Source organism: Triturus cristatus, chromosome 1_1 (genome assembly GCF_964204655.1).
Source record: "Triturus cristatus chromosome 1_1, aTriCri1.1, whole genome shotgun sequence".
NCBI classification, from domain to species: domain Eukaryota; kingdom Metazoa; phylum Chordata; class Amphibia; order Caudata; family Salamandridae; genus Triturus; species Triturus cristatus.
The window spans coordinates 293,496,248-293,640,426 of record NC_140579.1 but is presented as its reverse complement, the minus strand read 5'-3'; positions in this window follow the sequence as shown (position 1 = coordinate 293,640,426).

The following is a 144,179-nucleotide window of genomic DNA, read 5'->3' as shown; positions in this document are numbered from 1 at the left end:
GGAAAAGGATTGGGAGGTGGGAGACCAGAAGATAGATTGGACAGCATTAGAAAACGAAGAAAAAGCTCGAGGTCCAGGTTCAGGGCTCGGGGACAAGATCAAAGCACTACCAGGTCTACTAGTACAGGTACTGCCACGTTTATTAACTACGAAAAAGGAAGACTGGGGTGCAATCTCAGCCTGTAAACAAAAACCAGAGGAAGACACTAGTGATTTCTATTCCCGATTTGAGAAATGTTTTGGTATAAATAGTGGAATAAAAGCAAGTAGCGAGTCGTATCCACATCTGTTTGTGACAAAGTTAGTTGAAAATGCCTTGCCCCAAGTTAAGAATAGAGTATTGAAGTTCGAGAGTACCTGGCAAGGTAACACGCCGTCACAAATGTTACAAATGCTACAGTACCATCACAATAGAATTAGAGAAGAACAAGAACATGAACATAGACGCATGAAAGACACGAAAATGAAAATGCTAGTTTCCCAGACAGTGCCAGCTGACGGTCATAAGAAGGGTATAACACAGTCCAGTGTTTCAACAGGTCCTGTGAAAGGGACGTGCAACTATTGTAAACAGCCAGGTCATTATGTACACGATTGTCCCGTTTTAAAACATAATATTGCCATAGGTAACGCAAAAGAAAGACCACGACCAATTAGACAGGATCAGAACCAACAAGGAGCCCCGCAGCATGCACAGTCCATGCCAGCTCCGCAACAGTCTATGCCAGCTCCACCACCGCAGCCTATTGCTGCCACACAAACAACGACCCGACAGATGTATCAGACCGCACAGTATGACTATCCTGATTATCAACGGTACTCATGAAACAGCCTAGAGAGGGAAGTTGGCTTACCCCTTATCGAGGTCCCTGTAGATCAAGAAGGACCTTATGTACACAGTGAACTGTTAGGTCTAGATAGAAAATTCTTACTTGATACAGGGGCAAGTCGAACAACAATAAAACGTAGTGAAGTTCCAGGGGCACCCCTCTCAGGCGCACAGAATGTTTCCCTTGGTTTTTCAGGAAAACCTATCATTAACGAAGTAACACAGCCTCTTCCACTTACGATTGGTCCCTTGACACGAACTACAGATTTATTACTTACTAAATCATGTCCAGAAAACTTGTTAGGCATAAAAACTTTGAAAGCTCTAGGAGCTATTATATGTTGTTCTCCAGAAGGAGTAAGATTATTTTTACGTGATTTCAAAGGGCACTACGTGTCCCGAGACATGGATCACCGACTACAGACTTTACCGACACATTTATGGGCGCAAGGCCCTACAGATGTTGGTTGCATGAACATTACACCATATCGAGTCACACTAAAGGCAGGAGTGGTACTTCCACGAATGCGACAATACAAGTTACCCCCAGATGCTGTAGTGGCTTTACTACAAATCATTGACGAGCTTATTACCCAAGGAGTGGTTGTGGAAACTGACTCCAATGTATGTAATTCACCGATAATTCCGATTCTTAAACGAACAGATCCGACAGCCCCGCCAGTATATCGATTGGTTATTGATCTGCGCGAATTAAATAAATGCATAGTACCACAATACCCCGTAGTCCCAGACATTTCTTCATTACTGACAGCTATTGATTCCGAAGCAACATTCTTTACTGTAATTGATCTCAAGAATGCCTTTTTCAGCGTCCCAATAGATCCGGAAAGCCAATACTTGTTCGGATTTAGTTTAAATGGACGAAGCTTTAAATTCACACGCGCACCTCAAGGATTTACAGAAAGCCCCAGCATTTATAGCCAAGCACTGAAACGAGAACTCGACAGTATCCACATGCCAGTCAACACTGCCCTGCTTCAATATGTCGATGATCTGCTGATCACCGCTAGAAGCGAACCTGAATGTGAGAAAGCCTCACTGACGGTATTACAATTTTTGGCCGAAAAGAGGCACAAGGTGTCCCCTTCCAAGCTGCAATTCTGTGTCCAGCGAGTTGTTTACCTTGGTCACTCGCTGTCCAAGGAGGGAAGGCAGCTTACACCAGATCGCATCCAGCTAATTGCTAAAATGCCGATACCCAAGACACAAAAGGAGGTGCGGGCTTTCATAGGCCTCACTTCATATTGTAGGCAGTGGATCCCTCAGTATGCATTTCTAGCAAAACCCCTCATTCAATTGACAACACAGGAGGCAGCCACATCGACTGTTCTCCCTTGGACTCAGGAACATACACAAGCTTTTGAAAGCCTAAAGAAAGCCTTATGCCAAGCACCTGTTTTAGCAACACCATGTTACAATAAACAGTTTACACTCTTCGTTACAGAACGCGAAGGTACTGCCTTGTCAGTACTCACACAGGAACAAGCAGGATCACACAAACCATGTGCTTATTTTTCTAGTACATTAGATCCCGTAGCTCAGGCTTTGCCTGCGTGCCTGAAATCAGTGGCAGCAACAGCTTTAGCAATCAGACAAAGCGATGCCATAGTATTAGGACATCCATTGACAGTACAAGTACCACATGCAGTCGAGGTTCTCCTGAACCGCACACAAACACAACACTTGACTATAGCACGACTTACTGGTTACGAATTAACATTGTTTCAGCCACATATAGAAATCAGACGTTGTAGTACATTGAATCCTGCCACACTGTTACCTATAAATGGAACAGACCCACTTGCACATGATTGTATCGAAGTTATCACTATCACGACGAAACCCAGACAAGATTTGACAGACGTCCCATTGTCAGACCCAGACCTGACGTTGTATGTAGATGGTTCATGTATGAGAACAGGTACAGGAGAGCTAGTGGCCGCTTACGCAGTCACAACAGACACTGAAATCATTGAAACAAATTGCATAAATACCTTGTCCGCTCAAGCAGCAGAGCTCATCGCTCTGACACAAGCCTGTATTCAAGCCACAAATAAAAAAGTCAACATATACACTGATTCACGTTATGCATTCGGAGTTGTACATGACTTCGGCGTGCTGTGGCGAGAGAGAGGTTATTTAACTTCTCACGGTGCCCACATTCAGCACGGACCCCTTATTCATGCCTTATTAGATGCAATACATCTACCCACTGCAATATCAATTATGAAATGTAAAGCTCATACGAAAGTTACTGATATCATTTCTCAAGGCAATGATCTAGCTGACAGAACAGCTAAACAGACTGCTCAAACTCAAACATCCGACATGACAAAGACAATAGTCCCGACACCAACACATTGCATGATGGTTAAGGATCCCGCTCTTGACGTAATTGACATACAGACACATGCTACACCAGACGAAATAAAGAAATGGACTGAATTAGGAGGGATCCAAACGGATCAAGGATGGATGACGAAGGAAAAATCTGTGTGGTTCCTTCCTGATTCAATGGTCCAAGTCGTTATTAACACTGTACATAGTCCAGCACATCTAGGAGAAAAAGCTATGCTAGACAGCATTAAACACATTTGGTTCAACAAACATTTACGAGCAGCAGCTAAACAAAAAGTCCGTACCTGTATGATCTGTTGTCAGTTTAACCCAGGTAAAAGCATTCCCGTAGAACAGGGTGGATTTCAGCCTCCTGATCACCCTTTTGAAGTCCTCCAGATGGATTATATCCAGATGGAACGATGTCGAGGATTCAAATATGTTCTCGTAGTTGTCTGTGCTCTTTCCCGTTGGACAGAGGCATACCCGGTTTCAGATTACACTGCCCCGACTACTGCCAAACAGTTAGTTCGAGAATTCTTCCCACGGTACGGTTTACCACGTGTTGTCTACTCAGATAACGGCCAGCCGTTCTCATCCGAATTAATGAAACACGTTTCACTTTTGTTAGGCTATCAGTGGAAGTTTCACTGTGTCCGACACCCCGAGGCAGCAGGTCTCGTGGAAAGACATAACCAGACCCTGAAAATTAGATTGTCCAAAATATGCAGAGAGAAGGGTGTCGACTGGGTAGTAGCCTTACCCGTTGCACTCTTTTACATGAGAATGGTAGCACACTCTCGAACAGGGCTATCCCCGTATGAGGTGATCTTCGGTAGACCACCAAATATGTGGGGGACGCCTATACCACGCAAAATAACTGATATTGACTGTAATATGCTGACAGATTACTTGGCTTCCTTGATGTCTGCACTACAATCTTGTCGTTCACAGGTAGCTGCAGCCTTTCCCGACAACACCGAGGTGAAACCCCATGACGTACTCCCAGGGGATTTAGTTCTAGTGAGGAACTTTGATCGGAAGTCTCAGCTGGATCCTAGGTGGAAGTCGCCTCAGCTCGTACTGCTAACAACGAGGACAGCCGTAAAGATCGAAGGACGGAAAGGCTGGATACATTCAAGTCATATCAAGAAATTTCATGGACTCCCGTCAGACGTAAATGACACACCTTGCGTGTCTTCCCCGAGTGACTCTAAACTTCCTTTGGTTGAATTGAATAGCCATGAACTATACAGACTAAAACTCAGGTCTAACCAGTCAGGCAATTTGATTGTTTAAGTCCTCTCCAAGGTGAAGCGGTCGAATTTGTCTCTGACATGTATCCCTTAGACCTGTACAGAGAAAGAAACAAAAGGATAAAGCTGAAACGACATGCGTATTGTAAATCACTGCGTAGTCATTGCACAGTGACGTTATTAATTCTGTTTTTCTTAAGTCTTTTAGTAATTACTGCAAGTATATTGTTGCACACATATTATCCTATTTCTAGACATGTTTACAATGTTACTGCTGAACATTCTTTTAGTGAATTACCTCCGCATGAATTGTCCTATAGATTTGCGCTGCGCAATAACACTTTTATTAGTATGTTACATCATTCCCATCAGGTTAGCAATGCTACAAATTGTTGGATATGTGGTCGACTCCCTCCCTATCAGAACTATAAAGGAATTCTACCTCTCTTTCCATACCCGTTCACACACAACGGCTCCTGTGGAGCATGGTTTAGTTTAATTAATTCCCTAGATTCGAATTCTGCAGTTTACCAGGACAACTGGGTATGGGGAAATCTGAACTTAGTTTTACTCAAAGTCTGCCACCCCAACAAGGAGGGATTTCCCAAAAGAACAGGAACTGATCTAGAAAATGAAGTATATGGATTAGGTAATTTTACGCTCAATCTCATGATCTTGAATGTCGAATCCGAAGCTACTCCAATTTTGCCCGCCATGTCAGTATTTCCAGTTAAAGGTGAATTATGTGTAAGAAAGAATGGTTCCATACATATGGGCCATAGTAGATGCATCACTGTAATAGAATTTAGTGATCAAGGCAAGTCTACATTTAGAGCTTCCCGCCATTCCTACTTCATATGTGGTCAGACAGCATACATACGTTTGCCACTAGATTGGGATGGTACCTGCTACATCGGATTCCTTTTGCCACCTGTTTTCCTAGCTCCTCCTGATTATCACAGAAATACTCATTTAGTACACAATAGAGAAAGGAGAGATCTCCCAATAGTCGATTACACTGAGACAGCATGGGAAAAATACACAGATTTCAATAAAGGTCTCTTTCCCTATATAGGTACAGTTACCAATAGTAAGCTGATACGTAGATTAACCAGAACACTTGAAGCAGTAGTGAATGAAACTATTTCCGCCTTAGGCAATTTAACAGAAGAGCAGTCTGCTATGCGGATTGTTGTGCTTCAAAATCGTCTTGTCCTTGACGTCATCCTGGCCGATAGGGGCGGAGCTTGTAGGGTCATCGGATCAAGTTGTTGCATTTTCATACCAGAAAATTCGCCATCTGTATATAAAGCCATAACTCGCCTTCATAAGATTGTAAGCCAGATACACCAGAGTCCAGGCACCTGGACTTGGTCCGGTTGGTTTTGGAGTGTATTATCTACCTTTGGATGGAAGGTCCTATCCTTCCTAGGTATTGGCTTCCTCATATTATTCAGTTGCTGTCTATGTCTACAATGTGGACCAGCGATCTGTGGTCTGTGTGCCACATCGTGTATTCCACCACCAAGATTTCATTCATCACGGAAGAAGAAAGAAGAACAAATGATGCTATATGAACAGATCGATGGATTAATGAAGATTGATATCTCTTGACGGGCAAGTAGGGGACAAGGAGGGAATGTGGAAATATGGATTTTTCTGGTCAGTTATGTCCCCTATCTTGGACCCCAACGGTTTCATGTATAAATCACAAGTACATGTATGATCCCTCCAGTTCCAGTTATGAAGACGCAAACACATGTGTGTCCACCGCCAACATGTCCTCTTTCAGATCCGCCATGAATGGGCTGGATATTCCATTCCTAAGTATGAAAGGCCACCGCCTTTATATGGTTCACTTATGCCATTTTACAGTCCAGGCAAGTAGGCCCTGATTCTGCCATCAAGCTTTTCCTGCCTTCTGCCTCTGAAAGCTTCAGTCTGAGCTCGCATCTGTATCCATGAACTTTGTCCTCATTCTCTGCGCAGCTAACGGTGCCTGACATCAGCCTGTTGCCTGCCAAAAACTGTATTTCACCTTCGAAATTATCTGCTCCGCTCCCTACCCAATGCATTCCTGTCTAGTAGTTTAAGTAAACATTCTTCCAGCTACCGAGCAAAAGGCCCGGCTTCTCTGTCATTATGCAAGTAATTCATAGCCCTGTTACTATGGAAGATTCCTGCCCTCGCATCTAGTGTAGACACTTAGACGCTTGTACACGCACTCACAGTCAGTATAGTCAGTATAGAATAAGATTCTACTCCAAGAAGGCCTCTCTTTTGGATAACACAGTTCTTTAAACATAGGATGTTAGATATGATTTGGGATTAGGTTGACTTGACCCTCCAGACTTCTGTCGCCACATGTAGAGCTAAATGTCAAGTCCCCTTCACCCCCTAGTTGCACGTCAATCACACGTCATGCTGCTGCGCGCGCATTTCTGCCAAGTATTTCTGCTGACATTGCGAAATTCTTTCATGGAACCACCCTATTATGACATCATACCTGATGACGTTCTTTAAGTTACGCCCAGTTACACCCACTTTTGCTACGCATGTATGTTTTATCTTTACTATCAATTGTTACGCCTCCTCCATTTGTTTCACTGTAATGCCTATTGTATAAAAATGATTACCTATCAATAAAGTAGGGTCTTCACTTCCTGAACCTTCGTGGTGATGGAATCTGGAGCTCATCGATTTAAATTGATTATGGAATAAAGCCCGTTCCGAACCTCTAATACCACGGATTCTGCCTCTTATTTTACTGAGCTATTGTTATAGATTTTCCGCATCAAATTAAGTTCCGGTAATTAAATTATTTACCACAGTATCCCCAACTATAGTGATAGACACGTACTCACGCGTGTACGGTCCGTACACACGTGAGTACGTGCCGTATCATTAGGCCCTACGGTACCCCCAACTATAGTGATAGGCACGTACTCACGCGTGTATGGCCCGTACACGCGTGAGTACGGCCCGTATCACTGTAGTGATGGTGCCCTAGGAGTACATGTGAAACGCGCCGTACCTGTGTGGGGATTTAAGAATTACAATGGGGACACATGAGGGACAAGTATTAGGGCCTAAATGCATGCTGGTTGTCATGGATACCGAGTTTCAAGTTCAAAATGTAACATCATGTGGTCTGGAAAAAGCAGTTGGCCACATTATACATTGTTGCAAAGTGGTTGTTGACTTGACATGATGCTGCAAAATCGAAAGATGCGAAGGCTGTCACTGGTGTATGTTTAAAGGGATTGGAGGAAACGAAGGATGCAAATGAGTCTGACCAATCACACTGTACTCCTGTAAATGAAATAGGCCAGCAAGGCAGATATAAGGCAGGCAGAACCCATGAGAGGACACTTGCCTGCACAACATGTCAGTCGATACCACTGCTGCTGTATTGTCTCCCTCTGGCACCATGTCAAGGACTGTGGAGAGGGCCCAGTCTTTCACCCAGGAGGAGAACGAGGCCCTGCTGGATGTGATGCTCTCACAGTACCCCATGCTGTATGGTCGACCAGGGGAGCAGGTGAGTGCTGACTCCACTACCTTTGCCTGTGCACCTTTATTGTGTCTGTAACTTCTGGCATTGTGGCCAGGTGTGACAGACATGCAATGTTGGTTGGAGTGGGTCCCGGGGGGGGGGGGATGGCTTATGTCTCTCATGCAGGGCTTGATGTAGTTCATGTGTGCACTCCTCACTTGCATTGTGCTTACTGTGACATTCACTGCATAGTGCATGGCACATTCCGCCAGCCTAATCCTCTTGGGCATTCTTGTTCTATTGTCCTGCGGTGATTCAGTGGTCACCCCGGTGTGACAGGTGACTGTACCCACAGATGTGTGTGAGAGTTGAGTGGAGCTGTGGTGAGAGTGGTGAGAGTGTCCAAATGATGTGTACGCCCCCTGGACATTGATGTGTGTGAATGTTTCTTGTCATGTGGGTGAGTGTCTATGTGGAGTGTTGCACCACAGCTGCATGGAGGAGGCAACTGCTCAATCCATCTGATGTGTGAAGTAAGCCGTGCTGTGTGTCTGACTTGCTGAGCTATCCCCACACCTGTGACCCCCCCTGGCAAGTGGCACATGTGCAGAGTGAGGTTTGCATCCGCTGTTGCCAATGGCAGGTGATTGATGTGTGCCTGTGTGTGTCTGTGTACTCTGCTGAGGTTTCGTCAGTGGCCTGGGGCATGTGACTGCTTTGCGGTGCTGTCCATCAGCCTTGTGTTGCTTGGGATGCACAGTGTGTGCCATGATCAGGGATTGTTTTGCACCCCTCATGCCACCTGTGTACTTACTATGCCATGTAGTGCATTGGTGCGTCCCCAGTGGAAAAAGTCCCTATGACTAAGGTGCTATTACTTGCCAGCATACTATGCCCTGTTCAACAAATTTAAGATGTTCAAATGTGTGTCTCTGTGACATGGTGCAGGTGTAGTGATGTTGTCCCACTTTGTCATCCACACAGGTATCCCCCTACCACAAGGGGAAGATCTGGAAGGATGCCGTCACGGCCGTGCAATCGGTGGAGGGTCGCAGTCGGCGCCTGCCACAAGTGAGCAAGAGATGGCAGGACATCCGGTGCTGGACCCGGAGGATCGCCCGGGTCATGCTGAAGGACTCACCTCCTCGCAAGCATGGCGGGCACCTGCGCCTGACCCACCAGATGCGGCGTGTCCTGGCGGTGGTCTTCCCTGACCTAGATAGGCGGATACAGGAGTTACAGCAGCAGGAAGGGGGTAGGTACATGTGTGGTTGTTGTGTGTCGCCAGCTTTTGGAGCTGCTCAGTCGCCTGGATACACTGCCAGGCTATATATGTGCAGTGCATATCCTGTACCCCAAAGTCAACCTGTGCTGTTCTTCCTCCCTTCCCCTCCTTGACATGTGTTACCTGGTCTGTGTGTTATCACTATTGCACATGGTCATCTAGGCTGCCAGTTTATCAAGGTGCATACTGCTTTCAGCATCATGTGTGGGGGTGGTCTGCCTGTGCCCTGTCCTGTTCAGTCATTTGGGGGTGCATAATTGTTGGCACTGATGCTGAGTCCCAACATAGGAGTGTGAGGGTTCAAATGAACAGACTTGCAGCATGCATTACCAATATTGTGGCCTCAGACATGATGTGCATGAGTGGGATATATGCATAGTGCCGGGACGGTTGCTCTTGTAACAGTCAGCTCTTTCCAGGACCATGGAGCAATGTGCACACTACAGTCCCCTGACACAGCCTGCCCTCCTACTCATGTGTGTCATCCAACACTGTGCAAATTCACTGTGGGTTCATCATGGCTCTGCCTCTGTGGCATTGTTCCCTGGCCTAGGTAGTAGTTTTCACATGTGTGATACATTTGCCTACTGGACAGGGATACACCAGTTTGCTTGTGCATACTCACACTGGGCAGTGCCTGTGTGGCTATTCACAACAATCTGTTGATGTTTGTTTGTGACCAATATGTTTTGGCAGCCCTACAAGGTGATGTCATGTCAATGAAGCTAGTTTTCAAGCACAGTTATTGTAACCCTGAATAAGAGGTGTCACTTCTTGATCGGTATCAGTCACATTGACTCAGGTATGGGTGGGTGTGTGCGAGAGGGGCGTACATGTTCAACCCTGATGTTTCTTTGCCAGTTCTGACTTGTGTGTGATGATTCGCAGTACAGTAAGTCATCATGCAGTGCCCCCGTGATGTAGGCCAGTGCTTAATGTTCGTGCTTCATTGCCTGTGTCAGTTTTTGACAATCATGTATCCTGCTTGTACATTTTTGCCACCTGTGTGTGGTTCAGATGCTACACAGTTGTGACTTTGTGTGTTGACATCTGTGGGTACATTCTGGCTTGCCATGAGGGGGAACCCACAGTATAGCTAGGCTTTTTTGCTAAACAATTGCAGGCCCATTAGCTTATGCATTGTCCTGGGTGTGGACATATGTGCCACTCCAGATGACAGTCAGTAAGTCATATGTGTAGCCAACTGTGTGATCAGGTGACGGATAGCCATGTGACAAATGACATTATTCAAGTTGTTACTCAGAGAAAATGTCCATTGGCACTCACTACACCTGTCAACATGTATCAATGTTTCATATGCTTGACCTTGTTGTTTGGTTGTGAAGGACAATGATGTGCCTGCATGACAGATGTCTCCCAAGGAAGTGCACAACACCTTTACACTTTCCAGGGACACGCTGGCACATTTTAAAGTAAGGCACAGTTTGAACAAAACTTGTTTGGAGTTCATACATATACATGTTCCCACAGTGTGCTAGCATTTGGGTTAGTCTATGGTTGTTGCTGATACCAACTTACGAGTGTCAAGTCATCCAGACCACCCTGGTGCCATGTATATGTACTTACTGATACGCCATTTCTGCCTAACAGTGGCTGATTTGAATGAGTCTGGCAGCTCAGACAATGACTGTGTACATGTAGTTTGGTGTGCACCTCCTTGTGTGACTTCTGCTATACAGACACATGTGTGTTGTGTTCACAGAGTGCCACATTCATACATGCTAGACATGTCCATTGTGTAAAGGGTTGTGATTCTCCAGGAGTCACAATGTATTTCTTTGGGGCGTCAAAAGTACTCACAGGTCTCTGAGTGTGGGGACACCTTCTGCATTGGCATGTGGTATTTGGCCTTGGGTGCGACAATACTGTTTGTTTCACAGTGAACAAGAGGTGGCATGCCTTCATAGTCTTGCTGTGCTCAACTGATCCCAGACACTAGCTTCTCATGATCTTGTGATTTCAAGTTATTTGCTGTTGTGTCCTAATTTTCATTGTTTCCAAGTGGCATGGTGGGTCAAGCAACTGGGGAGTGCAGGGCTTACATATGTGGGGAGTATCCTAGATGTTACTCATGATGCCTTTCCTGATATGCACTGTTGCCTATTTTGTTTGGACTCATATGTCAGATGTATACAGGTGACTGATTTTTTCCTGTCTCTTCACCTTGCCCACAGCATCATCGGAGGACACCGAGGGAGACACCGGCACGGACGTGGAGGAGGGATCGAGCAGTGGTGCCACCACTGCTGAGGAGTCGGTGGAATCTAGTGGCACGGAGGGCGAGGGGAGTGAGGCGGAGGACCTGCCCAGTACCAACACTGACTACGAGGCAGACGGGTCTGAGGCTGAGCTCCCAGAGGGGGCGGAGGCTGCTCCCACAGCTGAAAGCAGCAGTACATCTCTCGCCGCCCTCTCCATTCCCATCACCGCCCTCCCACTTGCTCGGGTCCCCTCTGTCCATGCTAGGCCACACCGTGTCTCCTTCGTGCCAGGCACCGCACCCCCTGCCCCTGTCCCCCCTGCTGCCCTCACTGCCGAGTCTGTGGACATTCAGCGGCAGTTGCAAGTTGGGCAGACATCGATCCTGACTGTCCTCCATGGCCACACCAGACTGCTGACCCAGATGGTGTCGTACATGGAGGGCATGTCATCAGCGATGTCTGACCAACGGATGTTGCTGAGGTCCCTGGACTCGTCACTGACGGCAGTAGTGAGTCACCTGCAGCGCTGCGTCCCCCCCTACCCCTGCCCCATCCACAAGTCCCACACCCATGCCTGTCCCAATAACACCAAGACATCCACACACACGCACCCCACCAGACAGAAGCAGCACACCACCACGTAAGGGCAAGCGCACACCTCCTGACACGCACACTCAGGGGGAAGCAGGCACACCCACTGGGTCTGGGGCACACAGGCAGGCCCGCAGCCACAGTCCTCGTCCACATGACTCACTCTCCACTGCTGGGAGTCCTCTGCACCCACCCCCATGTCTCTGTCCACTGCTGGGAGTCCTTTGCACCCACCCCCATGTCTCTGTCCACTGCTGGGAGTCCTCTGCACCCACCCCTCACATGTCCCTGTCCACTGGTGGTATTCCTCTGCACCCACCCCCATGTCTCTGTCCACTGCTGGGAGTCCTCTGCACCCACCCCCATATGTCTGTCCACTGCTGGGAGTGATATGCACCCACCCCTCACATGTCCCTGTCCACTGCTGGTATTCCTCTGCACCCACCCACCCACCCACTTGCGCCTTTGCTGTGGTACACTGCTGTCCTGGGCATACACCACCCCCAATTTACAGCTGATGTGCTGCACCAAGCCGTACACCTACATCCGTGGCGTGTGTACGCCTTGTATCCATCATGTAATGGGGCTGTAGGGGTACACGTGGTACGGCCCGTACCCACGCTCTGGGGAGCGTGGGTACGGGCTGTACCACCATTGTGGTGGTGACGTAGGGGTACGCGTGGTACGGCCCGTACCCACGCTCTGGGGAGCGTGGGTACGGGTTGTACCACCATTGTGGCGGTGACGTTGGGGTACGGGTGGTACGGCCCGTACCCACGCTCTGGGGGGCGTGGGTACGGTCCGTACCACCTTGTAGTGGTGATGTAGGGGTACGCGTGTACGGACCGTACCCACGCTCTGGGGGCGTGGGTACGGGCCGTACCACCATAGTGGCGGTGACGTAGGGGTACGCGTGGTACCCATTCTCTGGGGGCGTGGGTACGGGCCATACCACCATAGTGGCGGTGATGTAGGGGTACGCGTGGTACGGCCCATACCGACGCCCCCCAGAGCATGAGTACGGGCCGTACCACCATTGTGGCGGTGACGTAGGGGTACGCATGGTACGGCCCGTACCCACGCTCTGGGGATTGTGGGTACGGGCCGTACCACCATTGTGGCGGTGACATCGGGGTACGCGTGGTACGGCCCGTACCACCATTGTGGCGGTGACGTAGGGGTACGCGTGGTACGGCCCGTCCCCACGCTCTGGGGGGCGTGGGTACAGTCCGTACCACCATTGTAGTGGTGATGTAGGGGTACACGTGTACGGACCGTACCCATGCTCTGGGGGCGTGGGTACGGGCCGTACACGCGTACCCCTACATCACCACTGCAATGGTGGTACGGACCGTACCCACGCTCTGGGGGCGTGGGTACGTCCCGTACCACCATTGTGGTGGTGACGGGTACGCGTCCACATCCACTTCCGTTATGGCGGGACGTGGGATTGGTGGACACGCCCCCCGAAGTGACCAGACCATGGAGGTAATTAATGTGCAGGATGTATTAGTATTTTGTGGGGTGTGGGTTATGTTTCCTGCCCCTTGCACCCCTCCCCCTTTGCCCCTGGGGGTTGTTCTGACCTTCTGCGGCGTCTGCGTCGGTTTCTGAACACGAGGTCATAGGCTATCAGGGCCGGGATGACGCGTAGGTTGTGGTCCATCGCTGTCCGTCGCCTACCGATGCTCCTTGTTCGCGTCGTCCTCACTTTCCTGGCAGTTTTTGGCTCCCGTAAAAAATGCTACGTGCGGAGTGACGTCGGCACGAATCGTACTTGCTGGTCCGTAAAACGCTGCCTGACTCCGTCCGGACGTCACCTATGCGCCGTCCAGAATCAGATTTGTATGTATTTTTTTGCCGGTCGGTGTTTTTTACGACTCGTACGGAAATGGTATTTCTGTGCGAATCGTACTTGCGAGTTTGTAAGGTGTTTTTCCCGGGTACGAGTCGGACGGAGAAACCGCTCCGTACGACCATTTGTACCCGGATTTTACAGGATCGGAATCGGCACCTAAATGGGGTTGTAAATAAAATAGTATGTTTTCATTTGTAACATGACTATTCTGTCTTTGTTTCCTTTAATGATTAGTCATGGATCATTAATGCAGCCCTAGAACACATTTAAAAGTGCTATTTATATTTGTTGTTTGAAGTATGCACAAATAAGTGCTCAACATACCAGCTTTAGGTGATTTTGCTTATTTTTGGACTGGTTGGGACATCATAATACCGGTGGTGCCAATATAAATTTGATCAGCTGGCAACCCTAATCAGGAGACTGATAGTTTGTTGCAGGATCAGCACATTATTTATTTCCTCCACCCGCCATCCCTGATTGATGTCATAATAGCAACAGTTTAACTTATATCTGAAATCCTACGAAAGCCGTCAATAGAATGCTGAGTTACTCCAGGTGTCTGGAAATGCATCCTGCATTCAGACAACTCCTTCCTCATTCTTACCACTCACCCTTCTCTTTCATGCTCACCCTGCACTTACAGAGATCACACTTCACTCACACTGCTTGCCATGTGCTCACGCCATTCACTCTCCTCCTGCCATGCGCTCACACGAGTATACCGCTCACCATGTACGCACTTGACACTCCAATCACTTGTCACATTGATCGCTCACCCTACCCTACACTCACAGCGATCACACTGCACTTACACTGTTACCCTGAACTCACACTGTTCATCCACCTCTTACCCTGTGCTCACATGAGCACACTATTCACCCTGCACTCACAGCGACCACGCTGCACTTATGCCCCTTGCCATGAACTCACGTCGTTGTCCCTTCACTTACCCTGTGGTCACATGAGCACAATGCTCACCCTGCACTCACAGTGATCACACTAAACTCACACCACTCACTATGCACTCACGCTTTTCACCCTGCACTTGCACAAGCAAACTACTCACCCTGCACTCATGTGACACTTCACTCACCTGCCACTCTCAAAGCTCACTCTGCAATCTCACTCAAACAAGCACATCACTCACCATGCATTAATTTCTCCCACTCCGCACTTTCACTGGACCCCAAACTCATATGTCACATCACTCACCCTGCAGTCACTCCTCTCACTCTACTCTCACACTGTCACATTGCTCACTGTGCACTCACATAGGCACTCCTGTCACTCAAACAGCTCACCTTTCACTCACATGGGCACAGCACTCACACCATGCAAACAAGCACAGCACTCACCCTGGAGTCATACCACTAACTCTGCACTCTCCTCTCACCCTGTACTCACATGGACAAACCTCTAAGCCTGCATTCATACAAGCACTCTGTTCAACCTTCCAGCACACACGGACAATAGTCTGCCGGAACTCATAGGGATACACCGCTCACTCTGCACTAACTCCTCTCACCATGCACTCATCACTCACTCTCACAGATCACACTTCACTCTCGCTGCTCACCCTGCACCACACACAGGCACAACAGTCACCCTGCATTTACACCACTCACACCATCCTGCACTCTGAAAGCACTCCTTTCACCCGACACTCACATAGGCCCTCCTCTCACATTGCATTCATGCAGTTCACCCAACACTCATATTGGCACATTTATCACCTTATACTCACACCACTTACGCTGCATATATATATAAATTACCCAACTCTCATGAATTTCTACAAAGGCACTCAGAGAATACCTGCTCTCTCTGTAGTTTTAGATGCCTACTTAATTCCACCTGCAATAGAGGGGCTGGTGCAAGATGGGAGAGTGGACTGAGAATGTGGGATGGCTCAAGGAGGGAGACTAGGGCTGAGTCTTAGGGGTAGGGTGATGGATTGAGGATCGTGTGAAACCTTCAGTTATTCCTGCCTTTCCATTCCCCATAATTAGGCTTTCCTGTTTTCAGTTTCTATTTTTGGTGAATTCTGGTGGTGTTTTTTCAGTGTTTTCCAGTGATTTCAAAACCTCAAAAAAACAGTGCTTTTCAGTGGTTACTCATTTTCGCGCCATAAAAAACAACTGAAACGGTGTTTTACCGGTGTTTATGGAACGCTTTGCGTTTATTATTGCTTGCTTTCTTCATTGATGCATGGCATATAGAGAGTGTACGTACAGTGTAGATGAGGTCCAAGTACATTTTTACAACTCGAAGGTTAAGTCAGCACTTTCTGAAATTTGCCTGAAAAGGGTGGCTCTGTGCAAGGCACACCTCTTGAACTGCGGGGTACACAGAGAACGTTTTGGAAATGAGAGATTTCTGGGGGTGTTGGGCGTTGTAGGCAAGGCAGGCAGTTCTCATAGTTCATTTAGAATCAATGTGTTGTCATTTGAAGAAAGTGAGAGCTTTGTGAAATGTTCATGGTTTTGGGCACTCCTCCCAAATCATGTAGCATGATGGCACGGCTCTGAGTAAAGCTAGGCTGGTTTTCACTGCTGTTTTTTTTCCACTCTGAGATTTATATAGTGCTAACTCGACCTGAAGGTATTGAAACGCTTCACATGAGCACCTGTTGCGTTATACAAGGGCACATTCATTTTTGTTAGGGACGGGTAGATTACATGATTTGCCCAGAATCACAGGATGTTGAGCGTCATTGCCGAGACTTTGACCACCGTTCGCCAGATTTGAGGTCCACCGCCCTAATCATTAGACTACATCCTCTCCTTCTGTTATTTTCAAGGTTTATGGAAGCGCTACGATAATTATCGCCGGCTAGCGTGGATTTTTATCGCTGAGATAGCGTGCTATTAGCAACGCTTATAATAAAAGCGATAAAAAATCCTAGCGCTAATTGCCAAACGTGAGATTATCGCTGGAAACCCAGCGATAATCCCACGAAGTTTGGCGATAGCTTGCTGATAAGGCCTCACATACTTAGCCATGATATCCACCTTACATAGGATATCATGGCTAAGTCAGTTTCAAAGCAGACGTAAGGAAATTAGCGATAACAGAGGTTATCGCTACTTATCTTGTCGCTATGCTGCTTTGCGTGAGGCTTGATAATAGGAGAAATGTCCTTAGTGACATTTCTCCCGTTATCCTGGGAAGGAACGCCCACTTTGCATCTCATTAGAGATGCAAAGATGGGCGTTAGGAATTCAGGTGCTAAGGCAAGGTTTCACGCGATAGCGTGACCTTGCTAATATAGCGATAAAATTATCGCCGCTTTTCGTCCGAAACCGTCCACAAAAGCGGCGATAATTTTATATCGCCGCCTTGTAGATATGCCCCTTATTTTGGGGCATATTATCAAGACAGGTGATAAAATTATCGCCGCTTTAGCGGCATAAAACTTCTGCTAAAACGGCGATAATGGGCTTGATAATATGCTCTATGGAATTCCAATTGAAGCCCATGTTAGATGTGAAGGACGTCTAACCTGAGCTTCAATTGGAATTCCATAGAGCATATTATCAAACCCATTATCGCCGTTTTAGCGGCAGTTTTCTGCCGCTAAAGCGGCGATAATTTTATCGCCTGTCTTGATAATATACCTCTTAGTTATTGTTTTATAGATCGCAAACTCCACCCAATGCTGTTTCAGAGCACTGTACAGAGGAGAGGTGTCAGAGCACTAGGCAAAAGTCAACAATGTGTTTTGATTGGTTTATAAAAGAACACATTGTTTACTGTATAACATTGGTTTATAGATACAGAGGTTTACAGTACATGGAATGCATAAATTTTTCCCGATGGTTAAATGCATATTTAGTGGAAGATAACGTGGTTTCCAAACAAACAGTTTCATCGTTATTGTTTTAGTTTGCACGTTTTAGCTCATTCTGTATGCTCTGTCTCTAGTTTTAAGCACTTTTTGGTCCAGTCCCGATGTGAGAATCTATCAGTGCTCATGGCTGAAATGAGTAGGTCGAGCTTTATAGCACATCACACCTCCTGCCTGTCCTTTGGGACTCGAGCCATCCTCTTCTTCACTAGAGAGAGAGGGCGCATCCGGCAGGCTGTAACCCCATTTCCAAGAGCCTCGGAGAAATTGCATCACACGTTTTCTACGCTGGAAAGACAACCCCGCACACGCCCAAGCTCTCTTTTCGGCGGGGCCTCCCTGTTTTGTCCGCAAAAATGGTTTTCTTTAGTTTACCTCATACAGATAATAACCAACTTGTCTTCCGTAGCGACCTTAGCTTGGTAATTGTGTTCAATGCATTGCAATGCAAAAGTGAGTTGGAACCCTCAGTCAAATTTCAAATGATACAGTAGAAGCTCTGCAAAATAAGAGTCGAACTTTGAAAATAATTTTTGGCCCTTGTCACGTATCAATCCTGATATATTTCTATGTGCCTCTTATAAATCCACGTGGTGGGCACAGGAAATGCATTTACATCTTTCGATAGGACCTGTACAGTGAGGAGAGGTCAGCATTTCCTTAAGAAGCTTAAGGACACCTAGGAAGTCTTTCTGTTGCCAAGCTAATTTTATTTAAACAATGAACACACTGTCACACTTTGATGTGGCTGCAATCTGCACTTGTTGTGATATTCATTATCCTAAGGAACAAGGTCGGCCGTTTGAACTTGAGCACTTGAGGAAAAGCTGTGAATAGGTTAGTCTGCGCCCTGCTGCTACGTATACACTGCCCGATGCCACGCATTCCTCCAGGGGCATCCATTGCTAATCCCTTTCAAGCGTGTATTCCGAACACCTCACGGCTGTTGGTGGCATGCCCCCATTGTCATTCCCCGTCCCCCTACACTTCCCCAGTGTGTTACCAAACAAAGGCCCGGGCCCTCCCCTTTCACGGAACTGCGTGCCTACGGGCAGTGCGCCCCGAGCTCTCATTGTGAGTGTGCTACAAGCAGACACGCATTTGTTACCAGTGGCGTAAAGACCCACGTCACGACTCACGCGCAGTAGTTCCGGCAAGGGAACCCCCGGTCCCTGACTGCCGTTCGGACAGCGAAAGGCAGGAACCATCGAGGCCTCGGTGCCACTGCTTCTGCTGCATTAGTGATCGCCACGCCCCTGCTTATTATGTGCACTTGCTGTCAATGTAGCTACTGAATCAGAAAGTGGGATATTTTAAATTTCTTTCAGTCCTTTACTCCACTGTCAGAAACATGCATTTAAATCTGCTGCTACTTGTAAACCCTCAGCCACAAGCTTCATTTACTAGACTGGCCCCTTCTTGAAGGGTTCACTTCCCGACGCTCCATCCAGCAGCAACTAGTTCTGTTCAGTATTGAACAAGGAAGTGTCCTGTTCCGCTCGAGGCTGGCAGGCTACAGCAGTATACTTGAAACGGGCCAAAACTGCAAGCAACGAAGACTGTTTCTGCGCTCAGCCCCGCCCCCAGGGGCTCTGAGAAGGGGCGAAAGAAGAACAAAGCCTCGTTATGTAAATGGTCTTTTTAAAGACCTGTGAAGTACTCGGGTGCGGCCGCAGTCAGACAGACGGCAGACCACAACAGCTGCTCTCCCCCGTCAACTATGAAAATCAGTGACACTCGGTTTAAACCGGGTCAGCTGATTTTCATCCGGTAGGGTACTGTCAGTCAGATTCGGTTTAAACCGAAATCCGGACAGCCTACCCATAATGCTTCATTCCGGGAGTTATAGTTTTTGGTTTTTTTTTACATTGTAAGTTGGGTTTTAAAAACTCAAGAATGCAAAGTGTTACTGGAAAAAATCCATGGTTGCTGAAGAAGTCAAGCAGAAGTCAAGCATTTCATAAGATCAGTTGGATGCTGTGATATTACGTGTTAAACAAGGATTAGTTCATTTCCAATACTGTAACTGCCTGATCCACACTTGAAACCAAATATAAGCTCTGTACAGCTATTTTAAGAAAGTGTACTTTTCATTCACATCATACTTGTAAAAAACATTGGCAAGGCAATATATTATCATTTTTCATCAACGTATAGAGAAGGATGGTAAGCCTTTCTAACACAATAAAAGCAGATTGACTAAAGGAAGTGTGTGAGTGGCAGAGTGTTTGTGTGTGAGTATGAAGAGATATAGTGAGAATGTGTGTGTGACAAAATGTGTCTGTGTCAGTGTATGTGTCTTGTGAGAGCAAGTGTGTTGCTTGTCTGACATACTGGAAGTAATTCTTGCCTATGGACAAGAGCACTATTAGAATATGGATGGGAGGTGTTACCTAATGCAATCTGCAGGCCCTGACATGCTTCTATTAAGACACCATTATTGGCTGTAGGAACTCGCACTGTCAAACTGAGAAAGCCGGTAGCCCTGTCATACCCAGTGGCAGGGACACAGAACATGTGCCACCACACCTGGCCGAACTGATATTTAAGGTAACTCTTGTCATAAGATTTCTAGTACTCATTTTATAGGGGTTGTCAATGGCAAAACGCTGACCCTTGTATACTGGAGGGAATTTTTGGAGGTACCCATGGCTGTGGCTGAAGTATCCATGGTAAATTTCTGGCACTGTCATATTGAATGTACTCCTTGGCCTAAGGGGCTCCCTCTTCAAACAATTATGGCCTTGGCATCGTGAAAGTAATTTCTGACTTAAGAAGTTTGAAAAAAATGAGATATACTCTAGGAAAGGCCAGTAGGGAAGTCTACTCTCCTTTAAATCATCTACAAGAAATCTGTTGACTTGTTTTGCTTGCTGAAATTTGGGGGAAGTATCACACCCCACAACTTACATATATCTTTTTCCTCATATAAATGCTTGTCCTGCCCCATTGCCGGAAGCAGGACTGGCTTTAGGGCAGTGTGACTGGTGCAGCCACACCTGGCGTTGACTTTGGTGGGGGGTGCTGTGTTTTGAAAATAATTTTTGGTTTAAAAGCACATGAAATTTCCTGTGCATCAGGTAGTTTTCAGGCAATACTAAAAAATATCAAGATGACTCTGGTGATTAGTGTTCCTACTAGTGAGAGTTCAGAAATGTGTCTAGTTGCAGTTTTGGCTCATTGTCAAGTAGCACCGAGGGTTAATGTGCCTGCTGCAAAAAATGTGTACCATGCAGACCACAGAACTGAGGGCCTGATCACGATGCTGGTCGGACCGCATTCTGCAGCCCTGTCAGATGCGGACAGACCGCTGAAGGTCTAGTTGGAAGATGTCGGTCCGACCTCTGGATTACGAAGCATCCAACCTGTACTCCAACCAACTGCTAACAGACCACCGACTCCATCAGCCTTCCTCTACCCATCGAGTTGGCGATCAGAGAGGAATAGCAGTCAGAGGACAGTACAGTGAGAACTGACTGCCGTCCGGATTATGATGTGGGTTTCCGACGACCTGACCGTAGCGGTCCGACCGCCTGCCTCGAGTCGTCTGAAACTAAGGAAAAGGGGTGAATACTCAGACGATTCCACTTCTCCACAGCGGATTCTAGCGTGGATCCCTTCCTCCAGGTCCCTCCTACACCTTAGCAGCTGCACCCGAAGTGGAGGTGCTCTGGGCGGCAGAATACAGGTAAGTCCTCATGTGGCATATATCCCCATTGACTGGACTGTGCACATATCGCCACGCTCCAGCAATGGGGTAGATGGTTCACAAGGCATGCCCTCATGTGTGTCATGCAGGTGTGTACAACTGCACATGACCTGTGCATTTGTACCCATTTGCAGTGACATGTCCGGTGAGCGGGGTACCGCTGATGATGAGACCTCTGCGGTATCAGTAGTTGCATCGTAATACGGCGGGGGAAGCTTTCCCAGCCTCGGCGGTTGGAATCAGAGCACGGCATTTGGACAGGCTGTCCGACTAGCATTGGAATCAGACCCTAAGTGTGAGTGAACTATGAGCAGCACTATAAAAAATGAAATATACGTCAGAGAGAGACTATGGAGAGGTGAGGTGCACTGTTGGAGAAGTGGTGGTTAGGGAATTCATGGAGAAGGAAGATATGCGTGAGGAGAGCACCAAAAAAGACTGTTGTAATGGCCGCCACCAGCACTTGGGCGGGCCCTGGCTAGGAGTCTTAGGAACCGCCCCCCCCCCCCCCCCCCCCAAAGTACAGGTCTTGTTGCGCCCCCGACTTGGCTATATTTGACAAACGATTACCAGGCAAATAACCTTGAATAAGCCTGCCCCTCTTGACTATCTATCTTTATCCTTCTTTCTTGTTTTATTTAAAGTGATAATGTGCATGAAGCTAGCCGAGGCAATTTCAACTTGCAGCAGTAGGTTTTTACTATTGAAGCTCCATTACACTATGGACGCTGTTTTAGCACACCCAAGTACGACATCTGACCTGCAAAATTTCACTTCCACTTCCCTTTAAATCTGAAAGCATTCTTTCATCCACTTTTGACTAGACTGCAAGGAGGAACAGACTACTACTAATGAAAGGTAGGCTTAATCTGCCTATTACTTGGTACAGACATTGTTCTTGCTTTAAGAAGTGGGCTATAAACAATGTGATGCTAACAATTAATTTTCAAACCTGTCTCTTGCCTTTATTGTCCTCATTTCTCTGTCCCTTGCCATGCCCTGATAGATATTGGCTACTCTTACAAAAGTATTGCGAATGTCACTTCACTATTAAACACGAATATCTACTACCTCAAGATACGATTAGGACTACAAGGGCAGGCAAATGCTTATCACTTTAAAAGCTCCATTAAATTGTTAACCTTTAAAGTACATAAATAACATGAGCTTGCTAATAAACCTTCTCTTAAAATGTTGAATATTTCAGGATAACATGGATTATACAATTCATGTGAGACCAACAATACTATTTTTGACGTACAAACCATCATAGGTAAAACAGCACTTATATCGACTGTAAATCATTTGAGCAACTTGTGCCAGTTACAGGCCCCTATAAAACACCTTTTTGGCTCACTATTTAGGATTCCCGCCTCAACATCCGTGCCCTAAAATCCAGATTCAAGTACTTATAAGCACCAAGACACTGAATATAACAGTTTGCTACCCTTTTTAAAAAAACAAATCTCTCACCAAAAGCATGAAGTAGTTTGTAAGCACAAATTGCAGCACATGAAACACGGATACAAATGCATATATCATTTTTCATGTATATTTTCCTTTTTGCTTGTATGTAATGTTCATCTGCATATATCTTTTGCTTCTACTTTTATTTTTTTCTTCTTTATGTGACATATATATGTACATGAAGAATGGAATTCCTGTAATTCTATAACTAATACTTGCCTTGAAAACAGCCTTGAAAAAAAGCCCAGGCCTGTGCGCCATTGAAGGGCCCAACACGTGTTGGCTGATCTAAATTCTCCAATGCCTCGTCAATTAAATAGAGGCTTTCATTTGTTTTCAACTGCATTAAAATAAAATAAATGTATGTGACGATTAGTACGTAATCTCTATTTTATTCAAGGAATATCAAACCACATGTCAGTCAGTCGGTCATATACTTTTATTCGATAAAATTAATATCACAAAAAGAGACAATTACAGAAAATTACATCAGTAGACAAGTTAAAAGTGGAAACAGATATAGCTCCATAAGTTCTGTTAATTAACATTATATAGGGCAAGAGACAGGGACCTAAGACACGTTCCCCTCAAATTCATACAGGGGTATACAATAAAAATTCCATACAGTTAAAATCATTAGTAAATATTATACTTAAAATCAGATTAAAAGTCATAACCATCTAATAAAATCAGAATAAAAACCACAGCGTCATACCAGATCAGAGTACAGCGTGCCCTGAGCCAACTTTTTTTTTTTCTTCGTGTTATTGATACGAACAGCAGCAACTAAGAAATTAGTGACATGGAAAATTGTCCGGACATTACTCAGTAATTGTAAGTGTACAAGTGCTGGTCTGACCTGAACAAACCCTATTTCCTTAAGCAACGGTACTAAATACCTTTCCTAATGTCTGAGGAAAACCTGCAAAGCATGACAAAATGTAAAGTATCTTGTGACGATAAATTATCGCACTTGCAGGGCTCGGCTTTATCCGGAACACCCCATTTGGGAAAATCTCCCAAAGAGAAATGAATTAAGTTAAATCGAAATCTGGTTAACAGAAAACGATGGAAGGGGCGTGTTACTAGCTTCAGGTAGGGTTCCAGACCAGGTAGACTCACTAACCCAAAGTGCAATCTAACTAAAGGTTTTTTCAGCTCTAATTCTTCTCTTTCTGCAAGTTGAAAATTTACCATGGCAGTTTTTATCAAATCCAAGTCTGCTTTCTTAATAGTATCTGGAGCCGAAAAAATCTCCGGCCGGCCGAGTTTCTTAAGAGTGATTCAATATATGCTAACCACGGGATTTTACTGGCCATATCTAGAGTCAGACAATCTTTTAAAATCATGTGGTTCAAAGATATCTCTTCATTAAGCCAAGTCTTGAGCCAACATATTATCGGGGCCATTTTCACTTTGTCTAAAACATAATCCAGCCCCGTCTCCACATGTATCGAAAAAGTAGGGGCTGGCTGTGGCACGGATTAGAAGGTTCTTAGAAATGCATTTTCCATCACTTGGATCTGCTGGTTTTCAGTAACATACCCCCAGATCTCAGAACCATAAGTAGCTATTGCAAGGCATTTTGCCTTGTAGACCTTTAAAATAGCTTCCATGGGTCTGGCTCCTAGACGTTTTAAGAAACCCATAAGGGCTTATGTGGATCTTGCAAATACATTTCTTTTAAGTTTCATTTGCGGACCCCAGGACCCCTTCTCATCAAATAAGAGACCTAGATATGTGAAAATAGGGACCCTACTAACCTCATCTTTTCCACAAAAAAATGTCATTGTATTTTTCTTTGTTCCCCTACTATCATTACATGGGATTTATTTGCGTTTATTTTTAAATCAAGTGATTCCATAAATGTGTCAAACTTCCTTAACAATTAATTTAGCCCAATTCCTGTACGGGCCAATAGAACTGCGTCATCTGCATAAAGGAGAACTGGGATGGTTGTGTCTCCTACTCTCGGGACATCTAGTGAGGCTCCCTTCAGGGCAGGTTCTAATGCATTAATGTATAATGTGAAAAGCAGGGGGGCCAAAATGCACCCCTGCCTAACTCCTCTTTCTGATTTAAAGTACCTTGTGCATCTTCCATCTTGGGTGACTCGTATAGAGGCGATCAAGCCACAGTGGAGGTCGGCGAGAAATTTAACTAAAGCACGGTCGATCCCCATATCAATTAAAATTTGCCACAGCTTTGTCCTATTGACTAGATCAAAAGCTGTTGATAGGTCCATGAATCCCAGGTAGAGGTAGCCCTTTTTAGCAACAGTATACTTACTGATAAGGAGCTGTAAATTAAGACACTGATTTAATGTGCTCCTTTTTGCTCTAAATCCGTATTGAGCATTAGAAAGGATCCCCCTTCCCTCGAAATGATCTGTCAATCGAGCTAATATAACTCTGCCTAAAATCTTCACAGCAGAGTCTATCAAGGAGATGGGCCTGTAACAGGCTGGATCATCTCTTTGGCCTTTTTTAAATACCGGGATAATAATGGATTTTGACCAAGAGACGGGCAGTATATTTGAGCCTGAGGCATTAAAAATATTAGTCAGTATCCTTGCCCAGAATCTAGGATAACTTTTATAGAGGTCCGCCGGGACCCCATCTGGGCCTGGCGCCTTATTTATCATGGTCTCCGTTATTGCTTTAAATACTTCACTCTCCTGGAAGACCACTACTGACGGTAATTCCAAGTTAAAGATATATTCTTGTGGTCTCTCAGCCCCCTGACTGCCATATATTTTTCAGTCCATTGCTCATCTTGGATATTACAATCAAGACGTGAATTATCCTCACTGGAGAAGTAAGGATCATTAATAGTTTGCCAGAATTTTCCACTATCCCTCAGGACCTCCAAGGACAAAAGTTTGTCCCATGCCTCGTCTTTGATCTGTTTTTATTTTTGTCCGAATGGCTTGTTTATAGGATTTCCTTAACCCCCTAATTTGCTCCCTGTTTCTGGGGCACTGCTTTAATGCTCTTAGGAGGGCAGAATGTGCCCTAGTACAGTCTTTATCAAACCATCTTTTCCCTCTGATAGTTGATTCGGGGTGCATTTGCTTTGTCAGCTTATTACTGATTTGTTTACAAATGATTTCAAAAGCCTCTATAATCAGTGTATTTGACGCGTCAATGTCCAAACAGATATTAACTTCCTTCTCTGAATTGGACAGAACTTCCCCTACAAAAATTTCTGGGATCACTTTCGACCATTTCAATCTCCTGCCTTGATCCATTGATGTCACCTCTCGACTGATAGCCATATGCTCAGACACTGTGAGTGTTAGTTGTGCCCCCTGGGCCATTTCTAAAATTACAGGGTTATGATCACTAAAAGCAGAAAACCCCACCTTATAAGAAACAACACTACTTAGGACTGCAGCAGTCATAAAAATATAGTCCATAATTGTACCAATGGCCGTACCCTTAAAGGTAGCTACCCTCGGGCCACCCTTAATACATCCCGATTCATAGAGATTTGTGGTAGCCAGAAGTTTCTCGAGGGTCTCCCCTTGCTCTGTATGTTCAAAGTGTACCGGAGCAGAATATGGGGGACCATCTAAATTATCAAAGATACAATTTTGTCCGCATGGGTGGATGTTAAAGTCGCCCATAACAATAACCTCAGCCCACGGATTATTTGCTTGATAGGCGATTAAAAAGTCCTCTAGGCGTGATAAAAATTGATTTATACAGTCACTATTGGGAGAATTATAAAAGTTAACCAGTAATAGTTTCCCAAAATGTGGACGAGATAGCTCCACTGCCAAACAGTTATGGCGGCTCGCTTCAATCTGTTTTAATGAGCCATTCACATTTAGGGAAAAAAACATTACTAACCCTCCCTGTGCTCTACCATAGTGTGCCTGTTTAGCAGGGATAAAAAAATGTGTATACCCATCTATATAAAAATTATGGTCTGTGTCCCATGTTTTCTGAAATGCCATAATGTCGTAGGACTTTATCTCTTCCAACCAAATCTTATCCTTACATTTACTTCTCAACCCCGCAATATTCCAACTCAGAATTTTACAGGTAGAAGTCTGGGGAACAGTATTGACCACTGAACTGTCTATAGCAATTACCCTATGTACTGTGGCCACCTCTGCAACGCTAGGGGCTGTGTTAGCCTCCCCCTGACCAAAATTAACCCCTTGAAGTCAGTCGCAATCTTCCAAACCAGAAAGCACTTCAAACCTATTGTACAACTCTAAGTTTTCCCCAGACCTCCGCTCCTTTTGTCCTCCATAATACTGGATACTACCCCTTTCTGGAGGCACTACTGCATAAAAATAGGATAGGGGGAGAGGATGAATAGTTGAAACTAGATCATTTTGGAACCAGTCACAGATATATTCCACCGTCCTCCGGTCCTTGAAATTGACAATTATGCAATTCCCCCCTACTGTCTTTGGTTTATTCCCCACCCAGCCCACTCTTCTAGCGTGGAGAATTTCGGCAGAACCATGTAATGGAAGGGTGCGATTCTTATTAAGCCAGTGGATACACTTGTTCTTCAGCTCCTGGTATGATTCCCTCTTGCCCTGACCTAATGAAGGCGCCCCTGCCAGGACCACTACATAGGGTACTGACTCCGGGGGAAGCTGAATGGTGGGTAACGGAGCTTCGCTATAGTCCCTAATGTTTGTGTGCGAAGCTACTTTATGTTTTACAGCCATACCAGACTCTCTTTGTGGCAACAAACCCCCATCACCTGAGTGCGCTACCCTTAATGGGTTATTAGAAACAGATTCCGGTGGATTTACCTGGGATACTGCCAAGTTTCCACTTGGGGCTGTCTTACGGGGGGCAGAGGGTGGTATTTCTACACCCTGAGTTATATTAGACCCCACTTCCCCTCTCCCAGCGTGATTATTACCTGACTCTATGACTTGTTTCCCTTCCCTACCTCGGGATGAAACTAGCAATAGTTCAAGACATATTAGTCTAGAGTCAATTGAGTCCAACCGTTCACTAAAAGGGGCCCAGGACTTCTTAATCAAATGTTCCATTTTAATCCAGAAAGATGGGCCCATTTCATTTGAAATGGTCTGTTCATCAAAGAGGGCATTGGATGTGCTTCCGGGTTGAATTACAGGCTTGTTGGCGGGGTGAGCTTTACTAGTTTTTTTGTTCTTTCCAGGGGTCTGAACTTTATTATTGATACGGCTCCATTTTGATGAGAGACCCTGGTCACCTTTAGGCGGCACCGCCTTGGAGCCAGTAGTAGACCGAGTTTTAATTTTATCATGGCGTGTGCCTCCTGTCACAGCAGGGGTAAGTATAGCTATGGACTTTACCAATCCATTGGCAGTACCAGGAGGCTCACTGGTCATAGGTCTTACTGATTCAGGGCGCCCTGGTGATCCCTGCACCTCCCCCCCTCCTCAGCGGGTGACAATAAAACCAAAGAATCTTGAGTCTTACTCCGGTGTAAGTCCGGAGATCGAGCTTTGGCTATCCTGCCCATGGAGGATCTTTTCTCATAGGCGATGTCAAGGGATAGTCTCTTTTCTGTGAGTTCAATATCCTTGGCGAGAGCAGAGGACACTCTAACTAAAAAATTATCCAGAGTGCCCATTAACGCTCCTCCTGTGGGCCTTCTCATGTCTTTTGCGGGGCAGATCGGTGGAGATGCAGACATTATATATGGATGTAGTGCCTTCCCTAGCGTCGACAAGTAGTGCACGACAAAGTTGTTAAATGATAAATCCACGGACTGACCTTAAACTTGGATGGTGCGTGAGAGACCAGGCCCGTCCCGGCCTTATCCGGTCTAGAACGCGGGCCTCAGCGTTAGTTATACGCGCCTCGTGGCGCTGGCGCTGCGTCGGGATAACGCGCCGCCGCTGGGGCAGCCGGGAATTGAAGTCCCGGGGCGGCGACGCTGAAAACTGCACTCGCTGGCTCACTGGCTCCCCGTGACTCTTGGCGGTGGCGGCGTGGTCCACAAAGAAGGTAAGTTCTGTTTCCCCACATGTTTATTATTAATCTTGAGAACTGTTTACTCTACCTAACTTAAATATTAATAAGCATATCTTGGTTGTCTGGCTTAGCAGGCTATGTTTCCATGGCAGGGGTTGAAGGCGGTTTGCAGAAATCCTCAGTGCCATTACAGGAGAGGTCATGAGAATGGCTCACGTAAGATAGATAGGACAAAGGACTCATGGCAGTGGAACCAAGAGGTTTTCCTCCAACATATATTTTCCAGGCAACAGTTCAGCACGCAGAGGAGCACCGAAATATATTATACATACAGTTGTTATGCACGCAGAGGAATGCCAGTGTCAACCAGAGAAATCAAACAGCAAACAACCTATATTTTTAAAACAAGGTTATTTGAACCTTATTTTCCTGAAGGCCTAAGAGGTAGTGGAATCAAGGAGATCAGCAAGAGAGGGACTAAAAACAAATTCCCTATCCTCTATGCTTTTGAATCAAATAAAACCAATGTGGTCAGTGTTGTAGTGTAAAATATTTACTAATGGACTGAAAGGGAAATTGCCCTGTTTCTGTGTTCATCTCAGGAAGCAGGGGCTGGGAAGTTTTGCGAGGATGGGGTCCTTTGATGAGGAGCTCAATGTAAAGGAATGAACAATTTCATTGGGCAGAAACACATATGTTTAACACATTAGAGCATGACAATTATTTAGAGATCCCCTGCTTTTATGGCTCTCATTTAGGACAATATTCAGTATAACTTTATGGGCTTTTGATGACAGCACATTATAGAAAAGAGACATGAAATATTTAGGCTGTTTTTGAGAAACTATTGGGCTATTACATTTTTAGGAATGTTTGATAGACTATTGGGATGTAACATTTTTATGAATGTTTTTAATATGGTTTTCATTGGTCACATAGTTTAGAATGGGGCATGTTGGTGATGGAGTACAGTCAAGATCAAAGCATTAGGTCAAGGCAATGTTGTGTTTAATAAACATTGATTAAAGTAATGAATGAAAGTAATATAATTAAGTACGCGTACTTGGTGTTACACTTGGTTAACCTTCATAAAGTCATTGTTGCATATATTTGCCTTGCTTACCAGTTGATTAATGACTACACTAACAGGCAATAGCACTAGTCCTTTGTGATGGTGATGTCTTCAGTCGTGGCCAAGGATGATCAGAGGCCTGCGCAGGGTTCTTTTGATCTTGCGACAAAGTGGGCCTAACATTTGCTATTGTGGACAGGCAGATCACTCCCTTCTCTTCTTTCTCCGTGCTCAGGTATGTGACTACCATATTTAATAGGCCAACAAAGCCTCTTTTGATAGAAACTTCTCTTTGCAGTGATATAAAGTACTATAAGTGCAGGAGTGAACCCTACCTACTTTTGTTGGTGGTAAATAGTCGGATTCACATAATGCCATCTACCTTCTCTCCTCTGGAACATTTTAGAGTTTCAAGTCCAGCAGCAATAGAGAGCCAGAGAGATAGTGTTAGTGCAGCAGTTGGGAGAGGCAGCCCTCTGCCTATTCTGAAAGCAAGAGCCTTCTTCTTGAAGCTGGTGCCCGTGTTACATTGCCTTTCTCTTTACTCTTTGGAAGCTTGCAGTGTAATGCCTAATTGAAGGAGGGAATTGTAGGTGTCTCGAATGGCTGCAACGTCCCCAGTTCTTTGTGTCTTCACCTCAGGGCCTTGATGAACAGGCAGCGGGATGGCATGGTTCTTGAGCATTCCTGTTATGGTGCATTCTTCATTATTGGGGCCGGTTTGCTCGCCCTTCAGGGATGGATGTGGTGCTTTTTCCAGACTTCAATCTACAGCGCTACTGATAAAGCAGGAGCAGTGTTAAACCTCCAACTGTTTATGTTGCTCCACAACTAGACATGGTCAGCATGTAATCAAATATTAAACATCATTTCAGAGTTAAATGTAAACCACATTAAGCTTTGCAATAATGACTGGCAAATATTATACAGAAAACCACAAAGGCTTATTGAAAATGTACTCAGTATAGAAAGAAATTAAATGGAAAAGTGTCTGTCATTTGTCATTTAACCCCTTTGCTGCTAGGCCTTCAACCCCCCCCCCCCCCCCCCCTCACCCGTGCTAAGGCTTTTTTTGACGATTTAGGGTAGTTCGCACTTAGGCCCCTGTAACTTTTTGACCACATAAGGTATCCACGCCAAATTTGTGTCCTTTTTTACCAACATCATAGGGATTCTAAAGGTACTCAGGGTTTGTGGATTCCCTTGGAGGGAACCCAGAAATTAACCAAAATACAGCAAAATGTGAGGTTTTTTTTGAAAAATGGGAAAAAGGGCTACAGATAAAAGCGTCTGGTTTTTCCTCTGCAAATGGTATCAAAAAAGGGGTTGTGGTGCTGAAATCACCATCTTCCCAGCTTTCAGGGACAAGCAGCCTTTTGTCAGATAACCAAAATGTTTTACACAGTTTTGGCATTTTTCTGGGACTTAGCCTATTTTTGCTATTTTTTGTGCTTTCCACCTCTTTCCAGTTAATGGTAGAAATGGGTATGAAAGCAATAATGGATCCTGGGAAGCTATACATTTTAGAAAAGTAGATTCTGAATTCAGCAAGCAGTCATTTGTGTAGATCCTTCAAGGTTTCTTTATAGAAACTAACCGGTGAATATAGGACAAATTGAAAATTAGTTGAAAAAAACAACCATTTGTGTGGACATTTTCACCTGTAACTTCTTCTCATAATGACAGCTGCTTGAAAGCAATATACCGTTACATCCGCTGGACCTTTCTGGTTATGGGGATATATAGGATTTGTAGGTTCACCAAGAACCCGACGAACCCAGAGCCAATAACTGAGCAGCGTATTGCAATGTTTTTTTATTTATGTACCGGGTATATAGCAATTCATTTGGGAAAATATATACATGGAAAAATCAGTATGAAAGACACCTATGTATTTCTGAAATTGAAACAAAATATAGAGTTTAGAAACAGTAGATATTTGCACATTTACCAAATTGTGAGTACCCATACTAGCATGAGAATTTTTAAACATTGTCTTTCATTTGGAAGGCAGAAATGCATCGAAAGTCAATAGGTAATAACAGTTGCTCTACAATTCTGTGTTACCCTAAGTCTTCCGAGAAAAATGGTAACTCACTTGTGTGGGTAGGCCTAGTGCCGGCGACAGGAAACGGTTGAAAACGCAACGTGGACACACTTTATTTTTACAGTGAAAACTGACCCTTTTTTTGTAAAGTGCCTAGCCGTAGATTTTGAACCCTAGCTCTGCCGGCACCTAGGGAAACCTAGCAAACCTATACATTTTTTTAAACTAGACACCCAGGGGAATCCAGGATGGGGTGACTTGACTGGCTCTCACCAGATTCTATTACCCAGAATCCCTTGCAAAAAAAAAATTTGTAAAAGAAAAACCATTTTCCTCACATTTCTGTGGTGGAAAGTTCTGGAATCTGCGTGGATCCACAAAATTCCCCCCACCCTGCATCTCCCAAAGTCTTCCAAGAAAACTGCCCAAAACCTCACTTGTATGGGTGTCCAATGCAGAATTGGCTAAAAACGTATTTTCTTTTTTTAATATTTCTTTTTATTAACAATAGGAATCAACAACACAAGGCAGAGTACATTATATTATCATGTCTTTACAAGGTTCTCAGGCAGCTATAAATACACAATGCGGAGGTAACTGGTGATTTGTGTCATGTCTGTAACATTTCATCTTGAACTGGGATCAGTGGCGGGGTACAGAGATTTCCCCTATAATCGTTCCAGTCTTTCCATATATGAGACCACTTTTTGGGACATCCCCTAGCTACATAGACATACTTTTCCCGAAACATGCACCAATCCATGTCTTTCTCCCACGCCCTCACAGTTGGTGCATGCAATGCCCCCCACTTCTGGGCGATGTTGCGTTTGGCTATCATTAGTCCCAGTGTGACTCAGGTCATGCGTGTGCTGTTTAGGTCCGTTGGTTCGCACACATTCAGGAGACACCTCTTAGCCTCCAGGGGGAGTGTATGATTTAACACTTCACTCAGAATCTCATGTATTTTCTTCCAGTACCTCTGGATATGTGGGCACTCCCACAGTATATGGAGGAAGGTACCTTCGTTCCCACAACCCCGTCTACAATTACCATCAGGTGCTCTACCCATTAGTACCATCCCAGGCCCCATGATGTAGATTCGGTGCAAAATTTTGAGTTGGACTAGTCTCAGCTTTGCTGCAATGGCTACCTCTCGTGGCGAAGATACCGCCGCCACCCGATCTTTCTCATCTAGTATTATGCCATACCCTTTCCACTTCTCCCTCAATCTCATCAGGGGGTCTACCGTGTGGTTCACTAACTTTTTATATGTGAGTGAGATGGCCTTCGTTGGTAAGTATCCATCAAGGAGTCGGTCTTCAAGGGGTACAGCGTCAGGAGGGGTCTCACCCTTTCGAAGACAGGAGTATAAGGCATGGCGGATTTGCATGTATCTAAAATACTCTGTAGGAGCAAGTTCATATTCTTGTTGCAGGGTGGAGAACGACTTAACCTCGCCTTTTACCCATAGGTCACCTATTTTCGATATGCCAATGAGGTCCCATTTGTCAAAGCCTTTCGTAGACCAGAGGTTGCCAAGCCTGTCGGAATCCCATGACGGCATAGCTCGGGTGACTTTATGTTCCCACCCCATGCTCCTGGAGGCTGCCCTCCAGACCTGCACCGATTGTTTAGTTGGTCCCGTGAGTTGGCGTCTCCCAGCATTCGAATAGAGCGCTCGGTTATAGTTCCCCCTGGGCAGTATCCACCGATCCATTGCATAGCCTGGGTCGTCAACCTGCCTATATGTGCCTTGGTTAATTGCTTCCAGATGAGCTGCCCAATAGTATTTTTTGAGATCAGGGAGGGCGATCCCGCCGTCATACCAGGAGCGGTTGAGTTTGGATAGCGCTATGCGTGGCTTCCCATTCCATAGCAGACGGCGTTGCAAGGTCTCGATCTCCCTAAAATAACTGGCCGGAACTAGGTCTAGTGAATTTTGCAGGACGTATAGGAATCGGGGCAGAGACAGGATTTTAAACAGGGAGGCTCTGCCTAGCAGCGAGAGTGGAAGTGCCATCCAGTGTTCAGAGTCTCTTTTGAGTCTCTGCAAGGAAGGAAGCAGGTTCTGTGCAAATCTATCTGCAGGGTTGGCAGTTATATGAATGCCGAGGTACTTGAAGCCCTGTGAGGTGATCTGTATTGGGCAGCCCCTGGGGAGTCCCGTGAGAGGTCCCTTGAGGACGCGCAACAATGATTTATATCAGTTTATGGTATACCCTGAGTATCTACCAAAGATGGCGAAGATGTCGAGCACTGCTGTAAGCCAGAGGAAGTTAGGAACAGCAGTATGTCGTCTGCATACAGTGAGATGCGGTTCTCCCAGGATTCTGCCCACCTAAATCCACAGATCATCGGATCTCTCCGTATCCACGACGTCAGAGGCTCCAGGGCCAGGGCGAACAGGAGGGGGGAGAGCAGGCACCCCTGCCTCGTGCCTCTACCTAGCTCAAACACTTCGGATTTTTTCTTATTAACCACTATCTGGGCTAGTGGTTTTGAGTAAAGGAGGTGCACCCACCGGATGAATTGGGGCCCAAAGACCATTTTCTCAAGTACCACAAATAAATATTTCCATTCGACCATAACGAACGCCATAGAGGCGTCCAAAGATACCACAACTGCCTCCTCCTGTATTGTGGATGCCCTCCCCATCACTTTGTGTACTCTGCGCAGATTCAGTGCCGTGTTCCGCTGAGGCATGAAGCCAGATTGGTCCAGATGCACGAGGTTATTAATGACTTTAATTAGTCGGTTAGCAAGGAGTTTAGCTAAAATCTTTGGTTCGGCGTTCAATAGAGAGATCGGCCTGGAGGAGGAATAATCTGTCCGGCTTTTGCCTTCCTTGTGGATCATTACTAGGGTGGCCAGTCTTTGGTCCTGGGGAAGCTCCCCGATCTCCCTGCTCTCCCTGAACATGTTGCATAAGCGGGGGGCGATGACATCTGTCCCAAGTTTATAGAGTTCTATCGGCAGCCCATGGTCAGCTTCAGAGCCCACCATAGTACGGAGCTAGTTATGTTATCTGTACTTGACGATCTTAGAATTATGGCCGATAACAAAGAGCCGAGCGCCCTGATACTTCTAGATCTCTCTGCGGCGTTCGACACGGTCAGTCATACAACACTACTGACTCGACTGATGGACTTGGGTTTTCGGGGACCTGTCTATAACTGGTTAAAATCTTTTCTATCAGGATGTTCGCAGAGGGTCCAACTGGGTGATCATATATCGGATAGGGGTGACATCCTTTGCGGGGTCCCTCAGGGCTCCGCATTGTCCCCGCTCCTCTTTAACATATACTTGCAGCCCTTGGTGACTGCATTGACTAACATGGAATGCCGAGTCTTCAACTATGCAGACGATACCCAGCTTATCCCGAGGATCGATAACTCGGCCCGCGCTCAAGAGACAGTCCAAAACATCTTAAGGTTTACCATTAATTGGATGACTGCAAACTCCTTGAAAATTAACCCAGACAAAACAGAGGTTCTTGTCATTCCAGTAAAAAACAACCTCTGGAGTGGCCTGTTCTGGCCCAAAGAACTTGGGGCCCCACCAGGCCCATCACCAGTTGTGAAAAGCCTGGGAATTAAGATTGATTCGGAACTCTCTATGAGCCATCAAGTCCATTCGGTAGTGGGCACATGCATCGGCCTTCTGAGACAACTGAGGAAACTGGCTCCCCTGCTCTCAGTTTCATCTATGAAGTCCATTGTATCGGCTACTATCATCTCGCGTCTTGACTATGGGAACGCGCTCTACTTAGGACTTTCCCAAAAACTTATGAACAGACTACAGGTAGTACAGAACGACGCTGCTAGGCTGATCTTCAGGTTGCCCAGGAGGACTCATGCCTCACCTCTGTTACGTAAGCTGCACTGGTTGCCTGTCAGACAGCGATCAAAATTTAAAGGATTGTGTACTGCTCACAAAGCCCTCTACAGTCACGCCCCTGGCTACATAAGGGAACACCTAATCAAATATGTGCCAGGGCGAGCGCTTCGCTCTGCAGAAGCCATTCAGCTGGCCTGCCCCCGGGGTACTCTTGTCTCCAAGGGTGGACGAGCTGTCTCAGTCCTTCTGCCACAACTTTGGAACCAGTTGCCGGACACTTTACGGAAGGAATCTGGTTTGCTTCCCTTCCAGAAGCAGCTAAAAACTCTGCTTTTTAGGGATACATTTTAAATGCTTCCTACTACCACGATTGACCTCCTCAGCCCGAATGCTGCCTCTCCTCTGTCAAGCGCTAAGAGACCTGTCGGTATATATGCGCTATATAAAAATAAATACAAATACAAATAAAAATTGGGCCCGATGCCTTACCCGAGTTAAGTCCCCTGATTGCCAGCGCCACTTCCTCTGGTGTGAGTGCCCCCTCAAGATATTCAAGCTCTGACTCTGAGAGTTTAGGAAGCGTTGTGTCTCTTAGGAGGTCGATAGAGTCTTGTGTCGTGTAGGGGTTCTGTGAGGTATAGATCTGTTGGAAGTGGAGGGCAAATGCGTTTGCTATGGCCTGGGGGTCCGTGATTGTGTGTGCATCTTGGTCGATTAGTTCCGGAACCAGTTTTTTTTTGTCTAGCCATGCGATTAACTTCCCTGCTTTATCTCCCTGGTCATAGATTCTGCCCAATGTGTCTCTTCCCAGTTCTTTGGCCCTATTTGTCACTAGGGCCTTAAAACTATCTTGTTTTAATTGTAGAGTGTGTAGGGTGTCTGGATTAGGCCGCTCTGCCAGTTCTTCTTCTAGACAGAAGATTTCCATCTCTAATGCTTCCTCCTCCTTGACCTTTTCTTTCTTGACCCCCGCTATTTGGGAAAGGGCCTGGCCCCTAACCACTGTCTTGAACGCTTCCCACAGTGTCTGGTGTGAGCTCACCGATCCCTCATTTTCTAGGAAGTAATGCTCCATTGTGGTATGGACTGCTTTGTGGACTACTGGGTTGCGGAGATGCCAGGGGGTGATTAAGGCCACTCTTCCCACTCTATTATGGCCTACCACTAGATGCATCCACAGCGGGGAGTGATCAGATATGCCTCTCACCATGTGCCTGACCTAAGTAGTCTATTCTGGATTGTGTGTTATGGGCTCCGAAGTGGAAAGTGTACTGGGTGGTGTTTGGGTGAAGCAAGCGCCATGCATCCTGTAACCCCAGGGCCCCCAGGAAATTCGGCAACCAGCTGTTGGAGGGGCGAAGTTGTCTTGGCGGGTTTCTGTCGTGTGTGCCAACTGCCACTGCGTTCAGGTCCCCTCCCACTATTAGGAGTCCCTCTGGGACCGTCATCAGGATGGATCCTAGATCCTTAAAGGCTGGTTCCTGGAGGGCTGGCGGTACGTAGACCGACAAGAGGGTCAGTACCTTTCCCTCCCATTGGCCAGTGATGCCTGCGTATCTCCCCCCCGTGTCCACCCATGTAGATGTGATCATGAGGGGAAAGGAGTTCCTCAGTAGTATGCCTGTTCCTCTCGATCCCGAAGTGAAGCCCGAATGTGCTGCCAGATTGTATCCCCACCTATTAAGGGCTTTACAGGAGCGTCTCTTGTAGGAGTATCACGTCGGGGGCATGCCTCTTAATATATTGTAGCACCACAGTTCTCTTGACTTTGTCCCCTAGACTATTTACATTCCAGCTCATCAATCTGAACCCTTTATCCCATTGCATGTTGACTGACATTCACACCTCACCTAAGTGTTTAAATCACCGAGTTGTGATGCCTGGATGATTCCTTAAAAACAAACAACTGAACATAAACCCCTCCCAACAGCCCCCCTCCCTGCTTCCCTGCACTCTGGGCTCGAAACTGCCCATAACTACAACTATGCAGAGTGCCTGTCGCCCGTTAACCTAGTCTAAATGAAGAAAATTGGGGGGATACTCCCTTCGATCTCTCCCCTCCCTCCCATGACCCTTATATAGTGACGACATGTGCCATTCTGTTATATCGCAATACAATTTGTCCCATATCTCGAGTACCACATAACTGGGAGATAATCCAAACCGGGGACTCGGCCAGCATCTCTATAACCCCAGAGTCAATTGGCAGAACCTCTGTACCTCCTATTCTCGTTGAGGGCCATGACCTGCCGGGTTTCTCCATTCATCCAGCCAATCAGCAGCGTCCTCCGGAGTCTCGAAGAACCTGGTCTTACCCCTGGCCTCTACTCGGAGCCGCATCGGAAACAACATGGCGTACTTGAGGCCTTTGTCTCTCAGACTTTTTTTATCCCCCAGGAAAGATCTACCCTGTTTTTGAACCGCTTGGGTAATATGGGGTGAGGGGGGGCCCCCGGGCCTCGGTCTCCCCGCCGGCACCCGATGGGCCCTCTCGACGACGAAGATGTTGGACAGGCCTTTGGGTTGGAGGTGTTTGGTGATCAGACTCTCAACAAACAGGTCTGTCGCTTGTCCCTCCGCCCTTTCAGGAACACCAAGGATACGCACGTGGTTGCGCCTCGTGCAGCCTTCCTGGTCATCCAGCTTTCCTTCGGCATACTTACGAAATGCTTGTAATTCACGTATTTCCGTCTGAAGCTGGTTGGTGTCATCTACAAGACTCTCTGTGGTGATCTCCAATTGCATGACTTTCTCCCTGTTTGTGGCCAAGTCTGCCCTGATAAGCATGACTTCCGAGGAGATTGCGTCCATTCTCTGCTCCAGCGATGTTCAGATCCCTCCTATGGCGTCCAGCAAGTCCTTCAAGGTGTGCTCTGTGGCTCCTGTCTCCGGGTCCTCTCCAGCTTTAGGCGGAAGTTGCGCTGTCATGGCCGACTTGGGGCACGTGTATTTGTCCAATTTATTGGTCTGAGTGGTCTTTGGACCCCGTGAGCCGGACATTGCCTTTGAATGAGTCACCACCCCAGAGTATAGAGGAGGTGCGTTTCGAGCCCCTGGCGTCGATAGGCCCGCTCGCCCGTTTCTGTGTAAGTCACTAGTGCCCCCTTCAGCTGCTTCTCGATGTCTCACATTCAGAGTTCACCCCCTGGGCCCCGGGGGGTGTCTGGGAGCAGCACAGTGATTTGCGCGGTTGTCCGGTTGTGGCCGACCAGTGGATTTCCGGCCTATGATGTGGCCACTAGAGTGACGGGCCTCTGCATCCGTCTGTAGTGCAGGTCAAAGAAATTCGTCCGTAACCGTGAGGGGGGGGGGGAAGGTCGCCCCTCTAGCACATCAAAGGGTTCAAGTTGCTGACTGGTTCTTCCTTTCTTTCACCACCGGTTTACGACTCTGCTGCCCTCCCCCAGGGGGTCCGCCACCATCACTTGAGGCCTATGCTGCTATTCCAACTGAACGATCTTTTGAGGGCTCCCCAGGGGCGCGCTCCGCTCAAATGCGCCCTCTTGCACCCCACTGTTGTCCGTATGCTGCGCCGGTTGGGCCCTCCACGATGCGTATTCTGCGCCTGCCGCCTGCTTCTCGTTGTCTCCCGATCAATGTTCAACCCCCGGGTTCCGGGGGGTGTCTGGGAGCAGCGCCGTGGTTTGCGTGGTAGTCCGGTTGTGGCCAAATGCGCCCTCTTGCACCCCTCTGCTGTCCGTGCGCGGTGCCGGTTGGGCCCACCACGATGCGTATTCTGCGCCTGCCGCTTCTGGGTTCTTCGCCACTCCGGGCAGGCCTCAATTCTATCACCACCACTCCCCGCAGCAAATATGGCTCACCTCCTCTGCGCAGCGTGGTCTAGGCGAGGCCCGTTCTGTTGCACTACTTTTGTTGCACTCCTTTATCTCCCCCCGGGGGCCTCTGCCCCTAGTATAGCCAGTAGGAGGGGGTCGGCGGTTGATGGAGAGGGTTGGGGGGGGCCCCGGTAGGCTCAGCGGGCCGCCCCCTGAATCGCCAAGTCTTGTCACCGGGCGCCTCCCGGGAGCCACCGCAAGTTGAAGCCGCCCAATGGAGCCTCCGCCCGGGGCACTCCAATACTATAGTTCCCGGTTCTTTCCCCCCTGTAGGCCGTCACCCGGGCACGCTCGCATCTCCGGCCTCGCGGGTCGGAATTTGCCGGCCGAGGGCTCTTTCTGCAGCTCTGGACCTCCGGTGGTTGTTTCCGGCACCAAGGTATGGATTAATGGGGCGGATTTATGCGGAGGGAGAAGGAGAGTCAGCGAGAGTCCCTAACACATGGCCATTTTGCCTCGCCGCTAGGCCATGCCCCCCTAAAAATGTATTCTTTAAAAAAAAAATGTGCTTAGAATTCTCTGTGCTATACCTTTATTCCCTATGTTTTGGGCTCTTCCCAGTCACAGGCCCTTGCCCCACCCACACAAGTGAGGTATCATTTTACTTGGGAGACTAAGGGGAATGCTGTGGGGTAGGACTTTTGTGCTGGCACGGTGACTTCACCCAAAAATATGTGGAAAATTAGTTTTTTCTGCTACATTTGAGGTTTGCAGGGCATTCTGGGTAGGAAAACGTTGGGAAATCAACGGAAGCCATACCTCGCTGGACTTCCCCGGGTGTCTAGTTTTCAGAAATGTGTAGGTTTGGGAGTTTTCCATGTAGGCCACCGAGCCCGGTCATTTTCGGATACATAGGGGGCATCTGAGTTTTTGGTCCCCAGTTGGCAGTCGTGGGTGGGTCAAGTACCCGCGACAGGCAAGGGCCCAAAACGTATTGAGGAGACATCAAAATGACCTATCACAAAACAACCTGGTTTTGCAAGGGGGGCGACCTGGGTTTTTGGCCTCAAGCTCGGTGGCCATCTTGAAAAACTACCAAACCCACACATTTCTGAAAAATAGACACCCAGGGGAGTCCAGCGAGGTATGGCTTGCGTGGGTCCCCCAACGTTTTCCTACCCAGAAGCCCTGCAAACCTCAAATTTAGCTTAACAAAATCACTTTTTTCTCAAATTTCTGTCTGGGAAAGTTCTGGAATCTATGTGGATCCACAAATTTCCTACCACTCAGTGTTCCCCCAGGTCTCCTGACAAAAATGATACCTCACTCGCGTGGTGGGTGAAGTACACGCGACAGGCAAAGGGCCCTAAACGTATTGAGGAGACATCAAAATGACCTATCACAAAACAACCTGGTTTTGCAAGAGGGGTCACCTGGGTTTTTGGCCCCGGGCTCGGCAACCATCTTTGAAAACTACCAAACCCACACATTTCTGAAAACTAGACACACGGGGGAGTCCAGCGAGGTATGGCTTGTGAGGGTCCCCCAACGTTTTCCTACCCAAAATGCCCTGTAAACCTCAAATTTAGCTAAAAAAACCACATTTTCCACATAATTTTGGGTGGAATCACCGTGCCAGCACAAATGTCTTACCCCACAGCGTTCCCCTCAGTCTCCCGAGTAAAATGATACCTCACTTGTGTGGGTGGGTCAAGGGCCTGTGACTGGGAAGAGCCCAAAACATAGGGATTAAGGGTATAGCACCGAGAATTCTAAGCGCTACATTTGTTTAAAAATGCGTTTTTAGCCAATTTTGCATTGGACACCCACACAAGTGAGGTATCATTTTACTCGGGACACTAAGGAGAACGCTGTGGGTTAGGACATTTGTGCCGCCACGGTGATTCCACACAAAAATATGTGGAAAATGTGTTTTTTTCAGCTAAATTTAGGTTTGCAGGGGATTCTGGGTATGGAAACGTGGGGGAATCCATGCAAGCCATACCTCATTGGACTCCCCCGGGTGTCTAGTGTTCAGAAATGTGTGGGTTTGGTAGGTTTCCCTAGATGGCGGCGAGCCCGGGGCCAAAACCCCAGGTGCCCCCCCCAAAAACCAGGTAGTTTTGTTATAGGTAATTTTGAAGTCTCCACAGTACGATTTGGGCCGTTTCCTGTTGCAGCCACTATGTCTACCCACAAAAGTGAGGTACCATTTTTATCGGGAGACCTTGGAAAACGCTGGGTAGTAGGAAATTTGTGTCAGCCCGGTGATGCTACAACTTTCCCACACAGAAATGTGAGAAAAATTTGATTTTTTTAACAACATTTGAGGTTTGCAGGGGATTCTGGGTAGGGAGATGCTGGGGGACCCACAAAAGCAATGCCTTGCTGGACTCCCCCGGATGTCTAGTTTTCAAAAATGTGTGGGTTTGGTAGGATTCCCTAGGTGGCCGCCGAGCTCTGGCCCAAAACTCATGGGACCGCCCTTGCAAAATCAAGTTGTTTTGTGATAGGTAATTTTGATGTCGCCTCAATAGGTTCGGGGCCCTAGCCTGTCGCGGGTACCTGACCCACCCACACGAGAGAAGTACCATTTTTATCGAGACACCTGGGGGAATGCTTTGTAGAAGGAAATTTGTGCATCCATGCAGATTCCAGAACTTTCCCACACAGAAATTTGAGAAAAAAGTGATTTGTTCAGCTAAATTTGAGGTTTGCAGGGGATTCTTGGTAGGGAAATGTTGGGGGACCCATGTAAGCCATACCTTGCTGGACTCCTCAGGGTATCTAGTTTTCACAAATGTGTGGGTTTGGTAGGCTTCCCTAGATGGCCGCCGAGCCCGGGTCCAAAAACTCATGGGGACCCCCCCTTGGAAAACCAGGTTGTTTTGTGATTGGTAATTTTGAAATCACCTCAATAGGTTTTGGGCCCTTGCCTGTCACGGGGATCTTGACCCACCCACACAAGTGAGGTACCATTTTTCTCGAAAGAATTTGGGGAAAGCGCGGTGGGTGGAATTTTGTGGATCTCTGCAGATTCCAGAACTTTCTGTCAGAGAATTGTGAGGAAAATGTGTTTTGTTTTACAAAGTTTAAGGTTTGCTAGGGATTCTGGGTAACAGAACCTGGTGAGAGGTACACAAGTCACCCCATCCTGGATTTCCCTTGGTGTCTTGTTTTAAAAAATGTACAGGTTTGCTAGGTTTCCTTATGTGTCGACTGCGCTAGGGCCCAAAATCCACGGGTAGGCACATTGCTAAAAACAAGGCCGTGCCTAGTGGGCTTTCTGCCGTGCTGCGGAGGAAATTTGGGGGGGGGGGGGTTGCTCCAAAAGAAAGACTGTGGCTATTAGTTTGGGGTGTGGGGGCATTGGTATGCCCATTCTGGGCCTCCCCCACGCATAAAAAAGCCAGCATAATCGCTGGCGCCTAGTGTGCTCTCTGATGCCCCCTGGGGGACAGATCAGGGGCTACTGCCTAAATCTGTCTCCTGGGGGGGGGCAGAAGGACTGTGGCAGTTTTTGGGGCATGGTGGGGGCATTGGCATGCCCATTCTGGGCAGCCAACACCCTTGAATTAAAAATATATATATTGCCTGATGCCTATTGGTCTTTCTGCCCCCCCCCCGAGGCAGATAAGGGGCTTTTGCCACTATCTGCTTCTGGGTGGGGGCAGAAAGACTGTGGCAATTGTTTGGGGGTGGGGGCATTGGCATACCCATTCTGGGCAGCCCCCACCCCTACATACAATTAAAAAAAATTCCTGATGCCTTCTGGGCTTTCTGCCCCCCCCCCAGGGGGGCAAGATCAGGGGCTAGTACCCCCATCTGCCCCCTGGGGGGCAGAAAGACTTTGGCATTTTTGGGGGGGGGGGGGTGGGGGCATTGACATGCCCATTCTGGGCAGCACCCACCCCGACCTTTGAAAAATTAAATCCCTGGTGCCTAGTGGGCTTTCTGCCCCCCGGGGGCAGATAAGGGGCTATTGCCCCATATGCCTTCCATGAGGGGCAGAAAGACTGCAATATTTGGGTGGGGGCATTGGCATGCCCATTCTGGGCAGCCCCCACCCCAACGTAAATATAAGAAAAAAGAATCCCTGGGGCCTAGTGGGCTTTCTGAGGGGGCAGAAAGTCTTGTGCCTTCTTTGGGGGGTTAGGGTGGGGGCATTGGCATGACCATTGTGGGCGGCCCCCACCCCTGGCATATAAAAAGAAAATCCCTGGCACCTAGGGTGCTTTCTGCTCCCCCCGGAGTGGCAGATTGGGGGCTACTGCCCCCATCTCCCCCCCAGGGGTGGCAGAAAGGCTGTATGGCATAATTGCATTTGGGGGAGCAAAGGCCCTTTCCTAAGGGGCCGCTCCCCACTCCCTGGTGGCTAGTGGGTGGATCCCTACTTGGGGATCGCCCTCCTGGGGCGATCCCCAAGCAGGGATCCACTAGGGAAGGGTACAATTGGAAAGGGGAGATTCTCCCCTTTCCAACGATACCTCTTCCATGTTTTTCGGTGCTTGGGGGGCTGAGATAGCCCCACAAGCACCGAAACTGTAAAACTGAAACTAAGTTTCAGTTTTGTTTTCATTGCAATGACGACAGCGCGCCATGCGCGCGATCGTCATTACAATGAAAACACCTAGGTGCCGATCACGATCCTGCAAAAACCGGGTACGAACCATCGGACGGAGCACAATCTCCGCCCGACGCGTACCCGGTCGTCAATTTTCACAAACAAGGAATTACGATTCGCACGGGTACACCATTACCGTACGAATCGTAAAAAAGCCCGACCGAACAAAAAAACACCTACCAATGCGATCCGGGAAAGCGCCGACCTGACGTCGGGACGCTCGCAGCCAGCCATTCACGACCCAGGAATCACGATTCGCACCGACGTCACCCCGCACGGTGAATATTTTGCGGCAGCCAAAAACTGCCAGGGAAATCAGGACGACGCGAACAAGGACCACCAGTACGCGACGGACAGACGACGACGCGAACAAGGAGGACCAGTACGTGACGGACACACAGGACGACGCCACCAAGGAGGACCCGTACGCGACAGGACGACGCGATCAAGGAGGACCCGTACACGACAGGACGACGCGAGCAAGGAGTACCAGTACGCGACGGACAGACATGGACCCGAACCTACGAGTCATCCCTGCCCTCATAGCAGTACACCTCCTCTACAGGTTACGACGCAGACGCCGCAGAAGGTCAGAATAACTAAGGGAGGGGGGAAAGTGGGGTGGGGTGGGGGTGGCACGACCAGGGCAGGCCACAAAACAACCACATAAGTCACACACCACACATGGCCTGGACATACCTGACTCCCATGCCCTGGTCACCACGAGGGGGTGGGGGCGTGTCCTGATAAGCCAGCGACCGCCACAACGGAAGTCCGTCACCACGCGAACCGGCAACACAACCAGACAGGTACGTCCCGTACCCACGCCTGAAGAGCGTGGGTACGAGTCGGACCACGCCCACACACGTCACCCCAACAATGGCGGGACGGATCGCACCCACGTGGCAAAGGCCTGGGTACGGGCCGCACAAACATCACATAGCGTGGGGACGGATATGTACGGACCCTACCCCCACCCCGTATGCAAGGAGCGTACCCCCCATGCCAACAGTGTTAGTACGACCCGTACCCCCACCCGCGGACGTACGGAGCGTACCCCCACCCCAACAGTGTAAGTTCGACCCGTACCCTCACCCGCGTATGCATGGAGCGTACCCCCCAGCCCAACAGCATAAGTACGACCCGTACCCCCACCCGCGAATGCAAGGAGCGTACCCCCCAGCCCAACAGTGTAAGTACGACCCGTACCCCCACCCGCGGACGTACGGAGCGTACCCCCACCCCAACAGTGTAAGTAGACTCGTACCCTCACCTCGAATGCATTGAGCGTACCCCCACCGTGTATGTGCCAAGCGTACATATCCTGAAATCGGAGGTGTGTGTGCAGAGTCCACCCAGCAGTGCCCTGAGACAGGAGGGGTGGGTGCCTATCACTCCCAGCAGTGCCCTGAGACAGGAGGGGTGTGTGCAGAGTCCTCCCAGCAGTGCCCTGAGACAGGAGGGGTGGGGGCCTATCACTCCCAGCAGTGCCCTGAGACAGGAGGGGTGTGTGCAGAGTCCTCCCAGCAGTGCCCTGAGACAGGAGGGGTGGGTGCCTATCACTCCCAGCAGTGCCCTGAGACAGGAGGGGTGGGTGTGGAGTCCTCCCACCAGTGCCCTGAGACAGGAGGGGTGGGTGCCTATCACTCCCAGCAGTGCCCTGAGAGAGGAGGGGTGTGTGCAGAGTCCTCCCAGCAGTGCCCTGAGACAGGAGGGGTGGGGGCCTATCACTCCCAGCAGTGCCCTGAGACCGGAGGGGTGTGTGCAGAGTCCTCCCAGCAGTGCCCTGAGACAGGAGGGGTGGGTGCCTATCACTCCCAGCAGTGCCCTGAGACAGGAGGGGTGGGTGTGGAGTCCTCCCAGCTGTGCCCAGAGACAGGAGGGGTGGGTGTGGAGTCCTCCCAGCAGTGCCCTGAGACAGGAGGGGTGTGTGCAGAGTCCTCCCAGCAGTGCCCTGAGACAGGAGGGGTGGGGGCCTATCACTCCCAGCAGTGCCCTGAGACAGGAGGGGTGGGTGTGGAGTCCTCCCACCAGTGCCCTGAGACAGGAGGGGTGTAACACATGTGTGTGAGGCCAGAATTATCCACATGCATACTGGCTACAAGGGAACATGTCCCCATGAACTCATGTCAACAGACTCCACACACAAGTACAGTGATCATCAAGGATGCCACGATTGTTGCAGGTGGAGACATGGCCCTGCATGCATGGCCAAAGTAGAAGGGCTCCGTCACACACAGCTCATGTAGACACAGCTCTGCGCTAAACATTGGGAACACCCTGCAGGGAAGAAAGCTGGGTACACAGAGGAAGGAATACACCCTGGGACAAGTGCACCATGCAGTAACTGCTTACATGAACAAAGAAAGTTAGCCAACACCTTGTGATGGCACACAGATCCCAGGGTCCCACCAATGAGCAGTACACTACTACATATCCCACACACCCAAACCCTTACACACCACCAAAAACCATGTAGCAGCCCCACCAACACCAATACCAGCATAGCAGTAGTGTGATAATGAAAACAAAATTAAGCTTTATTCAGCATGAGCACAATGTCCGTGGATCGCAGGCAGTTCAATCTTCACAAAGCCCATAGGGCAGTCAATGATTCTCAGCTGGATGGGGGACACAGTGGGATGCGTGTCCCCTACCTTGCCTGCACAGTCAAATGGCATCGTCTTCCACACTGGTGAGGGCATCAGGGGGGGGGGAAGCAACAGGCACCGCAGGGACATCAGGGCAAAGGGGCGGCGTTGTGGGTGCAGGGATGGAGGACTCCACCACAGAGGGTGGGTCAGTGCCAAAGGCGGAGGCCAGGATGGCACTACACACCTTTGCAAGGTCCTCCAGGGAGTCCCCTGCACCCGAAGGGACCTCAGGCCCCAAGGAGGGGGGGGTCAGAGGGATGGGTCGCAGCGCCACCGGGGGAGGGTGGAGACAGGGGGGGAGACTCAACCACCCTGACCGGGGACCTCCTTGACCGCTTGCGTGGTGGTGTAACTGTGGGGCTCAGGGACAGAGCGGCCATGAAGGAGTCCTTGGGGGAGATGTGGCCAGGAGAGCTGAGGGGAGGGGATTTGGAGGGAGTGGACTGGGTGGAATGCGGACTCCCACTATGGCTGCGTGTCACACGTTTGCCCCCCGACCCAGTGGGTGTGCCTACCTCACCCTGTGTGTGCGTGTCAGGAGGAGTGCGGTGGACCTTCCCTGCTGGTGTGGTGCCCGTGTCCGTTGATGTGGGTGCATGCCGACGTCTGGGTGTACGTGGGACAGGCATGGGAGTGGGAAGTGTGGATGGGGCAGGGGTAGGTGGGGGGAGGTCGCGCTGCAGGAGACCCACTGCTGCAGTCAGTGTGGAGTCGATGGACCTCAGCAAGTTGCGTTGGTCAGCCTGCGATGAATGAATGCCCTCCAAGAAAGCCTCGATGTTGGTGAGGGTTTTGCCGTGGGCATGGAGGACATTAAGGATCTCAGCCTGACCAACCTGCAGTTGCCGCTGGATGTCCACAGACTCTGCATTGGCGGCAGCAGTGGAGACAGGGGCAGGGGGTGCGGTGCCTGGCAGGAAGGAGACATGCTGTGACCGGGCACGCTGGGAAGGGACACGAGCAAGTGGGAGGCGGCTGGTGGGAACTGAGGGGGCGGTGCGAGATGTTGTTCCGCTGTCAGCTGCTGGTGCAGCCACCGCCCACTCGGAGACATCCTCCTCGGACCTGTCAGCTTCGTATTCTGACGTGCCAGTCGACAGGTCCTCGGCCGCACTATCCTCCACCTCTGTCCCACTCGATGTGCCAGCCCCGATGTCACGGCTGGCACTGGTGCTCGGTCCCTCCGCCTTGCCTGTGTCCATGTCTCCCTCTGTGTCCCCCGACGATGCTCTGGGCAAGGTGGAGAGACATAAATTAATCAGACAGCTGTACACATCAGTCACATGAGTACAATCGACATAGGTAACACTGCATAGCCTGAAAAGGAAGATCCCTAACATCTACTAAACAAGGTACCGATGTAGGGCATGAAACACACAGTTGGTTGAGCCACCATGCCACTGAAATACCATGGAGAGCATGAGACAATAGCTAAACACAGGAAACGGAGTCTGACAGAGCACCCAGGCCCTGGGGACAATCCAGCACTGCATCTGCACCACACAGCGTTTGCGAAAATACCGATGACCAGGGACCATATCCATGAACTTGAGACACATGCTGCATAGGTAATGCTGAAAACATGCCCAACATGACTCGGTCACTGCACATTGCGTGTGTGTCCAGACACATCACACACTGCCCAGACCCAGCAAGTAGAAATCAGGATTTGACACATAGGCATTGCCCGCACCAACAAGACCCTACACGAGGCAAATTGTTGAGACACAGGTGGCACCAACATCTCATAGTCTGGCTGATACACACAGGGGCAGGCAAAAAGCAAGAGTGTACGCCAAACAGCCAAGGTGCGCCTGTACAAATAATGAGGTACCAGTGCCCATCCTCAGATGAGTATAACAAGACACACAGGCACTGGCAACTGTGAGTATGAAGAAGGACAATCAGGTCAGGCTGCACAGTGGACACCTGTACAAAATAGCACGTCTATATACATGGTGACAGGGGACAATGGCACAGAGCACAACCTACGCTGTAGACACTGAGATTGTCCACGTTTATGATGACACATACACCACTGGGGAAAAGGTGCCCCAGGGGACAGTAGTGGGCACGCAACTACATGCTACTGAATGTTAATGACTGCAACACACGTCACCATCCCTGCACTATGTGTATCGCACACTCATGCACATCATGTCACAGGCCACTACATAGGACATGCGCGCTGTAAGGCATGACACATGAGAGACCAACTCCCATGTCTGGAGTCAGCATCAGTGCCAACTGACATGGAACCCACATGCAGTGAACTTGACAGTGCACAGGCAAGGTCCCACAACCTGTTACACACCACCCCCACACATGATGCTACAGTCATTGTTCTCGTGGACAAAGCGCCAGCCTACATCACCTTGTGAAGGAGTGACTACACACAGACCAGGGAACACATTGCAAGGAGGGGAAGGGTGGCAGGGGCACAGCGCTATACTGGGGCAAACAGGATCTGCACAGCACCTTTAAACCCTGCCAGTGAATTCATGCTACTGTGCCCTTACAAATGCCGGTGACACACAACAAACACACATGTACCTACCCCCTTCCGGCTGCTGCATCGCCTGTAAGCGCCTCTCCAGGTCTGGAAAGACCACCGGCAGCACACGCCTGTGGAGGTGGCTCAGACGGCGGCGGCCGCGGTTCTTGTGGCTCTCAGGTGAGTGCCCCAGCAGGAGCCGTGCAATCCTCCGCGTCCAGCACTGGATATCCTGCCAGCGTTTTCTCACCTGGGGCAGGCTCCGCCTCCGACCATCCACACCCCTCACGGCACTGACGGCGGTCAGCCAGATCTGCTCCTTGGCAGTGGCGCCTACCTGTGAGGAGGAACAAGTGACACCACATCAATACACCAGCCACATGTCACAGAGAGACATATGGGTACAAATTAGCTGGTTACAACAAGGCATGTCATGCAGCCAACGCATTGCACCTTTGTCATAGGGACATCATCCCCTGGTGAGGGAAAAAGCTGTACGTGCCACAGTGGGTACACAGGTGGAATGATGGCAATGTCACAATCAATGATCAAGGCTCACACTGTGCATCACTCCCACCCCTCCTCTCTCAGGGCACTGCTGGGAGGACTCTGCACACACCCCTCCTGTCTCAGGGCACTGCTGGGAGGACTCTGCACACACCCCTCCTGTCTCAGGGCACTGCTGTGAGTGATAGGCCCCCACCCCTCCTGTCTCAGGGCACTGCTGTGAGTGATAGGCCCCCACCCCTCCTGTCTCAGGGCACTGCTGTGAGTGATAGGCCCCCACCCCTCCTGTCTCAGGGCACTGCTGGGAGACATCAGGCACCCCCCCCCTGGGACCCCTCCGACAGTACATGGCATGTGTGTTACACCTGGACGCAATGGCAGAAGTCACAGTCACAACATAGGGACAGTCTGTGGCAGTGGCCTATGCACTCACCTGATACCCTGGTCGCCCATACAGCATGGAGTACTGTGGGAGGATCACATCCAGCAGAGCCATGTTCTCCTCCAGGGTGAATGGCTGTGTCCTCTCCACAGCCCTTGACATGGTTCCAGGGAATCAGTAGCAGCAGCTGGGTCGACGAATGCAAAGATGTGCAGGCAAGTGCTCCCTCATGGGACCTGGCTGCCTTATATGTGCCCTTCTGCCCAGTCTCATGCACAGGAGTACAGAGTGATTGGTCACTCACATTTGCATCCTATGTTTCCACCAATCCCTTCAAACCTAGCAGTCTGTGGGTTCTCTATCGGTTTCATTCTCCTGCATGATGTCAGCCCCACAAACACATTGCAACTAAGTAGAAGAATTCCAACTGACTTCTGCTGTGCACCTTCCAGAACAATTTCGAATTTTGAACTTGGTCTCCATGACAACCAGCATGCATGTAGGCCTTAATACTTGTCCCCTATGTAATTTGGAGCATCACACACAGGTACGGTGCGTTTCGGGGCCCTAGGGCACCCCAAATGCATGGCAACGGCCCGTACATGCATGCCTACGCTCTCCATCACTATGGGTCTGCACGCGTATGCGTACCCGTAGTGTTACGGACCGTACACATGCATGTACGCTCTCTATCACTATGGGTCTGCACGCGTATGCGTACCCGTAGTGTTACGGACCGTACACACGCATGTACGCTCTCTATCACTATGGGTCTGCACGCGTATGCGTACCCGTAGTGGTACGGACCGTACACACGCATGTACGCTCTCTATCACTATGGGTCTGCACGCGTATGCGTACTCGTAGTGATAGTGAGCGTACATGCGAGTGTACGGTCCGTACCACTACGGGTACGCATACGCGTGCAGACCCATAGTGATAGTGAGCGTACATGCGTGTGTACGGTCCGTAACACTACGGGTACGCATACGCGTGCAGACCCATAGTGATAGTGAGCGTAGATGCGAGTGTACGGTCCGTACCACTACGGGTACGCATACGCGTGCAGACCCATAGTGATAGTGAGCGTACATGCGTGTGTACGGTCCGTAACACTACGGGTACGCATACGCGTGCAGACCCATAGTGATAGTGAGCGTAGATGCGAGTGTACGGTCCGTACCACTACGGGTACGCATACGCGTGCAGACCCATAGTGATAGGGCCGTACACACGCATCTACGCTCACTATCACTATGGGTCTGCACGCGTATGCGTACCCGTAGTGGTACGGAACGTACACACGCATCTACGCTCACTATCACTATGGGTCTGCACGCGTATGCGTACCCGTAGTGCTACGGACCGTACAAATGCCTGTACGCTCGCCATCACGATGGGTACACATACGGCAGCACTCCCACAGTGATTTGGGAACATGCACAGGCCCTCTCAGCAGCAGTACGGCGGTTTTTACACATCACTGTGGTGATAGGCGACACACATGTAGGAATAGGGTGGACATACTTGTCCATGGATGGACATACTTGTCCAGGAATGGACATCAAGGCATCGTCTGTGCATTACTACATGTGTGGGGCACAGGTGTCACAGGCTGTGATGTGGAACATGCCTCCTGAGTGGAGAAGGCACCAGATGTATGATGAGATGTGTACATGTGTACTGTGTGAGGGTGCAATGTGTGCCAGGCATGCCCTTGACTCCTTTGACATGTGTGCATGTGGGACTGCGCACTTGGGGTGAGCGTCACTGGCATGGCAGGGACACCAACACACGGAAGTGTCCCATGATGCCCGGTACAGGGGTCATGACACATGACTTGTCACTACCCACAGTGCACAATGTGACTATGTCATATATGTGTCCGGGATTTACATCAGGTTGATGTTGTAGCACCCTAAAAAGCTGCAGCCGTTGCAGCAACCAACATGTGGCTGTGTGTAGATTGTCATTGCACACTGTTCCCAACACCATGCCACATGTGTTATCGGATGTGAGGTGCACATGTATGCATGGGACACGGAGTAGCGTGACAAGGCCATGTCAGCAAACTCACAAGGAATGTGTGGTGAGTCATGACATGTGCACCTTCATGGCAAGGTGTGTGGGCTGGACTAGTGTAATGTCATGTGACCTGTGGCTCCAGTGTTCCGCTACCAGTCTCTGCAATCGGCATCACACTTCTGCTGATGTGTGGGTGTATGTCACTCCTGTCTTGCGTCGGGCAGTGCACTTGCACTGGGACACAGCTATTTCCATGGCGTGGCATGGGGAGGTTCTCAATCACCGTGTGTAGCTGGGTCTTGGAAGGAGTGTCACCTTGCATCCATACGTGTCCTGGGCATGTAGCACATGCCTGACTCCCTATGTGGCATGTGTGTATTGCCAGATTCACATGTGCTCAGTAGACATGAGTTGTTCTCGTAGTGCACTCACTCTTCCTTGTCACTTCCAAATTACTGCAGAGCGCCTCCTGTTGCCCGAAGAATTCCAGACTTGGCTACCATGCAGGAGAATGACGGGATCCGGCTCTACCGCTTCACCCAACCGTTGATTCTGGAGCTGACGGCGAGACTGGCACCACACCTGCAACCGCAGCACAGGTATCCTACGGCACTGACACCCCAGCTGAAGGTAATGGCTGCCCTACATTTTCTTGCCACGGGTACCTTCCAAAATACCATAGCTCATGTTGGTGGCATGTCCCAGAGCATGTTCAGCGGTGTGCTGCATGATTTCTTGGAGGCTATGTTGATTCACCTGGATGACTTCATCAAGTTCCCAACCCCTGAACAGATGACTGAGGTCAAGCGTGGGTTCTATGCCCTGGGAGGGATGCCCCATGTCATTGGGTCCATAGATGGGACACATGTAGGTTTGGTACCACCACACGCACGGGAGGTGGCGTACCGCAATCGGAAGCACTACCACTCCATCAATGCCCTTGTGGTGTGTCTGTCCAATATGGTGATTTCACATGTCTGTGCTCGTTTCCCAGGATCAGCACACGATGCCTACATCATGAGGCGTAGCAGGATGCCTGATATGATGATGCAGCTGCGCAACGAACGGGCATGTGTTGTTGGTGGGTACAGTCTGTCTGTCCTGTATTCTGTATAGCCGACCAGCACGACCGCTACACCAGTTCTAACGATGTCCATGTGCTTCCCATGTAGGGGACGCTGGCTATCCCAACATGCCTTGGCTGCTGACACCTCTCCGCAACCCCATCACGCCGGCCCAGCTCCGCTATAACACCGCCCATGGCCGGACAAGGCGAGTGATAGAGAGGACGTTTGGCATGCTGAAGAGCCGATTCCGGTGCCTCCACAAGACCGGCGGTGCACTCCCTTATGCCCCGGCGAAGGTCTGCAAGATCTTCATGGTCTGCTGCATGCTGCACAACATGGCAGTTGAAAGAGCTGTGCCACTCATCCTGAATCAACATGACGAGGACCATCCACCCGTGGAGGACGAAGGGCTTGGCAATGGGGCTAGTGATGTGGAGGATGTGGAGCCGCAAGAGGACATCCGGACTCGGCTCATACGCGACTTCTTTGCTTAGTGGTGAGTACCAGGGTCTGAGTGTGCACGCATTGGTCCCCGTGTGGCATGCGTTGTGATGTGTGTCTCCACCTGCATGTATGGCACGTGGGTCAGAGGTGTGTGTGGGTGTGTCACTGGAGTGATGGTGGCAGTGATGGTAGTATTTCCCCAGTCATAATTGTGACCTAGCATGTTGTCATCCATACATGTGTCGAGTAACTGCACATGCAAGTGGCTGTGCTTTTTGTGGCTGACTTCTTGTGTGTCTCTCTTCCCCAGGTACCTGCGCATGCCGTTTGCTGGTTGCATTGTTGTGGCACTGCTATTCCTCATGGACATGACATCGTGGGCTGACTCAGCGTTACAGGCACGGACACGTTTGGAAGTCTCCATGGGGTAAGGGATGCATCTGGGGTGTATTGGGTGTGGCAGTTGTTCACGATGTGTGCACACTGCCCCGGTCGGGGTTTGGTTCCTCTGCAGACATGTGGCATCCCCATGGGACACGACATGCAGCTGGGTACACCTGAATAGATGGGCTGCCTGGTTGTCAGTCATCAGTGATGGGATAGTGGATTGTGATGATGGCATCAATGTGTGTGACACTGCCCTCGGACACATACGGTTAACATTGTCTTGACATGGCGTGGGACTTCCACATCAGCGGATGTATGGTGTATGGCAGGCTCTCCGTGAGCAGCTGTGGGTGTTTAGCTGTTAGCCGACGCTTGTGTGCCAGTTCCATGGCTATCACGCATTTGTGCTGCAGAAGGGGGGTGCCAGTGTTGGAGCCACATGTTACTCCACATGATGTGTTCATGTGTACTTCAAGTTGCCTCTGCAATCCCAAAAACATGACTAATAAAGGTGTCCCTATGCCTCCAAGGTGCCTCTTCTCAGTCAATGCTGGTGTGTTGGCACGGTGCATCCTGCATGTCTGGCATGGTATTCCCTGATTGTGGCTATGTGTCAATGTGTCGAGTGGCAAGATGCAAGCTGTGTGTGTGTGCTGAGACTGTGTATTGGGCATGATGTCCATGACTGTGTGGGTATTGTGACATGTGCCATCCCCATGCATCCAACGTTGTCCCTGACCCCATTCTCTGCATCCACCGGACTCAAGCTTGCAGGACATGGTTCTGCCACCTGTCTACACATACCTGGGTGCCCCCCAGGACACGGGCCAGGATCCCTGACCTCTGCGCATGACTGTTGCTGTACTCAATGTGTCTGTCAGCACGGTTGTTCGGCCACCCCCTCAGCTGGTTCTGACCATCACGGGTGTGTATGGTGCTCCATGTCTGTCTTGCCTAATAAACTGTGACCCATGTGTCCTGTGCCAGACTCAGGCCCCAGGGTGTGGATGGTTGAAGTGAACAGATGACTCAGGCATGTTTAGACTGTACAAGACACATGTTAGGTAATAATGCTACCAGCAGGCATCTACTCTTAATAGTGTGATTTATTATTGGGGGGGGGGGGACAAAGTGAGGGGCTTTCCGGGATTAGGGAATCCAAAGTTCAGTAGGGGAGTTGGTGTCCTTGCCATTGGAAATCCTCAGAGTCCATGCCACAGTCTTTGTCAACATTGGTCAGCCAGTGACCAGCAGGGCCATGTGGCAGAGAATGGCTCTTGATGCTGTGATGCTGTTGCTCCAGTGGGCCAGGTGCCAGGCCAGGTGTCCTGGGAGATGGTGATGTAGCAGCCACCCTCACGGTCCTTTCCGTGGACGACCCGGCTTCCTGCGGGGAACCTCAGCAGCAGGCCGTGACGACGTCTGGGATGCTCCGTCGGATGTTTCCTCCTCCTCCTCATGATCCCTCCCTGTGGGTGGTGATGTTCTCCGCCTTCTGGCACAGGGAGGGTCGGCCATGGTGTCGGCCATCCGACGGAGTGCAGCGTGAATCCCCTGGGACGCCGTCACTTGCTCAGCCTGTCTGTCCTCCATCCTCCGTTGGTGTACCTGTAGACAGGCTATTAGCTCCGCATGTTGCTGGGCCTGCTGGACCTTGATCCCCTCGAGGACGGACACAACCTGGGCCATGCCCGTGGTGTCCTGCCGGTATGAGTCCAGGATGTTACGGACATGGGAAAATACCGGATCCCCAGCCAACTGGTCAGGCTCGCGCCTCCGCCGTCCTCCACTCCCACCACCCCTGCCCACTTGCGTCTGGCCTGCACTTGTGGGAACATCGGGTCTCCGGGACCCCTGAGGGGTGGCATTGGCGTTGTCGCCTGCCTCCTCCTGGGTGCCCGGGACACCGTGTCCCTCCTGGCGAGCCTGGCTGCATTGTGGTGTTGGGGCAGGGATCCTGGGTGTCTCCTGGGATGTGGCAGGAGTGGGGGTGGTGGTTGGCACGGTTGTACCTGACGCAGGTGCTGCAGGTGGTTGGACACCAGAGGGGCCAGGTCGGTCGGGGTCGTCCGCAGAGTGGTGAGAGTGGTCGCTGCCGGTGGGATCAGTCTCCTGCAGATCCGGGTCCTGTGAGTGTTCCCCCCCAGTGTTGGGGGGTGCAGCACGACGTTGACCTGTGTGTGAGAGAGAAAATGTTAATTTTGATCCATGCAACATCCATGTTTCATCCGTTTCAAAGTTGGCACATTTCCTCTTGGAATTAGGATCTGTCTTGCATTCCACTCACAGTGCACTTGTTCATGGGTGTGTCCCTTGGGCACCAATTTGGCCCCTTTAACTATGTGTGGCACAGTCTTACTTGCTGCGTCAAGTGTGACTGCAGTCAGCAGTGGAGTGTGCAGGTGTGGCGAGCCATGCATTTGCGCCTTCCTTGTAGCACTGTACATGTGCACATGGAGTGGATCCACACACTTATATGATGCAGGTGGCTGTCCTTGTGCTCGTGTACAGGTTGTGACATGGCCCTGCGTTTTGCCATGATGAAGAGGGGGGGTTCTGGCACTGGCCACCCTTGTCTACATGCACGCAGTCCACCTGCTGACGAGCAGACATTCCCACACACCAAAGGACTGATTTGCTCTCCCTGTGTCTCCCTCCTTCTCTGTCCCCCTCTCCCTCCCTCTCTGTCCCCCTCTCCCTCCCTCTGTGTGTCAGCCTCCTCCCTCTGTCCATCTTCCTGTGTCTCCCTCCCTCTCTGTCCCCCTCTCCCTCCCTCTGTGTGTCAGCCTCCTCCCTCTGTCCATCTTCCTGTGTCTCCCTCCCTCTCTGTCCCCCTCTCCCTCCCTCTCTGTCCCCCTCTCCCTACCTCTGTGTGTCAGCCTCCTCCCTCTGTCCATCTTCCTGTGTCTCCCTCCCTCTCTGTCCCCCTCTCCCTCCCTCTGTGTCCCCCTCTCCCTCCCTCCGTGTGTCACCCTCTGTCACCTTGGCCCAGCTTCCTGGGCACACACTGTTAGCAGATCTTTGAGTGGCCCTTGGCCTGTTGATGTGAGTTTGTTTCTGATCTCCAGGCACCCATTTTGTCTGCTGTGTGTCTGTGCGCTGCTGCTGTGGTGGTGTGTGCTGCCACTCTTTCACAATGTTGGCTGTTCATTAGCTGCTGTCATGTGCAAAACAGTGCCTTCACCCCCATGTGTTGATGCAAGGCGTCCGCCATTTGCTGGCAAGTCATTCCTGTGTTGGGACACAGTGTTTGTCTGGCTGTGACCTAGGCCATATGGGCAGAGGGCATTGTTGTCTGCTTTGGAGTCGCACTATGTGATTTTTGGTGCCCAGCCTCCCGCCATCCGGGTTACCGTGTCATGTGTTGTTGTCTTCTGTGGCCTGTGACTTGACATTGTCCAGCTGGGTGCATGGGGCATGGTGGCAGCAGTGGCATGTGCCTGCTCATGGAGTGTGGTTGAGTCATGCGATGGCTTGTGGTGGTTGCGTGCCTGTTATTAATTTTGGTTGTGGTTGCAGTTCCCCCCATGTGAGGTGCGTTGTTTGTGTACTCACCCGGGTCTCGGAGTCCTTCTACTCCTTCAACTGCCTCCACCGGCAGTATGGCCATCACCCTCTCCTCCCAGGGATGGTACTGTACGGCTCTGCGGGAGGGCCCTCCTCCGGTGGCGTTGGCCTGGTCGTGTTCCTCCTGCCTCTTGGCTCTGACCCTCCTCCGCAGATCGTACCACCTGTTCTGGCAATCCTGCTTGGTCCTCCTGGTGTCCGCAACAGCATTCACAGCATCGACGATGGTCTGCCACATGGCTGTTTTGGCTGCCTGGCTGGTGCTTCTGACCAATGTTCCAAAGATCTGTGGCTCGACTCTGAGGATTTGATCAACAAGGACCTCCAACTCTCGGTGACTGAACTTTGGATTCTTGGTAGTGGGCATGGTGAGGGGTGTGGGTGGGGATGGTGTGGGTGTGGGGGGTGTGTGGATGTTGGGGGGGGGTGTGGATGGTTGTGTGTGTGTGTGAATGTGATGAGAGGGTGTTTGTGAGGGTGGTCGTGTGAAGGTGTGCAAGTGTAAGATGTGGTGTAGCTTGTAGTCTGGTTCTGTGGTGTCTGGCAGCAGTGAGTCTGTTGCAAAGGCTCATGGTTTGTGTGTGTGGGCCCTTTTCATTGGTCCATGGGTGGGTGTGGCAGTGTTTGAATTTTGGGTGGGTGTGTTATAAGGAGTGGTGGTGTATTGGGCCTCTGTTTGTTTTTGACAGTTGCAGGTCAGTGATTGTGTTATTTTAGTGGTTGTTGGCCATGTTTAGTGGCTGTGTGCCTTTCGAATGGTGTATTCTTGTGTTGTTTTGGTTTGTCCTTGTTGTGTACGTGCGTTTTGAGCGTGTGTACGGTGTGTACATGGGCCATTTGGTTGTACGATTATGTCCTTGTGTGTGGCTTTGTACGACTCGTACATGCGGTTGTGATGTTGGGGCATGGGGTGCGCTCCGTACTTAGGAGGTTGTGTTGGGGGTGCGCCAGGAACGTACTGGGGTGTACATGGACGGTGGTACGACACGTACAGGGGTGGGGGGGTGTACATTGACGTTGGTACGACACGTACAGGGGTGGAGGGGTGTACATTGACGGTGGTACGACACGTACTGGGGTGGGGGTGGGGCTCGAACGTACTGGGGTGTAGGTTCACGGTGGTACGACACGTACTGGGGTGGGGGTACGACTGGAACGTACTGGGGTGTACATGGACAGTGGTACGACACGTACTGGGGTGGGGGGGTGTACATTGACGGTGGTACGACACGTACTGGGGTGGGGGGGTGTACATTGACGGTGGTATGACACGTACAGGGGTGGGGGGGTGTACATTGACGGTGGTACGACACGTACTGGGGTGGGGGGGTGTACATTGACGGTGGTACGACACGTACTGGGGTGGGGGTACGACTGGAACGTACTGGGGTGTACATTGACGGTGGTACGACACGTACTGGGGTGGGGGGGTGTACATTGACGGTGGTACGACACGTACTGGGGTGGGGGTACGACTGGAACGTACTGGGGTGTACATGGACGGTGGTACGACACGTACAGGGGTGGGGGGGTGTACATGGACGGTGGTACGACACGTACTGGGGTGGGGGGGTGTACATTGACGGTGGTACGACACGTACTGGGGTGGGGGTACGACTGGAACGTACTGGGGTGTACATTGACGGTGGTACGACACGTACTGGGGTGGGGGGGTGTACATTGACGGTGGTACGACACGTACTGGGGTGGGGGTACGACTGGAACGTACTGGGGTGTACATGGACGGTGGTACGACACGTACAGGGGTGGGGGGGTGTACATGGACGGTGGTACGACACGTACTGGGGTGGGGGGGTGTACATTGACGGTGGTACGACACGTACTGGGGTGGGGGTACGACTGGAACGTACTGGGGTGTACATGGACGGTGGTACGACACGTACAGGGGTGGGGGGGTGTACATTGACGGTGGTACGACACGTACTGGGGTGGGGGTGGGGCTCGAACGTACTGGGGTGTAGGTTCACGGTGGTACGACATGTACTGGGGTGGGGGTACGACTGGAACGTACTGGGGTGTACATGGACGGTGGTACGACACGTACTGGGGTGGGGGGGTGTACATTGACGGTGGTACGACACGTACTGGGGTGGGGGTACAACTGGAACGTACTGGGGTGTGGGTAGACGGGGCTATGACACGTACTGGGGTGGGGGTGTGGCTCGAACGTACTGGGGTGTAGGTACACGGGGGGTACGACACGTACTGGGGTGGGGGTACGACTGGAACGTACTGGGGTGTGGGTAGACGGGGCTATGACACGTACTGGGGTGGGGGTGTGGCTCAAACGTACTGGGGTGTAGGTACACGGGGGGTACGACACGTACTGGGGTGGGGGTACGACTGGAACGTACTGGGGTGTGGGTAGACGGGGCTATGACACGTACTGGGGTGGGGGTGTGGCTCGAACGTACTGGGGTGTAGGTACACGGGGGGTACGACACGTACTGGGGTGGGGGTAGAACTGGAACGTACTGGGGTGTAGGTAGACGGGGCTATGACACGTACTGGGGTGGGGGTTCGACTGGAGCGTACTGGGGTGTACATGGACGGTGGTACGACACGTACAGGGGTGGGGGGGTGTACATGGACGGTGGTACGACACGTACTGGGGTGGGGGGGTGTACATTGACGGTGGTACGACACGTACTGGGGTGGGGGTACGACTGGAACGTGCTGGGGTGTACATGGACGGTGGTACGACACGTACAGGGGTGGGGGGGTGTACATTGACGGTGGTACGACACGTACTGGGGTGGGGGTGGGGCTCGAACGTACTGGGGTGTAGGTTCACGGTGGTACGACACGTACTGGGGTGGGGGTACGACTGGAACGTACTGGGGTGTACATGGACGGTGGTACGACACGTACTGGGGTGGGGGGGTGTACATTGACGGTGGTACGACACGTACTGGGGTGGGGGTACGACTGGAACGTACTGGGGTGTGGGTAGACGGGGCTATGACACGTACTGGGGTGGGGGTGTGGCTCGAACGTACTGGGGTGTAGGTACACGGGGGTACGACACGTACTGGGGTGGGGGTACGACTGGAACGTACTGGGGTGTGGGTAGACGGGGCTATGACACGTACTGGGGTGGGGGTGTGGCTCGAACGTACTGGGGTGTAGGTACACGGGGGGTACGACACGTACTGGGGTGGGGGTACGACTGGAACGTACTGGGGTGTGGGTAGACGGGGCTATGACACGTACTGGGGTGGGGGTGTGGCTCGAACGTACTGGGGTGTAGGTACACGGGGGGTACGACACGTACTGGGGTGGGGGTAGAACTGGAACGTACTGGGGTGTAGGTAGACGGGGCTATGACACGTACTGGGGTGGGGGTTCGACTGGAACGCACTGGGGTGTACCTAGACGGGTGGGGGTATACATATACGGGGGGTACGTGTCGGACGTACGGGGGCTGGGGGGAGTGTTGGGCGCGTATGCGGGCACATGTCTCCATGGTTGCTGTAGGAGTTCGGTGCGGACGGTGTTTTTTCCATACGGTTGTAACCTCGACGCACGGGATGGATCGTGATTCCTCGGTCGGACTTGGATTTTCACGTTTGTAAGGTAAATCGTCCGAGGACATGTCGGACACGTTTTCCGACCCGAGGACGTGTGGGGAATGATTCCCGGTGCGGTTCGTATGGACTTTTTACCATGCGAATCGTGATTGCCAGTTCGTACGGCACTTGTACGATTCGTACGGTAAAAAGACCCGATACGAGTCGCACGGGGGAATTTTTTACCGGATCGTGATCGGCACCTTTGTATGCTTTGGGAGGTTGGGGAAGCTCTTCCCAACCTCCCAAAGCAAAAAAAACAAGCATTTGCAATGCAAATAGGTCTCGTATTTGTGAGTTAGAGCTATTGACATTGTAAATGGCAATGTTTTTTTACCTACATGTTTTATTTTTGGTGTGAATGTATGTAGTGTGCAAAATCCCTTGCAAAGGTCCTGCACTTAGTAATAAATATATTGAAAAAGACGCAAAGTGTGGATTGTGTCAACAATTGCTTGGCACGTACCTCATGGGTGAAGTGTCGCCACACATGCACACCGTGGTGCTTTACTAATGCGAAACTCATTCATAAAAGTAGTGCTTACAGACTGACCAACGCAGAGATCGGAGCATGTGAATCCGAATCCCGGCTTCTCTTTCATTTTCTAGACTATTTGACTCACTCTCCTGCGTCTTGGTTAGCCTCCAAACACTGGGAGGCAATGAAGTTAGCTAAGGGGGCAGGGGCAGAGGGGCTTTGGGGGTACATGAAAATGTATTCATTGCCTAGTTATCAAAGTTCGCCCGGACCTATTGGTTAAAAGTGTGCCGATTTCATTAAGGTATTAAGAGTACTTTACTCGCATCTATGAGAAAATCGACATTAACTAAACAAAATGCCAGAATGCGTGTCAGTTTTCACATTGTTTTAGACAGTACTGGTTGCTTAGTTTCATTGCATTAATTTTTGTATTTACTCTTTTACACAGCATCCAGAGTAGGTTACCTAACCCCAAAGCCCCGAGTTGTTAAATGACCCATAGAAGGGAGTGTTTTACAGTTGAGCAAATGTATCCAAATGTAATTTTGGTAGTGCCATGGAATGATCAGCCAATGAGGTACTCGATGAGCAGGTATTTAACTACACGTTTAAAATGTACGGTATTGGGCCTGTTTGTTTGTACACAACCACCTCTCTGAATGTGTTTATTAACATATAGCTTCATCTACTAGACAGTGCTCACAGAGGGACTAAATGTATTAATTTATCCTGAGTGTGAAGGCACCTGGAAGGCTTAGGTGCCCGCCCTGAGAGGCTAGGGATCCCAGCGCTTCTACAGACTCTGCCATGCTCCTCTGCACCAGCAGGGCACATCTCAGAATCTGCCGCCTCTGCTAAGAATAGGTGAGGGGGATGAGGTTGTGGCATGCAGGAGTTGCAGGCATATTTCCAGGTTAATGAAAGTGATAATTCTGACGTGAGGCAATGGAGACTGACTTTGTCTGCACCAGTCTATTTCTCTACCATCTACCATCTGCTCACTGTCATGTATCCATTCATCTCTCTTTGTTAGAGGTGCGCGAGCCAATATATTAATTAACAGGTAGAGCCAGCCGGAGACGAGCCAAGCGTATATGGGCCAGTGGGCGAGCTTGAAAATGATCGGCATGTTAATCATACAGTAAACATGATGTAAATGTGCGATAATGTCTCTTCAGAATTAAAAAAAGTGCATTTCTTTAGCGCGTCACCTCAGTACACAAGATTATAGCACTGAATTGAGAGGAAGTTATTAAAAGTGCTCGTTTTAAGCATGAGTTAAAACACTACCACTCCTCCCGCCCGACAACAATGCCATTTGTTAGCTAAGAGGTGCCAGTTGCCATGCATACCCTGAACGTTGCCTAGAGTCTTATTATATTTAGAGTAACATTAAAATCTTGTTCATTAAACATGGCACGTTTTTGTACAGCACGCATCTTGAACTCGCATATTTCAAGGTGGCAATAATAAAGATGAAAACGGAAGTGCCGGCAGGCAAGAAAACACGAACGGGAGTGGGGGGGAGGGGACAGGGGGGGAGAAGTCACAGACTGAGGGAGGGGGCGGTGGGGTGGGGAGACAGGGAAGAAAATAGTGTTAGGAGTAATTGGGCCAATAGCCGTGGAAGGATACAAATGATGAACAAGGAGGGACTAACAAGCCTCAAACCAATCGGAAGGCAGCATTTAATACAAAAGCCAATGGGCAGAGAGTGGGCGGAGCTTCCACGAAGCTTCCACACTACAGTATATACTGCATGCCTTGCAAAGCGATGGCAGCTCATTCGCGCTGCGACGCTAGGCGAGAGCTAAAAATGGAAATCCCTCTGCTGTTTACAGCAGAGGAATTTTGTTAATGTGTGCTCATGACGGAAGGGTTCCGTCATGAGTACACTGGCACTTATGCTCATGACGGAACCATTCCGTCATGAGCATAGAAGGGGTTAAAAGCACGAAGCTCAGAATAAAATGCAGATCATGAAATATCACAACAGAGTATAATTCAGCTCAGTAAATAAGTCATAAATCAGAGATCAGACCAACAGCATGTCTCCTTCTAAAGATCAGGGAAGCGTGAGCCCAACACTTTCTGGGCATTTATATGGTGAAATACAATAAGGTTTCATATATATGGTGTAAATGCACAGAAGTGCAGAAATCCAACCCAATCATGTTAAAGAAAGAATAATATAGTTAGAATCACATTTGTCAACTCTATCTCAGATTCATACAATGTGGTTTCCGTCTCTGCTGCTCCTGTGACACCACAATAATTAGAACACATTTCTCCAAATCAAGGTAAGTTCACATGAGAATCACATAATGGCCCCAATAGGTGAGACCTTGGGAATGCGTTCACTATGTAAACACAGCATTAAAACAAAGCTTGAGAATGCAGCATCATGTTGCACATAAGACAATGACATCATGTTTCAAAACATTGTCTACAAAATACTTATTACACGCTGATTCCATGGTGTGGAAAGTACAGACACATGATTGCGTGCAAGAATAAGATGGGGACAGACAACCACAACCATTTTGAAATCAAGGCCTACATTATCAGTGTTACAGTAAACACAGCTTTTCAACAGAATATCTTGAATTTACTATGTGTTAATAAATCATGTTAATATAGTGATGCGTATTCTTTAAATACACTATACCAACCTCAGCTCTGATGATTTTTGAAATCACTTCTGCATCCTTTACATTTTCTTTCATTACAGTTTCCACTTGTTTCATCTTTTTCCAACTCCATTATCTCATCGTAAATCTTAGATCGGAAATTGTCTAGCTCCATATCGTCAAACTTTCTTTTTTTGCTGCTCATTGTTGACAGCTTTTCAGTACTCTCACTGTTCATCTTTCCCTTCATCATAAAACACCTGGAACCCAATACATAAATTAAAATGATTATTATAGGGGGAGTATCCTGTTAAGAATATCCTTTCCTAGGTTACCAAACCACTCAAAAAACTATCTATTTTTTCTAGAACTTTTATCTCACACATGTTGTTAGTAATATTAGTAACATATCTGGTAATCTCATTACTTTTATCAGGCACATTTTATTTATTTATTTATTTTGTGTTTTATAGAGTGCAAACTTGACCCGTGAGGGTATCAGAGTGCTTTACACAGTATACAGTGGTGGACAAACAAAACGTTTAAAGATATACAAAATCAAACAATCAAAAGGATGGCGAGGGGCCGGGGTGCTGAGAGCATAGGGAAAAAGGGGATACAGGTGTATGGTTACAATCAAAGTTAGAGTCGGTAGAAGCAAAACAATGGTCCCATATATTCTCGGCGGGCAGAATAGGTGATCTGGGGAAGGAGCGATAGTCTTAGATTCATCTGGCACAGTGTGGTGGTTGTGGTCAGGCATTAGATGAGGAATTTACCCATGAGGAAGGTTTTGGCCTCCTTCTTGAAACATTCTAGATTCTTCTGATGTCAGGTGGAAAAGAGTTCCAGATTCTTGGTGCTGCTCCGGTGAATGCCCTATTGTAGGTTCTTTTTTTCTGAAAGAAGGCAGGTTGGAGTAAGAGGTTTCTAGCGGACCTGGAGTTCCTGCTTCCTCCCGATACCACTAGTTTCTGTGCCGGATAAGCAGGGGAGTTTGTGTATAGAGCCTTGTCTGTAATGCAGGCCAGTTTCAACTGAATTATGGCCTCTAGAGGGAGCCAGATCATGGCTTTCATATGTGGGGAGATGTAGTCGAATTTCCTGGTGCCTGTGAGTAGTCTGGCGGCCGCATTGAGGCAGGCTTTTGGAGGTGCTAATGAGATCTTGGGTAGTCCTGTGAGGATGGAACAACCATATTCCAGTCTAGAGACGACTAGTGCTTGCACTGCCATTTTGAGGTCAGTAGCCTTGATGAAAGGTTTTAGCTTCCATAGGTAGCTCAGGTGGAATCTGGCTGCTTTAGCCATTGAGTTAATGTGGTCTCGCATGTTCAGGTTGGGGTGCAGTTGAGGACTATGCCCAGGGATTTAGTTTAGTCCACAATGGTCGGCGGGCAGTTCAGGGCTGTGATGGCCTTAATCCACACCTGAATCTCCTGGTTGGCTTTTGAAGGGGAGATTAGGAGTAATTCAGTTTTCTTTGCGTTAAGTTTGAGTTGGTTATCGGCTAGCCATTGGATGGTCAGTTTCAGGGTCTCATTCAGGGAGAGGATCTCCTCGAGCGAAGAGATATTGATGTATATTTGGGTATCGTCCGCATACATATGGTAGGAGATGTTGGCGGTACGAAGAACTTCGGTGAGTGGCTCTAAGTAAAGATTAAAGAGGGTGGGGGATAGGGTTGAACCTTGGGGGACCCCGACTGTGACCGGGGTAGGAGCTGATAGGTTGCCATTGATGAGGAATCTCTGAGAGCGGTTGTGGAGGATGGATCTGAACCATTCTAGGACCACGCCATCCAGACCCATCCTGAATTTGAGGCGTTCGAGTAGTTTTTCATGGTTGACTGTATCGAAGGCGGAGGATAGATCAAGGAGGATTAGAAGGCAAGTTTTGCCGTGGTCTAGGGCTTAGGGGGCGTCGTCCACGATGTGGAGCATAGTAGTTTCAGTGCTGTGCCCAGGCCTGAGTCCAGATTGGAAGTCGTCAAGTAGGTGGAAGTTGTTGATGTGCTGACTTAGTTGCTGTTGTACACACTTCTCCAATACTTTGGCTAATAGTGGGATATTGGAGATAGATCTGAAATTGTCAGGGGGGCTGGATCCAGTGAAGGTTTTTTCAAAATAGGGAGTACTTGGCCGGCTTTCAAAGGGTCCTGAATCGAGCCCTGCTGGAGAGAGGCGTTGATTATTGCAGTCCAGCAAGGAACAGTGGATTGGGAGGCGGCAGCGAGGCAGTTGGCGGGAAGCGGGTCATTAAAGTGGTTATTTGGGTTTAAGGTAGAGAGGATTTTGGAGATAGAGCTTTCGTTATAGTATTCAAAGTCAGTCCAGCGGGCTTGGTTTTTAGGTGAGGCTGAGGCTGAGGTGTGGAAAGGGGGGGTAGGTCAGGAAGGGGTTGAGAGTAGGTGGCAGTACTGAGTTCAATTCCTAATGCCGTGATTTTATCAGCGAATAAGGAGGAGAATTCCTCTGATGATATTAGAGATTTGGGTGATTCTTTCGGTGTTTTAACCAATTTATTAGATTGGTGTTTGACCAGTTCAAAGAGCTTGCGGGGTCTATTCTTGGTGTTCCCCAGTTCCGACCTAAAATATTCTTTCTTGGAATTGAGCATGTACTTGTTGTAGGCGTTTCTCGCCTGGCGGAGAAGTTTTAGATGCGTAGCAGAGGGGTGTTGTCTCCAGGTTCTTTCAGATTGCCGTAGGGATCGCCTCTCCATGTTGAGGGAACCGGTGAACCAGGGGTTTCTGTCTTTGATTTGTGTTCTTTTTAGTTTTAGAGGGGCAAGGTCATCTAAAATGTTTGAAATGGATGACGAGTAATGTTCATTGAAGTCGCTGACCGTGGTTATATACGAGGGGGGGGGGAGGTCAGATTTACAGCGAGCCTCCAGTTTCATAAGGTCGAGGCTCTTAGTGTCTCTGGTCCAGCGTTTGGGAATCACCGGTTGCGGTGTCTTTGTCTTGTGGGACCCGGGTAAAATGAAGGAGATGGAATGGTGGTCAGACCAGTCACATGGGTCTATGGAGATAAGTTTGACTGAGGATTCCTTGGAAGTGATCCAGTAAAGGATGGCCCCTTTTGAGTGGGTTAAGTGCAGCATTGCTGTACCTTCAATATACACCAGACTACATCCTATTTTGCTAATAATATATCTAAAGCTAGCCTACTTTGCCTAACTATAGCTTGCATACCCATCAACTCCTTTTTAATGCTGGTTACAGTACCTGCTGGGTTAGTAGCCAACCTATCCACTGGTGTAGATAATTTTCTAATCTTCACATCATCAAAAGCTGTAACAACTGTAGGAATCATTGCACCAAATATATCCTTTAAATCTTGCCCAGCACGACATCTCTCATTGCTCATAATTTTATTATTCTTTACACTTAACTCATCCATGTAATAAACACAAGGAATCACTTAGGGGGTTGTTACGAGTCTAGTGGTCCACAGACCACCAGACTTATGTGGCAGGGCAGTGGCAGTCTTCTGACTGCCCTGAGACCACCACAACTGCCAGGTATCTCTGATCCTTGGCGGTGACACAGCGGTCTTGAGGTCACATTATGTTTGGCAGGGTCGCTGCCGTCCTGCCAAGCATATTATGAGCTTCCTCACTTCCACACTTTTCATGGCAGTGCGACCGCCATTAAAAGTGTGGTGATGAAGGAGCAAGGGGGGCTCTACAGGGCCTCCTTGTGCCTCTGTGCCAGGTAAATGCATACAGGGGTGCATTACATGTGCTCCCCTGTGTGCATGCACACCAGTGCCTGCACAGCATGGACTGCAGCAGTCCATGCCGTGCAGGTACTGCTTTTGACATTCCCATTGCGATGTCTATTTCATAGGCCTAGCCGTGGGAATGCCATAAACCAGCCTGCCAGACAGGAGAAAACTCCTAATCTGGTGGGCGGTTCAAACATGGGTTTGGAGGTGCGGGAGTGGGGCGGTCCCGCTTCTACACCGCCAAACTCATAATAAGGCCTTAAGACATAATCAGGGTTTTGCTAAAATATTTGAATACGAAAATAAACTTGTATGGATTCCCCTTTGTGTGAGGAAAGTGGTACATCTTCGGACAGTGGGCTCATCTGTGCTGCTAATGGTTATTTAGCCATCACTTTAGCCATCACTTCTGATGCTTCTGAAGCCAGGGCAATAACAGCCGATGAAGTTAATAAAGCTATCCATTGGATATCACTGAATAAAGCTCCCGGACTAAATAAAATCTTCAAGGCCCAGAAAGGTTATCTGGAACCCCTATCTCGTTTTGTTCTTTAACTGCATAATGAGGGTGTTGTAAATAGAAAGTCCATTAGCCAGGTGTATACAACAGGATAGCTTTATTCAGGCTTTGTTCCAGGGTAAGTTAGGTAGAAGACGATAAGTAGATAGTAGAATTGCCCCATCAGGAGCAGCCTCCCTGCTGCTCAGCCTGTATCCACCAACTGACACTTCCACACATAACCAATCACCCAAGCATTCCGTGACATCATCACACATTCCAGCACTCATCCTGGCTGAGCAGTAGGGAAGACAGAGCTATCGAAGAGGAATGGCAACAAGTAAGTTACAACACATCCCCCTTCCTTAGGGAAACTATATGCAGAAATGATGCGCATAAACGGAAACATCATTAAATACATTACATCAGTAAAGATGGGAGGAATATTCCAAAATATACATGCATGAAAAGGTACACTCCAAACTATACATGCATGAAATGTACATATATCATTAAGTACATTACATCAGGCAAAATATACATGCATAAACATGCCCCATCCCCCTCCCTTAGGGAAAATAAAGAAAAGGAGCATTGCGAGAGCCTGGCTTAAAACACAAGCAAGCCTTTGAGTATTGGGCACTCACCACCCACAACCTCAACCTCAACGTAATATAGAAAACTGAACTGGGGCACTAAGCTCCCACAACCTCACCGTAGTAGGGTACTCACCACCCTAGAAAACTGAACTGGGTCACTAAGCTACCACAATCTCACTGTAGTAGGGTACATGCCTATTAAACAGAAGTGGGGTACTCACCACCCCACAACCTCACTGTAACAGGGTACACACATCCCTGTGAAACAGAACTGAGAACTCACAACCCCACAACCTCACCGTAACAGGGTACACACATCCCTGTGAAACAGAATTGGGGTACTCACCACCAATGCTCCCTCTAATGTTTTCCCTCTGTGTGGGGCAGTGTATGGTCTCTGTGCGCTGCAGCTATGTGCGCCAGGAACCACACCGCGTGTGTGTGCAGTGCCAAATATCACTCCAAACGTTTGCTTGAAACCCTAGCAGCCCAGCTCTGTTAAGAAGAGACATTTTATTCCTCTCTCTGATGTAACATTTCCTATACATTGATTTACACACTATGAGTCAGTGTCTCTGTGTAATGTGTATGCGATGTAAAGTGCTTAACACCTTACACTGGTATGAGTGGCGCTATTAAAATAAATATGAAAGAGAGAGGGGTTATGGAGAAAAGGTTGGTAATGAGAGTATCCGCGGTGGAGGTGGTCATTGGGGCGCCAATAAACATTGTCACACCAGGCAGCACCAGCACTAAAGGTGGCCCTGTTCAAATGGCACAAATAATTACAGTGAAATTATGAAAACATCTCACATTGCAATTTGAAACCTTGGCAGCTATGTTGCTGGTGATTGTGTTGCTGGGTGATTGTGTGCATTTGTTAAGGTTTTCGTGTTAATTGCAGCTCACGATGGGTGCTGCGATTAACATGAAAACTGCGACAAATGCACAGGGACAGCTTAAGGATTTTGAGTGCCCGGGCCAAACTTATTTATGAGGCCCCTGATTAGAACAGCTTTGGATTTATGATCCAATTTCAGCTTTTTCATGTCCTTTCTGGCCAGGTCACCGACACTGCAGAGGCACACTGGTCTAAATTCTAAATGTGCTTCCATGTAATATTCAGGGATAGTGGTATGTGTTTTCAAAATCGGAACATAGCCTGAAGGAAAAGGAGAGGAGACTAAGGAGAAATAGGATTTAGTGGGGGAGAAAGGGAGAGAGAGTAACAAAGTAGAAATAAAGTCAGGGCACAAATACGAGAAATGGGGAGGGGTAATGGATGGAAAGAGAAAGGCAGCCAGAGGCTTTGGAGAACTGGGAGGGAGAACGGAGAATGGAAAACCGGTAAGAGAGAAAGCAAAGAACAGGCAGTGAGAGGGAAATGGAGACAAGAATAGGATGGGGAGAAGGGGAAAGTGGGTAAACGGGGAGCGGGACTGATATGAGGAAGATATGAGGAAGAAGAAAAAGAAGAGAAGGAGACGGCGAGAGCAGCTGGGGAGTGGAAGAAAAAGGACAAAAGATGTCAGAGAAGACAGCGAGTGTGGTATGGCAATGCTTCAGAAGTAGCGTCTCTGCATATCGACGTTGGGGGGTTCTATAAGGAGCCTTTTTCGCCATCTTGTCATTTCTAAATGCTTGCTCTATGTAACCGTGCTCACCTGAACGAACTAAGAAGGGTGGAAGGCTGGTTAGGCCTTGCCAAGATTTTTAATCTTGCCAAGATGCAGGTCTAACCAGATGGCAGCTGCAAGTGTGGAAATGACTGATCCATCTGTCGGGAGTATTCTCTTCACTAACACTTTCTTCCCTTCTCTTTTTGAAACTCAGGGATAGCAACATTGTCGTGGTGTCACCAGAGGTTTCAAACAAACATTTCCCCTTTCTTCCTTCTTCTGACCCCATTAAACCTGGAAAGAATAATCACCCTACAATTTGAAAAATATTTAGAAGCAAGTCACTTTTCTGTCCCAACCACAGTACGGAAGCCGCACTACTAGATATATAGCAAGCACCCATCATAAGACAGTCTGCTTAACCGGATGAATCTCAGAGCTGAGTTTTGTACAGATCACCCCCTTTCGCCCTAATATATGCAAGTACAAAAAAAGCGAATCTCATGAACAGTCAAACTGCTTCTTGTTAAAATGTCACATTTTGTCAAAAGGGGTTGTTAAAACTGTACTAGCAGCATGATCATAACAGACACTCAAGCAAGTCTCTGTCATTGGCAGCCTCATCACAACTAGAAAGATGGCTGGAGAGTTTCGCTGTTTTCAAATTCAGATGGATTTAATTTAAGCCATTGTTGCTGCGTATTTATCTTAAGCAAATAGCAACCACTTACGAAGTCAATAGTCCGACTTGTAGGTATGATCAGGGATTTAAGTGGGCCGGGTCTCACCGGTGCTGAGCACCGGCAGTTTTTTAAAGGGGGCCTTGAAACTGGTCTCTACCGGGCTCTGTTTTGTGCCCTGGCACAGGCAGTCAGTTTTTTACCAGACTGCAGTGACACTAGGCACATCGATGTGCGCGTGCTCACACTGCTCACTAGTAGAGAAGTTAGGGCATGACGTCATGCCAGGGGAGCCTTGTAGGTAGGGTGACCAGGAGTCTCGGATTTGTCTGGAATGTCCCGGTTTTTCAACAGTTGTAACAGCAGATTTCGATAAAAGTGGCTCATTTTCCGTTTTTTTGAGAGGGTGAACTAAAAACAGTGAGAGGCATTTTTTTAGGAGTTCCAAAGCAGGGCAAGTAAGCAGCTGTTATAAGTAAGCAGTTTAATTAACAGGCATGAGGCTGGTTTTAAAAATTACATTTTATTTATTTTCTTAGTGCCTGTTCTGTGTTTCTATGAGGATGAGGACTGTCATTATTTGCCACTTTATTGATGTAAATTTGTAGTCCTTCCTCTATTTTTGCGAAATGTCCCGGTTTTTGGGTCGCACGATCTGATCACCTTACTTGTAGGGGATGGGAAATCCTTTAAAGAGAGTAATTTTCTCTCTGGATTTCCCTTCTCTTTCCGAAACTCAGAAGCAGCAACATTGTCGTGGTGTCACCAGGGCTTTAAGTTGAAGCCTTTTCAATATAACATACAAGCCATAGTTTCAGCTTATTTATCTAATGCAACTAACAACCCTTGACAAAGCCAGTAGTCCTGACATGTAGGTATGATGTTACTTTTTGTATCATATATCTGGATGCAATGACAGAAACAGCACAATACAAGTCGGGCGGTGCACTATGCTAAGTACAGATTTTTAGCTTATGTGTCTTAAGCAAATGCCCTTAATTACACTGGCCACGCCCCTTTGCGAGACCCCCAGCTTTTTCATCCCACTTAAAGCCCTGGGTATGATGTTACTTGTTGTATCATATATCTGGATGCAATGACAGAAACAGGAAAATACAAGTAGGGTGGCACACTATGCCAAGCACGGAAAAGTGCTGCGCTCTATTAAGAAGAGAAATTCAGCAAGTCTACAAACATGACGTGTGCTTTTCACACTGTGTTTGTAGCATTGCTGAATTTCTTTTCTTAATAGAGCTCTGGGCTACGGGGTGATTGTGCGCCTTTGTTAAAGATTTCAGGTTAATCGCAGCGCCCGTTGGAGCTGCAATTAACCTGAAAACTTTAACAAAGTCACACAATCACCCCACAGCCCAGCTCTGTTAAGAAGAGAAATTCAGCAAGTATACAAACAAGACGTGTGCTTTTCACGCCCTGTTTGTAGACTTGCGGAATTTCTTTTCTTAGTAGAGCGCAGCTGCAGGGTGATGGGCAGATTGTGTGCTTTTGTTTAAAGTATTCATGTTAATTTCAGCTCGTGACAGCACTGCAATTAACATGAATACTTAAACAAAAGCACACAGTATGCACCACAGCCGGGCTCTACATGAAAGAAACAACCGTTTTTCGCGCCGCAAGCTTTTTAAAAGCAGCGGCGCAAATGTTCTTGTTTGATGTGCTGTGTGTGAGTGCTCCACACACAGCACTGTGCCATACATTTAACAGAGGTGCACGGGCGCGCATGCACGCACGTTATTGGGAACAGTGCTCACCACCCCACAACCTCACAGTAACAGGGTACACACATCCCTGTGAAACAGAATTGGGGTACTCACCACCACATAACCTCACCGTAACAGGGTACACACCACCCAGGGAACAGAACTGGGGCACTCACCGCCACACAACCTACACGTAACAGGGTACACACCACCCTGTGGAACAGAACTTGGGCACTAACCACCCCACAACCTCACTACAAAAGGGTACTCACGCCCTACAAAATAGAACTGGGGCACTCACCACCCAACAACCTCACTGCAAGACACCAACCTGTGGAACAGAACTGGGGCACCCACCGCCCACGTGTGCCGGCATCAAATGCGATGTGGGAAGACATGGCACCTGAGTCTCTTCATTGTGCTCTGGCAGGAACACCTATTCGTGACCCAAAAGTACTATTTTCTTTTCAGCCAACTGTGCAACGTCCTCCTCCCTTTCTTGCTGCACCGGCTCTACACATGTGAGACTCACCATGCAGGCCGATTACTTTTTTTTTTAAAACATGCTCCTCCACCTTTCCGACCCGCAAAAACGTTACTTGCTGAAAGTCTGCATGGGGTGCAGACAGTCTGAAACCTCGACACAAACTGCAGCCAACTGGTGGATTTTGACGTTTACTAAACTTTATTAGCAAAAGGTGTACACCACAACAAAGGTTGCAGAGTAGGAGTGAGGCTCCAAACACAAGATGGCGTCATGCACCAATGACGCCGCGCCGGATGGCTAGCGGAATCAGCATGCAGCAAAACATCCACAACAGCATGGGGCCTAAAGAGGGTGCACACGTCATAGAAGATAGCATGGAGGTATCACAGGATCGGTAAGGCTGCGCGCGTTGAGTGAATGCACGCGGTGAAGAACTTGTGTCACAATTCAAAAGTTGCACAGCCGTTGAAGGGGCAAACGTTAAGGGGCAGGAGTGACAATTGTACAAACGATAACAGCTCACCCAAAAGTCCTCAACAGACGGCACTTGGGCATTGGATCACATGTTCAGAGGCATCACCAGCCTCCGCATCTTTAATCACACCAGGGGTGCCGGTTTTTCCAGCACACGTCGTTGTTGCCAATTTCCCAACACACCTCACTGCTGACAATTCCTCAGGGGTGCTGTAAAGTTGTAAACTCAGTATGTTCTGCATCCAATTCAGTAACCTCTCTCACGACTGTAGTAAGGACACACCTTGTCTAACAACAAATGTACAGCATGCAGCATTAACGGGGACTGCTCTTTAACCTGTTGACGCTCCAGTAAAATCTTGTTATTAGAGACGCCAGGCTTCAGGACAGAAGCAACTCTTCCAAGGCAGCATAATGACAGCAAACTCCACAGTAGTAGAAGGTCAAACGCACTAGGCTGTCCTGTTGATGAGGGACACTGGTGGGGCAGAGCAGGGCATTTCCATAACATTTCCTTTTCCTTAAGGTTTCAGTAATTTCAATCTCTTTAGTAGGTTCCTTAGTTCCAGAGTAGACAGCACACCCTTACTTCATCAACGCATAGGTTCTTTAAAATCGTCACCAAAAATGTTGTAAATAGAAAGTCCATTAGCCAGGTGTATAAAACAGGATAGCTTTATTCAGGATTAGTTCCAGGGTAAGTTAGGTAGAAGAAGATACGTAGATAGTAGAATTGCCCCACCAGGAGCAGCCTTCCTGCTGCTAAGCCTGCATCCACCAACTGACACTTCCACACGTAACCAAGCACTCAAGCAATCCATGACATCATCACACATTCCAGTACTCATCCTGGCTGAGCAGTAGGGAAGACGTAGCTAGGGAAGAGGAATGTCAACAAGTAAGTTATAACAGAGGGGTTCTCCCATGTCATCCTCATGGGCAAGGGCAGAGATTGTCACAGTATTTAAAACAGGGAAACAGTATCTTCCCTTCTACTACAGGTCTATTTGCCAGATTTGCAGCTCATAGAAAGTCTTTAGTCGGATAATACTTGAGAGTCTACAGGACTGGATGATAGATGTGAATTTTCTGACCCCGTTGCAAGCTGGGTTTAGGGATGGAATTAGCACCATAGATCAGGTGTTTTGTCTCCAGCTGATTTGCTACAAACAAGTATTCTTGGGGAGGGCGACTTTATGAGATTTTTGTGGATCTCCAGCCAGCCTTTTACCTGGTACCTTTGGAGGGCCATGCCAGACCTGGGCATCCTGATATACCTCCTCGATATCATCATTAGGTCACACTCCAATAACTTTACCTAGGTTAGATGTGGTTCCCAGGGCACATTAACATCACCTATACCAGTTATGAGGGTGGTAAGGCAAGGGTGTGTACTCGCTCCCACTCTTTTCCTTTTAAATCTCAATGACTTAGGGCCTTATTATGACTAAAGCGGTCAGATGGACCGCCGTAGCTCGAAGGCTGTGCGGGCACCGGCTATCCAACTGCCCTATTACAAGTTGGGCATCAGACCACCATGGGACCGCCACGACCTCCAGGGATCAGAGATCCCTGGCGGTTTTGCAGCGCTCTTGAGGCCACAATATGCTTGGCAGTGCCTCTGCGGCACTTCCAAGCATATTATGAGTTTCCTCTCCACCAGGGTTTTCATGGCGGTGAGCCTTTGGAAACTAATACTGACTATTACGGGGATGCCGTTTTAACAAGGGAGTAAGAACAGCTAAGTGTGCGAGAAATAAAGAACAATAAAGTTCGAATCAAAAAAGAAAGGGTAGAGCAAAACTAGGGATTGAAATCAGCCAACCGTGAATCAGATTGGTTAAGCGGCTATCATACTCATACCACGTGATATTAGGAACCAATTAGCAAACATATCACAACGTTTAAAAACAGGGAAGTGCCCACTAATGAACAGCTGAAGAAATTTTAACCCGACGATCGTTCTCGGAAACAGAATACGCTTACTTTAAGGTAAGGACAATGTTTAGATATAGGGCACATCGGTAACCGTAAAGAGGAGAGAAAAAGAGAACGTTGGTCTCCCGTGTAGCTTAATACAGTCTTATGCACAATTTTTTGTAGATCCGCCCGAATAAGCAAGAGGAACGTAAGCCTCATAGGGGACGGAGCCTTCCATTCCGGGATGCTGGAAACGGAAAAGGAAAGAAAAAAAGTTTATTTTTAAATCGCACGCTCATCGTTGAAACTAGGAGCCTTTTTTAATATTGGTAAGAATCATCATTTTTTAAACCAAGAAATAGAGAGAGGAGACATACGTCCATGATTGGTAGCTAGTCTCCTGCGTTTCTAATAACAAATCTACGTTTACATTATTAGATTCGCCGGACCAATAGGAGGCAACGAATACCTCAAGAGGTGCGGACCTTTGAACTCTTTGATCTATATGAGGGAGACGAATAGGATTAATAACAAGAAGACCCTAAGGTAACCGACATTAGAGATGGGGTTATTAATCAGATAAAAACATAGGGCAAAACGAGAAAAGAAACAATACATCGTTGAATCTAAAAGTCGTTTTTTTACCTTTTCCTACTCAGATAAAAATCAGATGAGGGTAAGAAACAGCCGAAGGCAGGACATCGAATCTCCATATGCTGAAGAGTTGCACAACTATTAAAACGAAAATCACAACTGAATTTCGATTTTATAAGAAATATAGGTGAGACTTTTGAACCGGAATATATATAGTAAAAGGGTATACTTACACAAATCAGTGTCCCAGCTAAAAAACAATAATAGAATTCCCGTATAGCCAAGAATGAATTAAGTGGGGTATAAGGGGGTTTACTAAGACAAAATCAAACAACAACGGGCAACATAGAATCCCTGAAAGACCTTGATGAGTAACAAAGGCCAGCAACATGTTAGACATTACAACAGAGAAAGGGAGAACCTCCGACCTTTATCCCTAACAATAAGAACCATACTGTGTTGGTAAAGAATGTACCATAGATTACCCCCATTCCGTATCTATGCCTAAAGAATAGGATTTCACATAGAATAGACAGGAATTGAAATCACCGTCTGAATAAGATTATTAAATAAGATTAAGACTATATATGACCATATATGTTTGTCTTATTTAGGACTGAACTCAGGAGACAGACTAATTGGTGTCTTGATAAAGATGGTACGAATAATCTGAGGCCATCGAAACGCGTCGACGCTTTCAAAAGACACAATCCAAGGACCAACATAGAAAAACTGAATACTGATTATATCATTGTATCAAGGAACTATGTTTTGAAGTCCAAATCGGATGTGTATTCGTAAAGAATAGTAACTTTCTTTGTGTCTTACGTATATGTCTGTCTCTATATATTTTTTTTAAAATTTTTTTTTCTTTTTTTTGGTCATAATTGTGATGTATTATACACTTATATGGTTGTGGAATACGAAATGTAAATTAGTGTAAACGATTGTTTTTTAATATTGTGATTAATTTTTATGTGATTGTATTTTATTGTATGTGTTTAGTATATGACTAAATACAATGTATATATATATATATATCTTTTAATAAAATGTTGTAATAATATAGAACTATTGATTTAGTATTCAGTCTTTCTATCAAATCACAAATATCCACTGAACTGTCATATTGACTAGTTAAGGGAATCACTTTCTTTTCTCTGGTGTGCCCACCATGACAATTGTGGCGAAGAGGAAACAAAGGGGGCCCTATAGGGCCCCCTGTTGCTGCAGGGTAGGTCACATGTTTTGCCCCCCCTCCTGTGTGCATGCACCCCAGTTCCTGCATGGCATGGACTGCACCAGACCATGTCGGGCAGGAACTGCCTATGATGCTCTCATTGTGGTGCCTTTTTCATAGGCACCACAGTGGGACCTCCAAAGAACCGCCCACCAGAGCTTTAAAAAGTTGTAATTTGGTGGGTACTGCTTTGGCGGTCTGCCCCGCTCCAAGATCGCCAAAGTTGTAATTAGGCCCTTAGCATCTCAGCTTTGGGTTGTGCGACAATGACGCCCGCTTCTTGCCGGTAGGAAGGTCCCGGCCCTCTTGTTTGCTGACGACACGCTTTTAATTTCCAAATCTCCAATTGGGATCCAAAGGCTGTTGGACCTATTTGGAATATTCTGCAAAGAAAGGCCTGGAGGTAAATCTCGGCAAGACTTAGATTATGGTTTTTAACCCATGCTCATATATCTATGAATATCTAGGGGTTACCATCCCTGAACAGTGGGACTGGATACCACACATCCACAAGTGTAGTCTAAAAATGGAGTAAAACATAGGGGGGTATCTTAAGGTCCCATCATGGTCCCCATTTTTGCCTAATATCCCCACCACTTCAAATTTACAATTTCCAAATAATAGGGCCTACTCTTTATGGTGGGAAACTGTGGAGTAATGTGGATAATGGAAGGTTGGAAAAAGTTGAAAATAGGTTCCTATGACATCTCACCAGTCTTCAGTCTAGCACCCCTCTATTTCCCTTGCGGATTCATGTGGGTCTTAGACCTCTCTAATAAAGTGGGTCTCAAGCCAATACTGTATTAGAGCAGGATCTGGGCTATTCCAAAACTGATGCCATATCAACAGGACATGGAGGATGTTTTGGGGCTGCCCTGGGATTCCAGAATTCCTTGGTTTAGATATGTTCAACGTCAGTTAAGTGAGAAGGGGTGTAGGAACCTGTGGGTTATGCCCAAGGAAGCTCTAGCGATCTAAAAAAAATACTTATGTGTCTATCCTGACAGTACATTGATAACTCAAGATTGGGCATTGCTAGAATGGGCTTCCTCACCACTGCCTTCCTAGAACACAAAGATAACTACATTGCAGAGGGATACATTGATGAGATTGAACCACCCCAAGCCAAAACACTTTATATGAAATTTCGGTTTGGGTCTCTGCCTTTACGGTCAGTCATGGCCAAATGGTTGCATGTGCCCAATATAACAGACAGGAACTGTCCCTTCTGTCCTGAGGTATCCGAAACCATTGTCCATATACTAATGTTTTGCCTGTCTTATGTAGAAGGAAATGGATTTTGGCACTTTGCCAAAATTTGGGGTTCAGAGGCTGTGGCACACCAAACTGTGTCTTTAGGAGCAATGTAAGACACTCTGTCACTTTTGTCATCTCTCGAATTTTACTGAATATGTGGAGGCTCAGGAACAAAAGGCTAGCCTCCTCATAGCTGTATCATTGATTATAGGTGTGCCTCAATTTTCTCTTGGCCTCAGAGCCATGACAGTAGAAAGTAGAGATACCTTTACTCATCATGCGTGTCACTAAAAGTGACAGGTGTGTGTGTGTCACCAAAAGTGACAGCTGGTGCGCAAAAAGTTTAGGGACATGATGGATGTGTGGCAGCCCTACCAAGGGATGAGCTGTGGGGTGTGGCACATGGTTTGTGGCAGAGTGTGTGCAGGGGTTGAAGGCGTTGTTAGGCTAGCAGGGCCTTTAGGTTGTGTAAAGAAAAATGTGCGCGCAAAAGTGTCTTCATGGGCATGTTTTAAAACTGTGATGGCAGTGCTGTGACAGAGGGTGTTTAGGCATGCTGAGCTGTGAATGTGCAGGCCTTCCTCAAATCCCCCCACCCCCAAGGTTGACAGTATGAGGTTCATGAAACGCTTGTCCTTAAAAGTGCCAGGGGATATCGCATGATGGCACACTCGGGCTTTACTTCCGGCTCTAGAGGGGTGGGTATACTCCTGAGGAGGACCTGCCCTTACATACACTACAGAACTTGGACTGACCCTCTGGGGAGATATGTGGCCTGCTCGGGCAGTTGGGAGGGAAGAGTCCTTAATCTAGTCTCGGTATACGCACCGCCTGGCCTGTAGGACATGACGTTGTCGGATGTAGCGACGCTGCTTCTCGACCTCCCAATCGGGGCACTAGTGGTAGGGGGAGACTTCAACCTGACTATGGATGGCCTGGTGGACAGATCTCCACTCCGGCCGGACCCGGCTCGTGGTCCCCGGTTGCGTGGCTTTGCCGAGGCCCTGGGGTTGGTGGATGTCTGGAGGTGGGAACATGTTAGAGACACACACTTCACATTTCAATCAGGGGTCCACGGGAGCCAGTCGCATCAGCGCAACACACCCAGGACTTCTCGGACACCAGGTGTCTGGCGCGGAGCATTTCGGACCACTCGCCAGTAGCTACGGTCCTAAAGGGATGGCTCCCGCCACAGGCAGGCTCCATACGGATACCACCTTGGGTTTTTAAGGTCCCTAAGATTAGGGAGACTCTACGGGCAGACGTGGAATATTATTTCACAGAAAATACTGGTTCAGTTACATCTGTGATCACACTATGGGGTGCTTTCGGAGCGGTGATCAAGGGCAGAGCACTGTCGGTGCTGTCCGGCCTCAGAAAAAGCGCCGGGGGAAGGTGCGGGCATTGGAGACGGAAATCCTGAGGCTCGAGGGTGGGAGCTCCCTGGTTCCAGGGGAGGACACGCAACACATTTTAAATATGAAACGGCAGGAATACAAACAGCTGCTACTGGAAGAAGAGGGTGGGAGACTGTTGGCTAGCCGTCATAGAATCTACGAGCAAGGGGAGCGCACTGGGAAGCTTTTGGCCTGGCTGGAGCGGAGGGAACAGGCATCGCGGTGGGTACGTGCGCTCAGCGGGACCGGTGGGGCCATGACCACGGACCCGCGAGAGATCGCGGAAACATTCGCTCGATACTACCAGTCTGTCTATGCGGCACCAGAGGCCTCCCAGGCGACCTGGGCTGCTGATCTCCTCGCCACCATCGACGTTCAGGGTCTATCTGAGCAGGACAGTGGGACACTGGAGGCGGAACTGACCGCCGAGGAGGTCCACAAGGCCATATTAGACGTCCGTTCCAGGAAGGCGACCGGCCCTAAAGGCATACCGGTGGAACTACTTAAGCCTATGGCCTCGGTGCTAGCGCCCCACCTGCTCCGCCTTTACAACGAAAGCCGGGAGCTGGCCCTGCTACCTGAAGAGCTCCGGGAGGCCGCCATCGTAGTTCTCCACAAACCCGGTAAGCCGGTGGAAGAATGCCAGTCCTATAGGCCTATCTCTCTGATCGCCATTGAGGCAAAGATTTTGGCCAAACTATTGGCGAATCGGCTGCTCCCTTTCTTGCCGGATCTGATCCACCCGGACCAGTCTGGATTCATGCCGGGAAGGAATACGGCGCGTAATCTGCGTCGCGTTAACGGAGTCATTGGGAGGGTGCATACCCTGGAGGAGGAGGCCATACTGCTGGCACTTGACGCGCGCATGGCCTTTGATACCGTGGCTTGGGACTATCTATTTGCCGTCCTCGATCGCATGGGATTCGGCCCCAAATTCAGGCCAGGGCACATGTGGTGGTGAACAACCACCGATCTTCCTCCTTCCCCCTCGGTCGTGGCACCAGGCAGGGCTGCCCGCTGTCGCCCCTACTCTTTGCTATGGTCCTCGAGCCATTGGCTGTGTGGATACGTGGAGACCCTGAGATCAGGGGCCTGAGGTGGACAGATGAGCACGAGGACCGTATATTGCTATATGCCGACGATATCTTGCTGTACCTTGCTTCCCCTGCTCGGTCGCTCCATCGGGTGCTCCACATTTTCCACATTTTTGAGGAGCACTCCGGGTACCAAATAAACTGGGCCAAATCCCAGATGTATCCCCTCTGGGGTGACCCCCCTCTAAGTCCCGGAGGCTACTCCATCCCGATGGCCCGTCAGGGATTCCTCTATTTGGGGATGTTCATCACCACGGACGTTGGGTTATTCCAGGAGAGGAATCTCCAGGGGGTATTAAGGCGATTTTGCGCGGACGTGGCACGCTGGAAAACCCTTCCTCTCACACTGCTGGGACAGGCGTCCTTATACAAGATGCTCTCGCTACCCCGTTTTTTGTACGCATTGCAGAACACGCCCAACCCGGTTCCCAGCTCCTATTTTTCGCAGATCGAGGCCGCGGTTCGTGAACTGCTCTGGGACAATAAGCCACCACGCATCGCAATGGCGAAGTTAACAATGGGATGGTACGATGGGGGCATAGGACTGCCGGACTTGCGACGCTACTATCAGGCCTCACAACTGTCGGCCATAAACAGCTGGGTGTTCGGGAGACACGACGACCCGAGCTTCCGCACTGATCACTGGCTGTTGGGAAAAGGGGGTTACAATAGAGCCCTGTACACCAATCACCGGAAGTTGAGACTGACCGGCCCAACGGCGCGAACGGTTGAAGTGTGGCATAAGGTACAGAATCAGATGGGTTGGCGGGGTCGTCTGACGAAAGCAACCCCACTCTGGGAGCCGGATATATTGGGGAGACTCAGTTCATACACAGGATTTGATAAATGGGACTTGATCGGCATCTCCAGGGTGGGCGACTTGTGGGTCGAGGGGAGGAAGGCCTCCTTCTCAGAGCTCCAGGCCAAGTACCAGTTAGCTGCATCGGAGGGGTTTCGCTACTTACAGATCAGCCACGCCATAGAATCGGCCCGGCCCAAAGACGCACCCCTCCCGGCCTCCTCTCCCTTGGAGGATAGACTTTTATTGGATCCCATGCACTGCAAAGCCATATCGCTCACGTATAAAAAATTGATCAATAATAGAGGGGACCCAATGACTAGGCTCAGGGTGACCTGGGAGGCCGACCTGGGGGACATGCCTGACGAGGACTGGAGGGGGGCGCTTGCCTCGCCCAGAGAGGTGGCTATCCCTTTGCGCCTCCGGCTAGTGCAGCTTAAAATCCTCCACAGGGTGTATTTCGACGCTAGATTACTGCACAGACTAAATAGGCGGCCTGACTCGCTATGTCTCCGGCAATGCGCACTCTGACTGGGACATTTTTTCATATACTATGGGAATGCCCCCGCATACAGGAATACTGGATCAAAGTTACCAGACAAATGGCCAGGGTCTGCGATAAGACAATACACCCGACACCCACGCTGTGCCTGTTGAATATCTGGGTAGCGACGGAGCTCACGCAAAGAATGGGCCTCAGGGGGCTGGGGGATAGCTAAGAGGAACATCGCACGGCGATGGGGAGTAGGCACCCCACCAAGTCTAGTGGGCTGGGCTAAAGATATGGACTATGCCATGCTTGCAGAAAAAGCGGTGTTCACGGGGAGGGGGTGCCCGCGCAAGTGGGACCACAAGTGGGGTAAGTGGAACAGGTATAGAGGCAACATCTGTATCTCTCCGACAATTGAACTTAGGAATGAGAGCAAGCCGTTACCGGGAAGGGTAGCACTGGATCCCCATGACACTGAGTAAAGGGTCCCGAGGGACCACCTGCCTAGCAGGTGTCCAGGTCAACTAGATGGTGTAATAGCGCTGCCACTGTGGGGGACGTTCCCGGTACTGGGGAAGACGGCGACGCGGCTTGGGCTGTGTGGGAAGAGGGCTGAGAAATGGCTGCACTGGTAACGGTGGACATTTGTGCATTGTCAATGTATTTGTCAAGCTTGCTGTCTTTGTTTTCAATAAAAAGTGTTTTAAAAAAAAAAAAATCCAGTGTTTCTGTCCTTAAAAGTGACAGCTTGTGAGCAAAAAGTTTGGGGACATGATGAATGTGTTGCAGCCCTAAAGGAGCTGAGCTGTGTGTGGCACAAGGTTTGTGTCGGTGTTGAAGGCATTGTTAGGCTAGCAGGGCCTTAAGGTTATGTAAAGAGAAATGTGTGCGCAAAGAATGACCTTTGTGTAAGAGGGGGATGTCTGGGCATGTTTAAATGTGTGCAGAGCAAAGCTGAGAAGAGGAAAAAACGAATCAGTCAGTCCCAAGCTTCCCACGAGACTCAAGGGGTTAGGCTCACAATTCACAATGTACAAAACACACAAGAACAATAGGACAATTTCCCAGGTAAGGGCTATTACATGTAGGTGTCAAAGTGCTAAGATGACAAAAGTTGTGAGCAAAGCTGAGAAGAGGAAAAAAAACTAATCAACCAGGCCCAGCCTTCCCAGGAGAATGAGTCCCAAACACAGCTGATTACACAGCCCTCCCCTCAGCAGACAATAGTTTAATTAACAGATGTCATAATGCTAAGGGGTGTATCTAACACACAAAGCCCTTATTAGAAAATGTACCCTGGTCATCCGGCATGTCCCTAAACTTCAGAGGGCGCTTATCTTCCCAGGAGATTGAGTCACAAACACAGCTGATTACCCAGCTCTTCCCAGGACAGGCAGTAGGTTTAATTAACAGATGTTAAAGGGGGCATCTAGCATTAGCTGTACATTGGTCAGAAAATGTTCCCACCCAGGGACCCCAATACCTGGTTCTAAACCCCACCTCCATAAAGGGTGGTGACCTAATTAGCAGGCCAGGACAGGTATAAAAGCATACTTTGGGGTCAGCAGAAATAGCTATTCAAAAACGCCTTGGTGGAACGACATACGTGGATTGTTTTGCTGCACAGGATCAACTCAGGAATTTAAAGGGAATAATGGATCAGAACAACTTATCACAGATTGACGCCGCCTGCTACACATTATGGGATGTAAGTAAAATAGGTGGGGTGGCACAATGTGACATGTTTAAGGTTTTTATTTAAAGTATTGGTGGCAATGCATTTAAGGTGAAGGTTGCATTTTAAAAGGGTACCTAGCGCTATGTAGGACTGTATTTATAATGTTTTAAATAATATCTGATGTGGGGTTGTGGTTTGGTTTCTAATGTGAATAAGGTTGGAGGTGAAATGTGGTTGTCATTTTAGGTTTTTTAAAAGGCGCAAAGCGCAAGGGGGAACTGTATGTAATGTGAATAAAGGTGGATGTTTTAGGGGTTGTACATGGCTGCTGTGTGACGTTGTTAATGGCCATTTTATACAAGGCATGACTTTATCTATGCTGTCTAAGGATACTGTTTTGGGGTGTTGGGGACCTGTTAAAGGTGTTTTAAAAAAGAATGTGGGCATGTATTTAGGGTGAATAATACTAAGGGTATTAGAGGTACGACAATCCTGTAACGTAAGGCTTTTACAGTTCCTACAAACCTATAACAATATGGTATGGGTCTATGGGGTCAGAGTACACTACAGAGGGGCCGATTCTGATTCCGGCCACAAAACGAAGCGACCGACACAGACCCGGACCGAATACCGACCGACACGGTCCAGCGCCGTACGACCTGTGCAGTACGATGCAACGCGGGTGAATTACAACCGACACGTATGGAATACAAGCCGTATGACCGAGCCGTAGGGAAAATAGTGATCCGGCCGGAAAACCGACGTGATTAACACTGACCGACACGAACCCGGAATGAACCCAACCGACCCGTACCCACGATGTATGATTTGCGCAGTACGATGCAATGTGTGTAAAACCAGACCGACTCGCACGGAGACAAAGCCACACAACCGACACGCACAGACAACCCGGCACACAAGCAATAGAGACCACCACGGCCGACGCGTACCAAACACAGAAGATAGGCAGCGTGAACGAGGCGGAGAAGCCCGCACGAGACAACAGCAGCGTCCGTTTCCGTCACATGAACGTCTCCTTCATGCCTACAAAACCCAAAGGAAAAAAGACAAAAAAAGGATCAAACAAGCAATGACAAAGCCAATAAATACCACAAAAAAAACATTGGACAAAGACACACCCACAACTCCAACTATATAGAGGACTACAATCACTACCATCATCCCTTGCAAACAGGAGACACAGCCAGCAGCAAACACCAGTACACAGCAACCACAGACACACTCACAACTCCCCCATCACACAACTCACACACCATCAGCACCTCATACAAAAGCACACATACATACACCCAGCAAAACCAACACCAACCCACCCTCACTTGCACCCTCACACACACATCCCTCACCACCACCACCCATCACCATGCCCCCAAAGAAGAATCCAAAGTTCACAGATAGTGAGTTAGAAGTGCTGATAGACGAGATCATCAGAGTAGAGCCACATTTGTTTGGTACGTTGGTCCAAAGGACCCCCATCTCACAGAAAACCAAGATGTGGGCGAGGATTGTGGACAAGGTGAACGCCCAAGCACCAGCAAGGCGCACGAAGGACGATATCCAGGACAAGTGGTATGACGTGCGCAGGAGGGTCAAGAAACGTATCGAAAAAGATCAAACCCCGAGTCAGTGCACCGGCGGTGGCCCTCCTGCCAAACCAGTCTACTTCAGGACCTGGGAGGAGAAGGTGCGGGACATCCTACCACCAGAGAGCGTCCATGGCCTAACAGACATCCCAGAGCCTGGTGAGTACACAAACAACATACCCAAGATTGTGTGGCAAGGGGACAGTGAAACCATACACCGCAAGCAAAGCTACACTAACCAATAGATAATCAGCCCACGATGTGTATGCCAGTCAGACAAACACAATACCTGCCATCTCAGAGTGACTGGGAACTGTGTCATGACATGCACCAACCTACAAACAAATAGAGCAAGCCAGTGGCACAAAGCCAAATAGACCCTTCCAGACAGTTTGCCACCACAAACACACCACCTCACAGTGCAGCTGACTGTCAGGAAGGAATAGTGGGGATGCAGGTGAAGTAAGTGTATCCAAAAGCATGATGGGGCCTGTAGTCACAGATAATGTTCCCCCTCCTGATTGGCCCATCAAGACCTCTCTGAAACATGCCCACATCACAGGGAGTGGAAAATGACTGACAAGATGGCTGACACTGTGGGTCCTGCTGTGGGGAGCACAAGGCCCTGCTCGGGGTTGTGTGCAAATCAGAAGCAGGACACCACTGACTGACATCCTGAAAGACAACTTGCACGCCCTACAATGGAAGCACGTTTCATGATGGGAAGGAGGACTGACAGCCCTGACCATACTTACCAGCATGGAGAGACACCCCCTCCTCAACACAAACTCCACACAACTCACCGGGTACAATGCATTGACACACACCTCATTGAAATATCAGCAAAAGATACCCTGTGCTGGGTGCTGCTCTGTGAAGCACAGGGGCTCACTTTGGACTTGTAGCCAAACAAACACTAAGGTGCCGATCACGATCCGGTAAAAAATGTCCCCGTACGACTCGTATCGGGTCTTTTTACCGTACGAATCGTACAAGTGCCGTACGAACTGGCAATCACGATTCGCATGGTAAAAAGTCCATACGAACCGCACTGGGAATCATTCCCCACACGTCCTCGGGTCGGAAAATGTGTGCGACACGTCCTCGGACGATTTACCTTACAAACGGGAAAATCCAAGTCCGACCGAGGAATCACGATCCATCCCGTGCGTCCGAGGTCACAACCGTATGGAAAAAACACCGTCCGCACCGAACTCCTACAGCAACCATGGAGATATGTGCCCGCATACGCGCCCAACACTCCCCCCAGCCCCCGTATGTCCGACACGTACCCCCCGTATATGTATACCCCCACCCGTCTAGGTACACCCCAGTACGTTCCAGTCGAACCCCCACCCCAGTACGTGTCATAGCCCCGTCTACCTACACCCCAGTACGTGTCGTACCCCCCGTGTACCTACACCCCAGAACGTTCGAGCCACACCCCCACCCCAGTACGTGTCATACCCCCCGTGTACCTACACCCCAGTACGTTCCAGTCCTACCCCCACCCCAGTACGTGTCGTACCCCCCGTGTACCTACACCCCAGTACGTTCCAGTCGTACCCCCACCCCAGTACGTGTCGTACCACCGTGAACCTACACCCCAGTACGTTCGAGCCCCACCCCCACCCCAGTACGTGTCATACCCCCCGTGTACCTACACCCCAGTACGTACCAGTCGTACCCCCACCCCTGGACGTGTCGTACCACCGTGAACCTACACCCCAGTACGTTCCAGTCGTACCCCCACCCCAGTACGTGTCGTACCACCGTGAACCCACACCCCAGTACGTTCGAGCCCCACCCCCACCCCAGTACGTGTCATACCCCCCGTGTACCTACACCCCAGTACGTTCCAGTCGTACCCCCACCCCAGTACGTGTCGTACCACCGTGAACCTACACCCCAGTACGTTCGAGCCCCACCCCCACCCCAGTACGTGTCATACCCCCCGTGTACCTACACCCCAGTACGTTCCAGTCGTACCACCACCCCAGTACGTGTCGTACCACCGTGAACCTACACCCCAGTACGTTCGAGCCCCACCCCCACCCCAGTACGTGTCATACCCCCCGTGTACCTACACCCCAGTACGTACCAGTCGTACCCCCACCCCTGGACGTGTCGTACCACCGTGAACCTACACCCCAGTACGTTCCAGTCGTACCCCCACCCCAGTACGTGTCGTACCACCGTCAATGTACACCCCCCCACCCCAGTACGTGTCGTACCACCGTCAATGTACACCCCCCACCCCTGTACGTGTCGTACCACCGTCCATGTACACCCCAGTACGTACCAGTCGTACCCCCACCCCTGGACGTGTCGTACCACCGTGAACCTACACCCCAGTACGTTCCAGTCGTACCCCCACCCCAGTACGTGTCGTACCACCGTGAACCCACACCCCAGTACGTTCGAGCCCCACCCCCACCCCAGTACGTGTCATACCCCCCGTGTACCTACACCCCAGTACGTTCCAGTCGTACCACCACCCCAGTACGTGTCGTACCACCGTGAACCTACACCCCAGTACGTTCGAGCCCCACCCCCACCCCAGTACGTGTCATACCCCCCGTGTACCTACACCCCAGTACGTACCAGTCGTACCCCCACCCCTGGACGTGTCGTACCACCGTGAACCTACACCCCAGTACGTTCCAGTCGTACCCCCACCCCAGTACGTGTCGTACCACCGTCAATGTACACCCCCCCACCCCAGTACGTGTCGTACCACCGTCAATGTACACCCCCCACCCCTGTACGTGTCGTACCACCGTCCATGTACACCCCAGTACGTACCAGTCGTACCCCCACCCCTGGACGTGTCGTACCACCGTGAACCTACACCCCAGTACGTTCCAGTCGTACCCCCACCCCAGTACGTGTCGTACCACCGTGAACCCACACCCCAGTACGTTCGAGCCCCACCCCCACCCCAGTACGTGTCATACCCCCCGTGTACCTACACCCCAGTACGTTCCAGTCGTACCACCACCCCAGTACGTGTCGTACCACCGTGAACCTACACCCCAGTACGTTCGAGCCCCACCCCCACCCCAGTACGTGTCATACCCCCCGTGTACCTACACCCCAGTACGTACCAGTCGTACCCCCACCCCTGGACGTGTCGTACCACCGTGAACCTACACCCCAGTACGTTCCAGTCGTACCCCCACCCCAGTACGTGTCGTACCACCGTCAATGTACACCCCCCCACCCCAGTACGTGTCGTACCACCGTCAATGTACACCCCCCACCCCTGTACGTGTCGTACCACCGTCCATGTACACCCCAGTACGTTCCAGTCGTACCCCCACCCCAGTAAGTGTCGTACCACCGTCAATGTACACCCCCCCACCCCAGTACGTGTCGTACCACCGTCCATGTACACCCCAGTACGTTCCAGTCGTACCCCCACCCCAGTACGTGTCGTACCACCGTGAACCTACACCCCAGTACGTTCGAGCCCCACCCCCACCCCAGTACGTGTCATACCCCCCGTGTACCTACACCCCAGTACGTTCCAGTCCTACCCCCACCCCAGTACGTGTCGTACCACCGTCAATGTACACCCCCCCACCCCTGTACGTGTCGTACCACCGTCAATGTACACCCCCCCACCCCTGTACGTGTCGTACCACCGTCTATGTACACCCCAGTACGTTCGAGCCCCACCCCCACCCCAGTACGTGTCATACCCCCCGTGTACCTACACCCCAGTACGTTCCTGGCGCACCCCCAACACAACCTCCTAAGTACGGAGCGCACCCCATGCCCCAACATCACAACCGCATGGACGAGTCGTACAAAGCCACACACAAGGACATAATCGTACAACCAAATGGCCCATGTACACACCGTACACACGCTCAAAACGCACGTACACAACAAGGACAAAACAAAACAACACAAGAATACACCATTCGAAAGGCACACAGCCACTAAACATGGCCAACAACCACTAAAATAACACAATCACTGACCTGCAACTGTCAAAAACAAACAGAGGACCAATACACCACCACTCCTTATAACACACCCACCCAAAATTCAAACACTGCCACACCCACCCATGGACCAATGAAAAGGGCCCACACACACAAACCATGAGCCTTTGCAACAGACTCACTGCTGCCAGACACCACAGAACCAGACTACAAGCTACAGCACATCTTACACTTGCACACCTTCACACGACCACCCTCACAAACACCCTCTCATCACATTCACACACACACACAACCATCCACACCCCCCCCAACATCCACACACCCCCCACACCCACACCATCCCCACCCACACCCCTCACCATGCCCACTACCAAGAATCCAAAGTTCAGTCACCGAGAGTTGGAGGTCCTTGTTGATCAAATCCTCAGAGTCGAGCCACAGATCTTTGGAACATTGGTCAGAAGCACCAGCCAGGCAGCCAAAACAGCCATGTGGCAGACCATCGTCGATGCTGTGAATGCTGTTGCGGACACCAGGAGGACCAAGCAGGATTGCCAGAACAGGTGGTACGATCTGCGGAGGAGGGTCAGAGCCAAGAGGCAGGAGGAACACGACCAGGCCAACGCCACCGGAGGAGGGCCCTCCCGCAGAGCCGTACAGTACCATCCCTGGGAGGAGAGGGTGATGGCCATACTGCCGGTGGAGGCAGTTGAAGGAGTAGAAGGACTCCGAGACCCGGGTGAGTACACAAACAACGCACCTCACATGGGGGGAACTGCAACCACAACCAAAATTAATAACAGGCACGCAACCACCACAAGCCATCGCATGACTCAACCACACTCCATGAGCAGGCACATGCCACTACTGCCACCATGCCCCATGCACCCAGCTGGACAATGTCAAGTCACAGGCCACAGAAGACAACAACACATGACACGGTAACCCGGATGGCGGGAGGCTGGGCACCAAGAATCACATAGTGCGACTCCAAAGCAGACAACAATGCCCTCTGCCCATATGGCCTAGGTCACAGCCAGACAAACACTGTGTGCCAACACAGGAATGACTTGCCAGCAAATGGCGGACGCCTTGCATCAACACATGGGGGTGAAGGCACTGTTTTGCACATGACAGCAGCTAATGAACAGCCAACATTGTGAAAGAGTGGCAGCACACACCACCACAGCAGCAGCGCACAGACACACAGCAGACAAAATGGGTGCCTGGAGATCAGAAACAAACTCACATCAACAGGCCAAGGGCCACTCAAAGATCTGCTAACAGTGTGTGCCCAGGAAGCTGGGCCAAGGTGACAGAGGGTGACACACGGAGGGAGGGAGAGGGGGACACAGAGGGAGGGAGAGGGGGACTGAGAGGGAGGGAGACGGACAGAGGGAGGAGGCTGACACACAGAGGGAGGGAGAGGGGGACAGAGAGGGAGGGAGAGGGGGACAGAGAGGGAGGGAGACACAGGAAGATGGACAGAGGGAGGAGGCTGACACACAGAGGGAGGGAGAGGGGGACAGAGAGGGAGGGAGAGGGGGACAGAGAAGGAGGGAGACACAGGGAGAGCAAATCAGTCCTTTGGTGTGTGGGAATGTCTGCTCGTCAGCAGGTGGACTGCGTGCATGTAGACAAGGGTGGCCAGTGCCAGAACCCCCCCTCTTCATCATGGCAAAACGTAGGGCCATGTCACAACCTGTACACGAGCACAAGGACAGCCACCTGCATCATATAAGTGTGTGGATCCACTCCATGTGCACATGTACAGTGCTACAAGGAAGGCGCAAATGCATGGCTCGCCACACATGCACACTCCACTGCTGACTGCAGTCACACTTGACGCAGCAAGTAAGACTGTGCCACACATAGTTAAAGGGGCCAAATTGGTGCCCAAGGGACACACCCATGCACAAGTGCACTGTGAGTGGAATGCAAGACAGATCCTAATTCCAAGAGGAAATGTGCCAACTTTGTAACGGATGAAACATGGATGTTGCATGGATCAAAATTAACATTTTCTCTCTCACACACAGGTCAACGTCGTGCTGCACCCCCCAACACTGGGGGGGAACACTCACAGGACCCGGATCTGCAGGAGACCGATCCCACCTGCAGCGACCACTCTCACCACTCTGCGGACGACCCCGACCGACCTGGCCCCTCTGGTGTCCAACCACCTGCAGCACCTGCGTCAGGTACAACCGTGCCAACCACCACCCCCACTCCTGCCACATCCCAGGAGACACCCAGGATCCCTGCCCCAACACCACAATGCAGCCAGGCTCGCCAGGAGGGACACGGTGTCCCGGGCACCCAGGAGGAGGCAGGCGACAACGCCAATGCCACCCCTCAGGGGTCCCGGAGACCCGATGTTCCCACAAGTGCAGGCCAGACGCAAGTGGGCAGGGGTGGTGGGAGTGGAGGACGGCGGAGGCGCGAGCCTGACCAGTTGGCTGGGGATCCGGTATTTTCACATGTCCGTAACATCCTGGACTCATACCGGCAGGACACCACGGGCATGGCCCAGGTTGTGTCCGTCCTCGAGGGGATCAAGGTCCAGCAGGCCCAGCAACATGCGGAGCTAATAGCCTGTCTACAGCTACACCAACGGAGGATGGAGGACAGACAGGCTGAGCAAGTGACGGCGTCCCAGGGGATTCACGCTGAACTCCGTCGGATGGCCGACACCATGGCCGACCCTCCCTGTGCCAGAAGGCGGAGAACATCACCACCCACAGGGAGGGATCATGAGGAGGAGGAGGAAACATCCGACGGAGCATCCCAGACGTCGTCACGGCCTGCTGCTGAGGTTCCCCGCAGGAAGCCGGGTCGTCCACGGAAAGGACCGTGAGGGTGGCTGCTACATCACCATCTCCCAGGACACCTGGCCTGGCACCTGGCCCACTGGAGCAACAGCATCACAGCATCAAGAGACATTCTCTGCCACATGGCCCTGCTGGTCACTGGCTGACCAATGTTGACAAAGACTGTGGCATGGACTCTGAGGATTTCCAATGGCAAGGACACCAACTCCCCTACTGAACTTTGGATTCCCTAATCCCGGAAAGCCCCTCACTTTGTCCCCCCCCCCCCCAATAATAAATCACACTATTAAGAGTGGATGCCTGCTGGTAGCATTATTACCTAACATGTGTCTTGTACAGTCTAAACATGCCTGAGTCATCTGTTCACTTCAACCATCCACACCCTGGGGCCTGAGTCTGGCACAGGACACATGGGTCACAGTTTATTAGGCAAGACAGACATGGAGCACCATACACACCCGTGATGGTCAGAACCAGCTGAGGGGGTGGCCTAACAACCGTGCTGACAGACACATTGAGTACAGCAACAGTCATGCGCAGAGGTCAGGGATCCTGGCCCGTGTCCTGGGGGGCACCCAGGTATGTGTAGACAGGTGGCAGAACCATGTCCTGCAAGCTTGAGTCCGGTGGATGCAGAGAATGGGGTCATGGACAACGTTGGATGCATGGGGATGGCACATGTCACAATACCCACACAGTCATGGACATCATGCCCAATACACAGTCTCAGCACACACACACAGCTTGCATCTTGCCACTCGACACATTGACACATAGCCACAATCAGGGAATACCATGCCAGACATGCAGGATGCACCGTGCCAACACACCAGCATTGACTGAGAAGAGGCACCTTGGAGGCATAGGGACACCTTTATTAGTCATGTTTTTGGGATTGCAGAGGCAACTTGAAGTACATATGAACACATCATGTGGAGTAACATGTGGCTCCAACACTGGCACCCCCCTTCTGCAGCACAAATGCGTGATAGCCAGGGAACTGGCACACAAGCGTCGGCTAACAGCTAAACACCCACAGCTGCTCACGGAGAGCCTGCCATACACCATACATCCGCTGATGTGGAAGTCCCACGCCATGTCAAGACAATGTTAACCGTATGTGTCCGAGGGCAGTGTCACACACATTGATGCCATCATCACAATCCACTATCCCATCACTGATGACTGACAACCAGGCAGCCCATCTATTCAGGTGTACCCAGCTGCATGTCGTGTCCCATCGGGATGCCACATGTCTGCAGAGGAACCAAACCCCGACCGGGGCAGTGTGCACACATCGTGAACAACTGCCACACCCAATACACCCCAGATGCATCCCTTACCCCATGGAGACTTCCAAACGTGTCCGTGCCTGTAACGCTGAGTCAGCCCACGATGTCATGTCCATGAGGAATAGCAGTGCCACAACAATGCAACCAGCAAACGGCATGCGCAGGTACCTGGGGAAGAGAGACACACAAGAAGTCAGCCACAAAAAGCACAGCCACTTGCATGTGTAGTTACTCGACACATGTATGGATGACAACATGCTAGGTCACAATTATGACTGGGGAAATACTACCATCACTGCCACCATCACTCCAGTGACACACCCACACACACCTCTGACCCACGTGCCATACATGCAGGTGGAGACACACATCACAACGCATGCCACACGGGGACCAATGCGTGCACACTCAGACCCTGGTACTCACCACTAAGCAAAGAAGTCGCGTATGAGCCGAGTCCGGATGTCCTCTTGCGGCTCCACATCCTCCACATCACTAGCCCCATTGCCAAGCCCTTCGTCCTCCACGGGTGGATGGTCCTCGTCATGTTGATTCAGGATGAGTGGCACAGCTCTTTCAACTGCCATGTTGTGCAGCATGCAGCAGACCATGAAGATCTTGCAGACCTTCGCCGGGGCATAAGGGAGTGCACCGCCGGTCTTGTGGAGGCACCGGAATCGGCTCTTCAGCATGCCAAACGTCCTCTCTATCACTCGCCTTGTCCGGCCATGGGCGGTGTTATAGCGGATCTGGGCCGGCGTGATGGGGTTGCGGAGAGGTGTCAGCAGCCAAGGCATGTTGGGATAGCCAGCGTCCCCTACATGGGAAGCACATGGACATCGTTAGAACTGGTGTAGCGGTCGTGCTGGTCGGCTATACAGAATACAGGACAGACAGACTGTGCCCACCAACAACACATGCCCGTTCGTTGCGCAGCTGCATCATCATATCAGGCATCCCGCTACGCCTCATGATGTAGGCATCGTGTGCTGATCCTGGGAAACGAGCACAGACATGTGAAATCACCATATTGGACAGACACACCACAAGGGCATTGATGGAGTGGTAGTGCTTCCGATTGCGGTACGCCACCTCCCGTGCGTGTGGTGGTACCAAACCTACATGTGTCCCATCTATGGACCCAATGACATGGGGCATCCCTCCCAGGGCATAGAATCCACGCTTGACCTCAGTCATCTGTTCAGGGGTTGGGAACTTGATGAAGTCATCCAGGTGAATCAACATGGCCTCCAAGAAATCATGCAGCACACCGCTGAACATGCTCTGGGACATGCCACCAACATGAGCTATGGTATTTTGGAAGGTACCCGTGGCAAGAAAATGTAGGGCAGCCATTGCCTTCAGCTGGGGTGTCAGTGCCGTAGGATACCTGTGCTGCGGTTGCAGGTGTGGTGCCAGTCTCGCCGTCAGCTCCAGAATCAACGGTTGGGTGAAGCGGTAGAGCCGGATCCTGTCATTCTCCTGCATGGTAGCCAAGTCTGGAATTCTTCGGGCAACAGGAGGCGCTCTGCAGTAATTTGGAAGTGACAAGGAAGAGTGAGTGCACTACGAGAACAACTCATGTCTACTGAGCACATGTAAATCTGGCAATACACACATGCCACATAGGGAGTCAGGCATGTGCTACATGCCCAGGACACGTATGGATGCAAGGTGACACTCCTTCCAAGACCCAGCTACACACGGTGATTGAGAACCTCCCCATGCCACGCCATGGAAATAGCTCTGTCCCAGTGCAAGTGCACTGCCCGACGCAAGACAGGAGTGACATACACCCACACATCAGCAGAAGTGTGATGCCGATTGCAGAGACTGGTAGCGGAACACTGGAGCCACAGGTCACATGACATTACACTAGTCCAGCCCACACACCTTGCCATGAAGGTGCACATGTCATGACTCACCACACATTCCTTGTGAGTTTGCTGACATGGCCTTGTCACGCTACTCCGTGTCCCATGCATACATGTGCACCTCACATCCGATAACACATGTGGCATGGTGTTGGGAACAGTGTGCAATGACAATCTACACACAGCCACATGTTGGTTGCTGCAACGGCTGCAGCTTTTGAGGGTGCTACAACATCAACCTGATGTAAATCCCGGACACATATATGACATAGTCACATTGTGCACTGTGGGTAGTGACGAGTCATGTGTCATGACCCCTGTACCGGGCATCATGGGACACTTCCGTGTGTTGGTGTCCGTGCCATGCCAGTGACGCTCACCCCAAGTGCGCAGTCCCACATGCACACATGTCAAAGGAGTCAAGGGCATGCCTGGCACACATTGCACCCTCACACAGTACACATGTACACATCTCATCATACATCTGGTGCCTTCTCCACTCAGGAGGCATGTTCCACATCACAGCCTGTGACACCTGCGCCCCACACATGTAGTAATGCACAGACGATGCCTTGATGTCCATTCCTGGACAAGTATGTCCATCCATGGACAAGTATGTCCGCCCTATTCCTACATGTGTGTCGCCTATCACCACAGTGATGTGTAAAAACCGCCGTACTGCTGCTGAGAGGGCCTGTGCATGTTCCCAAATCACTGTGGGAGTGCTGCCGTATGTGTACCCATCGTGATGGCGAGCGTACAGGCATTTGTACGGTCCGTAGCACTACGGGTACGCATACGCGTGCAGACCCATAGTGATAGTGAGCGTAGATGCGTGTGTACGGCCCTATCACTATGGGTCTGCACGCGTATGCGTACCCGTAGTGGTACGGACCGTACACTCGCATCTACGCTCACTATCACTATGGGTCTGCACGCGTATGCGTACCCGTAGTGGTTCGGACCGTACACACGCATGTACGCTCACTATCACTATGGGTCTGCACGCGTATGCGTACCCGTAGTGGTACGGACCGTACACACGCATGTACGCTCACTATCACTATGGGTCTGCACGCGTATGCGTACCCGTAGTGGTACGGACCGTACACACGCATGTACGCTCACTATCACTATGGGTCTGCACCCGTATGCGTACCCGTAGTGTTACGGACCGTACACACGCATGTACGCTCACTATCACTATGGGTCTGCACGCGTATGCGTACCCGTAGTGGTACGGACCGTACACTCGCATGTACGCTCACTATCACTAGGAGTACGCATACGCGTGCAGACCCATAGTGATATAGAGCGTACATGCGTGTGTACGGTCCGTAACACTACGGGTACGCATACGCGTGCAGACCCATAGTGATAGAGAGCGTACATGCGTGTGTACGGTCCGTAACACTACGGGTACGCATACGCGTGCAGACCCATAGTGATGGAGAGCGTAGGCATGCATGTACGGGCCGTTGCCCTGCATTTGGGGTGCCCTAGGGCCCCGAAACGCACCGTACCTGTGTGTGATGCTCCAAATTACATAGGGGACAAGTATTAAGGCCTACATGCATGCTGGTTGTCATGGAGACCAAGTTCAAAATTCGAAATTGTTCTGGAAGGTGCACAGCAGAAGTCAGTTGGAATTCTTCTACTTTGTTGCAATGTGTTTGTGGGGCTGACATCATGCAGGAGAATGAAACCGATAGAGAACCCACAGACTGCTAGGTTTGAAGGGATTGGTGGAAACATAGGATGCAAATGTGAGTGACCAATCACTCTGTACTCCTGTGCATGAGACTGGGCAGAAGGGCACATATAAGACAGCCAGGTCCCATGAGGGAGCACTTGCCTGCACATCTTTGCATTCGTCGACCCAGCTGCTGCTACTGATTCCCTGGAACCATGTCAAGGGCTGTGGAGAGGACACAGCCATTCACCCTGGAGGAGAACATGGCTCTGCTGGATGTGATCCTCCCACAGTACTCCATGCTGTATGGGCGACCAGGGTATCAGGTGAGTGCATAGGCCACTGCCACAGACTGTCCCTATGTTGTGACTGTGACTTCTGCCATTGCGTCCAGGTGTAACACACATGCCATGTACTGTCGGGGGGGTCCCAGGGGGGTGTGCCTGATGTCTCCCAGCAGTGCCCTGAGACAGGAGGGGTGGGGGCCTATCACTCCCAGCAGTGCCCTGAGACAGGAGGGGTGGGGGCCTATCACTCCCAGCAGTGCCCTGAGACAGGAGGGGTGGGGGCCTATCACTCCCAGCAGTGCCCTGAGACAGGAGGGGTGGGGGCCTATCACTCCCAGCAGTGCCCTGAGACAGGAGGGGTGGGGCCTATCACTCCCAGCAGTGCCCTGAGACAGGAGGGGTGGGGGCCTATCACTCACAGCAGTGCCCTGAGACAGGAGGGGTGGGGGCCTATCACTCACAGCAGTGCCCTGAGACAGGAGGGGTGGGGGCCTATCACTCACAGCAGTGCCCTGAGACAGGAGGGGTGGGGGCCTATCACTCACAGCAGTGCCCTGAGACAGGAGGGGTGGGGGCCTATCACTCACAGCAGTGCCCTGAGACAGGAGGGGTGGGGGCCTATCACTCACAGCAGTGCCCTGAGACAGGAGGGGTGGGGGCCTATCACTCACAGCAGTGCCCTGAGACAGGAGGGGTGGGGGCCTATCACTCACAGCAGTGCCCTGAGACAGGAGGGGTGGGTGTGATGCACAGTGTGAGCCTTGATCATTGATTGTGACATTGCCATCATTCCACCTGTGTACCCACTGTGGCACGTACTGCTTTTTTCCTCACCAGGGGATGATGTCCCTATGACAAAGGTGCAATGCGTTGGCTGCATGACATGCCTTGTTGTAACCAGCTAATTTGTACCCATATGTCTCTCTGTGACATGTGGCTGGTGTATTGATGTGGTGTCACTTGTTCCTCCTCACAGGTAGGCGCCACTGCCAAGGAGCAGATCTGGCTGACCGCCGTCAGTGCCGTGAGGGGTGTGGATGGTCGGAGGCGGAGCCTGCCCCAGGTGAGAAAACGCTGGCAGGATATCCGGTGCTGGACGCGGAGGATTGCACGGCTCCTGCTGGGGGACTCACCTGAGAGCCACAAGAACCGCGGCCGCCGCCGTCTGAGCCACCTCCACAGGCGTGTGCTGCCGGTGGTCTTTCCAGACCTGGAGAGGCGCTTACAGGCGATGCAGCAGCCGGAAGGGGGTAGGTACATGTGTGTTCGTTGTGTGTCACCGGCATTTGTAAGGGCACAGTAGCATGAATTAACTGGCAGGGTTTAAAGGTGCTGTGCAGATCCTGTTTGCCCCAGTATAGCGCTGTGCCCCTGCCACCCTTCCCCTCCTTGCAATGTGTTCCCTGGTCTGTGTGTAGTCACTCCTTCACAAGGTGATGTAGGCTGGCGCTTTGTCCACGAGAACAATGACTGTAGCATCATGTGTGGGGGTGGTGTGTAACAGGTTGTGGGACCTTGCCTGTGCACTGTCAAGTTCACTGCATGTGGGTTCCATGTCAGTTGGCACTGATGCTGACTCCAGACATGGGAGTTGGTCTCTCATGTGTCATGCCTTACAGCGCGCATGTCCTATGTAGTGGCCTGTGACATGATGTGCATGAGTGTGCGATACACATAGTGCAGGGATGGTGACGTGTGTTGCAGTCATTACTATTCAGTAGCATGTATTTGCGTGCCCACTACTGTCCCCTGGGGCACCTTTTCCTCAGTGGTGTATGTGTCATCATAAACGTGGACAATCTCAGTGTCTACAGCGTAGGTTGTGCTCTGTGCCATTGTCCCCTGTCACCATGTATATAGACGTGCTATTTTGTACAGGTGTCCACTGTGCAGCCTGACCTGATTGTCCTTCTACATACTCACAGTTGCCAGTGCCTGTGTGTCTTGTTATACTCATCTGAGGATGGGCACTGGTACCTCATTATTTGTACAGGCGCACCTTGGCTGTTTGGCGTACACTCTTGCTTTTTGCCTGCCCCTGTGGGTATCAGCCAGACTATGAGATGTTGGTGCCACCTGTGTCTCAACAATTTGCCTCGTGTAGGGTCTTGTTGGTGCGGGCAATGCCTATGTGTCAAATCCTGATTTCTACTTGCTGGGTCTGGGCAGTGTGTGATGTGTCTGGACACACACGCAATGTGCAGTGACCGAGTCATGTTGGGCATGTTTTCAGCATTACCTATGCAGCATGTGTCTCAAGTTCATGGATATGGTCCCTGGTCATCGGTATTTCCGCCAACGCTGTGTGGTGCAGATGCAGTGCTGGATTGTCCCCAGGGCCTGGGTGCTATGTCAGACTCCGTTTCCTGTCTTTAGCTATTGTCTCATGCTCTCCATGGTGTTGCAGTGGCATGGTGGCTCAACCAACTGTGTGTTTCATGCCCTACATCGGTACCTTGTTTAGTAGATGTTAGGGATCTTCCTTTTCAGGCTATGCAGTGTTACCTATGTCGATTGGACTCATGTGACTGATGTGTACAGCTGTCTGATTAATTTCTGTCTCTCCACCCTGCCCACAGCATCGTCGGGGGACACAGAGGGAGACATGGACACAGGCAAGGCGGAGGGACCGAGCACCAGTGCCAGCCGTGACATTGGGGCTGGCACATCGAGTGGGACAGAGGTGGAGGATAGTGCGGCCGAGGACCTGTCGACTGGCACGTCAGAATACGAAGCTGACAGGTCTGAGGAGGATGTCTCCGAGTGGGCGGTGGCTGCACCAGCAGCTGACAGCGGAACAACACCTCGCACCGCCCCCTCAGTTCCCACCAGCCGCCTCCCACTTGCTCGTGTCCCTTCCCAGCGTGCCCGGTCACAGCATGTCTCCTTCCTGCCAGGCACCGCACCCCCTGCCCCTGTCTCCACTGCTGCCGCCAATGCAGAGTCTGTGGACATCCAGCGGCAACTGCAGGTTGGTCAGGCTGCGATCCTTAATGTCCTCCATGCCCACGGCAAAACCCTCACCAACATCGAGGCTTTCTTGGAGGGCATTCATTCATCGCAGGCTGACCAACGCAACTTGCTGAGGTCCATCGACTCCACACTGACTGCAGCAGTGGGTCTCCTGCAGCGCGACCTCCCCCCACCTACCCCTGCCCCATCCACACTTCCCACTCCCATGCCTGTCCCACGTACACCCAGACGTCGGCATGCACCCACTTCAACGGACACGGGCACCACACCAGCAGGGAAGGTCCACCGCACTCCTCCTGACACGCACACACAGGGTGAGGTAGGCACACCCACTGGGTCGGGGGCAAACGTGTGACACGCAGCCATAGTGGGAGTCCGCATTCCACCCAGTCCACTCCCTCCAAATCCCCTCCCCTCAGCTCTCCTGGCCACATCTCCCCCAAGGACTCCTTCATGGCCGCTCTGTCCCTGAGCCCCACAGTTACACCACCACGCAAGCGGTCAAGGAGGTCCACGGTCAGGGTGGTTGAGTCTCCCCCCCTGTCTCCACCCTCCCCCGGTGGCGCTGCGACCCATCCCTCTGACCCCCCCCCTCCTTGGGGCCTGAGGTCCCTTCGGGTGCAGGGGACTCCCTGGAGGACCTTGCAAAGGTGTGTAGTGCCATCCTGGCCTCCGCCTTTGGCACTGACCCACCCCCTGTGGTGGAGTCCTCCATCCCTGCACCCACAATGCTGCCCCTTTGCCCTGATGTCCCTGCGGTGCCTGTTGCTTCCCCCCCCCCCTGATGCCCTCACCAGTGTGGAAGACGATGCCATTTGACTGTGCAGGCAAGGTAGGGGACACGCATCCCACTGTGTCCCCCATCCAGCTGAGAATCATTGACTGCCCTATGGGCTTTGTGAAGATTGAACTGCCTGCGATCCACGGACATTGTGCTCATGCTGAATAAAGCTTAATTTTGTTTTCATTATCACACTACTGCTATGCTGGTATTGGTGTTGGTGGGGCTGCTACATGGTTTTTGGTGGTGTGTAAGGGTTTGGGTGTGTGGGATATGTAGTAGTGTACTGCTCATTGGTGGGACCCTGGGATCTGTGTGCCATCACAAGGTGTTGGCTAACTTTCTTTGTTCATGTAAGCAGTTACTGCATGGTGCACTTGTCCCAGGGTGTATTCCTTCCTCTGTGTACCCAGCTTTCTTCCCTGCAGGGTGTTCCCAATGTTTAGCGCAGAGCTGTGTCTACATGAGCTGTGTGTGTGACGGAGCCCTTCTACTTTGGCCATGCATGCAGGGCCATGTCTCCACCTGCAACAATCGTGGCATCCTTGATGATCACTGTACTTGTGTGTGGAGTCTGTTGACATGAGTTCATGGGGACATGTTCCCTTGTAGCCAGTATGCATGTGGATAATTCTGGCCTCACACACATGTGTTACACCCCTCCTGTCTCAGGGCACTGGTGGGAGGACTCCACACCCACCCCTCCTGTCTCAGGGCACTGCTGGGAGTGATAGGCACCCACCCCTCCTGTCTCAGGGCACTGCTGGGAGGACTCTGCACACACCCCTCCTGTCTCAGGGCACTGCTGGGAGTGATAGGCACCCACCCCTCCTGTCTCAGGGCACTGCTGGGAGGACTCTGCACACACCCCTCCTGTCTCAGGGCACTGCTGGGAGTGATAGGCACCCACCCCTCCTGTCTCAGGGCACTGCTGGGAGGACTCTGCACACACCCCTCCTGTCTCAGGGCACTGCTGGGAGTGATAGGCACCCACCCCTCCTGTCTCAGGGCACTGCTGGGAGGACTCTGCACACACCCCTCCTGTCTCAGGGCACTGCTGGGAGTGATAGGCACCCACCCCTCCTGTCTCAGGGCACTGCTGGGAGGACTCCACACCCACCCCTCCTGTCTCAGGGCACTGCTGGGAGTGATAGGCACCCACCCCTCCTGTCTCAGGGCACTGCTGGGAGGACTCTGCACACACCCCTCCTGTCTCAGGGCACTGCTGGGAGTGATAGGCACCCACCCCTCCTGTCTCAGGGCACTGCTGGGAGGACTCTGCACACACCCCTCCTGTCTCAGGGCACTGCTGGGAGTGATAGGCACCCACCCCTCCTGTCTCAGGGCACTGCTGGGAGGACTCTGCACACACCCCTCCTGTCTCAGGGCACTGCTGGGAGTGATAGGCACCCACCCCTCCTGTCTCAGGGCACTGCTGGGAGGACTCTGCACACACCCCTCCTGTCTCAGGGCACTGCTGGGAGTGATAGGCACCCACCCCTCCTGTCTCAGGGCACTGCTGGGAGGACTCTGCACACACCCCTCCTGTCTCAGGGCACTGCTGGGAGTGATAGGCACCCACCCCTCCTGTCTCAGGGCACTGCTGGGAGGACTCTGCACACACCCCTCCTGTCTCAGGGCACTGCTGGGAGTGATAGGCACCCACCCCTCCTGTCTCAGGGCACTGCTGGGAGGACTCCACACCCACCCCTCCTGTCTCAGGGCACTGCTGGGAGGACTCTGCACACACCCCTCCTGTCTCAGGGCACTGCTGGGAGGACTCTGCACACACCCCTCCTGTCTCAGGGCACTGCTGGGTGGACTCTGCACACACACCTCAGATTTCAGGATATGTACGCTTGGCACATACACGGTGGGGGTACGCTCAATGCATTCGAGGTGAGGGTACGAGTCTACTTACACTGGTGTGGTGGGGGTACGCTCCATGCATACGCGGGTGAGGGTACGGGTCGAACTTACACTGTTGGGGTGGGGGTACGCTCCGTACGTCCGCAGGTGGGGGTACGGGTCGTACTTACACTGTTGGCATGGGGGGTACGCTCCTTGCATACGCGGGTGGGGGTACGGGTCGTACTTACACTGTTGGGCTGGGGGGTACGCTCCTTGCATTCGCGGGTGGGGGTACGGGTCGTACTTACGCTGTTGGGCTGGGGGGTACGCTCCTTGCATTCGCGGGTGGGGGTACGGGTCGTACTTACGCTGTTGGGCTGGGGGGTACGCTCCTTGCATACGTGGGTGGGGGTACGGGTCGTACTTACACTGTTGGGCTGGGGGTACGCTCCTTGCATTCGCGGGTGGGGGTACGGGTCGTACTTACACTGTTGGGCTGGGGGGTACGCTCCTTGCATTCGCGGGTGGGGGTACAGGTCGTACTTACGCTGTTGGGCTGGGGGGTACGCTCCTTGCATTCGCGGGTGGGGGTACGGGTCGTACTTACGCTGTTGGGCTGGGGGGTACGCTCCTTGCATTCGCGGGTGGGGGTACGGGTCGTACTTATGCTGTTGGGCTGGGGGGTACGCTCCTTGCATACGCATGTGAGGGTTCGCGTCGTACTTGCACTGTTGGCATGGGGGGTACGCTCCATGCATACGCGGGTGGGGGTACGGGTCATACTTACACTGTTGGGCTGGGGGGTACGCTCCTTGCATACGCGGGTGAGGGTTCGCGTCGTACTTACACTGTATGCATGGGGGGTATGCTCCATGCATACGCGGGTGGGGGTACGGGTCGTACTTACACTGTTGGGCTGGGGGGTACGCTCCTTGCATACGCGGGTGAGGGTTCGCGTCGTACTTGCACTGTTGGCATGGGGGGTACGCTCCATGCATACGCGGATGGGGGTACGGGTCGTACTTGCACTGTTGGGGTGGGGGGTACGCTCCTTGCATACGGGGTGGGGGTAGGGTCCGTACATATCCGTCCCCACGCTATGTGATGTTTGTGCGGCCCGTACCCAGGCCTTTGCCACGTGGGTGCGATCCGACCCGCCATTGTTGGGGTGACGTGTGTGGGCGTGGTCCGACTCGTACCCACGCTCTTCAGGCGTGGGTACGGGACGTACATGGTCTGGTTGTGTTGCCGGTTCGCGTGGTGACGGACTTCCCTTGTGGCGGTCGCTGGCTTATCAGGACACGCCCCCACCCCCTCGTGGTGACCAGGGCATGGGAGTCAGGTATGTCCAGGCCATGTGTGGTGTGTGACTTATGTGGTTGTTTTGTGGCCTGCCCTGGTCGTGCCACCCCCACCCCACCCCACTTTCCCCCCTCCCTTAGTGATTCTGACCTTCTGCGGCGTCTGCGTCGTAACCTGTAGAGGAGGTGTACTGCTATGAGGGCAGGGATGACTCGTAGGTTCGGGTCCATGTCTGTCCGTCGCGTACTGGTACTCCTTGCTCGCGTCGTCCTGTCGCGTACGGGTCCTCCTTGATCGCGTCGTCCTGTCGCGTACGGGTCCTCCTTGGTGGCGTCGTCCTGTGTGTCCGTCACGTACTGGTCCTCCTTGTTCGCGTCGTCGTCTGTCCGTCGCGTACTGGTGGTCCTTGTTCGCGTCGTCCTGATTTTCCGGCAGTTTTTGGCTGCCGCAAAATATTCACCGTGCGGGGTGACGTCGGTGCGAATCGTGATTCCTGGGTCGTGAATGGCTGGCTGCGAGCGTCCCGACGTCAGGTCGGCGCTTTCCCGGATCGCATTGGTAGGTGTTTTTTTGTTCGGTCGGGCTTTTTTACGATTCGTACGGTAATGGTGTACCCGTGCGAATCGTAATTCCTTGTTTGTGAAAATTGACGAGCGGGTACGCGTCGGGCGGAGATTGTGCTCCGTCCGACGGTTCGTACCCGGTTTTTGCAGGATCGTGATCGGCACCCAGGACTTCACAGTCAGTCATCTTGCCATTGCTGTCACACTCCCTCACAGGGAAGCAGAGTTTAGAGGGAGGAAGTATGGGCATGCTGGGAAAGGGGTGTAGCCAAGAGTATGATGGGGCTCGTAGTCACAGACAACCTACACCCACCCACATGGCCCAGCAAGATCAAACTGAACCATACTCGCCTCACAGGGAGTGGGAAGGGACTGACAAGATGTCTGACAATCGGCTCTGTTGTGGGGAGCACAAGGCCATGATGGGAAATGGCCAACAACAATATCAAACTCTGTCCGTGAGAAGCTGGGAAAAAGCAGTGTACAGGCATGCATCTGTTCGAAAAGTAGAAAAAGTAATGTTTGTGAACCATCGATGCATGTAGAAACATAAATCACATTGTGTGTCTCTTCCAAACACAGGTGGTGCTGGGCACCCAGCACCAAATGATGAGGATAACCAGTCCCAGACTCTGGTGGACACTGAGCTCTCTGGTCTGACTCTTTCACTGTCCTCTTCGGATGACGACGACCAACCTGGCCCCTCCGGTGTGAGCCATCATGCAGCACCATCAGCATCAACATCTGCACCCCCAGTACCCACGCCTCCAGCATCTGGACACCGACAGGGCACCCCCGCCAACACGGACAGACCAAGGCCAATCAACACCCACAGCACAGGGACACAGGACCCCCCGGAAGCTACAGCAAACACCACCAGCAACACTACCCAAGGGGTCCCAGTGTCACCTGTGCGTCCCGCCCCTGGTCCTGCCCGTGTAGAGAGGGGTGCTGGGATGTGTGGGAGGCACAGGGCACGCCTTGCAGAGGGGTCTGGATTGCATGATGTCCCCCACCTGGCACGCATCTTAGATGCGTACCAGGATAGCACCGGAGGATTTGGCCAGGTAGTGGGGATCCTCAAGGACATGCAACACGAGCACCCACCATGCCCGTATGGAGGCCAAGTGGCATGACATTACTGCGGTGCATCGGGACATACTCCAATGCCTCCGCCAGATCAACACCAACCTGTCCACACCCCCTGTGTACCCACAACATCTGTCGCAACATCATCTGCCAGCGCCACAGGGAGGGAGGAGGACTGGCAGAGAGTCCCCTGCACCGCAGAGGCCTGCACATGAGGATTCCCCCACCTGGAAGAAGAGGGGTCGTCCGAAGAAGGACATGTGAGAGGCAGATGTCCCAGCACATCCCCCAGGGCCTCTAAACCTGTTCAGGACAATGTCCTTTGTGCGCAACCCGTTCACCTTGTCCAATCGCACACAACTCGCCCACATGACATGGAGGTTTCATGTTGGGCCAATGTATCAGATGACTGTGGACTTTACTCTGGACATGTCATCTACCAGCACTTCCAACTCCAATGTGAACTTTGGATTCCCAAACCAATGTACAGCACCCACCATCCTGTGCGCTTCCTCACTCATGTTTGTAAATAAACTCACCAGAACACCATACTTGCCTCTGTTGTGATTCCAACTTGTCATGTTCAGGGAGGTGTCGATCTGCTACACAACACAGTGCATGCCAAATACTGCAACAATGTGACCAAAGTAAGGTGAGTCATGGGGATGTGACACATGTGAGGGAGACACACCTTTATGGCAACACAAAACATACTCACCATGGCCATGTTACTCATCACACACAATGATGTTGACCTGAAACGCATTGGCATGCACAGACACAACACCAACCCCAGTCAGTGGTAACAAGTCCACAGGTGAGGTAAGCAGATGTCACTCAGATGTGGGAAGACAGACAACGCACATAACAATGCGTAGCACAGGTTCATTACACATCAGCAACACGTTTATTCCACAATAGTTGCACGGTAATTCTACGTAACAGTGGACACACGCTCTCAATGTGTTGGAGAATGGAAGTCCAGGGATGTGTGGTACATCAGTTGATGGGAATTGTCAACTTCCACACTGGTGTTGGCTTCTGGGTGTTGGGGGTCAGTGTTGACCACACAACAGGCAAAGTACCCTGGGAAGGACAGACAAGATACAAAAGCACAGAAGAACAGGAGAGAAATGCAAATGCAATACACATGCACAAAACATGTTGCAAGACACCTACACAAACACTAGTTAGCAGTACTACCCTATTGTGGAGTACACACCACCTGAATGGACACATCACAGCACGCATCCAGTCAAGTGGCACACAGACACACTCAGACAGCAACAGACTGGCACAACACATTCCAGGCTACCTCCATACATTCACATAACAACCCTGGAAACTCACATTCAGGTGAAGAAGTTGTTGATGAGCTGTGAGCGGACGTCACCATCATCTTCATCATCTTCAGCATCTTGGCCCAGGCCGGGATCCTCAACAGGTGCTGGAGGGTGGTCATCGTCATCCTGGATGAGAGGCACCTCCTTCTGCACCGCCATGTTGTGCAGCAGACAAGGATTATTTTGCACACCTTTGCAGGCTCATATGGGCGGGCCCTCCGTACTTGTCCTGGCAGTGAAAGCGGCTTTTCAGGAGGCCGAATGTCCGCTCAATCACCCTCCTGCTCCGACCATGTGCCTCATTGTAGCGCAGCTCGGCTGGTGTCACAGGGTTCCTGAGGGGTGTCAGCAACCACGGCATGTTGGGGTATCCGGAGTCACCTACACACACAAAAATGAACAAGTAGCTGAGTTTTGTAGGAGTGCAGAATACAACATTGACAAACACACACAATGAGAAACAGTCAGTACACACCGACAAGCCAGGCATGCTGAGCTAGCATCTGTGACATCAGCGTTGCAATGCGACTACTCCTCATAATGTAGGCATTGTGCGCAGAACCAGGGAACCGTGCACACACGTGTGATCGACATGTCAGCAAGACAGACCACCAGAGCATTGATCGAATGGCACTCCTTCCTGTTACGGTATGCCTGCTCATGTGCCTGTGGTGGTATCAGGGCAACATGTGTCCCATCAATAGATCCGATGACGTTTGGCATCCTCCCCAGTGTATAAAAGGCATCCTTTTTTTCAGGGAGTTCAGCTGGGCTCGGGAACATGATATACAGGTCGAGGAATTGCAACATCCCCTCCAAGACATCGCGTAGCACCCGACTAAACATCGTTTGCGACATCCCACCAGCAGTAGCCACAGTGTACTGGAAGGTACCAGTAGCAAAGAAGTGCAGGGCTGCCATCACCTTCACCTCTGGGGTCAGTGCTGTCGGTTATGTCGGGCCAGGCAGCAGATGTGGCGCCAACTGCTCCGCCAACTCCGCAATCAGTGGCCTGGTGAAGCGGTACCGTCTGATGCAGTCGCGTTCCTGCATGGTTGCAAGGTCTGGGAACGGCCGATGGACAGCTGGTGGCCTGCAGTACAGAGATGCACAAAGGAAGATTGTCAGTTCATCCACCCATGTGGCCATGACCACGATCAATATCACATGCTAGATTATGACATTACACAATGTACTGAGGTGCGTGCTGTTGGTCATGGACACATATGTCACCTACAAGACCACCACCTCACATCTCAATTCCACATGTCCACATGAGTCCCATGGAGTGCAATGGCCAATCATCTGACTGTGTCACCCAACCTATGTGCTGCTGCAACGTTCCAAACACACACCACAGTGACAATTGAGGCCTCATGTCTCCCAGGCATCAAAGATCTTTGCCATGCAGAAACCCAGGGTCCCTGTATTGCCACATCAACACAGCAATGGACATGGCGTAGCACGTACACACCACAAGGCAAGCGTAAGTCCCACAGGTAGTGGCCACTGTTGTTCCTGCCGGCCCTACATGTACGTCTCTTAGACACATACCCCATCAAGGGTGATGCATATACCACATGGATGTGGAGACTGTCACCCATTGGGCACATTTGATCAGACACATCTGTGATACAACATGCACACAGACTGTGGGTGCACATCAGTATTGTGGCTACAGGTCTCACTGTGACGTACATGCCATCACCCCCAGGACTCAGGATGTATGTAACCTGTCCTAAACATATCCAACCTGACACTGTGTCCGTGACTCAGGCCCATTACTGTACAATTGCACATCACAGTGGTAATGTGCACAACACACAAAGGATTCTGCCCCCATGTACACGTGCACAGCCTGGGAGTGGCTGCACAAAGTGCCAGCCAAAAAACCAGATGTGACCCCCCCAAACACCCAGGGAATGCAGCCTTACATGCCATGGGACACTGTGTGGCCAATGCTTTAGTGTGGTAGGTGTGCACAGGTGTCCCTGGCCAGTATATGTGTGTTGCATCCATATAATAGTCACACTAGTGAGGTCCGACGCGGGTGACAATGCGTACGCATTGCACGGGTCATGTCCGAGCCGTGCATACGCTTTGTCATTGAATGCAATGAGGACCGACACGGGTGACAATGCGTACGCATTGCACGGGGCATGTCCGAGCCGTGCGTACGCTTTGTCATTGAATGCAATGAGGACCGACGCGGGTGACAATGCGTACGCATTGCACGGGTCATGTCCGAGCTGTGCGTACGCTTTGTCATTGAATGCAATGAGGTTCGACGCGGGTGACTATCATACATACGTGTCGGACAGGCATGGTCCGAGACAGGCGTACGCTTTGGCCATTGAATCGTATGGAAACGGGTGCATGTGTATATTCAAAATACGCGTTGTACAGTCAGTTGACCGAGCCGGGCGCACCCATTGGCTCCGGACTGTCATGGAGACGGATGCGGATTTCAAAACTTGTACGAGTTGTGCACTGAAAATTCAGTTGGATGCCTACAACAATGTTGCAATTTCAAGTGTTCCATGAAGGTGAAGATTTGAACGATGCGGAAGGCGTGTACGAGCCGTACTTTTAAATGGATTGGCCAGATTCATAGAATGCAACCATGTTGGACCTATCACTTGGGACACATGGCACAGATTCCGCCTTTGCAGCACAGATATAAGGCTGGCTGGCCCCCAGGGAGCTCACTTGCCTGCACTACATGCTCCTGGACCACATCCCTGCTACCACTGCTGCTGTCTCTGCATCCCCTGGCTCCTGCTATGGCACGTACTATGGAGAGGGCCCCAGCCTTCACTGAGGAGGAGAACCAGGCCCTGTTGGACGGGCTCCTTCCACAGTACAGCAAGCTCTATGGGAAACCAGGGGAGCAGGTGAGTGTGCAGTCCACTGACTTCCTAATTATGCATGTTGTCTGACTAGCAGTACTAGCAGTGCGTACACCAGTGGCAAGCATTCTCACTGACTACTTTCATCCCCCAAAGTGTGTAGGTACATGTAATGAATATGTTTCCTGCTGCTAAAGTGCATTATTGCAAGCTTAAACTATCCAGGCATTGTTAACATGTCAGACATGCAGGTGATTTTTCCTTCCCCATGGTTGCACTACCTGTGTAATTCATTTCCCTTTGTGATGATGACATGTATATCCAAATGTGTGCTGCACAAATCTGGGGCATGTGTGTTAATGTACTTTTCACTTTGTCATCCTCACAGGTTGATGCCCACCAGAAGCAGGAGATCTGACTGACTATCGCCCGCTGTTCGTTCTGTGGGGGTCTACAAGCGCCGGATCCGCAACTGCCAGAAGAGGTGGCAGGACCTTCAGGGCTGGACACGGAGGATAGCTAGAGTCCAGCTGAAGCTGTCACCTCCACGCAGGAGGGGCGAACACCAGACCCTGACTCCCCACATGCTCCAGATACTGGCGGTGGTCTTCCCGGACCTGGATAGGCAGCTGAAGGCCAGACTGCAGCAGGAAGGGGGTAAGTCCATTGAGGGATAAAAAAAGTAGATTTCCCGTATATAAGGAGTATCGGACCTATATTATGTTAGCATGGTGCATCTATACGTATACTCCCTGTTTGATATATATGCTTTTGCTTGGAGGAAACTCGTTTATTTCTTCCCTGTATATCTATTGCTATAAGAGTAGGCCGAGAACCATACAGACGCCATCTTCTGATCATATGCTCGAGCACGGGCCGTGATCACGTGTTGATCACGTGCAGTTGCCAGGCCCCAGTTCATCTGAGTTACTGGTAGCAGCTGAAGGTAGGCTGTTTACTCGACTGTTCTAAGACTCAAGGTCGCATCTGGCTTTGGGGGCGATAAGTGCATTCCTGGAGGCGCCGTGTCTACACTCTCAGGCACCAAGACGAAAGGGAGTCACCCCTCCTGACCTCATCAGTAATAGATAGTCAAGCCTTTGTACTGGTCTGATGTGTGCCATATATGGTCCTTTCTTGGAGCTCGAGGGCCAACTGGTGTTTTTCCTTTTACAGTTATTGTATGTGTTGAACCGAAAAGTATATAACCTCATGTTTGAATACGAGCCAACAATCGTCTCTGCGCACCTGATGGGTGAGGTTCGGAGAGGCTCCTCTATAGAGTATTTTGTTTAATAAACGATTGAACCTTCTTCACTGCCAACTGACTGATTATTTGGTAATGGTATTGGGACTATTGGTAGGTATAGTCCTTTAGTTCGATTTTATGGTACTTCAGTTCTCGACTCTGTTGGGACTCCGCGACTGGGTCGTCCTCCCTGCAAATGGGTGGTAAGGACAAGGGGTAATTCTGGTCGAGCGGGTGGACGGAAAAAGGATCCTTTGAAATGTAGAAGACAGAAGTGGCTCAGCACGCAACTTAAATACAGATATAACGGACAAAATTATTCGTCACAATCAATAAACAAACAGATGTGTAGTGTATCCCCAAAGATTCACGATAAACTTCGAAGTCTTGAAGATGAGTTTTTCTTTATTTGGTAGTTCAGATTTTTCATTTAAAATTACAGCATACAATTCATAGCCAGTTCATAGCCGACGCGTTTCGTCCCAACGGGACTTCTTCAAGGCTCGCGAACAGTAATTTTAATAAAATCCACACAAGTTAAAGTTTTCCATTTTCTCTTTTTCAGTAATTATGTAGTCAGTTGTCTAAAATCTCAGTATTGGCAAAGACCCAGTATTAGTATGATGTAGAAGTGTAGGAAGAAAGGTACGATGGCCTTGATCGTGCGATATGGTCAAAAACCACCGGGTCCGTGCTCCGTGTATGCCAAAGGGTCGAGGAATTTTGTCCGTTATATCTGTATTTAAGTTGCGTGCTGAGCCACTTCTGTCTTGCGCATTTTTTGGGTGATACCAAATATTAGGGGCGCATGAAGGTCACGTCCCTGGCTTCTTGCACCACATCTTTGCTTATTTATAACACTGTATCATACTTTCTTGATTGGTGCAGTTTTTTCGAGTGCCCTGATCTTCTTATCTCTTCCATATCCTTTGAAATGTAGCCATTTTTGGCATGAACCGATCAGAGTATCCTCAGCTGCTAATGACCCTTCACCAGAGTCCTACGGGCTTAACCCAGGAGCTGACAGTGTTGGTCCTCAGGAGTTGGCAGTGGAGAACACGCAATTGTGCCTGTGTGCACCAGGTGAGTGGAATTGTTTTGATGTTCTTGGTGTGCACTGTTAAGCAGTGCTTTTGAAGCAGTTAACTGTGTAAGTATTTTGTGGTCAGTGTACCACGGAGAATCTTGGGGGTGTGACGGGGCAGCATTATGGTGGCTGCACATATAGATGCTCCACAGACCTTTTGTGAATAATAGAGACGCCGATCGGACGCCCGGTGTGACACGTGTGGTGCGCGCCCGGCCGGACTGCTCTCGGAAAAGCCTGTGGCTGTACCTGGGTAGCCTTGGGAACACATCTGAAGCGGCGCTAATGAAGCAGGCTTAGTCAGAATAGTCCCAAGAGTGAACCAGGAAGGCTGCGGGATGGTCTGTAGGTCGGTCTGTGGTTATACCTGTCTGACGGTCTCTTGGTAGTCTTTGGACTGCTTGATTTTAGTATCTGTCGGTCTTGGAATCTGAATTTGATTGATTCTCCACGAACAGAAGTCGACGGGCCCTGTTCTTTGTTAGAAGAAACGTCATTTTTGAATATTTTTGTATGTATATATGTATTATTGCTTTGTGTATGTTTTAATGAGCATGAGGTTGTATGTTTTGCGAATGTTTGAACATGGCCATGTTTGGAAGTTTATTTTTATGATCGAATGAGGAACGCATGACGACAATAACCATGCCGTGTTTTTGCAAATTGAGTTGTTTTGGATGTTGTTGCCGCCCTAATGATACGTTTTTGGCTGAAAGTCAACCTGCCCCGCCTGAGGGTAGCCCAAGTTATGATATGTATGTAAAGCGAATGTCTGACAGAATATCGACAGACAGAAAATCGACCTACAAAAATATCGACACAAAAATATCGATGACAAGAATATCGAGATCCTATCTACAACATGGTAAGTACAAAAATATCGAAAATAAAATATAGAATGTCAAAAATATCGTTATTAAGAATATAAAGTATTTTTTAGTTTAAAAAAAAAAGTTAAATAAACCAAATAATACTTATAAATAAAATAAACATAATTAAATATATGTTATAATGTTTAAAATTAATAATTAATATATATAATGTAATAAAACATTAATTAAACATATACATATAATATATAATATATATACTTACTTAATAATACATTTTAATAATTATTTTAATAACTTATAACTTGTTAAAAATTATTATAAATTACAAATACATCATACACATAAAACAATGAAATGAACAAAAATTAAATAATTATATATAACACATTAAAAAAATTACATTTAATTTGAATATTGTTAAAATTAATTATATATTACATTAGCTAAAATAATACAAAAAATATTAAATAGCACCGACAATAAAACTACTACTCCAGCTCCAAAAAAAAACAGTAAAGAAAATGTTGGATAGCGTAGAGCTAAAAATTACTATTTCCACTCCAGGGAGTGTAACAATAGGAAAAGTGTTGGATAGCGTAGGGGTAAAAATTACTATTCCCACTCCAGAGAGTGTAACAGTAGGGAAAGTGTTAGATAGCGGAGGGGTAAAAATTACTACTCCAACTCCAGAGAGTGCAACAGTAGGGAAAGTGTTGGATAGCGTAGGGGTAAAAATTACTATTCCAACTCCACAGAGTGCAACAGTAGGGAAAGTGTTGGATAGCGTAGGGGTAAAAATTACTATTCCCACTCCAGAGAGTGCAACAGTAGGGAAAGTGTTGGATAGCGTAGGGGTAAAAATTACTATTCCCACTCCACAGAGTGCAACAGTAGGGAAAGTGTTGGATAGCGTAGGGGTAAAAATTACTATTCCAACTCCACAGAGTGCAACAGTAGGGAAAGTGTTGGATAGTGTAGGGGTAAAAATTACTATTCCAAAACCACAGAGTGCAACAGTAGGGAAAGTGTTGGATAGCGAAGGGGTAAAAATTACTATTCCAACTCCAGAGGGTGCAACAGTAGGGAAAGTGTTGGATAGCGTAGAAGTTAAAAATAACATAGTTATAAATAAAATAATTATTTAAAATAATTAGTGATTTAATTATTAAATAACTCAAAATTATTTACAAATACCAATAAATAATTATTACAAACATAACTACCAAAGAATAATTAATTAACAATACATTAATAATAAATACCAATAAATAATAATTAATAAATATTAATTACCAAATCATAAATATTAAACGATAAAATATTTTTCATAACCAAAAACATATGAATTATTAAAAAGTAAATACCAATTAAAATATATTTAACCATTTAAAAAATATATACCGCAAAATAATAATTATGAAACATTAATTACCAATTAAAAAATATTGAACTATTAAATATTTTTCATATGCCAAAATATTAAATATTACACATTAATTACCAATTAATAATTACGTATTAATATATTAATTAGAAATATCAATGCATATTTAATTATATTTATTTCACAATTAATGATTAATCAACAATTAATTATTTTTCATAACCAAAATATTATAATTTAAAATATTTACCAATTAGTAATTATTGTCCAATTAATTAATTATCAATACCCAACAACTAATTTAATAATTACTTAATTAGATTTCAATTACTTCCAACACTATTCCCCTATAAACGCACCACACACTCCACTAATAAAATAATACACTTAACATAATTATCAATTAATCAACTAATTAAAACTAATTTCCAATTAATAAACATTAATTACCAATTAATACTTAATTAACAATAATATAATTATCAATACCAATAAATGAAAATAAATTATTAATTAATTACAATTAAATTACTTCCCACCCTATTCCCCTATAAACCCACAACCCGCTACAGAACTTAAACGCAAAAATTTATTAAAATCAATTTATAATTCCTAAAAATGTATAATTAATTCCATATAATTAAATTACTTCCCACCCTAGTCCCCTATAAACCCACAACCCGCTACAGAACTTAAACGCAATAATTAATTAAAATTAATTTATAATTCCTAAAAATGTATAATTAATTCCATATAATGAAATTACTTCCCACCCTATTCCCCTATAAACCCACAACCCGCTACGGTACTAAAACACAAAATTGACTTAAAAAACCATTGTTAACATATAAAAATTGTATACATATATGTTAAAACCAGTAGAACACTTAACTAAAAACATATAACACATACATATTAAATACATAATAAAATACATAACAATAATATAAATATCGATATTAGTAACATCAATATTAGTAAAATCGATATATTTGATGTCGATATTACTAACTTCGATATTACTAACATCGATATTAAAATACTTACCTTAGGATCGATATTCTGTCCATAGATATTATTGACATCGATATTCTGTCCCTTCGATATTTAAAACTCGATATTTGTGTAGGTAGATATTTGAGTTTCGATATTTTGGCTGCTCACCATGTAAAGCATGGTATTACACCTCTCTTGTTTAATACACTATGGCATAAATATACTAAATATAACGTGGAATTACAATGGCCCTTAACCGGGTCTTTTGATGAAAAAAAGATAAATTGGCTGCAGGATCGATTATTTTCTAAACGTAGTCGACAGTCAATGTTTGACTCCCTAAGTCTGTGGCAGAAGGAAGCAAAGCGTAGACGTATGCGGGAGGACAAAGTATGTAGGATGAAAGGAAATCAGACGATTACGCAGAAAGCTATAGCTTATGATAAAGCATGAACTGAACAAGGGATTGATTGTGCAGACAGACAATTTAAATTGCAAGTGGATAAGACCTATGTGGCTAGGACTGAACCGGAAGATGAGATAGAGGATTTATTGGACACTCGTCCACCTCCACCTTATGCTCCACAGCGTATATATCCCGTTGTTCCCCCGACTCTAGTACAAGCCCCTTCAGCTTCCGCCCCTGTTGTTTCCTCATCCCTTGCCACTCCGGGAACGTCCTCTGTTTTGTCTCCCTCAGTGTCTGAGATGGCTACTTTATGGCCTGTTACCCTGCCATCTTCCGTTATGTCCACAACTGTTTTGTCTCCCCCCACCTCTGTGTGGGCTTCCCTTTCTGTGAGCACGACCCCATCTCCAGCTGTTTCGACTCCATTTCGTGCTCCGGGGGATTTTGACGCACGGAAGTTGTTTACCCGTTCGGCTGTAGGACAGAATGAGAAACAGATGATTGAGAATAGGTCATCCCAGTGGATGCGACAGCCTATTTACACTATAACTGATATATGGAACACTCTTCGAGACTATGAGCCTGTTATGCAGCAACATGCCTTGAAACACATGGCTGCATGTATTAATACTCTCTGGGAACAGTGTTTCCCAGGAGGGATGGCCCCCCAAGTGATGTATGACATCCGGGACAGGTCTCATAAGTCTGAACTTAGCCCAGATGAAGTGTATAGAAATGTGGAGGCTTTATTAAATTATCGAGAACGGATGCATCAAAACTGTCCCTCGTGGGACACTCAGCATATTATGCGAGAAGTTCATCCTATCTTTCATCCTGAAATACCGGAACTAAAGGATGACCACGGCGTGGTGACTAGACCTCGTGGAAAGGCTCGAGTGCAGGAGCAATGGGTTTACACCCCCTGGAAGAGGAGTGAAGTCCTCTCGCTAAAATCACAATTACCCGACCTCCGTAAGAATCCCACGGCTTATTATAAAGAACTCACAGAAGCGGCCTCTTCGGCCGTCATGACCTTGGCTGACATAGAGCTATTTGTTGCATTGTTAGTTCCCGTTGACGTATGGCGTCAGGTGCATGATCAGGACCATGCTCAAGAATTAGGCGGAACATAAGAGCAGATAAAAGATTGGGACAAGGATCGTAAGCCTGGAAATAAGCTGAAACCTGAATTATTGGCATTACCTGGCCGTATTATCACTTACATGCATTCCTTAATTACGCCTCGTAAGGTGGATTGGGACAAATTGACCGCATGTAAACAGAAGAAAGATGAAAGTGTTTCAGATTTTTTCACTAGATTTGAGGGCGTATTCATTGATTTTAGTGGACAGGATTTATCATTGGAAGGCGGTATACGATTATTTGTTAATCGTTTTGTGACCAATTTGTTACCAGAAGTCTCTGCACGGTTACAAGCCGCTGAAAGTACCTGGACCACTTCCAAGCCCTCGGTAATATTGAGTATGGCCCAATATTACGAACATAGAGAAAATGAGAGTAAGGATAAGACAGAAAAGAGAACGAGGGATCTTAAAACACAGATGTTGTTGCAACAAGTTGTTCAAGGACGAGGCAGAGAGAGTGGCGGTAGAGGGTGCGTCCCGAGGGGGGCTGGAACTGGAACTGGTCGTTTTGGGAATAATTCAGTGTGCTTATTGTAAGGAGGAAGGGCATTGGCGATTTCAGTGTCCATTGTTGACGGCCCAGAACGGGGCTATGAGAGGTAGAGGAAGAGGTCGGGGAAGTGTGGATCGCAGTGATATGCGATGAGAAGAGGCGACGCAAGGTGGACAAGAAAATAATTATTTTGATAATCCAAGAGGTAGGCAGTATTAGAATGAGATGCGACCGAAGAGTGTGCTTATACATAGGATAGCCATGGACAGAGTAAGGGCCAGGTGTCAGTACCCGTTGATCAGCAAGGACCTTATGTAGAGGTGCATTTGATGGGGACATCTGAAAAGTTTTTAGTTGATACAGGTGCAATGAATAGTTCTATTTCTCGTTCCCTGGTCCCAGGGGCTGCTCTGTCCGGGTACAATAATGTTTCGGTAGGATTCTCGGGAATTCCGGTGGTGAGCCCCATCTCCAAACCTATTCCTTTTACAATTGGTCCTGTTACGATAGACTCCCCGTTTCTTTTGACTTCCCATTGTGGCGAAAATTTGTTGGGTTTGGATTTGTTGAAGAAATTACATGCTAAAATTCAATGTTCACCTGATGGTGTTTACTTGACTATTAATTCCCTTGGGAAGCATACTTTGCAGTGCTTCACTAAAAATGAACCCCTCCCTCCTGAGTTTGCTGCTATTCCAGCAACATTGTGGGCCACTGGGGACACAGATGTAGGGTTATTAAAGATTCCGCCCGTTTCTATTACTTTGAAGCAAAATGCTCGGCTTCCTCGTATACCTCAGTACAAAATTTCTCCGGCTGGCGAGAAGGCTTTGCTCTCCATCATACAAGATTTGGTAAAAAGGGGTGTGGTGGAAGAGACAGCTACTAATGTGTGCAACAGCCCCATTTTGCCTATCTTAAAAAAAGCCCCTGTTGGAAGTGATCCTGACTATGCTGATACCTATAGTTTTGTGATTGAGTTGCGCGAAATTAATAAAATAGTGGTGCCTCAATACCCTGTGGTTTCAGACGTCACTACTATTCTCACTATGATTCCTCCTACTGCTAAATATTTCTCTGTGATTGATTTAAAAAATGCTTTCTTTAGCATTCCGATTCATCCTGATAGCCGCCATATTTTTGGCTTCTCATTGTCTGGACGCAGCTTCCGGTTCTGCCGTGCTCCCCAAGGGTACACAGAGGTGCCGATCACGATCCGGTAAAAAAATTCCCCGTGCGACTCGTATCCGGTCTTTTTACCGTACGAATCGTACAAGTGCCGTACGAACTGGCAATCACGATTCGCATGGGAAAAAGACCATACGAATCGCATTGGGAATAATTCCCCACACGTCCTCGGGTCGGAAAAAGTGTCCGACACGTCCTCGTACGATGTACCGTACAAACGTGAAAAGCGAAGTCCGACCGGGGAATCACGATCCGTCCCGGGCGTCCGAATGTACAACCGTATGGTTAAAAGACCGTCCGCACCGAACTCCTATAACAACCATGGAGACGTCCAAACAGGTGCCCGGTACGTGCCGTACCCCCCCAGCCCCCGCATGTACACGCCGTACCCCCCCGCCAGCCCCCGCATGTACGCGCCGTACCCCCCCAGCCCCCGCATGTACGCGCCGTACCCCCCCCAGCCACCGCATGTACGCGCCGTACACCCCCCCAGCCCCCGCATGTACGTGTCGAACCCTCCGTGTATGTACACCCGAGTATGTGTCGAACCCCCCCGTGTATGTACACCCGAGTATGTTCGAGTCGTACCCCCACCCGTGTATGTACACCCGAGTACGTGTCGAACCCCCCCGTGTATGTACACCCGAGTACGTTCGAGTCGTACCCCCACCCGTGTATGTACACTTGAGTACGTGTCGAACCCCCCCGTGTATGTACACCCGAGTACGTTCGAGTCGTACCCCCACCCGTGTATGTACGGTGCGTACACCCCAGTCCCCGCATGTACATGCCGTACCCCCCCCAGCCCCCGCATGTACGCGCCGTACCCCCCCAGCCCCCACATGTACGCGCCGTACCCCCCCCAGCCCCCGCATGTACGCGCCGTACCCCCCCAGCCCCCGCATGTACGTGTCGAACCCCCCGTGTATGTACACCCGAGTACGTGTCGAACCCCCCGTGTATGTACACCCGAGTACGTGTCGAACCCCCCCGTGTATGTACACCCGAGTACGTGTCGAACCCCCGTGTATGTACACCCGAGTACGTTCGAGTCGTACCCCCACCCGTGTATGTACACCCGAGTACGTGTCGAACCCCCCGTGTATGTACACCCGAGTACGTTCGAGTCGTACCCCCACCCGTGTATGTACACTTGAGTACGTGTCGAACCCCCCGTGTATGTACACCCGAGTACGTTCGAGTCGTACCCCACCCGTGTATGTACGGTGCGTACCCCCAGCGCTACGCGCTGGGGGTACGCACCGTACATACACGGGTGGGGGTACGACTCGAACGTACTCGGATGTACATACACGGGGGGGTTCGACACGTACTCGGGTGTACATACACGGGGGGTTCGACACGTACTCGGGTGTACATACACGGGTGGGGGTACGACTCGAACGTACTCGGGTGTACATACATGGGGGGGTTCGACACGTACTCGGGTGTACATACACGGGTGGGGGTACGACTCGAACGTACTCGGGTGTACATACACGGGGGGGTTTGACACGTACTCGGGTGTACATACACGGGGGTTCGACACGTACTCGGGTGTACATACACGGGGGGGTTTGACACGTACATGCGGGGGCAGGGGGGGGTACGGTGCGTACATGCGGGGGCTGGGGGGGGTACGGTGCGTACATGCGGGGGCAGGGGGGGGTACGGTGCGTACATGCGGGGGCTGGGGGGGGTACGGTGCGTACATGCGGGGGCTGGGGGGAGTACGGCGCGTACATGCGGGGGCTGGGGGGGGTACGGCGCTTACCGGGCCACCTACTCTGGTCGTTTCGCGCCGTACTTCGCATTTGCGGCACTTTTTGGGTGCCGTGAAAATATTGCCGTCCGGACTGCTGTCGGTTCGAATCGTAATTCCTGGGTCGTGAAACGCTGCCTAGAAGCGTCCCGACGTCACGTCGCAGCATTCCCGGATCACATTCGTATGCATATTTTCGTCGGTCGGTGTTTTTTACGATTCGTACGGAAATGGTGTTTCCGTGAGAATCGTAATTCCATGTTTGTAATGTTTTACAACCGGGTTCGAGTCGGACGGAGAATACGCTCCGACCGACGGTTCGTACCCGGTTTTTACCGGATCGTAATCGGCACCAGAGAGTCCTAGTATTTATAGTCAAGCTTTGAAACATTGTTGGATGATTTGGACTTGCACCCTGGTAATGTGCTTTTGCAATACGTAGATGATTTGTTAGTGGCCTCTGATACCGAGGACGGTTGTAAGAAGGCCACTGTGCCATTATTGTCTCGTTTGGCTGCTAATGGCATTAGGCATTAAAGTATCCCTTTCTAAATTTCAATATTGTCGACAGGAGGTGACCTATCTCGGTCATCTACTGTCGAAAGAGGGGAGGAGACTAACCCCTGAGCATGTGACTACCATTTTTAATATGTCTGTACCTCGTACTCAGCGTGATGTTCGTGCATTTCTCGGCATAACTTCTTACTGTCGCCAACTTCTTACTGTCGCCAATGGATCCCTAATTTTTCCCTTCTTACTAAACCTCTTCTGTACTTAACCACTAAAGATGTGCATGAACCTTTACCCTGGACTGATGCTTGTCAAGATGCTTTTGACTCTTTGAAATCTGCGCTTTGTTCTGCACCTGTTCTTGGTACTCCTGACTACCGCAAACCTTTTGTGCTTTACGTACAAGAGGTGGACGGTTGCTCGCTTTCAGTGTTAACACAAGGATTTGGTGGTAAGCAGAGACTTTGTGCCTATTTCTCGGCAGTGTTGGATAATGTCGCCAGAGCACTCCCTAGCTGTTTAAGAGCTACTGCTGTGGTTGCAGTGGCTATTCTACAGTCGGAAGGGCTCGTTCTGAACACTGACCTCACAGTGATGGTACCCAATGCTGTGGATACATTATTGAACAAAACAAAGACCCAGCACCTTACGAGTGCGCGTCTTACAGGATACGAATTGACTTTCTTTGCTCCACACATTACGATTAAACGATGTGCCACTCTGAACCCTGCTACGTTACTACCCCTCCCTTCGAGTGAAAAGAACAATGATGTTCATGATTGTATATTCCGGACTGAGGAAGAAACGAAGGGACGGGTAGACCTGACTGACACTCCTCTATCTGACCCTCAAGGGGAGTTGTACGTCGATGGCTCTTGTTTCAAGTTACCAGATGGCATGACAACTGCTGCATATGTGATAACTACTCTTCACACTATAGTTGAGGCTTCTCGAGTACCCTATCAGTCAGCACAGGTGGCTGAATTAGTGGCATTGTTTCGGGCCTGTGAGTTAAGTGAAGGACTGAGAGTAAATATTTACACCAACAGCCAGTACGCCTTTGGCGTGGCTCATAGTTTTGGCCGACTTTGGGCAGAAAGAGGTTTTCTTACTTCTCATGGTCAGCGAATACAGAATGCCTCTTGATTTTGCGATTACTGACAGCATTGATGTTACCAGAAATAGTGGCTGTAGTCAAATGTAGTGCACACAAGGCAGTGGTTGATGCAGTAGTGGAGGGTAATGCTTTTGCCGATCAAGTAGCTAAAGAAACTGCAAAATCCAAATTGACCTCAATGTTTGTGACTAGCTCTGCTAGGTGGGTGGCTGAAACAGAGATGTTTGATAATACCATGGAGAGGTCCGAGAAATAAAGAAAGAAGCTACCCCTATTGAACTGGCTCACTGGAAAGAGCGAATTGGGAGATTAGATGCAGATCGTTGTTGGATTGATCTGACAGAAAAGCAGCGGTGGCTGTTGCTAATGCATTAGTGAATGCGGTGGTGACAATGGCACATGGTTCAGCTCATATTGGGGTGAAAGGTATTTGTGTATTATTAGATCCTGTATGGTACAATCCCAATATATCTAGGACCGCTGCTCATTTGGTACAATATTGCATGGTTTGCTTACGACATAATCCAGGGGGCAGGGAGCCTGTTCTGAGTGGAAACTTTGCACCGCCATCTTTGCCTTTTGAGGTGTTTCAAATGGATTATATCCAGCTGGAGCGCGTTAACAATTTGAAGTATGTCCTGGTCGTGGTATGCACTTTCAGTAAATGGGTGGAAGCCTACCCGACAAAAGAAAACACTGCTTTGGCAACGGCAAAAGCATTGGTAAAGGAGTATTTCCCTCGCTACGGATTGCCTCGTGTGATTTGTAGTGACAACGGAAGACATTTTAATGCAGAACTCATTACACATATGTGTAATGCACTACAAATTAAACAGAAATTCCATGCGGCTCGACAACCCCAGTCCGCTGGGTTGGTCGAGAAGTATAATGGAATATTAAAGCTCAAATTAGCAAAAATTCAAGAAAGTACTGGATTGAGGTGGCCAGATTCTCTGCCGCTGGCATTAATGTCAATACGAGTTACCCCACATTCTCGTTCTGGTTTGTCTCCGTATGAGGTCATTTTTGGGCTCCCTGCTAATGTTTGGGGCGTCCCGAGACCCAAAACGTTTTATGATATAGAGTATCCTATGCTGACAGACTATTTGTATGCTTTGACTAAAGATCTTCGTTCCATTCATCAACAGGTTTCAGCAGTTTTGCAGCCCCTGCCGGAGGGTCCTGGACATCGCTTGGAACCAGGACAGTAGGTTCTGGTCCATAATTATCAGCGAAAATCCAGCTTGGATCCTCGTTGGTCTGAACCGTTTCAAGTCTTGTTGGCCACGCGGACGGCGGTAAAAGTGAACGGCAAGCGACACTGGATTCATGTGTCACATCTGAAAAAACTACCCCTCCCGCTTCCATATGATCAGCAAATCCAGGACGGGGTTCTGACTCAGGAAAGTGAGCGAGTTCCTCGATTCATCCCGTTTTCTGACGCCCAGGTAATTGGAGACGGGCAAGGAGAAGGTGCACCGGGCTCAGAAGGGGCTCTGTCATCAGCACAATTGATCGCCCCAGATTCTGTTGTTCCTACAGCTAACCTAGAGGCTCGCAGTACCCCTGTTTCACCGGATTCATCATCCTCTGTTTTGTTCTCTGATCAAGAAGTGCCTGGCCATACTCGATACAATCTGCGGCCCAGAAAACAACACGGTACACCAGGTGAACATATTAGGAGATAGGGAGAGACTTGAGTGATAGGGTACAGACCTGTGCTCTGAATGTCTGTTAGATACGCTTCTGGTGTACTGAGCGAGACACTGGACTGAACGTGCTGAGAGCCTTGAACATTTATTTGCTCTGTTCAGAAAGAAAAACTGAATTTCATGTTCAAAGGAGCCCAGGATGTGTTTTCTTCAAAGGTTGTGTGAGAACATAACTCCAATGTGAGAAGTTTGTTTTGGTATTATCTGTGATGAACGATAGGAGCCTGCCTGTGAGGCTCTAAACGGACACAGGAAAGAAGTACCCTCTGGCAGGTTGGACTGCATTGCCCTAGTTTATTGTTGGACTTTTAGTTAGCATGTATCGTTTTGCTCGTTTTGTTCCTGAAGAGGAACGCCCTTTTGTACCACGCTATTTCCCTACATATATGCCTGTTTTTTCTAGTTGGACCAATCGTTTTAAATTTGCATTTATAGCTACTATAGTAATATTGCTAATTATATTATTGGGAGTATTCATATATTTAGAATTTCGTCACCATATGCATACTGTTTTAGGAACAACTACACCACCTCCGGAACATGTGTTTCATACTTTAGCCCCTCATAAGGAAAGACATCGTCAGACCTATGTGAAAAACGCATTCCTTGAAATGCTTCACCAAGCACACAGTGCCACCAATACTACAAATTGTTGGGTTTGTGGTCTTTTACCATCTGTTATGCACAAGCACGACTTATTTATATCCCTCCCTTTGTCTCATCTGGGAAGTTGCGAGTCTTGGTTCAAATTGCTTTCTCTGATGTATATGCATTACGTTGTGGACGCTCGTAGGTTTTCAGAGAGAGATTATGAAATGATTTTAGCATATATTGAGGTTCATCAAGGATTCAACCCCGATAGGAATAATGGAGAGGGAACCTTAGATCCGAATGCCTGTATGAATATGTATACAACGTATGAAAATACCACTTGGTTGAAAAATGAAATTTCGGACTTTGTTGAATTCAATTTTACTCATTATTAGCAACACTTTCAAGACCGTAATGTTACTGAAGATAGGGATATTCCAGTGCCTGTATTAAACAGTACCTCTACGTTTTGTGTTCAAGGAGTAGGGTACATATCAGTAGGAGAAAGAAGATGTAATTACACTTATCAGTTGCGTACCTTTAGCAGCCCCCTGTTGTTAACCCCTCCTAATGTATATTTTGTCTGTGAAGGAAGTGCCTATACTTGGCTTCCACGAGGTTGGACTGGATGTTGCTACCTGTCCTTCCTGTACCCTCCAGTTTATATTGCCCCTTCTAACTATCACACGGATCACCGACTAGATAAACGTAGCGTGCTTATCAGGAGAAATAAAAGGGTGATAGATGCCACCAATATAGATCAGACCGATACTCCATCGCAGCATTTCACCGACATTATGAAGTGAGTGTTACCCTTTTGGTGGCCTATGATTACTAGCCAAGAAGTACAGCATTTGTCTAGAGTAGTTGAAGGGGTAATTAACACTACTGCAGGAATACTGACCAATATAACAGTAAAGCTACAGGCGACCAGACTCGTTTCGCTCCAAAACCGTATGGTTTTGGACGTCATCTTGACAGATCGAGGAGGAGCATGCCGTGTGATCGGCAGCTCTTGCTGTGTTTATATTTCTGACTCCGCCCCCTCCATTCATTTGGCCTAATTAGAGCTCTCCCTAGCGAGAGTAACTAGGGCTGCGAGCTAGTCTGACCGATACTATCACCTGCTGGCAAGAACACGCTGTGTAATGCGTTTTTAAGGAGTTTTTAGATTGAAAAATATTTTTATTGTTTGGGGGCTCTAAATTGTTTATTTCAGTGGGAATATTGATCAGGAACACTGACACCCCTCCACACGCTATTATCTCATTTCCCCGCCTCGCCCAGCCGGTCTTTTGATCCGGTGTAGGCGGCGGTGGGTGCCATCTTTGGTGTGGCTGGGGGGTGCGCTCTAGTCGCGCCGGCCTCCCGCCCTCCCAGGCTATTTAGCCTGGCTTTTACCTCGCCCTCGCTGCCTAATTAGAGCTCTCCCTAGCGAGAGTAACTAGGGCTGCGAGCTAGTCTGACCGATACTATCACCTGCTGGCAAGAACACGCTGTGTAATGCGTTTTTAAGGAGCTTTTAGATTGAAAAATATTTTTATTGTTTGGGGGCTCTAAATTGTTTATTTCAGTGGGAATATTGATCAGGAACACTGACACCCCTCCACACGCTATTATCTCATTTCCCTGCCTCGCCCAGCCGGTCTTTTGATCCGGTGTAGGTGGCGGTGGGTGCCATCTTTGGTGTGGCTGGGGGGTGCGCTCTAGTCGCGCCGGCCTCCTACCCTCCTCGCACCCTATATAATCTGCAGCATGCACAGACGGCGCAGCGGGCGCGCGGGATGTGCGCCGAAGCCGCGCCTAAGCCAAGCCCGTCTGCGCCCGTCCGCGACCGGACTCGGCCCAGGGCCATAACCCCTGGCCCTTTAGTGCGTTATTCTTCCCTGCAACTAAGACAGTTGAACCCTGGCCACTCCCACCGACATTGTATCATTCGGCCTCTCTCCACTGCAGTGGCCGTTACCCCCATTCCTTGCCCTGGGTGTCAATACCAACTTCCGCAACCTCGTTTGCCTGGCTCCTCAGCCTCAGACCCCCCTAGCAATACACTTTCTCATGAATTGCATATCACTCAACCCCATGGTTATCGAGCAGCGCTCATCAATACGCGCTCCCTTCCATGTCACAGCTTACAGATCAGCGAATTTATTCTCGCCCATGATCTTGACTTCCTTTTTGCCACCGAAACCTGGGGAGATGCTGGGTCAGGACCTGACTTCTGCCTGGCAATCCCTGAGGGCTATAGTGTCGCTAGGCATGACAGACATATAGGAAGAGGTGGCGGACTTGCCATTATTTATAAGAATCTGTACCGCACTACACTCGATCCTATACAGTCCACTAACTGTGAAGCAGCCACCTTTGCCATTAATATTAATTATAAACAAGCCCTCAAGGGAATTTTGCTATATCGACCTCCCGGGCCCCGAAATTCTTTTCTTGCCACACTTTCTGATTTTAATGATCACATCATAAGTTCTCTGGAATACATGATATTAGGAGATTTTAACTTCCCTCTGGAAGAACAGGGCAACCACGAAACCACTCAACTTACTGCTGATTTCCTAACCTTAGGACTTCAACAATTGGTGAAGGGAACTACACACCAGGCGGGGCACACACTAGATGGTCTGTTCACCAACAACTCAGACATCTCTGTACTGGATATTCTTCCTCTTACGTGGTCAGATCACAGGGCCATTATCTTTGGGATCCATACCCGGCACGCTAACCCTCCCCCTTCCAGGCCACGAATTAGGTTAGGGACCCGTGCTTGGAAAAATGCGGATATCCATCAGATGGTAGATATCCTGACACTATCCTCTCCTATGGGGATAGCCAATCCCGCTTTATCAGCCTCCGACTTCCAAGACTGGATTCGGAACGCTGCTGATCAGGTGGCCCCGGAGAAGCTTATGCGACCTAACAGAATATCCCCATCGGCGGCTTGGTATACCGAAGAGCTTAGGCTCCACCGACAACACTGCAGGAACTTAGAAAGGTGCTGGAGGAAACTTTACTGCCCCATAGCCAAGCATTCCTACAAAGACGCCCTGACAATATACAAAAAGGCTATCATTGCCCGAAAAAGTGCATTTTTCTCGGCTCAAATCGAGAATGCCAGGAACTCTGCTAGAGAATTGTTTTCAGTGGTCACTACTCTGTCCCACCCTCTACGGGACCTGGGGTTGAACCCTCTCAGTCTCTTTGTAATGCTCTGTCCAGCTTCTTCACTACTAAGGTGGCAGATATATACTCATCCTTTGCAGGGAACGTTGGGACAAGATCAAGAGTCTGCAGTGGTGAAGAACCAGCCACTGACCATGATCCCTTCTCTTCCTTTGCTCCCATTACGCAAGATCAAATCAGCAGACTCATCTCTACTACCAAGCCTGGCTCCCCCTTAGACCCCTGTCCTCCCTCAGTGATGGCTAACCTCAGCGAGGTGATCTCTCATCCACTCATGAAAATTTGTAACACCGCATTCCAAACTGGTCGCTATCCAGATCCTTGGAAGAAGGCCGTGATCAAACCTCTTCTGAAGAAACCCTCCATGGACCCCACAGCTCTGGCCAGATATAGACCAATAGCGTGTCTCCCCTTTCCTGCCAAAATATGCGAATCTCTGATGAACAAACAACTCTCAGAGTTCGTCGATACTTACCAACTTCTCGACGAAACGCAGTTTGGCTTTAGGAAAGGGCATGGAACTGAGACCGCTTTAATAAAGGCCTCAGATGAGATCAGAGCCATTATGGACCATGGAGGTGCGGCTGTCCTGATCCTTCTGGACTTGTCCGCAGCCTTTGACACGGTCGACCAGGCTATTCTGGTCGACCGTGTCACAGCCCTGGGGATAAACGGTATGGCTAGAGATCTTATTTCATCTTTTCTGGCCAACCGTACCCAGACAGTGAAGTTGGGTAACTTCTATTCTCCTGTCTCCGCACTCCCCTGTGGAGTCCCACAGGGTTCCTCGCTAAGTCTAACGCTATTTAATATCTACGTAGCAGACTTAGCGAGGGTAATAAAGGCCCAAGGGTTGCGACTTACATCTTACGCAGACGACACCCAACTGGTTCTGGCGATCCACAAGGACGGCCCAGCGGTGGCAGCTAATTTTCAAAGGGCCATGCTTGCTGTCAGTACCTGGATGTCCTCCAATTGTCTGAGGCTTAACTCAGACAAAACCGAGGTCATGACCTTTGGTAAACTCTCCCCGGACTGGTCTTCCACTTGGTGACCTAACCAGCTGGGCTCTCCACCTGTCCCAGTTGAAAAGGCTAGAAACCTGGGAGTCATTTTTGACAGCAAGCTGTCATTTAACCTTCATGTCAACAAGGTTGTGTCATCTGCATTCTTTATTCTAAAGAAAATTAGGAAAATACTGCCTTACCTCCCCACCTCAGCTGGGAAGACCCTGGTCTCCACCCTAGTGTTTTCCAAAATCGACTATGGGAATGCCCTCTTCCTTAATACTCAGAAACTCGTTCTATCTAAGTTGCAGTCCATACAGAATGCGGCTGCAAGAATTCTTCTTGACATCCCCCGCCGCCAGCCAACCACTCCAGCCATTCGTCACCTGCATTGGCTAAGAGTAGAGGGCCGTATTAAATTCAAGGCCCTCTGCAATGCCTATAAGGCAGTGCATGGCGTCGGTCCAAAGTTTCTGATTGAAGCGTTCCAGTTGTATAGCCCCAAGAGACAGCTGAGATCCGCCAACACCTGCCTGCTTCCGGTACCTCGCACGAAAACGGCAACCTGGGGAGACAGGCGCTTCTTGGTTGCCACACCCAAACTTTGGAACTTTCTGCCACTCACCATAAAAACTGCCCCCAATCTGATGAGCTTTCGTAGGCTCTTAAAGACATGGTTGTTCAACCACTAAGCCTGCTGCTCGGTCTCTCTATCCGCCACATGCGCCGAGACACCTTCGGGTATTTGTTTGCGCAATAAAAATCTCGAAAATAAATAAATAAATAAATAAATATACAGAAGCTACATCGTTTAGCTTCAGAGATACATGTAGAAAATGGTACGTGGTCTCTCTCTGGTTGGTTCTGGGGTTTGCTGTCTACTTGGGGATGGAAAATTTTGATGGTGCTGGCATGTATAGCCGGTATCATATTCACGTGTTGTGTTTGTGTACAATGTGGACCTGCATGTTGCTCTTATTGCGCAACAAAACTCACTTCCTCTGTGTCTGGTTCATCCCCAAAAGCTCAGCTAGTTCAGCAGGAGCTCAAGGACCTAATGCAGATTGATGAGGGAATATTTGAAGACTGAACTGTTTTAGTTAGCTGCATTATGCTAAAAGGGCCGTTCTGAGGGATAAGAAAAGTAGATTTCCTGTATATAAGGAGTATCGGACCTATATTATGTTAGCATGATGCATCTATACGTATACTCCCTGATTGATATATATGCTTTTGTTTGGAGGAAACTCGCTTATTTCCTCCCTGTATATCTATAAGAGTAGGTCGAGAACCATACAGACGCCATCTTCTGATCATATGCTCGAGCACGGGCCGTGATCACGTGTTGATCACGTGCAGTTGTCAGGCCCCAGTTCATCTGAGTTACTGGTAGCAGCTGAAGGTAGGCTGTTTACTCAACTGTTCTAAGACTCAAGGTCGCATCTGGCTTTGGGGGCGATAAGCGCATTCCTGGAGGCGCTGTGTCTACACTCCCAGGCACCAAGACGAAAGGGAGTCACCCCTCCTGACCTCATCAGTAATAGATAGTCAAGCCTGTGTATTGGTCTGATGTGTGCCATATATGGTCCTTTCTTGGAGCTCGAGGGCCAACTGGTGTTTTTCCTTTTACAGTGATTATATGTGTTGAACCGAAAAGTATATAACCTCATGTTTGAATACGAGCCAACAGTCTTCTCGGCGCACCTGATGGGTGAGGTTCGGAGAGGCTCCTCTATAGAGTATTTTGTTTAATAAACGATTGAACCTTCTTCACTGCCAACTGACTGATTAATTGGTAATGGTATTGGGACTATTGGTAGGTATAGTCCTTTAGTTCGATTTTATGATACTTCACCATGCCTAATCTGTGTACTATGTCTGACATGCTAATAGCAGTCTTTTGGCCTGGTCACACTTCCACATTACGTAGGTCTTGTAGTCCAATACTCAGGTCCCTCAATTGTGTGATGCTCCCTCCTAATCTGTTCCACAGGTGTGGCGCCTACAGTCTGTTGCTTGTGTCACTAGGGCACTGTGTCCCTGTAGTCAGCTATGCTTCAGCTACCGGTCAGCATTTGTTCCCGTGACTCTGTTGTGTGTTTCATGGGTGGGTCAATTGTTTACACAATGCCTGAGATCTGACATGTGATCTGTGTGTGCCGTTGAGATGTGTTCCAATTGCTGGTCTGACTCGCAACATGTGGCTGGGGTATTCCAAACAAACCCATGCAGCAGGGGACTCCTATTTTGGGGCCTCAGGAGTATGTATATCAAGTATGTCACACTTGCTTAGCCACCTGACTACTGTCCAGAGCCAAACACTGTTTCACGTTGACCTGGCCAGTCATGCCTCCTCAAGGGCATTTTGAAACACTCTGTAATCCCGCTCATGTGTATGAAATTGCAGGTTGTGCTTAGTGACATGTGCCCTCAAGTGTCTGCCTCTGTGTCATTAGGGTGTGGCTTGTTGTTATGTACAACTAGGGTGTCCATGATTCAGAGGGTCAGCATGACATCTGAGATGTGACTGTGAGAGACAAGGCCTGTGTGACATATAGGTGTGTGATCATCTGACAGCGCACAATGGTGTATGCAACTGTGTCCTTCATGCAGCTGGGTTACATGCATGGCAGACTGTGAGGTGTTAATGTACAGGGAATTGTGTTTGAAGAGACTCATATGTATGATTTGCATGATGTGGGGTCTTCTGGGTCCTGGATATGTTGTTTGCATGGGATGGGCAAGTGCGCCGGTCATCTGCAGAGTTAGCTTTACCCCTGAGCTAGGATTGTGAGTCAGTGCATATTGTTGTTGTCTGGATGCCCTGCCCCTGTGACAGGAGACAGTGTTTACTGACTTTCAGGGCATCCCAGTGCCATGGCATTGAACTTGCTATGAGTGATCCTGCATTGTGTTTAAGTGTGCACCATGCACCCCATTGTGGCATTGCCCATCAGGACATGAGTACATCATAGTGTGTGTTGCTGGCATGCATCACAAGCATGTGAAATGAGTCACTGCCCATCCCTTCATCCGGACACCTGTACTGAGTCAGTAGCAAGAGATGTGCTGTGTGTATAGTGACATACTCCTACATGTTCACTTGCATGTACAACTAATGTGTGGGTGGTGCATGTTGGCACATTGGGGTGTTAGCATCCAACATGCAACGGACATATGTGTGAAAGTCAAGGAGGGATATGTGTGCCATGGTTGTTGTTGAGAATGACAATTGTCTTATTCTAAACAGTGTTGGCACTTTGAGCTGTATTCAGCTGATGATGCCAGGGCTTGCCCTGTGATGTGATGTACTCACTGTGGTGTGTGTAGTCTGTGCAGGTGACTGATGTTGTTCTCTTACTTCCTATTCCTATCCAGATACATCCACGGCCACAGGAGGGGACAGCTCCACGGACCAGGAGGAGCCACAGAGCCTTACAGGGACAGAAGGAGAGGAGTCGGGAGGAACCAGTGGCACGGAGGGCGAGTGGAGCCACACATAGGAGTCGTCAGCACCATCCCCCCCAGCTGAGGGCCACAGCAGCTCTGAGGATGACTCCCTTGTGGAGTCGGGTGTCAGCAGCCCCAAACCCCAGCTAGTGAGGCTGTCCTCGCCAACACCACCACCACCACCCTCCCATCGGCTCCCATCCCAGAGGTCCCTGTGGGCTCCTGTGTTCGTGAGCATGTTTCCTTTGTGCCAGGCACTGCACCCCCTACCCCTGTGTCCCCTGCTGCCCTGAGTGAGGAGTCTGTGGACTTACTTAGACAGATCCATGTAGGGCAGACGTCGATGCTGAAGGTCCTCCATGCACACACAGGTCTGTTGACACAACTGGTGTCATTCATGGAGGGCATTTCCTCGGGCATGTCTGCCCTACAGAGGACCAATCAGTCCGTGGCCTCCTCCCTGACGGCAGCAGTGTCCCTCCTCCAACAGTCCCACACCCCTCCTACCCCTGCACCACCCACGATTGCTAGCACCCTACCTGTCCCAAGCACAAAAACCCCCAAACCAAGGTCTAGACATGCACACAAGCAAGCGCAGGGGACTGATACCACACTCACAGGGGCTGGTTTGCAGACACACACACAGTCATCCACAACCACTCCGCAGTCCTGCGAGACCTCTCCCTCCCAGCCCCCTTCCCTTGCCTCACCTGCAACCCCATCTCCCCAGAAGCTCTTCCTCTGTGACCTTGGCCTCTTCCCCACCGACCCAGCAGATCCTGATTACAAGGGGAAGAGGAAGTCCCCACACACAGAGGGGAGTGCCCCTCACACCCAGACACCCTCCCCCAGGCGCAGTCAGACAGAGACCCCCACCCGCAAGTTCCCCCGGCGCCAGAAGAGCAAGACCCCCCCCCCGCCACCACGCAGCTCCAAGGCAAAGTCTCCGTCCTCCATCCCCCAGGCCACCACTCCAGAGGTTCCCCCGCCACTCCCTGCCCCGGGTTCTCCCACCCACAGATACACCATCCCTAAAATGCTAAGGCCATCCCCCCTAGCACTTGCTCCTCCACACCTGGTCAGACGGCTAGTGCCACTGATGTGGGGACCGTGTCCCCCCTGCCCTGCCGACCTCACCTGCCCCCCATTCCGCTCCCATGGATATAGGCACTGCATTGGAGTCCACGACCACCCCGTCTGACTTGGGCACTGCAATGGTGAGCCAATCCACTCCATCTGACCTGCCCACTGGAGGTGTGCCGGCACCCACCCCATCTGACTTGTGCCCCACAGTTGTGACAGCACCCACCACTTCAGTCAGCTCCACTGCAGTTGCAAGTGTCTCTCCTGCATCCACCACCCCTTCACTGCCTCCTTCTGCTGCGCCCTGATCCTGTCCCTGCGGTTCCTGGCCTGCCCCCATGTATGCCCCTCCGAGGGGATGACCCCGGTCCTTAGCAGTGCAGGCAAGCAAGGTGTGATAGCTGTCACTCTAGTTCACTCCTTGGCATTTGGACATGGACTGGCCATTGGTCTTTTGTTTGAACAGACGTTTAACTTTTAATATGCTGAATAAAGCTTTTTTCTTTATCCCTGTGAACTTGATTTAGCTGTACATTATATTGATGATGTTTAACATGCCCTTGCACCTGTGATGCTTTGTTTACAATGTTGAATACTGATGTGTTGCTGTGAGGTACTCCCTGTGGTCCATGAGATATGTATCCTATTCTGGTGGGTATCCATGTCATCCTTTGCAGCTACCTGGGTGTGTCAGGATCAACTATTTGTGGACATATCTCTGTGAGCATTTCATTTGTATGGTCACATCTCTGGCTTGCACCCATGCACATATGATGTGCTTCCCATTGTCCAATTTGTCACTTCCACAGACTTTGTGCTCATCAACACTGGACCTACAGGTGTGGGCATGATTGGTACAGGCTCAACTGGGTCCTCTGTGCAACTTGCTAGACATATGTTTTGGGTATGTGCAGATGAGTTAGGGGAGACTCACGTACCCAGGCTGTTGTGACCAGAGCCTTCATTGTTTGGTAACTGATGGCTGACTGACCAAGTGTTCTGCAGACATGAGTGAGACTTGCGGTGAATATGTTTGGCACAACTGGGCTTCCACAGGAGTTGTGTCCCCTCAAGTAAGTGTGTTGTCCAATGACATGGCCTGGGCCCATGGTGTGTGTTGTATGAGCATGTGTGTGTGTCCACATCCCTGTTCATACACAGTGTTCCCTTGATATGTTCCTGTTGTTGATGCTTGCTGAGTGGTACCGGGTTCATCCCACTACTTTTCCAATGGGCTACCAGATGTGTGGGTGCATGACACACTACTGTTAATTGGTGTATCATCATTGGGATTTGACAGTTCTGAGTGGTGATGATGTTGTCAGACACAGATGGGACACAGTCAGGTTTTCTCAAGGCACCTGTTTATTTGCTAACTCATGTAGTTTTTCCCTAGGTGGTAGTTTTCAGTGATTGAAACATTTGTATGTGTGTTTGACTGCTCCCACTTGTCGGGTTCATGGCTGCGCTGCTGGCAGGTGTCAGCATGTGTGCCTTGTGGTTCTCCTTGGCTTCTGCATTGTCCAGGGACTGTGCCAGGGATTCTGAAGGTTACGTGAGCTTTGAGGTCATGGCCATGTACCGCATACTGTGCAGTATGTCTGTCATTCCCCAGGGTTGTAAACTGTCCTTGTGTGATGTGTCTGTGCACCTTAGTTCCTCCCAACATTCCTGTGTTTGTCATGGGTGCATGTGCAATGTCACCTGTCCATGTGGGCTTCACAGAAACACATTGTTGCAGTTCAGGGTGTGTGGTGTTGAGGGTGGACTGATGTGAATGTTTGCATGGATGGTCCCCTAGCTCCCGCTTGTCCATGGATGAGGGGCCATGCTGAGTGATTTGTGTTTGTGTATGTGTGATGTACGTTTGTGGCACAGGACACATGTCTGGGTTTCCCAGTTTGTACGACATCTGCCTTTGTCATCACAGTGGAGGTGTCATGCATGCTTGTGTCACCCCAATGTCTGGTCCCTGGGGGTAGTGCTGTTGTGTGTCAGTCTCTTGCTGTGGTAGTTGGTTTACATTCCAGCTTGTGTCACATGTGTCTGTTGTGCTCCCTCTCATCTCCCAATGCCTGATTGCCCACTGAGGGTGTCCCAATGATGGTTTACTTTTGTATGGCACTGTGTCCACATCTGTGTCACTGTGGTTCTGCCCCCCTCATGTGTTGTGTAGTTGCCTGGGGATACTGTGACACACACACACACATGCTGTGTCAGATGTGCAGTGTGGGTTTGCCAGTTTGTGTTTGTGCATCTGCACCAGTGCATTGGTATTGCTGTTGTGGGCCTTTGTCTGGATGCTGTTTCTGTGATTTTGCCTGCTGTCCCTGTGAGTCATATCACATCATTGTGCACATTCATCCTGGTTGTCAGGTGCCATTGCTGCCATGGAATGTTTGTGAGCTGACACCTACAGTCTACACATGTTGTTTTGATTGGTGTGTCTATTTTCGAGATGTGTGCATGCTTGGTAATGGTCACTTCTGCTCTTGTGTTATTGTACACTGTATGCATTGTCAGCCCCCATGTGTGGTGCTTATCTGCACATGGCCGAGAGTGTGTTATGGTTTCACAGCACTGTTAGCCTCACCACATCTCTGTGTGTATGGGACATACCCACTAGTTTACCCCAGAAGTGTTTAATGTGTTGGGAGCAGGGATCATACATGCTGTTTGTTATTTGCAGCTTTGAACATGATGACACTTACCTTTTGGTCACTGTGATGAGGGGGGGTTTAGTCCCATCACCACAATGCTCAACATCTGCTGCATTTTGGAAGCCCACACTTAACTTCTGTTCTACACAGTGAGGGGGTGTTCTTTTCACATTGCCACAGTGCTATGGTGATGCTTGCCTCGTGTATGTCACCCTCATGTGTTGGTCACAAATGTGCTGTTACTTACATTGTATGTTCGTAGCCATAATCACTGTTGTGGGCATTTGTCACAGACTACACACTGTTGACATGATGTTAGGGGGGATGTATTTTGCTGACATACCTGATGTTGGAATATGCGTTGGAGTGTTGCGCATCACCCATCCTATGGCTGGGGTTGGCAGAAGTGATAATACAGGTCCCCTGTGAGTGGGGGAGGCAGGGGTGATGGGCAACATAAGCCCTATGGGGGGTGGTGGCGGGGGTAATGGGCAACAGGTCCCCTGTGAGTGGGGGTGGCAGGGGTGATGGGCAACATAAGCCCTATGGGGGTTGGTGGTAGGGGTGATGGGCAACAGGTCCCCTATGGCTGGGGGTGGCAGTAGTGATGGGCAACATGTCCCCTGTGAGAGTGGGTGGCAGGGGTGATGGGCAACATAAGCCCTATGGGTGGGGGTGTTAGTGGTGCTGGCCATGCAACCCCATTGGTGGGCTGTTGTTAGTGGCCAGGATGTGGATCCCATGTGTGTGTGTGCCATTTTGCAGGTACGTGTCGTTTGTTTATGTGGTAGGTGTCTGACTTACCGCCTGCGCAGTCGGTATCGGTTCCTGAGCCGGTCATAGATGTGGAGTACTGGTGTGACCTGCGCGATGGGATTCGTGATGTGTTCGTGTCATACACACTGCTTGTTGCTCCATCTCGTACCCGCTGCAAGCTGGTCCGTCTCGGAGCCGTGTATTGAGTTGTGGCGCGAATCGTAGCTGATATGCTTGTTTTCCAGATTCTGGCTTCCCGTACGTGGCAACCCATCCGGCGCGTAGGAAGTACGCATCGTACTTGTCATGCCAGAAACTGCTATGGATACAGCTTTCGGGCGACTCGGTTCAGCGTTAGGATTTACGGCTTGGACGGAGAATGGAGCTTGAATCACAGCCTACGTGTTGGTCGGGTTTTTGGCAGTTATGCGCATCGTACTTACTCTACAGGACGGACCGGCTCCGGGTACGTGTCGGTCACATGGTAAGGCTACGGACAGCTGTCCGACCGGCTATCGGAATCGGCCCCAGAATATACAATGTATACAGGTCAAAATAAATAAATATATACAACTGTGTACTTACCCAATGGCTATGCTGGTGCTGCAGGGTCTCTGGTGCAGGTTGTGGCAGGCTCAGTAGGTGTGTCCAGGGTTTGGGGTGGTCACAGTCCCGCAGCATATTTTAAAGTAAAGGCCCCCAGAGTCCGCTCCCTGCTGTGGCACTCTGGGGGGCTCCTATGGCCTTGGGGTGGTGTGGGGATCGAGGCCCCTGCATTAATAATGGACCCAGAGCCCGTGGTACCAGGTGGGGCTCTGGGGATTGCTCCGGGCACCATTTTATAAAATAAAGGCCCCCAGAGTCCGTTCCCGGGCCGAGGTACTCTGGGGGCTCCTGTGGCCTTGGGGAGGTGTGGAGGTCGAGGCCCTTTTTATATATAAAAAAAGGTCCCCAGAGCCCGCTGCCTAAGTGTGGGACTCTGTGGCTTGTGATGCGGTAGTGTGGGGGCACTAGGCCCGTTTTATATAAAAATAAAAGCCCCCAGAGCCCGCTTCCAAGCGTGGCACTCTGGGGGCATGTGCAGGCGGTGTGGGGCTTGAGGCCCGAGATTTAAAAAAATGAAGCTCCCGGAGCCCGCTTCCATGCGTGGTGCTCCGTGGTTGTTAGGCTGCAGGGTAGGGGCTTGAGGCCCCGGTTTTAAAAAGAAGGCCCGGAGCCCGCTGTCCTCCATGCGGGACTCCTGGGGACTTGTGCAGGCACTGGGGGTGGTTGGGGCTCGCGGCCCCTAGATTTAAAAAAAAGGAAGTCTCCGGAGCCCGCTGCCCAAGTGCGGAGCTCCGGGGTAATGTGTGCAGGCACTGGGCTGGTTGAGGCTCACGGCCCCGAGATTTAAAAAAATAAAGCCCCCAGAGCACGCGTGTGTAAGGCGTTGCTCTGGGGGTAATGTGTGCAGGCGCTGGGGTGGTTGGGGCTCGCGGCCCCGGTTTAAAAAAAAAAATGAAGTACCCGGAGCCCGCTGTCCTTTATGCGGAGCTCTAAGGTAATTTGTGCAGGCACTGGGGTGGTTGTGGCTCGCGGCCCCGAGATTTTTTAAAAATGAAGTCCTCGGAGCCTGCTGTCCTCCATGCGGAGCTCCGGGGGCTTGTGCAGGCGGTGTTGGGGGCTCGTGCAGGCGGTGTTGGGGGCTCGCGACCCCTATTTTAAAAAAAATTACGACCCGGAGCCCGCTGTTCTCCCTGCGGGGCTCTGGGTAATGTGCAGGCGGTGTTGTGGGGCTCGCAACCCCAGATTAAAAAAAAAAAAATGAAGCAATGCCCCCAGAGCCCGCTTACCGAAGGCGCTACTCTGGGGGCTGGGGCCCGGTGCCAGCGTTTCCTCCGACCCCACGTGGGTCTTGATGGCGGTGGAGGGAGCAGGAAGCTTCCTTGCAGCGTTTGCGAGGGCAGGACCCGCCCCTGTCGTGATGTCACCGGGGACTCCCCTGACATCGCGAGTGGGGCGGACCCTGCCCTCGCAAACACGGCGAGGAAGCTCCCGGATAGGGCTTCCTCTGCGGGCCATATTAATTTAGCATGCCATCTTCCCTGAGTGTGGGCAATGAATGAATTAAAAAATTAATAATAAATACAAAAAATAAAAAAAGGTATTGACAGCCACAGGGACCATTAAGCAATGTCCCTGTGGTTTTTCTTTTTTGTTTTCAATGAGGGACATTTTATATAGCGCAAACCCAACCTGGAGGTCTAGGAGCTCTTATTTTGGAGCCACTGTTACGTTACACAAACGCACATTCATTTTAGGTAGGCAAGGGTAGATTAAGTGATTTACCCTGAATCACAGGATATAGAGCAGGGGTTTTCTCATGTTTTTGCACGCCCCAGTCAGCCCTTTAAAAAAAAAAAAAAAAAGCATGTTTTATGCGCTCCCCCAGGCAGCCTTTTTTTAAAATGTGGGCTTTTTCTCTACCCAGGTAGCCCTTTTAAATGCAACCCAGAGTGTGTATATAGTGTAGACCATGCTATGCATAATGTATTTAGGGTCGGATTGTGACAGGTTTTTCTCCTAGGCGATATACTTTTGTTAAAAGTCTAATATAAAGCACTGAATTATTAAAAGGTTCCCAGCAGCAGCTTGCACAACCCATTATATAGATATATGTATAGGTTATGGGTGTACATATGGTGGGGCTTGTGTGTAGGAATCAGAGGTTCTCATAAAAAAATTAAATGTCAAGGCAAGGCTGTTTTCAATTTTGAATTTATGATTGGCGTTTTCTAAGGTGTATGTAACAAACTGTAATGCAGCGTTTATGAGGTGTAGTTTTAAGCAGCCATTTTTTTTATCTAACCCTAAACACAGGACTTACCGGAAATAAGCATCACTGACGCAGAAATGCTAGCCCTGCAAGCAGGTATATGTATTTAGAGTTGCGTAGTTCTGAGTAGTTTTTGTACACCGCTGTCTCAGTAGCTCTGGTATTCGCATATATGTATGTTTTTATAGATTATGATACCAATGTACAGCTAAATCTTGATGATATAAAGCAGAACCTGGGGTCTCAAGACGCGTCGGAGTGTGCAGGATACAGTGGTTCTTTCAGGTAAATCAAAAAAAAATGCCATGTTCTTTAAACTGCCTAAGACTTAGACTTTGTTAGACCAAAACCCCCTGGGGCGTACTGTAGGAGGGCTCCTCAGAAGGGACTGCTAAGGCATTGTTTATACCGCGAATGTGATTATTTTTTTTCTTTGCAGGGTCCTCAGAGTCATGCACGACTGACGCCGCTTTGCAAGAGGCTGCACAGCCGACAAAAGAAAAACCGCTAAAGAGGAAATGTTCAACATCTGGAAATGGACCGGTGGGGGAAAACAGCAGAGATGTGCTTGCAAACCCACACAACGTAATGCCTGTTCAGTGTAAAAGCGATGTTGCGTATCTGAACCCTCTCCATGCATCAAAAGGGTGCCCCCTCTCAAACAAATCCACCTTTAACAAGAAGCAGAGGGATCAGGAACCCCAACACTGTCCTTTATATCGCAAGAAGATGTCTGTGGTCCCGGAGTCCCAAGCAGGTCCTTTAAACCTCAAGATGAAACCTGTGATCCCTGAGCCCCAAACTATGCCTCTAGATCTTTCATGCTTCCATGCATGTTTGAAAGATATCATGTGTTGGATGAGCTCAATTTTTTTGAAAATAAACACGGATAAAACCAAGGTCCTAGAATTTGGTAAAGGACCACTGTTATGGAACACCAACTGGTGGCCCACAGAGGTGGGAGTTTGTCCTACCCCCGTTACTAAAGTTAAAAATGTAGGGGTGACCTTAGATAAACAGCTTAATCTATCCGCCCATGTCAACCAACTAACTTCCTCCTACTTTTTCCTCTTAAAAACATTGAGGAAAATATTCCCGTTTATAACACCTGAGCTTCAAAAGACAGTTGTAGTTGGATTGTTCTTATCTAAATTTGATTATTGCAACGCTCTTTTTTTGGGAATTGACAAAGCACAGGAGAGGAAGCTACAATCACTGCAAAACGCAGCAGCTAGACTACTCATGAATATTCCCAAGGGTTGTCCCACCTCAGAGGCCATTAGAGCACTACATTGGCGCCCTGTCCATCAAAGAGCCAATTTTAAAGCTCTTTGTTTAGTACATAAGGCCCTCCATGGAGGCATTTCTGGGGAGGTGCGGAAACTCTTTACTAGGTATCTTCCAGTAAGAACTCTTAGATTCTCTACGGAGGGCCTTGTTTGTGTTCCAAAAACACACAAGGTAAGATGGGGGGGCCGCACACTGTCTTTTTGTGCGGCAAAACTTTGGAACCAGATACCATCCACTTTGCATTGCCAATCGAATCGGATGAGGTTCAGGAAAGAATTAAAAACTTGGCTATTTGCTAAAAATTTAAACACCCAGGCTCAGGCTCCAATTACCCATGTATCACAGTTAGCGCCAAGATGCCACGGCATTCGCAGCACTTTATAAATAACAATTCAAATCAAATCAAATTAAAAAATATTGTGACATCTGTGAATGAACCCTCTACACCCCTGATCTCTAATGGGCCAGCGGCTGTGACGGCAATGGTAGAAGATCTGGTGCAGCCCGAACCCCCTAAAGTGAACCGCCTCTCAAGAAATTATCTGAAGAAGAAACAGGGGGTACAGGCGTTACAAGTGGAAACAGCAGCAGATCTCTTAATCAAGCCCCTTACACCGCAGGCCCCTACCCACACCCTGAAACCCTCAATAGTTTCAAATAAACTAACAACATCTATAGAGGGGCTCAACCTAGACCAAACCCCAAAACCTGCTGTAATCATGCCTGATGGTCTTAGGAACTCTGAGTCTGAAAATGCTCAACCCTCAGGACCCCCTTATATTGGCGGCAGCGGGTGTCTCAAGGCTTTGACAGGGCTGATAGACAAACTTGATAGAACCTCAGAAGCATCGCACAAGGGTCCTTCTAAAGCGTACAGTGGGGTTTTGTATACGGATGTTAGACGTTCACCCTCCAACAACACCGACAATGCCTTAGCCGATAGGGCCCTAGATTATTTTGACGGCCATTTAAACTCCCCAACCCTTATGTCACCTATCATCCCTCCCGGTGCGTACGACCCAACCAGCCCTGCGGTCAGTTTAAACCACACATCATCACCAGCAATATACGGTGATAATAGTACGGGTTGGGACGACTGGTCAAATCAGGATTTGGAGGGCGTATTCGATAATAGTACGGGTTGGGACGACTGTACAAATCAATCAATCAATCAATCAATCAAAGCATTTATATAGCGCACTACTCACCCAGAGGGTCTCAAGGCGCTAGGGGAGGGAGGTCCGCTACTGCTCGAACAGCCAGGTCTTGAGTTGCTTCCTGAAGGCGAGGTGGTCCTGGGTCAGGCGGAGGTGGGTCGGGAGGGAGTTCCACGTCCTGGCGGCGAGGAAGGAGAAGGACCGTCCCCCTGTGGTGGCTCTTCGGATGCGGGGGACAGTGGCGAGGGCGTGGCCGGTCGATCGAAGCTGGCATTTGGGAGCGTAGAAGTTGAGGCGGCTGTTGAGGTATCCTGGGCCTTGGTTGTGTAGGGCTTTGTGTGCGTGGGTGAGGAGACGGAAGGTGATTCTCTTGGTGACCGGGAGCCAGTGCAGGTCTCTCAGGTGTCCGGAGATGTGGCTGCGACGGGGGATGTCCAGGATGAGTCGTGCTGAGGCGTTCTGGATCCGCTGAAGTCTTTTCTGGTGTTTGGCGGTGGTTCCGGCGTAGAGGGAGTTGCCGTAGTCCAGACGGCTGGTGACGAGGGCCTGGGTGACCGTCTTCCTGGTCTCGGTGGGGATCCACCGGAAGATCTTTCGTAGCATGCGCAGGATGTTGAAGCATGACGAGGAGACTGCGTTGACTTGTCTGGTCATGGAGAGGGTGGAGTCCAGGATGAAGCCCAGGTTGCGTGCGTGGTCTGTTGGTTTGGGTGCGCTGCCTAGGGCGGGGGGCCACCAGGAGTCGTCCCAGGCGGAGGGTGAGGATCCCAGGATGAGGACTTCCGTCTTGTCCGAGTTCAGTTTCAGGCGGCTGTTCTTCATCCATTCGGCTACCTCTCTCATCCCTTCGTGGAGGTTGGCTCTGGCGGTGGCGGGGTCGTTGGTGAGGGAGAGAATCAGCTGGGTGTCGTCGGCGTAGGAGATGATGTTGAGGTTGTGCTGGCGTGCGATGTCTGCGAGGGGGCTCATGTACACGTTGAAGAGGGTTGGACTGAGCGAGGAGCCTTGAGGAACGCCGCAGATGACTTCGGTGGCTTCAGATCTGAACAGGGGGAGGCGGACTCTCTGTGTCCTTCCGGCGAGGAAGGAGATGATCCACTCCAGTGCCTTCTCCTGGATTCCGACGTTGCTGAGTCGCTGCACTAGTGTATGGTGGCAGACAGTGTCGAAGGCCGCGGAGAGGTCTAGGAGGATGAGAGCCGCTGTTTCTCCGTTGTCAAGCAGAGCTCGGATGTCATCGGTGGCTGCGATCAGGGCGGTCTCGGTGCTGTGGTTGGCCCGGA